Source organism: Aquarana catesbeiana, linkage group LG03, assembly GCF_042186555.1.
Source record: "Aquarana catesbeiana isolate 2022-GZ linkage group LG03, ASM4218655v1, whole genome shotgun sequence".
In the NCBI taxonomy this organism is placed as follows: Eukaryota; Metazoa; Chordata; class Amphibia; order Anura; family Ranidae; genus Aquarana; species Aquarana catesbeiana.
In genome coordinates, this window is record NC_133326.1 from 522,226,994 (window position 1) to 522,371,172 (window position 144,179).

The 144,179-nt window shown below is 43.2% G+C and overlaps 1 protein-coding gene across 1 annotated transcript; it reads right to left on the reverse strand.

The window, feature by feature from the left end:
* Window positions 1–15,523: 15,523 nt before the first annotated feature.
* On the reverse strand, window positions 15,524–102,592 carry CRY1 (cryptochrome circadian regulator 1). The gene is made up of 14 exons (XM_073621223.1): window positions 101,742–102,592; window positions 60,111–60,219; window positions 59,762–59,904; window positions 56,412–56,596; window positions 51,008–51,096; window positions 49,759–49,899; window positions 46,876–47,187; window positions 40,599–40,750; window positions 38,638–38,840; window positions 38,389–38,490; window positions 34,257–34,346; window positions 26,956–27,024; window positions 23,763–23,870; window positions 15,524–20,615 (listed from the first exon to the last, which is right to left on the reverse strand). The coding sequence occupies exons 1-13, from the start codon at window positions 101,897–101,899 to the stop codon at window positions 23,767–23,769; spliced, it is 1,857 nt and encodes a 618-aa protein (XP_073477324.1). The 5' UTR covers window positions 101,900–102,592; the 3' UTR covers window positions 15,524–20,615; window positions 23,763–23,766.
* Between the last annotated feature and the right edge of the window lie 41,587 nt (window positions 102,593–144,179).

Here is a 144,179-nt window from a genome sequence, read left to right on the forward strand (position 1 = left end):
CAAGGTCTCCTCGAGGGAGTGGGAAGCATCTGGGAGATAAAGAAGAGCGTCATCCGCGTAGAGGGAGATCTGTTCCCGTAGAGGGCCCACCCCCATCCCCCCTGCAGCCACGGAAGACCTAATAAGGATAGCAAGAGGTTCAACAGCTAGGGCGAACAAACCCGGGGATAAAGGACATCCCTGTCTAGTACCCCTACGTAATCTGAAGGGGGGCGAGAGGGACCCACTGGTTCTGACTCTGGCAGTGGGGCTGGCATACATCCGTTTTATCCAAGAGATAAACTTAGGCCCAATATTACATTTTCCCAAGACATGCCAAAGATACTCCCATTCGACCGAGTCGAACGCCTTTTCGGCGTCTAGGGAGGCCACTACTCCGGGGGTACCTCTGGTAAGCGCGTGGGATATATTTGTATACAATCGTCGCAAATTGATGTCTGTTCCCTTACCTGGCATGAAACCCGTCTGGTCTCCATGAACCAGAGCAAGGATAACAGTATTAAGCCGATTCGCTAGAATTTTTGTGATGATCTTAGCGTCGACGTTTAATAGCGAAATAGGCCGGTATGACTCACATAGCTCGGGGTTTTTACGGGGCTTAGGTATTACAACAATCACCGCCTCTGACATTGATGGAGGAAGGCTTTGACCCTCCAGCATAGACAGAAGAAGTTCATGAAACTGAGGGGCCAATGACTCACTATTAGTTTTATAAAACTCGGCCGGTAGACCGTCTGGGCCTGGGGACTTTGCAGATTGCAGTGAAGAGATTGCCGTCTGCACTTCTTTAAGGGTAATGGGTGCATCTAATTTAGTTTTATTTTCTTCCGAGAGGGCTGGGAACTCTATTTGACCTAGGAAGTGTTGCAAGGTATCTAGGGTGTAGTCAGTTTTTGATGTATATAAGCGTTCATAAAATTGTGCGAATCTGGCATTGATCTTAGCGGGATCCGCCAAAAGGTTCCCCATGTCATCTTTGATGTTGGCAATGTGTGCTATGGTGGAGCGCTCCTTGGCCAGCCATGCCAGCAGCCTCCCTGATCTCTCACCTTGTTCGAATATCCTCATGGACTGTGAGAGCAGTAGCTTGCGGGTTGCAGTTGCTCGCAACAACGCAATCTCACGGTGGAGAGCTTGAAGTGCGGTATAAGTTCCCGCATCTTTGGTGGTCACATAGCTGGATTCCAAACTCTGAGCCCGTCCCTCAGCCTCCTCCAATGCAAGCCTATTGAGTTTCCTAACTTTATTTATAACCATGCGGTACTGACCTCGTGTATATGCCTTAAAGGCATCCCACACCATTGCAGGGGAGGCCGTTGCTTTATTTTGTAACCAATATATATTCATCTCTCCCTCTATCTCAGGGGCAACATTCTCATCCGTTATCCAAAAACCCGAGACCCACCATAGGCCGGAGCCCGTTGGCGAGTCCGTGTTTAGTTGTAGTAGGAGGGGGGCGTGGTCAGAAATGCCTCGTGGCAGAATCTTAACCTCCTGGACACGGGAGAGAATGGGTCCACCAGCATAGAACAAATCAATTCTTGAGAAAGAGGCATACGTGGCAGAGTGACAAGTGTATTGCCTATCCCTGGGGTGACGCCATCTCCACACATCACTAAGGCCGTATCCCTCCGCCCATCTCTTCAGTGGGGAGTCAGAGGCCCCATCGTCACCCAGCCTATCCATACTGGGGTCCGGTGGCATATTAAAGTCTCCAGCCAGAAGAATGGCTGCAGCCGGGTATTAAGCCAGTATAGGGGTCAGTTTATGCAAAATCGTCATGGAGGCTGGGGGTGGAATATATAAGCCCACTATTACCATCTCAATCCTGTCGCACATGGCATGCATGACAACATACTTCCCCTCGGGATCTAGGTGGAGATCAAGCAGTGTAAAGGGCAGTGATTTGTGGACCAGGACACTGACTCCTCTAGAATAGGTAGAGTATGTAGAATGATAATATGAACCTACCCAGGGCTTTTTTAGAGCCAATGTCCTGCTCCCCGTTAAGTGAGTCTCCTGCAAAATGCAGATATAGGGGTTGTATTTTTTTATGTAAGTAAAAACTAGGGAGCGTTTTATCTTAGAGTTTAGGCCCCGTACATTCCAGGACATAACATTAAGGAGATTCATTCTGGTGCCCTGATACACGTGCCACAGGATTGGTACAGCATACGCTCCATACAGAGCTTGCATGATATCAAAATACGCTTAGTGAGATACACATTTGTGATAATACAGTGAGCTGAATAACCCTCCCTCTCTAGTATTAGCAGATTAACACTGCATGTCTTGCTTTGAGTAGAGCACTGATTGTACAATCTGGAGTAAATAAATGCCATATGTATAAAAAGTAAAAGAAAAATAACATAACGTAAAACTAATCTGGGGTGGGAACCCCAGCACCAACCTTTCCCAACCTCCCCCCTCCCCGCACCACCCCCCAAACTTCGGGATGCTCGTTCCCCAAAACTAATTGTGACAACTGCCCATGGGGCCCGTGAACAGTGAGCCATCAGAGCGACTTAGTCTGTGTACATAAAGAGCAGCCAACAAGACCCAAATTTCCCGGATAAACGATCCCAGCATATCAAAATGTCTCCCAAAAAAATCCGGGGGTACTATTCTTAAACTTAAACACGTTGCAAACTGGAGATTCCGGTCCCCTCACCATATGTTTAGGCACGATCACAAACAACTCTTCATCTCTTTTTGCGTATATGTTCTCTAACTAGTAGGCATATATACTCACAGAACCGGATCTTAAGAGGAATATAAAAGTGACTTTTTCTGAACTGGTTGGACAAGCCGAGGTAAAGGATTCGGGCTTGTAGTGAAGTCAGCAGATGAAGGTGATCTTTGTTGCAGTAAAACTTATGTTATAAGAGGATTTGGTAAGAGCGATCGGGTCAACCTCGTGGTACTGTTTCAAGCCATCTGGATGCTTTTTCTGGAGATGTAAAAAACCGCACTGACTCTCCATCCTGTACTCTCAGACGGGCGGGAAATAGCATACTATATTTGATCTTGCGATTGCGGAGATCCAATTTGATCTGATCGAACGATCTTCTTGACTTTTGTGTGTCGATGGAGAAATCTGGGAAGATCATGAGTCTCGCTCCCTCATGGCGAAGCACCTCAATCTTTCTCGCCTCCCGCAAAACCAGATCTCGATCCCGAAAATTCAGGAGTTTCAGAATAAATGTGCGTGGAGGAGCTCCCGGGGGCCCCCGGGTAGCAGGCATTCTATGCGCCCTCTCCACCACAAAGACATCAGAGAACTTGGCATCTGGAAGAAGGGTGCACAGCAAGCGCTCAGTAAACGTCGTGGGGTCTTTACCTTCCGCGCCCTCTGGTAATCCCACTATCCGGAGGTTGTTCCTTCGATTTCTGTTCTCTGCGTCCTCCGCACGAGCTTCCAGGACTTTTATTTTGGTCTGCAACGTGCGGAGTGAGACTCCCTGGTCTTGTAGTGTATCTTCTGCCTCCCCCACTCTTCTTTCAGCTTCGGTGAGCCTGGAGCGGAAACAGTCCATGTCTCTACGAATGAGGCTGATGTCCAGCTGCATGCACTCTATTTTCCTCGTCAGGGTAGTTTGGCAGGTAGTAATAGCCTGCATGAGGGCTTCAAAGTTAGTTTGTTCCCGTAGAGCTGCTTCTCCCTCCTCTGCCTGAGACGCCATGCTGGCCGCTGTGGCGGGAGACAGGCGTACTATGGAGGCCTGCTTCTTCGGAGTATTCCGGGACTTGCGAGATGCCTGGGAGTATCTCCCTCCGGTCATACCGGTCCCGAGAAGCTCCGGTACCGTTTGTGTCCAATTTCAGGTCGGAGAGTGCAGGGTACAGAGCCCAGGAATTAAGGATGCAATGCTGGTGGGAAGGCTGAGCGCACCAAGATGGCCGCCTAGACTAGGCCGGATCCCCGGTTCGGATTTAAGGCTGTCGCTGTATGGGGGGGCACTGTTTGACTCTGACTCCTCTCAGGGTCCTGTGCAGGGGGATCAGCTGGTAATGGGGAAGCCAGTTGTCCCAGGGGCCAGATCGCAGCACCCCCGGAGAGGCCTGGAGGAGCAAGATGGCCGCCGGAGCTCCGGACTAGGCCAAAGCCGCGGCCTAGATTTGGGGCTGCCGCCGTGCGGACTGATACCGCTCCGCCTGAGCCTCCTCTGGAAGCCCTCAGGGCAGGGTCCGTGGGCGGGAGGAGAGCCAGGCACCCGGGAGGCCGAGGAGGGCAGGATGGCCTCCGGAATCAAGTAGGCCCGAAGCCGCGGTCTGTAGTTGCGGCTGCCGCCGCGGAGGAGCTCCGTGCCGGTTCGGACGCCCGTCTGATCGAAGACCTGCAGAAACAGGTCAATATACTTGCAGGGGGCTCTGGAGGTACCTCAGTTTGCTGCAGGATGATGCTGGGATACAGGATGACTATGGATTTAGGAGTACTGGAAGGAGCTCGGGTCTAACACGTCCTACTCCATGCTACAGCAGGTCACGCCCCGCAGCAAAGTGAAGTTTAATGGAAAACACGTGCGCAGTCAATCAGAGTATCAAAAGCTCATTTAACTTCCTCATGAGGATCAGGAATATATAGACTGTAACAGGATGATTTCCGTCCCATGTATATAATAACGTGAGACGGGACCCCTTGCTTGGCTGCTGAGGAAGCCGCCCCAATCCTAAAGGAATTACCTGAAAACTGTTTCGGATTTAATTCCAAACTAACAAGCAAAATTCTAACATGTGAGAAGAACTGTCTGGAAGCCAGAGGTTGCGTAGCGAAAGGGAGTAATGGGCTATCAAGAGGAGCTGCTGCAAACATGCAGGAGAGCTGGTCCAAGACATCAACTGGAGACCAGATAGTGTTAGTTTTGTAATAATTGATAATGAAACCCTGACCCATCTGCCAGTTTTTGTTGTTGGGTAGTTGAAGTGAAAAGTGATCAGGACATCTGGTGAGACTACCCTTAAGGAGCACCGGGCTTGGGATACCTCCCCGGGTCTGAGGAAACCGAAGTAACTCAGGAAGACAGCAGCCTTGAGGACAAGGCTGGGACCTGAGACAAACAATGAAAGAGACAACAAATCTGATAGCCCACTGAACATCCGGCCGGTGATTGGCAGACGTGTCAAACACGACTGACCTTGATCTTTCTGTATACCTTTCAAAATGGCTGTGATGGGATGAGCCGCAAAAAAGGTCGGTCTATAAGGATCCTGAAGTGACATAAAGTGCTGAATACCTGAGAAGTACAGCTTGATGGTATTGAATGAAAGGGACAACTCGCTGTGGCAATAGGCAGCAAAAGCAAACATGTATTTGACATCCCTCACCGAATTGCAGGGATAGAGGGTCATGAATCTATGAAACACTTCCAAGCCATCTTGTAAGCCTTGAGAGTATTCACTGACAACGAAGAATTCACCAGGCTGGAAGCCTGCACCTTGAGTGCGGCTAATCCAGTGTGGAAAAAGGAGGAACTGATTGGCCCACCCGATCTGCTTTTGGATGCTGTAGGAAGAAACGGCGGATATCAAAATGAGATAAGGCGTCAGCAGCCACATTATAGACACCACTGATAAACTCTCCCTAAAAATGAAAACTGTGCATGAGGCCCAACCATGTCAACCTGCGCATGAAGGACATTATAATGAGCGACCTGGATCTACCTGTATTGATAATTTTGGCTGTAGCTGAATTATCGGTAAAGAAAATAACTGTGTGGCCAGACCAAGTGGGACCCCAAGTGACCGCCGCTGCGACTATTGGATAATCCTCAAACAGAGCAGAAGTCTGAGCAAACCCAGAAATTTTGAAAAACTTCAGGGGGGGGGGGGGGGGGGGGGGTCATGGGAACATGGACCGGCTAACCATTGACATCCACAGATTGCTGCAAACCCCCCTGAGGCTGCGGCACCTGAAAAAATTCTGGGTGACACTGCAGGAAGATGGATAAACATGGAGATACCATTCCAATTGTTAGAAAAACTGATCCCACATGAGGAGATCAGCAGCCGCATTGGCTTGTAACTTCACAGCCAAATCTGTGTCCTGACACAGAGGTAGGAGAGCCAATAACCTAGACACAAATTACCTGCCTTGAGGAATAATCCTCATGGCAAAGTTGAGCATGCCTAACAGAGACTGCAAATCCCTCTCAGAGCAAACAGGGTACCTGACTAGATTGTTAATAGTGCCACAAATCCTCTCCAGCATCTCTTGAGGCAAACTGGCAATCATGCAATTGGTGTCAAGGGTAATACCTAGGAAGGTAATAACAGTGGAAGGCCCTTTCACCTTATGGGCAGCTAAGGGGACGTTTAAATCAGAAAACAGTTCTGTGAGTGATTCAAGATCCCGGGGAAAATGCGCAGGGCTCTCTAATAGCAAAAAATCGTCCAAATAATGAATGACCCCGTGACACCCTTTACGATGGGACGATATCCAATTGAGAGCTGAGGCAAAAGTGTTAAAGAGCCACAGACTACTCTTGGACTCAAAAGCCAATTTCATGGCAAAATAATACTGCTCCTGCTATTTAAACCCATGCCATTGCCAGAGGCTCGGTTTGATGGGGAGGAGTTTAAAGTAATCCGAAATATCGGCTTTGGATAACCATGTGCCCCTACCTAACTGCAAAATGTACTGAATGGCAAAGTCCACAGACGAATATTGCAGCGAAAATTCTTCTGAAGGAATAGGGAGAATTAAGACTAGGTATGTGTGAGGAATGAGCAGACAAGTCATAGATTAACCAATGTTTATTTGAAAATTTATCCTTAACCACACTGATGGGGCTGACCCTCCACATATTGAAAGGTGCAGCGAGAAATGGCCCTATGACAAACCCCTTGGATAACTCGACCTGTAACAATTCATCGACTAATAGGGCATTACTGGTGGCAGACAGGGCCGCTGATAAGCCAGTACAACTGGCCCTGTTGTACCGGGCACAGCCAATCTGAATGAATGAGAGTGCAGAATAAAAAAAAAAACTTATTTCTCCAAGAAGCTGGCTTCCCACTGTAGTTTAGGAGTCTCTCGCGTCCCAACTGCTGCTGCCGCCTCCCACCTGTGTGCTGTGTGTGAAAACCGCTGAATGGAGGCTCTGACAGAACAGAACAGAACAGGCTGCTGTCTGGACCGGGCAGTCTAATCCCCTGTCATTACCCTTTGGTGATAAGAGAACAGACATAACAGTCACTACATTCCCAGGATGAAGCACAGGAAGACGTCTTTCAGGTGTTGAGCTGCTTGCGCGGGGGTGGGGGGGAGTTGGGAGGCCTGGAGCGGGGTCATTTACAACATGAAGTCAGATAGCCAACCAGCCTGTCATCCTTAAAGTATATCACGTGCTGAGTGTATAGAAGCCGCACACCCCCCATCTCTGCTGCACCTTCCTATCCAGTCTGTGTCTATCACACAAAGGGGGTTGCACACTTGTGTTCTGTCTAGTTTCTTCTTGGGATCCTTATGTAGGAATCTTGTCCATCATGAGACATTCATATACAGTGCCTTGCAAAAGTATTCACCCCCCTTGACTTTTTACCTATTTTGTTACATTACAGCCTTTAGTTCAATGTTTTTTTAATCTGAATTATTTGTGATGGATCAGAACACAATAGTCTAAGTTGGTGATGTCAAATTAGAAAAATATATACATAAAACTATTTTTCAGAAATAAAAAAATGATAATTGGCATGTGCGTATGTATTCACCCCCTTTGTTATGAAGCCCATAAAAAGCTCTGGTGCAACCAATTACCTTCTAAAGTCACATAATTAGTACATAATTAGTGAAATTATGTCCACCTGTGTGCAATCTAAGTGTCACATGATCTGCCATTACATATACACACCTTTTTGAAAGGCCCCAGAGGCTGCAACACCTAAGCAAGAGGCACCACTAACCAAACACTGCCATGAAGACCAAGGAACTCTCCAAACAAGTAAGGGACAATGTTGTTGAGAAGTACAAGTCAGGGTTAGGTTATAAAAAAAATATCCAAATCTTTGATGATCCCTAGGAGCACCATCAAATCTTTCATAACCAAATGGAAAGAACAGGGCACAACAGCAAACCTTCCAAGAGACGGCCGCACACCAAAACTCACGGACCAGGCAAGGCGGGCATTAATCACAAAGGCAGCACAGAGATCTAAGGTAACCCTGGAGGAGCTGCAGAGTTCCACAGCAGAGACTGGAGTATCTGTACATAGGACGACAATAAGCAGTACGCTCCATAGAGTTGGGCTTTATGGCCAGAGGAAACTCATTACTTTCAGCAAATAACATAATGGCAGGTTTAGAGTTTGCGAAAAGGCTTGTGGGAGACTCCCAAAATGTATGGAGGAAGGTGCTCTAGTCTAATGAGACTAAAATTGAACTTTTTGGCCATCAAAGAAAACGCTATGTCTGACACAAACCCAACACATCACATCACCCAAAGAACACCATCCCCACAGTGAAACATGGTGGTGGCAGCATCATGCTGTGGGGATGTTTTTCAGCAGTCAGGACTGGGAAACTGGTCAGAGTTGAGGGAAAGCTGGATGGTGCTAAATACAGGGATATTCTTCAGCAAAACCTGTACCACTCTGTGTGTGATTTGCGGCTAGGACGGAGGTTCACCTTCCAGCAGGACAATGACTCCAAGCACACTGCTAAAGCAACACTTGAGTGGTTTAAGGGGAAACATGTAAATGTGTTGGAATAGCCTAGTCAAAGCCCAGACCTCAATCCAATAGAAAATCTGTGGTCAGACTTAAAGATTGCTGTTCACAAGCGCAAACCATCCAACTTGAAGGAGCTGGAGCAGTTTTGCAAGGAGGAATGGGCAAAAATCCCAGTGGTAAGATGTGGCAAGCTCATAGAAACTTATCTAAAGCGACTTGGAGCTGTGATAGCCGCAAAAGGTGGCTCTACAAAGTATTGACTTTAGGGGGATGAATAGTTATGCAAACTGACTTTTTCTGTTATTTTGTCATATTTGTTGTTTGCTTCACAATAAAAGAAAAAAAAAAAAACATCTTCAAAGTTGTGGGCATGTTCTGTAAATTAAATAATGCAAGTCCTCAAACAATCCATGTTAATTCCAGGTTGTGATGCAACAAAACACGAAAAATGCCAAGGGGGGTGAATACTTTTGCAAGGCACTGTACTCCTTTCTGATTGCTGATTGGAATGCTATCCTCTTTTTTTTTTTTTTTTTTCAGTGTTTTGGCAATGAGCCAAGTGATACTGAAAGGGTTTTATTTTATTTTTTAATTAACAGATTTTTTCCTGCCGACCATCTCCTGTAGTATGTCTGCAGTCTCTGACCATCTCCTGTAGTATGTCTGCAGTCTCTGACCATCTCCTGTACTATGTCTGCAGTCTCTGACCATCTCCTGTAGTATGTCTACAGTCCCTGACCATCTCCTGTACTATGTCTGCAGTCTCTGACCATCTCTTGTATCATGTCTGCAGTCTCTGACCATCTCCTGTACTATGTCTGCAGTCTCTGACCATCTCCTGTACTATGTCAGCAGTCTCTGACCATCTCCTGTACTATGTCTGCAGTCTCTGACCATCTCTTGTATCATGTCTGCAGTCTCTGACCATCTCCTGTACTATGTCTGCAGTCTCTGACCATCTCCTGTACTATGTCTGCAGTCTCTGACCATCTCCTGTACTATGTCTGCAGTCTCTGACCATCTCCTGTAGTATGTCTACAGTCCCTGACCATCTCCTGTACTATGTCTGCAGTCTCTGACCATCTCTTGTATCATGTCTGCAGTCTCTGACCATCTCCTGTACTATGTCTGCAGTCTCTGACCATCTCCTGTACTATGTCAGCAGTCTCTGACCATCTCCTGTACTATGTCTGCAGTCTCTGACCATCTCTTGTATCATGTCTGCAGTCTCTGACCATCTCCTGTACTATGTCTGCAGTCTCTGACCATCTCCTGTACTATGTCTGCAGTCTCTGACCATCTCCTGTAGTATGTCTACAGTCCCTGACCGTCTCCTGTACTATATATGCAGTCTTTTGACATCTCCTGTACTATGTCTGCAGTCTCTGACATCTCCTGTACAATGTCTGCAGTCTCTGACCATCTCCTGTACTATGTCTGCAGTCTCTGACATCTCCTGTACAATGTATGCAGTCTCTGACCATCTCCTGTAGTATGTCTGCAGTGTCTGACATCTCTTGTACTATATCTGCAGTCTCTGACCATGTCCTGTACTATATATGCAGTCTCAGGACCATCTCCTGTAGTATGTCTACAGTCCCTGACCATCTCCTGTACTATATATGCAGTCTCTGACCATCTCCTGTAGTATGTCTGCAGTCTCTGACCATCTCCTGTACTATGTCTACAGTCCCTAACCATCTCCTGTAGTATGTCTGCAGTCTCTGACTGTCTCTTGTAGTATGTCTGCAGTCTCTGACCGTCTCTTGTAGTATGTCTGCAATCTCTGACCGTCTCTTGTAGTATGTCTGCAGTCTCTGACCATCTCCTGTAGTATTTCTGCAGTCTTTGACCATCTCTTGTAGTATGTCTGCAGTCTCTGACCGTCTCTTGTAGTATGTCTGCAGTCTCTCTGCAGGCATTGCATGCGTTATGGCATTGGCAGGAGGTCTGTTCTCATCTGAAAACAGTATTTCTTTTGGATAATCAAACTTATAACTGACTGGAGAAAGATAAATAGCACTTGAAGACAAGGTGGGTCTGGGGAGGGGCCAGGGGCGGGGCCATGGGTGGGGCTGAAGGAGGGACCAGGGGTGGGGCTGAAGGGGGCCCCGTCAGGTAAGCTGTAAGGGGCCCCATGATTTCTATCAGCTAAATGTATGGGTCTGCCCAGTTTTGTCTACCTGACCCGATGGCCCTGTGCAGGATCCACTGGACACCTGCCTGGCAGAACCCGAAGGCAGGGAATGCTCCAGATTGGGACACCAATTGGTGGTGTGAGCGGATGACTGACAATGGCCACATGCTGGAGATTTCTGATTGGCAAAGTGCCTACAGAAAAGTTCCATGTCAATATTGCTCCAACATGTGACCATTTGAAACTGCGCCCAAGTAGCTGCGACCTTCACTGAAAAAGACCGGTGATAGTCGTAGAACAGAGAGCCACTGTACTTTTGAGCCAGGTCCACCACCTTGTGGAGATACAGGTCCAACTCCTCTCTCCTGCCGGGACCAACAGCACAAATGACATCTTGATAAATGCCAAAGGACAGAACAAATTCCGCTATGCTGAGTTTACGCGGGTCCCTAGTTTTCTACAACGCCTTGTGACGCTATGAGCAGGGAGGTTTATGTCCTTCCCCTCTATGATATCTTTCTTGAAGTTGGTAGGGATGAAGTGTGCAGGGGACATGGATGGCAGCACAGATAGTGGCGAAGGAATGGCTACAGGTAATGGCACGCTGTTATTACCTGCATTGGTGCCAGCTTGCACAGAAGCTATGGGAGCAGCAGCGGCTTCCACCCTGGCTGGGCAGGCCTCCATCACATCCATCCTATCTTGCAGCAGTTGAACTGAAGTGGAGAGTGCCTTTAGAACTGTGTGAATCTGGGTTAGTGGCATGAGCAAGGAACACCTGCCTTGCACTAGTGGATGGCTGTGGCTGGGACGGGCTTGAAAATAAAAGCCTGAACAACTCCGCTTTTCTGGCCATGGCCGAGAATGGAATGCCCCTGCATTGGAGCTCTGCTATGAGCTTCGGTATAGTCCAGTTCCTCCGAGATGGGGTGCTGCCATGCTCTGAACCCCTAACAGGAGTAGGAGGGATGAAGGCAAATTCGTCACTCTCTGAAACGTGCAACATGTCCGAATCTGTAGAAAAACCCAACTAGACCATCAGACCCAAGAAATATTAAATCCTGAAACAAAGACACCCTACCGTGCCTAACTCTGAATGAAAATGTAGGTGCCGTGAAACAAAATAAACAAACAGGAACAGTGCGTGATGGTGAACCTAGTGACTGTAACCCCCTGTGTGTATGTAGTAAGCGAGCTCGAGTAACCTGCATTGCAAAGACAGGTAATTAAAAACGAACACTCAGAGCCTGGAACCTACAGACCGTGGTAGGCAGAAATAGGAATGTAAGTGACGTGCAATGTATGACGTATGAAGTACAGGCAAGAAGACTGCAAATATTACAATCATTTAAAAACAAAACCTCAGCCCGCACGGATCTCTAGATGTGACAGATCCTGGTATGTAGTGCAACTAGCTATGACCCCTGGCCGAAAGACACACAGAACACACTTTGCTGTTCCTGAACGTAAAATGTAGAATCCACCTGTAACAACGTGAAGTATGCACTGAATAAAATGATGAAATGAACAAGCAGAAAATCAAAAACCTAAAAGCAACACCAAAATAGGACACCACCTGAACGTGAGCTCTGTGGTGGGAGAAAGAAAGGTGAACCTGCAGCAGTGAAGAAAACCGTGAAACCCCCCCCCCCCCCCCTTTTCTTTTTATTATGGGAGCTGGGGGAACCAGACTGTATGTGGCCTGCCCTGCCTGTGAGATGTGACATGGTGCTAAATGCCCGTGACAGTGGCAGCCCAAGTGAGGGGCTAATGTGGCCACCAAGCAGTGGAACTACAAGACTAATTGCCTGAGTAACATAAATGATGTTCCCAGGGCTGAGGCCCCTGGAGCTGGGCGCGAGCCGAGCCCTGCCATGCCTAACCTAATTGTGCTGACGTACGTGATGTGGCAACCCAAATGAGGGGCTGAACCGAGGCCACCAGTTTGTGGAACTACAAGACCCAGCGGTTTGCCTAAGTGACACCAATGAGGTGCCCAGTGTTATGGCCCCTGGTACTGGAATGCTGACCGCTGGCCAAACCGATGGTAATGCAACTGCCACATTGTGTCATAACAACAGCTTTGTCATGAATAACAATCAGGAGCTGCATGTGCTGACATGGAAATGTGGTGAACAACGGGTTGATAGGTACACATGAAAACAAGTGAAGAAATGACAAGCTGCAAGATCCAATTTCCACCCCCTAACCTGTGAACACCAGGATTCGTCAGGTTGAATCTGAGTGATGTCAGTGGGACTGCCAGTGCCGTGACCCACGGGGACAGTGAGTGGCTGACTGCTACCCTGGGACTGAAATAGTGCCCTGCACGTGGGTGACAAACCTGTGATGACCCTAATGCGGCTGACGCCACTTGTGCAGACAGCCGATCCCTGTGATATGGGGGCCAGATCCCGCCAAACATGATTTCCTCCCCCGATCTAAGTACATGCCCCGTGATGGATGCCGCAGCCCGTCCATGCCTCTCCCCCCACCCCCCCACCCTAGGCTTACAGTCCCGCACCTACCTTCCACCTGAACGAAGTGTGCTAAATCCTGCGATACCCTCACTAGGTACCCACACCACTGGCCAATACTGATGCTGCTATGACAATGAAGGAGAGCCAGAGGGCCCGGAGCATCCACACTGCCTGCCACAAACCGCCGTTAGGGATGAGCCCGATGTTCGAGTCGAACGTACGTTTGACTTGAACATCGGGTGTTCGCCGAATAGCGAACAATTTGGGGTGTTCACGGCAAATTCGAAAGCTGCGGAACACCTTTTAAAAGTCTATAGGAGAAATCAAAAGTGCTAATTTTAAAGGCTTATATACATGGTATTGTCATAAAAAGTGTTTGGGGACCTGGGTCCTGCCCCAGGGGACATGTATCAATGCAAAAAAAAGTTTTAAAAACGGACGTTTTTTCGGGAGCAGTGATTTTAATAACCGTACCAGGCCACATGCCCTCAACATGGGGAGGGTGCTTTGGGGTAACCTCCCAAAGCACCTTGTCCCCATGTTAATGGGGACAAGGGCCTCATCCCCACAACCCTTGCCCAGTGGTTGTGGGGGGCTGCGGGCGGGAGTCTTATCAGAAACTTGAAGCTCCCTTTAACAAGGGGACCCCCAGATCCCGCCCCCCCCCCCGTTTGAAATGGCAACGGGTAACATCGTACATGTACCATTTCACAAAAAAAGTGTCAAAATGTTAAACCACAAAACACATCTTGGGACAAGTTCTTTATTAAAAAATAAAAAAATTAAAATGCCCCACGAAGTCCATTCAACTTCTTCTCTCGCTCCGCTGATGGATCCAAAAAATAAATAGAAAAGATCCGCCTCCATGGGAGGCACCCGCCTTATAACGCGTCCTCACAGGTGACAGTTCTTTTATAACTGAGGGCAGGGCCACCCGTTTACGTAACCAGGTGACCCCGCCCCCTCTGACGCACGGGGACTTCCCTGTGGTGTCAGGGCAACCTGGGTACGTAAACGGGTGGCCCCCTCTGATGCCACGGGGAAGGCATTGGGAAGTCCCTCTGCGTCAGAGGGGGGTGGGGTCACCCGGGTACGTCACCGTGTGGCCCCGTCCCCAGTTATATAAGAAGTGTCGCCTGCGAGGACGCGTCAGACAGTGGGAGGCAGATCGCTAGCGGCCTGTGGGTTTTTTTTAAATCATTTTTCGATCCATCGGCAGAGCGAGAGAAGATGAATGGACTTCATGGGACATTTTTATTTTTTAATAAAGGACTTGTCCCAAATTGTGTCTGGTGTTTTTTTTTTTAACTTTTGTCACTTTTTTTGTGAAATGGTACAGGTACAATGTACCCGTTACCATTTCAAATGGGGGGGCCGGGATATGTGGGTCCCCTTGTTAAAGGGGGCTTCCAGATTCCGATAGGCTCCCCGCCCGCAGACCCCCACAACCACCGGGCAAGGGTTGTGGGGATGAGGCCCTTGTCCCCATCAACATGGGGTCAAGGTGCTTTGGGGGGTCTTGTGGCCTGGCACGGTTCAGGAGGGGGGGGGGGCGCTCTCATCCCCTCCTCTTTTCCTGCAGCCTGCCAGGTTGCATGCTCGGTAAGGGTTTGGTATGGATTTTTGGGGGGACCCCCGCACAATTAAAAAAAAAAATAAATTAGTTTGGGGTTCCCCTTAATATTCATACCAGACCCAAAGAGTCTGGTATGGATTTTTTATGGGACCCCCATGCCGGTTTTTTCAATGACTTTTATCTGTATTGCCGAGACCGACAATTCATTATAGCCGCTAGTAGTTTTAAATGACTTTTTTTCCTTTAGAAATGTCATTTTGTGCAGGGACTATTGTAAACACGGGAAAAATGCGCCACTTTACAGGCAGGCATACTATAGACACCCCCCCAGGTATGAAACTTAAAGGAATATTTCACTTTTATTGTTTCACTTTAAGCATTACTAAAATCACTGCTCCCAAAAAAAAGTCAGTTTTTAAAACGTTTTTTTGCATTGATACATGTCCCCTGGGGCAGGACCTGGGTCCCCAAACACTTTTTATGAAAATAACTTGCATATTAACCCTTAAGATTAGCACTTTTGATTTTTCACGTTCGTGTCCCATAGACTTTAACGGTGTTCACGTGTTCGAACAAATTTTTTTCCTGTTCGCATGTTCTGGTGCAAACCAAACCGGGGGGTGTTCGACTCATCCCTAACCGGAAGTAAAGAACATAGACAAGCTTTGTGAAACAGATTTTATATTTTTATTAGAAGGGTTTGTTTTTTCATTTTTTTTTTAAATCAAAAAAGGCAAAGGGTGTACAAAGAAAGAACAAAACAGGAACCTGACAGTAGTACAGCAATTAAGGAATTGGCATGCATGCAATATACACAGCAGTGAATCTGACAAGATAAATAGAAAAAACAAACAAATAAAAAAATGGGATGAATTGAGCCAGAATGGCCAGAAGCACGCTACTACGCAATACAGGCCACTCTGGCCAAGGAACACAAAACCTGTCTCTACAGCCTTTGTTTCTGAAACTGCTGTGTGTTCACAAGCCTTCCAACGATTGTACCAGAGAGAAGTGTATTCTGGGAGATGTCACTTCAATGTAGAAAGAAACTATGATGGATATTTTCCAGCAAGTTGCTATGCACTTTTAAGAGACTATACAATAAAATATACCCCCTTCGCTGTGCTGATAAGAACTTTATTAAAAAAGAAATCACCAAACACATCCGATTAAAAATGTTTACTTTTCTACTTTCCTGGCAATAAAACAGTTCTACAGACTGAGGTGGGCAGGGCATGGTAATGGCATTAGTGGGGCTTAACTCCTAAAATGAACATTACGTTTATATAACATGCAGCCAGGCAGGAAGAGATGTGTTTAAGGGTTAGCAAATGTACCTGCACTTCATTATCGTACCATTTTTAATAACGATTATAAAAAGGGACAGGTTCTCTTTAACAAAGCAACATTTTCTATGCAAATTAATTCCCAGCACATTTTAGTGATCCAGTCTTTGGTAGATTGTCTCCAGCATCAGACCCACTAGTGCAAAGCGCAGATTATCACTAGCACACCAAAAATGAGAGTAAGACCCCTTTCACACTGAGGCACTTTTCAGGCACTTTCATGCTAAAAAAAACATCTGAAAAGCTCAGGAAAACCTATTTCCATTAAAATCAATGAATGCTTTCACACTGGGGCAGTGCGGTGAAAAAACGCCCCTCTCCATTGAAATGAATGGAAAGCTCTTCAAAAGCACCTGAAAAGCTCTTCAAAAGTGCTCAGTATTTTATTGGCAGTTTAGAAGCGCCTCAGTGTGAAAGGTTAAGGTTATTTTCCCACTGGTGACTAGTGTCGGTGTGAATATCGGCAGCTACCGATTCCTGCAGCTGTTTCAGACACCCGAGAATGGCTAGTCAAAGTCACTGAGCACTGTACACTTCAATGACAGGTCGGCGGTGGCCACAGCTGTTCATGCCTGTCTGCCTAACCAGCAACTACTTGCAGTACTCACTGATGAAAGCACATAATGTGCATCCAGCAGTGATCACCACAGTTAATCAGCAGATTCCTGCCATTGCCATTTACACTGGCAATAGATGCCTGTGTGTATGTAGCCTAAGGCGTGATTTCTGCCTAAGAGGTCCTCAGTGGCCCTGAAACGTTAATGTTTTAGGTGGCAAATAAAATGTCTTTGCCTTAACCCTCGCTTTTGGTGTGCGGATGATAATCTGCTGCTCAGACTACGCACCTGACTGCACCACTTATTTCACCATTGCTCCTACTGATAGCAACTGCTGCTTAGAGTGCGCTGGATTACATAAATGTAGGGATTGCTAGTGTGACATGGGCCTAAAAAGTGAAGTGTGCCTATTTTAAATCAACTGCTAGAAAAAGACTGCCTAGTAAAAAATGAAGGCGCTCAAGTTATGTACCTATTTTAGCTGCCCAAAAGTGCTTAGCAGAGTTCTCCTTTAATGCCTGTTGGAAAAGATCCAGTTGCTTCTGTCTAAATTAGACTAAAATCTGGGACAGTAAGGGAACAGAGACATTTAAAACACAGTAAATAAATTAAACAAAAACGTGGTCTCTTCGTTAACGTCAAGTTGTGAAAATAGCCCAGTTTTGTTATTCTGGTGCTGTGAAAGCAGTTGTATACAACACAGCATCCAGAATCTCCCATTTAATATAGCAGTTCCTCCTGGATCACTCGCAGAGTACTACTGCACAAACATACTGGTTTTTAGAAATATCTCCATTTTGCGTAAACAATAAATAGTAAACCATAAAACATACATACATAGACTTTCACGTTGGGGCTAAGGTGTCTTAACCAATCATAAATGATCAATAAAACTCATCATAAATGATGGAAACACAAATTCTGGTAAACAGCAGTAACAATTTATCATATATTAACATAATAAAAACTAAATAAAAGGTATTGTATTCCTTATTTGAATGGCAGATGTCCAAAAATGAAATGTGTTAATAACCATTTCCTCCAATAACGCTGTCACTTTTCCTTTCCCTTACCTTCCAGGTGCCCTGTTTGTTGAAATAACGCTGCTTTGCTTCTCCAACAGCTGCAGCAGGTCTTCCACACTTCTGGGTGTGTAGAATACCTGCTCCCTTGCTACACACTGTGGTTCCTCCCACTGATTTGTAGATCACTACAGCACATGCAAGACAAAAGAAACCACAGCTTGCACCGGGGGGTAACAGGTGTTCAAAAGGTTGAATTCCACCTGCAGTCAGGGAGAAGCAAAGCAGCAGTGTTTTTAATAAACGGGGTACTGGTGCGATAGGTAACTATGGTACCCTATCGTTTACAGGGTGTTTAAGTAAAAGTGACCCCGTGGTGACTGGGTCATTTTAAACAGCGTTTGTGAAAGGAATGATGCAAGATGTGTGGAAACACAGGCAAAATTGGTAAAACTGATTCATCACATACCAGTGTTATTTAAACTAAGCAACAAATGTCTAGGCAGAAGCGAATTTCAGTGAAAACAGCATGTGAGAACAATGATTAGATCCTGAGAAGTTCTGTGCAAATCTTTACTTCTTTTGCAAATGTTTAGGCTGGTCCTGCCTTCTTCATGCAGGTTTTTTTTTTCTTTTCCTGCAAGCTTTATTTATACATGGTACAAAAGCAAGGAAAAAAAGAAAGGGACGGGGAAGGCCGTGGGAATGGGTAAATCAGGGAAGGCAAAACACTCTGTATAGAACGGGGGGAGTCTAACATTGCACCATCTACAAAAACAGGCTGTAAGACCTCATGCAACAATGAAGTCCAAAGAACATTGTAGAAATAAGTGGGAGGGCAGACTTATGCTCGGCTTCGAATCAAGTATTTCCAGCGAAAAGCCTGGACGTTAGAGCATCCAAAAGCTTGTTTTTTAAGTTATTTTTAATGTGATGAGTGGCCTCATAGACCATGAGGAAATAGCAGAAAAAGCTTAACTGAAAAAAAAACAAAAAAACAATTAAAGTTAAGATGTGCATGGAACTTCACCTGCCTATAAAACTGGATCTGCTGACTGCTTGTGACATACTGTTTTCACTAAAGGAAACCTCATGCTCAATGTGAATAAGCCAGGTTTTTGACAGGTTCACTTTAATTCAAAATGTAGTATATTACATACAGGAATGGTGCCAGAAAACAATAAGATTCAGAATAAAAGATCCCTCAATCTTTGTATACAGTACAAAAAGCCTTTTCTATTTGGTATACAAGACAAAAATGGTGTTCAATTTAAGTAAAGAGAGAACTGTAAAAACACGTTTTTCTTGTGGTCATTTATTCCCCAGGAAAAGCTCCAGGTATATTTATTATACATACACAATAGACCAGAGACTAATCTATAAAATGGGGAAATGTTGGGCAGATCTGGGTTATGTAGTGAAATACACTTAGTCCCAATTTTTGGCATTTGTTATAATTGGAAAAATGCATTAAAGTGGGGCATATGCCCGAAAAAACTCCATTCACAAATGAAATCCAAATATCAGTAGTATTCTACCCACTCAAGCACTGTAACTCTGTTCAGCCATTTTTGTAGTTCCCATACTCCTGCCAAACAATAAAGCTAAAGGGTGAAGCCACAATTCACTGTTGTAGTTACCAAACCACCACCCTCCAGGTTCTGGAAGGCTGATGGTCCAGGTCACTGAACCTTCAACGAGCAAGGAAAAAGCTGCAGATAAGCTTGTTATCAGGTTACTCGTCACTATAGAAGTCTCCACATGGATGCTCCTATGGATAGGAGTCAGACCATTGCTGTGGATGGCCACTCCAACATCTACCTGTCTTTGCTGTGAAGAGCCACACCCACAATCACCTGCCCTTGCTTTAAACGGGAATGCCCATATCTACTTTTTTTCTATGAATGACTACCCCCCACCTCCCTTTCCTGCGAAAAATCATTCCCAACTGGTTTTGCTCTGAATATCCAATACCACATCCTCCTGCTCATGCTGTAATTACCCTTCCCACCAACCTTTCCTGTGAATGGCCATTTCCACATCCCCCTGCCCTTTCCTGCAAATGGCCACTGCCACATCCTCCTGCCCTATCCTGTGAATGGCCACTGCCACATCCTCCTGCCCTATCCTGTGAATGGCCACTGCCCCATCCTCCAGCTCTTTCCTGTGAATGGCCACTGCCACATCATCCTGCCCCTTTCCTGAGAATGGCTACTGCCACATCCTCCTGCACTTTACTGTGAATGGCCACTGCTACATCCTCCTGCCCTTTCCTGTGAATGGCCACTGCAACATCCAACTGCCCCTGCTGTGGGACTGCTCCTACTTTCACTTCCTGCAACTGGTTCCCTCAACAAAGTGGCTGCTTCAGCCGTGACCAAAAGATTAGATATTTCAAATGACTGGACTATAACCAGAAGGCCTCCCGACCAGAAAACTACTGAAAATAAAAAAGGGAAAAAGGAATTATAGTAAATCCAAGGTCAGACTTTTTCTTGCCATACAGAATTTCTTATCAAAAATATATTGAGCCATCTATATCTAGTTCAGATATTCATATTTACACATTGGTAAAGCAAGCATTACCAAATACTTACAGAAATATATACAAAATGGGGAATAAAACAGCTTACTGAAATATTTAAAAAAGTAAAAATAGAAATGCAGTGATAAATTAAGCTTCCACAAACTGATTAGCTTACAACAGTCCACAACAGCTCCAAGAAAAATGCTGCTCTTAAGTTTATTCTTGCTTTTTTTTTGGTATTTACACAGTAAAGTTCAATACTGAAAAAGTCATCATATGCAGGTTTCTTGGTGAACTCCATAATCTGCACGAGGAAAAGAAAAAAAGGAAAAGACTGATGTGATAAATGCCATTAACAGGGAAAAAAACCCAAAAAACAGTAAAACACATTTTCAAACACTTTTAATGGCCGTGGCTACCAGCTGTCCAAGCTTCTAACTGGTTCTTTAGGAGTTATAGAAGTAAATAGCTGAAATCTGACCTGGTGTCAGCCTCTTGCTGATGAAAGAGATGAGCTCATCATTCTGCTGCTTCTCCTTCACTGACCAACAATAAAGTAAAAGAGGAGACTGAGACCTAGTTTTATTATCTCACTGCAATAGGGAAAATTCAGGGCACCAGGATAGCTATGCTGGGTGGCTTGGTGTAAATATCAGGACTGGATAAGAAGAAATACAAATCATTTGACAGGTAAAACAGGCCTTCCCCTACTCTACTAAAGAAAATCATTTTTGTGTTGCTATTGGAGACTGACTTTGTGTCTGGTTGAAGCGCTTTGCAGGACAGCAAGTGAGGGCAAATCTCTCTAAGGGCTTGTTTACATTTGCAAATGGAGAGGCAGTTGAGCCACTTTTTTACTGCCCTCAACTGCTCCCCCATTTGCTACAGAGGCAGCAGCCAGGGTTGTACACATCACAATCTGTATCCAGTTTTCTATGCACTACTCTTGCAGCCGGAATCTGAAAACTGATCTGTAGTCAGCTAGTCATCATAGATAAGGATGAAAATCAGACTGAGGGAGCATACACGGCAAATGTTTGTATTCTGGATTGTAACTGCTTTCTGGCTAATAGTGCAGCATTGCCAAGTTAGTGATAGAAACTGTATGCTTCACAAGTATCTGAAGGCAGGAAAATTGATATGACAGCAAAACTTCCTTGATTTTTATCACAGTGGTATTAGGTGGTTGTTTTAGCAATACTGATGCCATAACTTTAATGCAAGGAATGCATTAAGGTAAAACATGTCTAGGCTTTAGAAGAACTTGAACCACTTCCAGCCCAGGCCAATTCTGGTATTTCTCTCCTACATGTAAAAACCCAATTTTTTTTGCTAGAAAATTACAGAGAAATCCCCCAAACATTATATATTTATTTTTAGCAGAGAACCTAGAGACCAAAATGGTGGTCGTTGCAATTTACGTCACACGGTATTTGCAGAGCAAGTTTTCAAATGCAATTTTTTGAGGAAAAAAATACACTTTAATCGCTTCAGCCCCGGAGGATTTTACCCCTTTCCTGACCAGTGCACTTTTTGCAATTCGGCACTGCGTCGCTTTGAATAACAATTGCGCGGTTGTAAGACATTGCACCCAACAAAATTGACATCCTTTTTTCCCACAAATAGAGCTTTCTTTTGGAAGTATTTGCTCACCTCTGCGGTTTTTATTTTTTGCGCTATACACAAAAAAAGAGCGACAATTTTGAAAACGCAATATTTTTTTACTTTTTGCTATAATAAATAGCCCCAAAAACATATAAAATGTTTTTTTCCTCAGTTTAGGCTGATATGTATTCAACATATTTTTGGTAAAAAAAAAACAAAACACAAAAAAAACCCCGCAACAAGCGTATATTGATTGGTTTGCGCGAAAATTATAGCGTCTACAAAATAGGGGATAGTTTTATGGCATTTTTATTATTATTTTTTTTACTAGTAATAGCGTCTACAAAATAGGGGATAGTTTTATGGCATTTTTATTATTATTTTTTTTACTAGTAATAGCGGCGATCGATTTTTATCGGGACTGCGACATTATGGCGGACACATCGGACAATTTTTAAACATTTTTGGAACCACTGGCATTTATACAGTGATCAGTGCTATAAAAATGCATGGATTACTGTAAAAATGTCACTGGCAGGGAAGGGGTTAACACTAGGGGGCGATCAAGGGGTTGTGTTCCCTAGTGTGTGTTCTAACTGAAGGGGGGGGGGGGGGGGGGGGCAGTGTAGGGGAGATGACAGATCGCTGTTCATACTCTGTATGAACAGATGATCTCTGTCTCTTCTCCCCTCAGAGAACCACACACAGATCCTGGTTCTCCGTGTTACAGCAGCGATCGCCGGGCACTCACATCAACTCTGGGGCGAGCAGCGGGCACGTGCCTCTAGTGGCCACAGGGAGAAGAGATGTAACATAACGTTGCTTCGCCCTGCCGTGCCATTCTGCCGCAGTCCAACTGTACACTCATGGAATGGCGCCACACTTCGATACTTAAAAATCTCCATAGGCTACGCTTTAAACATTTTTACAGGATACCAGTTTAGAGTTACAGAGGAGGTCTAGTGCTAGAATTACTGCTCTTGCTATAAGGCTTGCGGTGATACCTTTCTATATGCAGGCATAACCTACGTATGCGTTCACATCTGCGCACGAGGAGATGGGGCGGTTTACAAAAATGTTTCTATTATTTTTTATTTACATTTTTATACTGTCCCTTTCATTTATTTTTATTTTTTTCTGTTCACTTTTTACTTTTTTCCTATTACAAGAAATGTAAACATCCCTTGTAATAGAAATAAGTCATGACAGGTCCTCTTTATGGAGACATCTGGGGTATAGGGGCACACATGTACATAAATGAGTGCATAACACATATACATGCCGGAGTGAGAACAATAATTCTACATCCCTCATTTATAGGGAACTCAAAAATGAGCTGGAAAGGTAAAGCGTCATCTGTTGTTGATTCCGGTACTGTAATTTTTCAGCTTTTCACATGCATAGGCAGTTTTGAGGCTTGACATATTTGGTATCCATTTACTTGGCACTACCTCATTTTTTATTTTGTACAAAAATTGATTGGGTACTAATTGTGTACGCTAAAATGCATTTTAGTTTACTAAAAAAGAAAGATTTGATAAGCAGTTGCTCAAATATCATGTGACATAAAAAATTGCAACTACCATCTTTTTATTCAACAGGCCCTCTGCATTCAGAAAATATACAATATTCTGAAGGTTTTAAGTAAATTTATAGCCAAAAATGCAGATGTGTGCAAAAAAATGTGAACGTTGCTCCAGAGAGGAAGCGGTTAAGAGAAAATTATAATGGGTTTGGGTCAGCTTTATTTTTACAAGTAGATTACGAATAGTTGATGCTGCTGCAATGTTACCCAGAAAAAACATCCAAGACATTCTTTGTGAATAGCAAATAAACAGACACTCACCAGGTTAATGGCTGCTTTGTCTCTGCACCTTTGGTCCAACACTTTGAGTCTCCTCTTCAGGGCTGGGACGTTTGCAAGAAGACACCACAGAGTTCATAGCATTCCTCCCTGAGCAGAGAATAGACAAATGATCATATGTACCAGTTATGCCACAAAGGAGGTATAATTTCTATGCACGTGTTCACCAACAAATGTATGGAGTTCCACTCTGCCACAGTGTATACGTATTACAAATACTATCTCCTGAACTAGAGCAGAGCTTCGTACTTGCCTAATTCTGCAAACCAGGGAGATCCACTAAACAGCTCCAGCAAAAAAGGCATCTGCTGGACAGCAGAAGGAACTGACACCTCTATGTTAATACTACATGTTCCATAGAATCATTTTTCAAAAGGGGCCCATAGTGCTTTAATCAGATAACTGTATTTCTTCTTTGGATATGTGAGAACCAGTGCGCAAAACCACAATATGAGTAAGGGATTAGTAAAACGGACGGTAAAATACCCGATGGAGAGCCGCTCACATAGATAGGTTCACTCAGTTCCCCAAAAAACAACTATAAAATAAAAATATGTGGCGCTATTCCATCAATCAGTAACAGTACTAAGTGTGGTGAAGTAGGCAGAGTATAAACCACCTCGTGTGGTAATATGCCAAGAAAAAGTGAATAATGGCCACGAATTGATGCCACCATACAAGAATAGATCAATAGAAGCAGATGCAATTCTGCGATAAGAAAAATAAAATAAAAAATATAATAAAGGCAATTAAATAGAAAGTGACACAGTGTTAGATGAGATAAACAATCACCCCTCAATAGGTGAAAGAATATCTGCGGATATGAAAAAAAGACTTCCCAAGTGAATGCTCACAACCAAAATTCATATATAAAGTGGAAACAATTAAATGCAAAGTGACTCAGTGCTTAGTGAAATAAAACGATCACCCCTCGTTAGGTGAAACAATATATATCTGTGAGTAAGGAAAAAATGCCTTCCCAAATAAATTGCTCACAACCAAAGTTCATACACAAGTGATGCCGGTGGCTCAAAATTAATCACTAGAAATAAATAATAATGCTGATAAAGAATAAATAATGATGATAAAAAATAAATAATAAATAAAGTCGCTTCTTCTACGTGAGCTAAAAAATAGGCAGTGATAAAGTGACATATAGTGCAGGATAAAATGTTGAGATCAGCACCAAATATGTGCATAGATTGCAAAATAGTAACGACCAAATTAAATAGTGAAATCATGCCATAATAATTAATAAATGCAGTAATAGAGTAATGAAATAATCAATAATGATAGGACAGCTAATCCCACAATAGAGATGCTGTCCCAGACAGTGACAATAGTGCAATAATGTCCATACAAAAGTGCAGTAGTGATGAGTGATTTCCACAAAGAGTCTTTAGACACAGTGCAAAAAAATGTGCGGTGACTGGTAATTTTTCTTCTATGCACGTTCTAGTGCATCTCCCAGGTGTTTCCCCCAGCCTCTCACCTCCAACAGCGGCCCCCAATGGGCCTAGTAGGGCGGGTGGATAATTCTAGGAGAGGATGTATTTCCTGCAGCGTGTCTTTAAACATCCAGTAGGTCTGTCTCTCTGCAACTCATCCCACAGCTCTCAGCACTCTCAGCGGTCCCAGCAGTTTTTAAGAGCAAAGAAAAGATCTCATGGTGTAGTATTTAGAAGCCCATTTATTAAAAAAAAACATAATAACTTACATTGAGATAAACAGCAAACAGTAAATGTGAGGGAAGCTTCCGGGTTCCGCCGTCCCCGAGAAGCGTCGGCACCTGACTCGAGTCAGGTGCCGACGCTTCTCGGGGACGGCCGAACCCGGAAGCTTCCCTCACATTTACTGTTTGCTGTTTATCTCAATGTAAGTTATTATGTTTTTTTTTTTTAATAAATGGGCTTCTAAATACTACACCATGAGATCTTTTCTTTGCTCTTAAAAACTGCTGGGACCGCTGAGAGTGCTGAGAGCTGTGGGATGAGTTGCAGAGAGACAGACCTACTGGATGTTTAAAGACACGCTGCAGGAAATACATCCTCTCCTAGAATTATCCACCCGCCCTACTAGGCCCATTGGGGGCCGCTGTTGGAGGTGAGAGGCTGGGGGAAACACCTGGGAGATGCACTAGAACGTGCATAGAAGAAAAATTACCAGTCACTGCACATTTTTTTGCACTGTGTCTAAAGACTCTTTGTGGAAATCACTCATCACTACTGCACTTTTGTATGGACATTATTGCACTATTGTCACTGTCTGGGACAGCATCTCTATTGTGGGATTAGCTGTCCTATCATTATTGATTATTTCATTACTCTATTACTGCATTTATTAATTATTATGGCATGATTTCACTATTTAATTTGGTCGTTACTATTTTGCAATCTATGCACATATTTGGTGCTGATCTCAACATTTTATCCTGCACTATATGTCACTTTATCACTGCCTATTTTTTAGCTCACGTAGAAGAAGCGACTTTATTTATTATTTATTTTTTATCATCATTATTTATTCTTTATCAGCATTATTATTTATTTCTAGTGATTAATTTTGAGCCACCGGCATCACTTGTGTATGAACTTTGGTTGTGAGCAATTTATTTGGGAAGGCATTTTTTCCTTACTCACAGATATATATTGTTTCACCTAACGAGGGGTGATCGTTTTATTTCACTAAGCACTGAGTCACTTTGCATTTAATTGTTTCCACTTTATATATGAATTTTGGTTGTGAGCATTCACTTGGGAAGTCTTTTTTTCATATCCGCAGATATTCTTTCACCTATTGAGGGGTGATTGTTTATCTCATCTAACACTGTGTCACTTTCTATTTAATTGCCTTTATTATATTTTTTATTTTATTTTTCTTATCGCAGAATTGCATCTGCTTCTATTGATCTATTCTTGTATGGTGGCATCAATTCGTGGCCATTATTCACTTTCTCTTGGCATATTACCACACGAGGTGGTTTATACTCTGCCTACTTCACCACACTTAGTACTGTTGCTGATTGATGGAATAGCGCCACATATTTTTATTTTATAGTTGTATTTCTTCTTTGATATAGGGTACAATCTATCTGGGACATCCCTAATGGAATTTCATGCTGTGTTGGGCTGATGCTATCCCATGTAAATGAGATGTACTTTTAAACATAAAATACCTTGTATTAGGTAAGACTGCTGGCTGTCTCCATGGCTGTAATGCAGGATACTGCTCCCCTGCCAATAACCTTGGAGAAATGACATTCAATTAGGTCCCAATTAAACATTTCGTTTTAATTAGCTCTGCTTCATGATGATAAATATAACAGTATTTATATTGTGCTTTGCTCCCTTAGGACTGAAAGCTCTATACGGAACATGCATTAAGTAAAACATAGAATCAGAGTAAAGGGTAATATCTGATTAATTCAACAGACTTGAATTGATTGGGGCTTTAATGCATTTCTGAGCCTTTTAGACTGAAATGGCGAGTGAGTACAATAAAAAAGAATGGCCGTGTGTAAGAAGGCCGATACTGTGCAGCCAGTTTTGTGATTCAGGCTTCCGACAGCAAATCCCTGACTTATGGGGCGTACACATGGTCGGACTTTTTGGCTACAAAAGTTCGACAGCCAGTCCGACAGACTTTCAACAGACTTTTGGCGGACTTTAAACAGACTTTCTAACGACCGGACTTGCCTATACACGATCACACCAAAGTCCGACGGATTCGTACGTGATGACATACACCGGACTAAAGTAAGGAAGTTGATAGCCAGTAGCCAATAGCTGTCCTAGCGTCGGTTTTTGTCTGTTGGACTAGCATACAGACGAGCGGATTTCTGGGTCTGTTGGAGTTACGACGTAAAGATTTGAAGCAAGTTCCAAATCTAAAGTCCGTCAGATTTGCGACTGGAAAAGTCAGCTGAAAGTCCGGGGAAGCCCACACACGATTGGATTGTCCGCCGGATTTGGTCCGTCGGCGTCCGTCAGACTTTTGTAGCCGAAAAGTCCGACCGTGTGTATGCCCCATTACACTGCAGAGGCAGAGAGTTCAGCCCCACCCTGCTTACTGGGTAAGTGCCCTGCTACTTACTCTGCTCTCTTCCCCTATCAGCATTTTCCTCATCAACACATATGCACTGCCACACAGCCTGGCTTGTTGGACCGCCCTCTCTTTCTGCTTGATGACTGGGGCATTACAGGTTCATATAAAAATAAATTGGGTACTGACACTGGTTTCATTAAAACATTAAAAAGCTTTAGTACATAATAACTGCATTAATTGAAGTTTTTATTACCTGCCTGGGACTCAAGATCTCATTGGATCACATGTCCTTAATTAATCCTATTACACAAAAAAGCAACTTGGCCTGTTTTTTTTTTTTTTCTACACAAAACTGAAATGTCACTTTTAGGTGGGAAAAGGGGGTCATATGTTTTTTTTAATGTAGCAAAAAAAATGTAAATGCCAGCAAATATTATTGGCAGTAAGCAGCGTGTGAAGAAATTAAAAATCAAGATCAAAATCAAATGTTAAATGCAAAATTAATCTTTCAAACGACAAACAAATGTTCTGAGAATGTTCACACAAAAACTTTCTTAAGATTTCTTATTTGAAATTCTATGGCCAGCTTTAGACTGTAAGAGGAAGGGGCAGAACTAGGAACAAATTAGGCGAGCTGTGTGCAAACATGCTGACTAGAACATGCTGATAGGAAGATACAGCAGAGTTAGCAAAGAGTTGGCCTCAGTCTGTTGGTCCTCCTCCGCTATCCAAATCAACAGACTGGTGACAGGTAGATGATATGATGTTCCTTACAATGTGTCATCTTCCTGGCTGTGCTGTATAAATCTCAGGATTAAATGGCCAAAGAATCCTTTGTCAGGTAAAACAGCACACGTTTTATTTGATCTGTTTATTTTTGGATAGAGCTAGTTATTTGCATCAGTTTTCAAGGGCATACATGCTACATACAATTATACAGGTCCCTGCCTTGTCCCTGGTTGTAAAAAATGTACACTAAAGCAGACACAGTCAGTTAGAAGGCATACACATCACTTATTTGCCAATATTTTTTATAAGGACCCTCTCACCCAACAAGGCAAGGGGAATGCAAAAGCAGCTTGAAGCAGGTTAAGGGTCTGTGTCAACGGACTTTGGGTTTATGTCCCTCAGTTTTAGCAGCTTTTGAGATCATTCAGGATTCGTTACCATGTGCATTTGACCTTATTCACTATGGTTTTCATTTCCATAGACTAGTATGGGAGCATTATTATGATCTGACATGAGCAAAAGCTTATTGACAGTCCATAATGCAGCGTAGAGGTGGCCAAATGCAGATGATCACAGAAGAATCTTTAACTAATCCAAAATGCAAGTGGAATGCACCCAAAAGCACGCTGCATTTAACCATCAACACAAACATTAAAGTACAACTCTGTTAGTTTACATGTTAGTATTTACCAATCATTCATGGTACTGTAATTTAATGAGGTACATTTAAACAAAGCAGCCAATCATATCTAATTGTTGGTCTAGAATGTGCACCAAAATTAGGGTTTTTTATAAAATCCTTTTCTTAAGAGTATGTTACAGGACACAGGATAAAGTTTTCTGGAACCAATGGATTATAGCGTAAACTTCTGGAGAATTGGACCCTGACAAGCAAAGCTACAAGGACCACCTAGAATAACCCCTTCCTACTCCCAGCATACCTCAGTTTACTCGCAAGCAATAATAGGAGTGTGTCAAAAGAACAAAGAACAAAGAAGATGGGTCAGAGTCCCGTGGTGTACTCCAAGAAAAGCATTTTATAGGTAAGACATAATCCAATTTTTAAAATTGTACATTAAAAAGGACACAGACTGAAGTATTTGGAAACCAATGGGATGTCCCAAAAGCTGTCCAACTGGGGAGTGGGCAACAGCAAACCAGGGGCTAACGAGGAACAAACCAACAGTTTAACAATGGCAGCCCAAGGGAGTTAACAGTGTCACCTTAAGATCTATGAGATCTAAGCCAGCAACAGCTGAGGCTTGAACAACCACCTGGTAAAACTTCAACATGCGAGGACCAGGTGGCAGCCTTACAAATATAAGCATAAGCAACAGAGGTCTGTTGCTGAAAAGCCCATGAAGCACTAACTGGTTTAGTAGAATGTGCTTTGACCAGAAAAGGGGGAACCTTGCCCCCTTGTCATAAGTCTGAATGAGGAGCTGACCAATTCACTTAGTGATATATGAATGGGTACACGGCTGTCTCCTACCACAAAAAAAAATAATAAAATAAAATAATAAAAACAATAAAAAAAAAAAAAAGTCAGACTGAAGAAAGGCCTCAATGGATAGCAAGAATGTGTACTTTTACATCCCCATTTTTAATGGCGCATCAACATTACCTGCGCATTTCACCGCGAAATATGTAGAGGATTCAGCATACAGTATCTCACAAAAGGGAGTACACACCTCACACTTTTGTAAATATTTTATTATATTTTTTCATGTGACAACACTGAAGAAATAACACTTTGCTACAATGTAAAGTAGTGAGTGTACAGCTTGTATAACAGTGTAGATTTGATGTCCCTTCAAAATAACTCAACACACAGCCATTAATGTCTAAACCGCTGGCAACAAAAGTGAGTACACCTCTAAGTGAAAATGTCAAAATTGGGCCCAAAAGTGTATTTTGTGTGGCCACCATTATTTTCCAGCACTGCCTTAACCCTCTTGGGCATGGAGTTTACCAGAGCTTCACAGGTTGCCACTGGAGTCCTCTTCCACTTCTCCATGATGACATCACGTAGCTGGTGGATGTTAGAGACCTTGCGCTCCTCCACCTTCCGTTTGAGGATGCCCCACAGATGCTCAATAGGGTTTAGGTCTGGAGACATGCTTGGCCAGTCCATCACCTTTAACGTCAGCTTCTTTAGCAAGGCAGTGTCATCTTGGAGGTGTGTTTGGGGTTGATATGTTGCAATACTGCCCTGTGGCCCAGTCTCCGAAGGGAGGGGATCATGCTCTGCTTCAGTATGCTCACCTGTCACAGTAACCCACCAGATTGATTAGATGTTCTAGATGGGATAAATTATAGCCATGTTCAGCTTTGAGGGAGACTTCAAAACCAGGCCGAAGGTCTCACTGGGAGGAGCAAGCAGAAAGGATATGAGTACAATGGTTGATGATTCCGTGTAATTATTTTAATAAATGGTTTATACGTTATCACGCTATTGGAGGCATCTTTTTCATTTTATGTGGATACATCTCCCTATGCTGAGCACTGCTGGAAAGTGAAGAGCTTGACTTACCTTGATTAACCCTGGTGGGTTTTCACAGCTTATGTGCCGAGCATGTCTTTGTGATGAGTGCGGTTTCAAGGGAGTGGATCACAATCACGATTGGTGTGGTGGAAGGAAATTTTAATACAGAAGAAGATTATTCACTTCACGCTATGTGAAACAGTGCTTTTTATTATTATCATTTTTGACATTTTTATTCCATTTTTCATTTATTTTTCATTTTTATTTTCACTGTTGGAGTGGTAATAACTTGGACTCATTATGGACACTTAAAATATATTTAGTTCACTGCTAGATGTATTAGATTTTATTAGATTTGATGTCACTGTACTGATGTGAGCACAGCACCACTATTTTTCATGTAAAATACTTTTTTCATGTCACAGTACATGTTGGCATTCATGGTTCCCTCAATGAACTGTAGCCCCCCAGTGCCGGCAGCACTCATGCAGCCCCAGACCACGACACTCCCACCACCATGTTTGACTGTAGGCAAGACGCACTTGTCTTTGTAATTCTCACCTGGTTGCCGCCACACGCGCTTGACACCATCTGAACCAAATAAGTTTATCTTGGTCTTATCAGACCACAGGACATTGTTCCAGTAATCCATGTGCTTAGTCTGCTTGTCTTCAGCAAACTGTTTGCTGGCTTTCTTGTGCATCATCTTTAGAAGAAGCTTCCTTCTGGGACAACAGCCATGCAGACCAGTTTGATGCAGTGTGCAGCGTATGGTCTGAGCACTCACAGGCTGACCCCCCCACCCCTTCAATCTCTACAGCAATGCTGGCAGCACTCATACATCTATTTCCCAAAGACAACCTCTGGATATGATGCTGAGTGCATGCACTCAACTTCTTTGGTCGACCATGGTGAGGCCTGTTCTGAGTGGAACCTGCCCTGTTAAACCGTTGTATGGTCTTGGCCACCGTGCTGCAGCTCAGATTCAGGGTCTTGGCAATCTTCTTATAGCCTAGGCTATCTTTATGTAGAGCAACAATTATTTTTTTCAGATCTTTAGAGAGTTCTTTGCCATGAGGTGCCATGTTGAACTTCCAGTGACCAGTATGAAAGAGTGAGAGTGGTAACACCAAATTTAACACACCTGCTCCCCATTCACACCTGAGACCTTGTAATAGTAACGAGTCACATGACACCGGGAAGGGAAAATGAATAATTGGGCCCAATATGGACATTTTCACCTAGGGGTGTACTCATTTTTGTTGCCAGCGGTTAAGACATTAATGGCTGCGTGTTGAGTAATTTTGAGGGGACAGCAAATTTACACTGTTATACAAGCTCTACACTAGCTACTTTACACTGTAGCAAAGTGTAATTTCTTCAGTGTTGTCACATGAAAAGGTATAATAAAATATTTACAAAAATGTGAGGGATGTACTCACTTTTGTGAGATACTGTACATCCAAAGAGTAACCAATTTCATAAGCAAATACCAGCTTGGAATGTTAAGGAATCTTGTAATGTTTGTGTAACTGATGTATTGTATTGCTATGAATATCATGGTAAAATAGAACGTTATACATTTTATACAATTTCATTGTAATCCCTGGGTACCGAGATAGTCCATTTATCTCTTTTTAGATTACCTGCGCTTTGCTGTGGACATACGACATTACCAATTTGCGGCCTTTCCCTTTGGCCTGTTCACTTCACCTCTGGTCTCCACTAAGGTGCTAGCTGATGTTCTTGTAGGCCTCATCAGGCTCCTGGCAGACTCTCCGTGGACCCTTTCAGATCTTCTGCTCCAAGGACCGATCTACCACTCTGCTTCTTGGTCATTGGCTTTAATGGCTTGGCTGTTGAAGCTTAGGTACTGAGGAATAGGGGCCTATCTGATCCAGTTACCCCTACACTCCTAAAGGCTAGGATATGGACTTCTCGCAAAGTCTACCATCGCAACTGGAAAAGTATTTCTTGTAGTGCAAGCAAGGAAATACGTTGCACAAATCCTGTCTTTTTCCAGACTGGCCTGGTTCAACATCTTGTGTTTAGTATAGTCAAAGGTCAAATCTCAGTCCTAGTGATTCTCTTCCAGACGCTGCTTGTATCTCTACTCCTTGTGAATGCTGTCACTCATGCAAGGTATCGCTCATATTGTTCCTCCTCAGGACAACCTTCTTCTCCAACAATAGATGCAGGAACAATCAGTCAACATCCTTCATAACATCCAGACCTGAGAGAGGTTAAGGTGGATCTTAAATCTCCAGAAATCAGTGTTAGAACCATTTCATTGCTTGGAGTATGTGGGCATGGTGGTCCTATGTATAGCTCTGTCCAAGGTCTTCCACAAGAAGGACTTCAGATTCTGCAAGCCAACCAACTCTCTACTTTTGCCTAAGGGTATTGGGCCTAATGGTGGCCTCCTTCCAGGCAATCCCATATGCTCAATATAATTTTCAGGTCGCTCTTAAAGTCTCCAGAAATCAGTGCTGGAACCATTTCATCACTTGGAGTTTCTGAGCCTAGTCCTGGATACAGCTCTATTCAAGATCATCCTTCCACACGAAAAACGACAGGCTCTACAAGCCAACTAACCCTCTGCTTTTGCATAAGGGTCTTGGGCACAAGAGTGGCCTCCTTATAGGCAATCCCATATGCTCAATATTTTTCCAAACCATTGCAGCTCAACATTTTGGCAGTTTGGAACAGGCGGGCTGAGTACCTGCACCACTGTATTTGCCCAACTTCCAAAACCAGGCTTGCAAGATAACAAGTTTGGTGCTCCTCTGTTCTGTTCTTGTGATCTGCTCCTATCATTGCTTGCTACTAAACAAAGGCATGCTGAAAGTGGGAGGGTGTTATACTAGGCTATTCTTACAGCTTTGCTTGCCAGTGTACAACTGTATCCCGTAATGTATGATTGAGAAAAGGGCATTTTGTTAGATCTCTCTTCACAAACACAGGTGGATTATTTACTGCTTAGACACAGTAACACAATTTTCCTGTGAGGAAATGTACAAGATGCACACAGCTGGTAAAACGGGGGATATGACTATGTCTAGATAGTTAATTTTGATTGGCTGTTATGGATAAAAGCATATTTTTTCATACTGTTTAATTATAAAAGCAGGCTGGTAAAATGTTTTTTTTCTTTACCCCTAGATCCTAATAATTGGTTTAATGTTCTAACTACTAGTGGAGAAAGAGGAGATTAGTACCTTGAATCCCTCCTATTCCAGTATGAGGCTCTCCCTGGCTGTTATTGGGGTTGCTGGTGGAGGCTCCATCACCAGCTCCCATCTGCGACCCTATGGAAAGAAGAACCAGATTATGCATTGCAACAAAAAAGTCATGACAAATAAAGCAGGCTTTAAAAAATATAAGAGGCAATGTTTAACAATATGTTCCTCTTAATGGTTTCTAACCTAAATCACTTCCAGTGCCCTTTAAATAACTCATGCCATTCCTCTTGCTATTCTATCTAACAGTGCCTGTGTGTAGAGGATGTTGTAAGTTCCTGACTGCTCCTTGAAAGGGAGGCTAGTGCACCACCTGCTGGCTAGATATGAACAGTATTTTTTATTTAAATGACCAGAAAAAGTTATCTTTGTAATCCTGTCCATTATAAACATATTTTTTTTGAAAATCACAATGTATTCCTTTTTATTTTGATAATGTAGGGACATAAGGGAGTTCACTAAACATCTACCTGCACACCATAACCACTTCCTATTCACTATTTGGAGATTAAAAGTATGGCCAAAGCTTATTTGGCCATACTTCTCTTGCAAGTTACAGGAGTGCACTTACTTGTGCTCTCCTGTGACCCAGAATCAGCTGACAGTGGGCAAAAGCTCCTTGTCGGCTGATGTAACAGAGCCATTCCATGCTCTAAAAGGTTCCCAACAATATCAAGATCCACCCAGATGCCTCATCCTCTCATCGCACTAAGAGCCCGAGTCAGACACTCCCTTCCTGTGTGCCCTGGCACTCCAGTTGGAGCTGGGTGGCAGAACAGAGAGCAGTGATTACGAACTGAGCAATTAGTAGTCATGTCATTGTTCAGTTCTCGGACTTAGAGACAGCTGCAGCATCAGACCGATGCTGCAGCAGGGAGGTGAGTATGCGTGTGTTTCTTTTAATAATCTCATACTTCTCCTTTAAAGTTCCCTTGCACAATTTCTCCATGCTGAGGGAACCTTATTCTAGTTCCCCTCTCTTTGACATCTCACAGCCAACATCGTGGGAACATGCTAGCCATCAGACAAGGTTGTCCGCTACAGCTCCATTTTATGCTTACCAATCAGAATGCTTCATGATAATATGATCACTAGGTTAGCTAAGACATAGTAATCAAATGCAGGCTGGAGGTTCAGTCACAAAACAAGCCTTCAGTCTGCAGATACCCTGCAGTCTGAAGACAACCTTTGGACACCCGGCTGCACGGTAACAATGTGACATGGGTGCGGGTGCGCATCCTTCAAAACTCACCATGGGTAGGAAGTAATCAGCCGTGTGAATGGGGCCTAGTGTCTTACTACTTGAATATAATGGGTAATATGGGAATACAAGTGGCGCTGCCCTATTATGTAAAACTATCCGTGATTGGATAAATATCAGGAGCTAGGGGCTGCCTACTCCACACTTAATCACTTAGGAGCTCCGTCACTGTATAGTGTACTGCAATCTAACCCAAAAAATGATGATAAATGCATATGTAAAAGAAAGTAGTAAATATTTAATTTCCTATCACCTCAGTGAAAGAAAGGTTGCCTCATATATTAAAAAGTGGGTGACTAGTGTGAAAAATGGTGAGAAAAGTTATTTAAAATTAATTAATCGAAAAAAATTAATTAATCGAAAAAAGTTTTAAAAGTATTGAGACAATATGACGCCTACTAAAGAAAAAATTATTACGTATCTATTAGTAAAAAAAACCTTATGTGAAATAAAGTGTCAAGTGCATGTACTAATTTATCTCTACCAAATTTTATAGAGCTAATAAATCAACAGTGAAATTAACCCCAAGGTTCAAAAGTATTGTGACAGTATGGCGCCTAATAAAAGTAAAAAGATTATTTTAAAAGTGAACAACCATATGTGAAAGTAAAGTGTCAGTGCAACCTCCAATTTATGGCTTTTCTAAGTTATTAGCCAATGTATCAGTAATAAGATCTCTGTTGGCATTCCAAAATATGATAAATATTAAATACCATCACAATCATACGGAAAATATATTATATATAGAGAGAAAATATATTATGCACAATAATTTAAACTTGGTGGGTGTCTTAACATGTATTACTCATTTAAGGCAAAAAATGTTCATATAGCAAGATGATGTATAAGTAAAGTTCAATATATATACAGTGATTTGACCTCAGCACCAGCAGTAAAAGGCAGTGACTTCTGTGTATACTTTTAAACACGGTGACTTGAAGTGCTCGCCCCCCAGTGCTCCCCCACTCACCGATAAAGCTATTAGGCAGGCACCGCTGTTTGCAAGGATGGGACCGGGAACGAGATCTAGGCGTGCGTTCCACCTTGCGTTCCAGCCTGCACTTCCGGGTATGACGTGTGAGCGTGAATCCGCCTTACGCGTTTCGTCATAGGACGTTTTCAAAGACGTCTTTGGTCCCATCCTTGCAAACAGCGGTGCCTGCCTAATAGCTTTATCTTCTCTTGAGCTATTATGGAATATTGGAACTTTTGGAACGTTTATGTGCAATAAAATACTGGACATACTTCACGAAGGAAGCCCCTTGTTTTTCTTTCTTTGGGATCTTGGAGAGTTCAACAGATATAGGTGGTAAACGGTGAAGCAGTTTGGTCCATGTGTAAAGCACAGCCCATCCTGGAACCATTGAAAGGATCATACAGCACAAAGGGATAAGTAGCAGTACCGGAACAACACTACCCCAAGGCACCCACTCTGTCGCTCGGTACCCCAGCAGGGGTGTCTGTTTCTGGTGAGTGGGGGAGCACTGGGGGGCGAGCACTTCAAGTCACCGTGTTTAAAAGTATACACAGAAGTCACTGCCTTTTACTGCTGGTGCCGAGGTCAAATCACTGTATATATATTGAACTTTACTTATACATCATCTTGCTATATGAACATTTTTTGCCTTAAATGGATAATACATGTTAAGACACCCACCAAGTTTAAATTATTGTGCATAATATATTTTCTCTCTATATATAATATATTTTCCGTATGATTGTGATGGTATTTAATATTTATCACATTTTGGAATGCCAACAGAGATCTTATTACTGATACATTGGCTAATAACTTAGAAAAGCCATAAATTGGAGATTGCACTGACACTTTACTTTCACATATGGTTGTTCACTTTTAAAATAATCTTTTTACTTTTATTAGGCGCCATACTGTCACAATACTTTTGAACCTTGGGGTTAATTTCACTGTTGATTTATTAGCTCTATAAAATTTGGTAGAGATAAATTAGTACATGCACTTGACACTTTATTTCACATAAGGTTTTTTACTAATAGGTACGTAATAATTTTTTCTTTAGTAGGCGCCATATTGTCTCAATACTTTTGATACTTTTTTCGATTAATTAATTTTTTTTCGATTAATTAATTTTAAATAACTTTTCTCACCATTTTTCACACTAGTCACCCACTTTTTAATATATGAGGCAACCTTTCTTTCACTGAGGTGATAGGAAATTAAATATTTACTACTTTCTTTTACATATACATTTATCATCATTTTTTGGGTTAGATTGCAGTACACTATACAGTGACGGAGCTCCTAAGTGATTAAGTGTGGAGTAGGCAGCCCCTAGCTCCTGATATTTATCCAATCACGGATAGTTTTACATAATAGGGCAGCGCCACTTGTATTCCCATATTACCCATTATATTCATGTAACTAGACCCCTTTGGGGAACTAATTAGGGAGAAGCAGCAGCTCTTTCATTGTCCCAAGAGCGGATTTATCTATTTATATCTAGTGTCTTACTACTGTCTATAAAGTGACACGTTTTGTCAAGAACTGAAGAATGTTGGAAACCATTTTCCCCAGCAGTTTTGAGGCACCGTGAACACACGTTTTAACTAACTTACAGCACAATAGTGTATATGGGCCCGAAGAGCCTAAAAATGATTACCAATTTTGTTTTAGTGTTAGAGGGCTAATACACCAATTAGCTGATCTCCTAAACCAGACAACTAGAAGTAGGCATGTGCACCTGTCCTATAAATAATTTGTAAGCAGAAGGGTTGTGGGATTCTTAAAATTGCAATGAGGTTATGTTATCAGGTTGAGATATAAATAATGCTTGGAAGAGTTATCTTTTAACCTGTTGGGCAATATATTACCTCCATTGTTGCTGCATCCTGGCATGTTGTCTCCTGGAGAGTAACTCATAAGTCCACCATTCCCATTTCCATTTGGATTTGAAGGCACTGATGCAAGAAGTCCTTAAAAAAAAAAAAAAACACACCACATTGTCAAGAGCCTTTATGTGACACCGTTCTGTTCTAGAAAGTCTACTAAGCCAATATGGTGTGAGAAGGGTCAGAAATGAATACAAGCAACAAGTGTCAATGCGACTGAATGCGACTTACCAAGTCCTCTGTATCTGGAGAGCTGCTGGTAGATCTGTTTCATCCGTTCAATATTCAGCCGACTGGCCTCAGCATGGTTTACCATTGGTTTGGGATAATTTACACCAATAATACATTTTGCAGCTTTTTGCACTGCCTCAGGAGCATTCCAGGGGTCGTATATATACTTTGGAGGGAATCCTTTCAGAATTGGCAAGTAACGACTTAAAACAAAAATAAAAAGCCTACAATTAATATATTACCACCTTGAGCAGGGCTTCAAGCATAATTAAAGTGGTACTAAAGTCTTGTTTTTTAGTGTTTAAAAATAACAAACATGTCATACTTACCTGCTCTGTGAAATGGTTTTGCACAGAGCAGCCCGGATCCTCCCTTTCTTGGGTCCCTCTTCGGCGTTCCAGGGCCCTCCCTCCTGTTGAGTGCCCCCACCGCAAACAGCTTGCTCTGGGGGCACCCGAACCGAGCTGCAGCCATTCAGACACAAAGCTGTGGTTCGAAACTGCCCCCCTCTCTCCTGATTGGCTGACTAACTGTGATTGACAGTAGTGGGGGCCAATGGCGCCAGTGCTGTGTCACAGCCAATCAGGAGGGAGAGTCCAGGACGGCCAAGGCACTCTTGCTTAGGTTACTGCAGTATACCACTTCTCTCTAGTCTAAGTCAGAGATCTTTCATACCAAATGTTATTACAATACATGTATCTAATTTTTAAATCCAAACTCTAGCCACATTTTAGGTGGTTTTCTGTAGCGGGAAAGTGTTAGAATATCTGTTAAAGTATTTTTTCCCACTTCCTCTTCCTGTAACAGCAGGACAAGAAATATGAGGCAGCTGTATTCATAACAGAAAAGCACTTACAGCAATAAAAATACTTTAGAAAGTTTTAACTATGGCCCACTCTACTAAAAATGCATTTTTGTTTTAATCTGTATCCCTGTTGGAAAAAAAAATCCTTGCTGATAGTTGGGCTTTAAAGTGTTACTAAACCCAGGACCCTGCATTCACTATATCCGGCCTCCCACAGTACACAGAGCATGGAAATGCAATTATTTTAGTAAATATAAATGGCTAAATATATTTTTTCATCAGCAGTTAGAGCAGTTTTGTGACTTCTGTGTCCAGCAGATCACTGGTTAAAGTTAGTTGGAGCTTCCATTCTCCTCTATGTGGCCTATGATGCTGCATTACCCCAACCCTCTGTCTGGACAGTGTCGACTGGCACAAAAAAAAAACCCATCTCTAGCAATACACAGTAAACTGAGCATGTGCAGAGTGCCTCCTAGGGCTCTGTACTATCAGTATCAGCAGATGGGTTGGGGGCAGTAAAAGAAGGGGCGGATCAGAGAAGTCAGATTAAAACAGCCTTTTTACACAATGCGTAGGATTAACCCCTAGGTTCCAGTGAGTATAACAAGCATGCTTTACTGCATATACAGACTGATTTTACTGTTGTGGGTTTAGTAACACTAACACATGTTGCCAGGTGTTTTAGGATATGCTGTGATTTTTAACATTTCTTCTTTCAATTCAACTGACACAGATGGTGAAACAGCATTTTAATGCAATTCAAATTGCAGCATGCAGGAGATTAAAAATCTCTACCTTCAAACTCCTTCCCAATCCATTACATCTACACAAACCTTTAAGCTGGCCATAGAGGATTCAATTCTCTTATCTGTAACCATGGGTTGCAGGAAAGAAAAATTGCTTGATTGCCCTATCAACACAGTCAGTGTTGATGGGGGAATCCCTCCGCAGAGCTATTTTGTTCTTCTGGTGGGTGGGGGAGTGGGGAACTGTCCCTTCCGGGAGAACACTGTGTTTATTGCTAGTGGCTATCAATCCTATCGACTTTGGTACAATCAGCCTACCCATACATGTTCGAATCGCGGCTGGTTCAGCAGGGATTTGAACCATCTATGGTTGGCTTTAGCAAATGGTAAAACAAAAAACGTTTCCTTACCGGATGTAATCCCCATTAGGATCAGTTCTTCTTCCAAACCCAACTGGACAGTAACAGTGGAAAAACTGCTGGAAGAAGGAGCTGCAGGACAACCACATCCAGCTCCCGGCATTGACACTCCAATCAGCATCCAGTAAAAGCTCCTCAAAGACCTGTGTAGACAGAAAAAAAGAGAATATGTTGGTTTTCATCACATCATTAGGCATTGTTTTAGAAGCAACACAAACTGTCAAAATATACATATATATCAAATAGATGTAAACTCCAGCTGAGTGTTCTTTTGTTTTTTAATTCACTGTGATTTTAGATGCAATTTTTCACAGTTTTTTTATATCTACTACTGCTGTTTATGTACTTGCTCCAGCAGTGACTGCTGCCATTTCTCAGGAAGGCCCACTTTAATGTACAAGGGAAAAACGTGTTGGACAATGAGAGTCAGCGCAGACACTTACAGGCCTCTCTGCTGGAAGCACATCTGCAGGAGATAATGCAGGAGCACAATCGGGAGACAGGGATAGCGTATTGTCAGCCTAAAACAGAAAGTGCCTAAAAAAGCAAACATTTTATTACAGCTTACCAATTTTTAGATGTGGTGGCAAGATTTTCTTTCCTTTGTTTTCACTTGGTGATCTGGCCAGTATGTTTTTATACAGAACAAGCTGTCCTGCAGATGTCACAGTTACAGGGTTGAGACAAACCATTTATCACTGGTAGGGGTGCTTACAAGGATCAGCTCCTTTATATAGAACATTTATACCAAAAGAAAGAAAACTGTTGCTGTAACTGCTTAAAAAGTGTAAGCTGAAGTTTGGCTTCAATTAGTTAGTGTATCTATATTTGCTAGTGCATCTAACACTACCCAACCCCTTCTTCCAACTGACAATGCTGCTGTCCAAAAGGGGTCTCTGTTGCTCCTTCATCCACAGTGTACGCCCCTAAGTCAAAAAAAAAAAAAAAGCCTAAAAAAGAAAACTATTGCAGCTGCCACATCTAAGGATTGGTAAGCTGCAATATGTTACATTTTTGGTTTTGGGCTTATTGCTGCTTTAATTTAATCTGTAGAGTTAAAAAAATTAAAAAAATAAAGCAGCTTAAAATGACACGTTAAAGATTTTATGAGATTTTAGTGGTTGGGTTTAAAAGTGTTTCTCCACCTAGGGAGCAAATCCACAAGGGAGAAACAGTTCTGGATGCTAGTGCTGTCCCTCCCCTCTCCCAGTCTGAGTGCTACTGATCAATGACAGGAGGTTGACATCAAACACGATTCAGGTACTTTTGCTAGTTGTATGTATAAAAATAATTTGAAATATTTTTAGAGGGACTCATCTTTACAAAATGGAGTTTATAAACCCTGCCTGGAGTCTTCAGAGCTCATTCCCCTTCCCTCCCAGACAAAGGTTTGCATTTCGGACAGGTAACCTATTTCCCTTGCCAGCACCTCTCATTCAAAGACCCTGATTCACACAATAGCACCTTCTGCTGCTTGGTGACCTTCAATATATCAACTTCCATAAACAAGTCAGGCCGTGGGTTCCTTCAGAACATGTGAGTCACTGACTAAACGATTGATCAGATTTAAGCAGGTCAAAGATATCACTACACAGAGGACACTGGGTATCCTATTACTTCATGGAAATACACCACAAATTGCTTTATAAGTTAAGCTTGTTCAAAATTCCCTTTATCTGATGTATCACCTAGGCTATGCAGTTTACAGAGAATGGATCTCTGCCAAACAAACAATATATCCAGCTGTAAAAATTGGATCGCTATATCTGCTCTCAATCAGCACATGATTCAGCTGTGTGGGTCAGTGTAAAGTTGGACACGTAGGAAGCACTAAATCCAACATCAAATCCATCTGACCTCCAACCTACATCCTCTGGTTAGAACGTCAGAATGAGGTCATTTCTTTCAAAGCAGATTTGCCCCCACACACCCAAAAATAGACTACCGATGTTTTTATTTTGGAGATTTTCAGAACCACTTAAAACAATCATCCTGAAAATGTACAACTATATACTGTATACGAAAAATACCTTTACCCATAGCTTAGATGTTCTTTGTCCCTTGTGCAAATACCCCGAAAAGACATATATACCTTATTTGCGCAGCGATTCGAGTGGATGTTCACCCCTCCTCCCTTTGTGGCCTCTTGGAGGACACATCACAGGTCTCAGGAGACAGTGGGACCATTCACGTGCTGCAGTTCGGCTTGAGTATGCACAAGGGCAGCCGGCTGTGAAGCCACAAGGCTGCCCACAGTTAAGATTCCGGCGCCTTGACCCAAACACCGGAAAAGAGCTAGGTTGGGTGAGAATATCGCTGGATCCTGGGACAGGTTGAGCGTGTGTTGTTTAAAAGTCAGCAGTATTTGTAGCTGCTGACTTAAATGTATGTTTATAGGGTGAAGATGCTCTTTAAGAGCATAAAGAAAATAATTTTCACCAGCATAACTTAGCATAGTTTTAAACTTGTACTTTACTCACATAAAGCAACAGGCATCATGACTTCTTATTTCCTTAAAGTGACTATTAAGCTTAAATTTTTTATTTTTTAAAAAATAGCAAATAGGTCATACTTACCTGCTCTGTACAGCGATATTGCACAGAGCAGCCCCAATCCTCCGTCTGCACTCCTCCGAGTGCCTCCATAGCAAACCGCTTGCTGTAGGTGCACTTGTGCCTGAGCCAGGCTCTGTATATCTATTGACACACAGGGGTGGATTTACTAAAGGCAAATAGACTGTGCATTTTGCAAAGTGCAGTTGCTCCAGAGCTAGCAGAAGCTCTGCCAACTTCCATCATCCAATCATGTGCAAGCATAAATACAGTCTTTTTCCTTGTACGTCATTGGGTATTCTTTGCAGAGTGAAGGTTTACCTCATTTACTGAGCTCTGGAGCAACTGCACTTTGCAAAGTACGCAGTCTACTTGCCTTTTAGTAAATCAACCCCACGCTACCTCCTCACAGGAATTGATTGACAACAGCAGGAGCCAATAATTTCCGCTGCTGCCTCCATGTCCAGTGAGAAGGAAGAGAGAGGAGAGAGACGCTGCTTTCGGGCACAGTGCTGGAATTGAACAGAGAAGGCTTGTTTACCTTAATGCAGACAATAATGCATTCAAGTAAAAAATCTTCTGCCTTTACAACCACTTTATGAATGTATGGTGATACCTTTCACTACAGCTCTATAATGTGTGTGAGGGATACAATACAGCTACAGTTTAAAGAAGATAGATCATTATAATTTTTATTTTACAGTTACCAATGGCACATGTTTCAAAGTGCTTTATAATCATATTTTTGAGGTCCGATCTGCACCTCCCCTTCCCCTCCTGCCGTGCCGTAATCTTATGGGTTTGATTACAAACATAACTGCTAGTTTTTCTGTCATTATGCCTCGCACAGTGAAATGCAGACTGGAGCAATTAAAGTGAAATAAAGTAATTAAAAGTATATCTAAAAGTAATTAAAAAAAAAAAATGAAACCCAAGTTTGAAATGTATTTTTAAAACATGTTTATCCATTTAAACATAATAAGCTGGAAATATAATAAACGCTGTATCAAATAAAAGCCTTATACATCCTTAAAATCCGTGTCAAACTTATTAAGGACATTTTGATTTTTTTGTTAACGAATATACAGATACTAATAAATTTGTTTTGGGCATTTAGGCTTTAAAAACCTTTCATGGAATGGGTTAAGGCCCAGACCCAATTTTTGCAGCAAGGACAGTGAAAGCCTGCCCAAATCAGACAGCATAAGCAGTTTACAGATTTACTACCTGTAGCTGTTCTTCAATGCCTTTTGGAAAAGGTAGCTTTGCCTTTAAACCAGTGGTTCTCAACCTTTCTAGTGCCGTGACCCCTTGATAAAATTTCCCAAGTTGTGGGGACCCCTAACAGTAAAATTATTTTTGTAGCATGGGTTGTGAGCACCCAAGGCAAGACAAGTAATTTGCCCCTAACCCACGGACATTTAGCTCTCCCTGAGTACCTTCCACTCGTACAGTATCAAAATCCTAATTTCTTGTTTTTTTTCCCCATCCCTCTCTCTAGCCATCTTTCTTGTTCTTTCTCTTATTCTTTCTCTCCCTTTTTCTTTGCTCCTCCCCCTCTTTTTCTCTACCTTCCACATATTCTCTATTTTTATTCCTTCTCTTACTCCTTGGTGCGGTGGGGGGAGTTCTGATCAGCCAACTAAGGTGCTCTTGATCAAGGTTATCTGCTGATCTGAGAACTGTAGTGGGGACTATTAATGGCAACTATAATCACAGGTAGTCTTACTCACTGTGTCCCTGGCTTCACCGTGTCTCCGACTTTGTGGTGTCTCGCAGCAGTGACACCTATGCCCAAATCAGGAGATTGGCTAACCTCTAGTTTCTGCCCCCCACCCATGCTGTGAACTGAATAGGTGGCTGCGCGGAGGCTGAGTGGGCAGCCGCGGGCTCCAGTGGGCGGCCGCAAAAAGGCAGAGAGAGCGGTGCGGGCTTTAGGAACAGCCCAGGATTTGGTGACCCCTGGCAAATCTTCATTCGACCCCTGAGGGGGTCCCGACCCCCAGGTTGAGAACCACTGCTTTAAACAGAAGTACATAATTTATTCGGCTTGTCTACCCTACTAAAAATACAGTAAATGTGTGAGCTGAAGTTTTTTGTTACCATTACAGTATCCCAACGTTTCTCTGCAATGGGTTTTACAATCACAAGACCTACTAACATTTCACTTGAACGTAATTTCTTTCATGCGTTATCCTCAATTCTAAACATGCCTGGCAATTTTCTAGGTTGTGGGTGCCCTGCTGTGTACAATAAAAAGCAGTTTTTTTTAAAGGTCATGGCATACATAAACACCTCATCTTTATTGAAAGCATAACTGGGTTAATCACAAGTCAGTTCACATATACTAATAACGTGTATGTTTGGATGTTTAGGCTTCTAAAATAGGCAAAATCAATGCATCATGAACTTTAGTGTTTAGGGCTCATGCACACTGCAGCTCAAAAAAAAATGCTGCTTTTACAGGCATTTGAGCTTTTATCTCAGCTTGAAGCTTGTGCTTTTTTGGGCTCTTTTGCACGTTTTTATTGAGCTTCTTTGAGCATAAGCGTTTGTGGCTCTTTGAGCGGTTTCATGTTTTTTTCGCACGTTCTTTTCTGCTCGAAAGATCCTTTCAAAAACGCAAGTTTGGTAGAGTTTTTTCCTGCCTGTAAGAGCATATGCCTGTAAATGCCTGAAAAAGCCAAAGTGTGCATGGACACATATGCTAACATGGAGGGGAGTTTCCAGGCATAAAAAATAAGAGCTCAAAAAAGTTCAAAAGCCTGTAGGAGCTTCTTTGAGATGCAGGGTGCATGAACCCCAAGTCTACAATGTGTATCAACAGAAAAACTAAATATATAGTACAGATGTTATGACTGCAACTAGTGCCAAAAATAACAATAGTTTCTACTGATGTCCCACATTTACAGTGGCTGAAAAAGTAGGTGAACCCCTTGGAAATAGCCACTTGGTTTTCTGCAATAATTTGCCATAAGACAAGATCACAGGACAATGACCCCAAGTATCAAAGTAAATGCACCACAGACTAGCTTCGGAAAAAGAGAATGCGCCTTTGGGAGTGGCGCAGTCAGAGATCAGACCTTAACCCCATAGAGATTGCTGTGGAATGACCTCAAAAGAGCCATTCAAACCAGACATGAAGATCATTTTTTATTGAATGAAGACAGAAAATACAGTAGTCCACGAATAATGTTTATGATTAAGCACTCAGATGTGTGAAACGCGTTAATCTATCCGTGGACTACTGTATTTTCTGTCTTCATGTAACAAAAAAAATGTTACACCGGTATTCCGTTATGGTGTGCGGCCATTCATACTTCATCTTCCTATATGTCACGGTGGTGGGCCAGGCCAGCGCCTGTGGGGCTGCCTGCTGTGGGACTGATTTTCCAGCCTCACCTGGAGCACTTATTTTTCTTCCTGCATTCACACCAGACACCCTACCAATGTGTCAGAGGCAATTTTGTAAAGAGGAATGGTCAAAAATTCTTCCTGAACGTTGTGCAGGTCTAATCCAGAGGTACCGAAAAGCACTGGCTTTAATCAGTCATTGCTGCCCAAGGAGGTTCAATTATCAACTCCAAGGGTTCACTTACTTTTTCCTCCAGTACTGTGAGGGGGAGAGGGGCTAATGTAAACAAACTTGTTTCTTGACCTACACAAGCAAAGCACAGGTCCACTCAAAAGTAGCCATACAAGTAACAATAGTATACCTTCATTCCTTCTTCCCAGCTTATCCACAGGTCACCTCTGGTAAGAAAGCAAGCCACAGCATGTCGTGCCAGGTGATGTATCCAGCCTTCTTGTCGGAGCTGAGTCATTATGGCATCAATCCATGGGAAACCCGTCCTGCCTTCAGCCCACTTGGCCAGGGCCTCAGGGTTCCGATCCCATGGAATCTGGACGCAAATGGGGTTTCCTTCCATCTTATCAAAGCGTGGGTTGTTTGTGGCTGCAGTGTAAAAGAACTCACGCCACAGAAGCTGCCCATAGAGAGAGAGAGGAGGCGAGCTATTTTTCTTCACCTAGCCAGAACAAAATAATATATAAAGTAAATACATTTTTTTGTTCACTAGTTCAAGCTTTACTTTTCAGAATGTAAAATAAAAAAAAAATAAAATAAAAAGAAGGCTTACAGGAAGCATACCACTCAAACATGTACAATGACATATTAAGCACTAAAGGTGTATGTCCTATTTGAAGTTGATCTCCAGGTTTCTTTTAAAGCGGTATTAAACCCAAAAGCAAACATTTATTATATTGCAGCTTACCAATTCTTAGCTGTGATGGCTGTATTAATATTCTTTTTTTAGGATCTTTTTCCTCTCTTTTCATCTGGTGACCTGGACAGTAAGTTTGTTGTTTTTTGAAAGAACAAGCTCTCTTGCAAGATGCATCGGTTACACAGAGATGAGACAAACCATTTTACATGGGCAGGGGTGTTTACAATGATCAGCTTTTATTTACTGTATAACATTTTTGGTTTGGGGTTTACTACCATTTTAACTTTAAATAGTTCGCTGGACCAAGTTGGTCCAAACAAACTATTTACTTTGCCAACCGTTGTAGAGGCTGTGATGACTTTAAAAGCTGTATGTAGCCTCAGCTATGTACAGTGCTGTGCTCAGGCAGTGGGACGAGAACCTTCCGCCCCACTTCCAAACAAAATCGAGTTGAGTGATGCTCAGCTTTGTATTCTATGAATAAATACAAAGCTTCCTCTCTATGGCTAAGGTGGAGAGGTGGGCTGTGATGATGCCACAAACTCTACTTCTGCAATCTGTTGGTGATGTAAATATTTTATTTGGACCAGCTTGGCCCAAACGAACTAAAGGTAAAAAGTGGTTTTAAAGTAAAAACATTTTTTTTACCTAAAATAATAAACATTATACTTACTTGCTCTGTGCAATGTTATTGCACAGAGCAGGTAATAGGAGATAATAATAGCAGGTAATGCATCAAGGTAAAACATGTTTTGCCTTTAAAATCACTTCAAATCAAAACCTGGAGATGAGCTTTAACATAAGCCTATACCTTAATATTATAAAGCTATTAAAAGCTACTCTCAAGGCGAGGTAAAAACAGTAACAGTCTTGTTTAGATTCATTGAATTCACACATGGGGTTGATTTACTAAAGGCAAATAGACTATGTACTTTGCAAATGCAGTTACACTCTTCAAAGTGCAGTTGCTCCAGAACTCAGTAAAAGGCGAAGCTTCACTTTGCAAAGAACACACAATCGCATGCAGGAAAAATTGATAAGTAAAGTAAAAAAAAACCTAAAAACATTTATATTCACCTAGGTGGATGCAGTATTGATCCGATGCTGCACCTGTTTTTGCTGTCTCTGCACTGAGAACTGAGTGATAAAAGAGCTGATTGCTCAGTTCTCAGCATTCTGCGAGAAGAGAGTCGGGGACAGTCAGTCCCCAGCTCTCTGCTCTGCACTTCCAGCACTCACTGGAGCACTAAGCTGTGGAGGGGGTGGGAGGGGCTGGTTTGGACTCCAGGCAGATCACTGAGAGGCTGAGCCAGCTGTCGGTCCAGTCTTCTGGGCGGGTCCCAACCATATTGTTGGGATCTTTTCAGAGCCTGGACTGGCCCTGTGATGTCGGCTGAAAACGGATCACAGGAGTGCAGAAAGAACTGCACTCCTGTGATCCATAAAAGCTTTGGCTATACTTCTTTAAAAAAACTGAATTTTTGCTTGCACAAGTGGATGATAGAAGTCAGCAGAGATTCCCCTCTTTTAATAAACTCTGGAGCAACTGCACTTGCAAAGTTCACAGTCTATTTTCCTTTAGTAAATAAATCCGACAATGTGGTGACCGGCATTTTACTGCACTTGTTGCATTTTATCGCAATACGCTGTTACAGAATCGCATGTCACTGTACAGCAGGGCAGCGCAACAAAATAAGAGAAGCTGTGGGATACACTGAACCACGCACCACACTGCCCCCAACCAGTCGGAACGAACAGCTGGCGGAGAGGAAACCTCTCCAGCAGCTGTCTGTTCTGGGTGAATTAACCCTAAGACTAACAGGTAGGCTGAAAACACTTTTACAAACTAAACAAACTAAATTTGTTTACAGGTCCGCTTTAAGTTTTTAACTTCATGGATGCTGAAAAATAAAATAAAGACTACCCTACTATTTACTTGGATGAGAATGAAAGAAGTCTACCCATAGGCACACCTACCTAATAACATTAGAATTACCTATAAAGAAATCTTTAAAAATATTTAGTAACGTGTAGAGGTTTTTTCTACAAAAAAAAAAAAAAAAAAAAATCTTTGTTTCTAATAAACAGCGTTATTATCTCATCTCGGTTTCAAATCATCTACATTGTGTTTCATTTATCATGCCCGACATTCTATCTGCAAAGTATGCTTTCAAGAAAACTGGATAAATAGTCACTTGTGAGCTTTTGTCTGTGGAGATTGCTGATCAGTTTTGAAAAAAGAAAAATAAAACTTTTAGTGCTCACTTTAAAAGCCAACACCTGATTGGCCACTGTAGGTAGCACCTCTATTTTATTTTGAATACTCTTGTGCTTTTTTTAAATGATTTCCAGAGCAGTGCTTTATAACTATACCTTTTTGTAAAGATCTGTTAATTTGAAGTAAAACAGACGACAAGAGAGGCATCCAAACCGCAGATAAGGGCTAAGTCCTGTAGTGCTTGCAAGAAGGGAGTTGGCATTCATGCGAGGCCTTTCAAAATTTGCCACCCAAGCCTTTAATGCAAGAAAAAAAATACATATATTATATGCCAAAAAACTTCAACAGGTACAATTAAGATTCATTTTATCAGAAACTACATCAATACTGGTGAAAATAAAGTGCTCTTTGACAGACCTATTAACCCAGTAGGTAGGGCATCTCAAGCAAAAACTGCATGGTCAGACAAGGTAAAGTTTACCAAAACACTATTTGGCCATGGAATGGTTTGTATTTAAAGCTGAGTACAGTTCACAGGCAAAGTATTCATAAACCCCGAGTTAAAGGCTTGTAATTTTAGCGGATTGAATGAGGTAAGCTTTTGAGGACATGCTTACTGGGCACCTCCTCTATAACGCTACCCTACTCTGAGTAATCAGTTTTATAGCAAGCAGTGCAGAGTAACCCAGAATAGAAGGGAGGGTGGTCTGTGTCCGCGTCCACTACTGTACTCCAAGATATGAAATTTACAGGAAAGTCAAATTTACTCTTATATTAATCATAAAGTACAGGACACAGGCAAAGTATTCATAGAGCCTGCGACATACCCAAGCAATGAACGAGGAAGGTGGGCAACGCCTAGGCAAACAGAAGTCTGCCAACAGTCCCAACAATAAAGGTTAACAGACCCAAAATTGAGAGTGCTGTTGCAGGACACCTGTGGCTAAAAACTACATCTGCAGAAGTCTGGACATGCGGTTGGTATAAATTTGAATAAAGGTGAATGGAGAACCAGGTGGCGGCCTTACACAGCTGAACTACAGAGGCTCGGTGTCAAAATGCCCTGGAAAATCCTACCATCTGCAGGAGATTTGTCAATTAAAGCGTAAGCTCTAGCGATCAGATTTCTTATCCATCTCATAATGGTGGACCTAGAAGCAGGGTGTCCCTTGTGAGGACCTGAGGACAGAACAAATGGGAAATCTGTCTAATCTAAGCTATAGCATTGAGCTAGACTAATGGCTCTGGACTACGTCCAGACAATGAGGTAGTTTGATGCTGAATCTGGAGGCTAGGATGTCTATATCCGGAGTCCTCCATTTCTTACACAGCAATTCGCATAAGTGTGAACCCAGCCTAAAGGAGAGCAGTTTCTATGGGTCACAAGTCAGACATTCTACCTACCTTTCTCTCCAGGTGCCTTTCTAACCGTGTCAGTGCTTCGCTCTCTCCTCCGGGCCACACAGCTGACGGCAAACCTTCTACATCAAACCCTAATGGACGATCATAAACATAACTTTAGATCCTATTTCTCTCCCATTTGTAATCTACACAACATAAAACATGAAAATGTGGTGCATTCCTTTTGCCAAGCATAAGAAACAGTCCATAAACTGAATTTGATTCTTCATAATGGTCAATACGTTAACTCCTTGGAGCTAGCAGTCCAGGTAAATCCATTTCCGGCAAAGGGACACGCACCGACAAAATCTGACTCCTGGCACGAAAGGATCAGAATTTAGAGCAAGTTGGCTTTTAATTGGTCTTTCTGTATAATTTATATTTAGTAGATATTTTTGTTTAAGAAATTTAAGAAAATAAGAATATAGAATTAAAAAAAACAAAAAAAAAAACACCCATAAAACTAGGACAGACGAAATACATGCTAAAACACCAAATATAACGCTATTCAGGACTTTTGACACATTGTACCCCCTCCACCCAACACTGGGAACTACAAACTTCTTTGCTTAAAGGGGTTGACCACCTTCAGATGACTAACTTATTCGCTTGTAAATATTCCTCTGAAAAGTGTTGCACAAGTGCACAGCTTTATCTTTTAGGATTCATTTTGTGCTTTGCTGCCATACTGTTACGTCATCAGAAGAGCTGCTTCTCTCCATTTCCAATGGTCATGATATAGCTCCACTTAATTGCATGTGGCTGTCTCTAAAGGGCAAAGCTGTACCATCTCCACAAAGGACAAAAGAAGCAGCTGATCCTGTTGACAAACACATGGTTGGAAAGCACAGGAAGAGACCGGAAAAGACAACGTCATGCATTCAAGAGCAGTTGCTGCAGGGTCGATATAAGCCAATAAGTTGAAGCTGACTGCGGATATGAAACCCTTGTAATTGTAGTCAATGCAAAAGAGGAAACAAATATATATTCTGTTCTAAAGCAGAATGTTTGAAATTTATAGTTCTAGACTAGGAAATCGATCTGCCCCAATCTTAAGTACACACCATCAGTCCTGAATAGGGTTAAAGTGTATATCAAGCCAACATTTTTTCCAGTTTTGGATAGAGTGGGGTAGGATGAAAACTCCTGTTGAGTTTTTACTTCTATCTGGGCTCCATTAGTGATATTTCCCCTTCCAGTCCTGCTGACAATGGTTTTCCCAGAAAGATCTGCAACAGGTACATAGACGGAAGTAGAAATTTGATAGGGGATGTAGCTTTCCCCTACTCATTTGTGTTTCTGCTGCTGAAGAATTCCCCTCACTTTCTGTGTGGTAAAATGTTGTCACCGGGACAGGAGGTGAGGATAAACCTATCAGAGCACCAAACAATACAAATCTGACAGGTGGGTTAGCCCTTTCCCACTTCATCAAAAACGAAGAAAAAAAAAACCCATTTTGGATGGACATACACTTTAAGAGGAGATTGTATCTCCATCTTAGATAATTTAGGAATCCAGGATTTTATTTTTTGGTAGGAAACATTAACACAAGTTAGATAACAAATGATATTGAAGTCTTCACTGCTCTATGGGCTTAACCCATAGGTCCACACTGCTGCACAACATTCACTGTGCCCTGTAGACATAAAGGCTAGGCCCTGCCACACTGTGGCTCTCTTTACAAACATGAACGACCCCACCTGTGCCGCCTTGTCACTGGGTTTTCGCACACGGAGAGCTTCCTTGCCACGAATCCGGCCAGAGCTGGAGCAGTTGGCATCACCCGAACGCTGAAGTCAGCGGGAAAGTGATGCCACCGCCCTTTTGTGTCCGTTTGTGATGTCTTGCAGCTGGAAAGTTACCCCACTAGTTGTCAGCCTAATGGCACCGTGGCACCCTGTCTAATTGAGATCCTGGCAAAAAAAGCTTGGTGAGAATAAGAAAACTAAAACTCTCAATGCTTTTAGTGTGCAGGGACTGTATTTTTGTTGTTGGTTTCCTGGAGAACTTACAAAGAGCCGTTAATTCTGTTATGTGCAAAATGGTGGAAGGAAAAAAATGTTTTTATGAAATTCACAAATGATTAACGTTCCAGACATTGTGCTGTTGCTCAGTTGGGGGATGAAACCAAAGGAACTGCAATTTTCTCTGCACATTTATTAAGTGTAAAAGTCCAAGATGGAGTTGAGGATATGCCTCTATAGGTCAGTAAATTAGCACAGTTTTTTTATTCTTTTGTAACTTTTAAATCACGCCAAACAAATTGTATGAGGTTCAGTTAAACAATAAGCTACTTCAATATTAAACAAAATGCTTTCATTATCTGCAATATGGGAGTGAGATTTTTTCGGACATGCATCCCATTGCTGGTAAATGTGGCACCAAAGAGTTAAAGTTTTTTTTCTAAAAAAAAAATCAGAATTAGACATTTAAAAGACTTCCCTAAATGTCATAATAAGTATATTTCATATTCACATTAAGGGCCTATTATTTTGCATACAGCTATTGATAATATAGTGTCCTGTGTTTACGTATTTAAAAAAAAAATGGTACCCATAGCACATATTTTAAGGAGTACAGCAGCAATAGGGGGTGCAAAAAAGCTGGGGAATTTGCAGAGAGATTAAAAAATAAAAAATGTAAAAAGCCAAAGATAAACAGTCATGATATTATGTGCTCTGTGATTGCATTACCTTAGTTACATTTTACTCTGCAAATACAAACCCAACAAGTTTTACACTTGTGGACTTAAATTTTAAAATGTGCCACCAAACATGGCTATATAAAAAAGAAAATAGACTCCTACGATGCTTGCACTTAGGGATGTGAAAGCCAGGGGACGTTAGGGAGCTGGATCTAATTTACAATTACTAAGTGTGCACATCTATGTGAACCTTTAATGTTCCTGTATCCAATCAAGATGTGAGATTAGGAAAAAATAAATAAATGGAACATAAACGTACATGAATAAAAACATCAGTTCTGTCTTAATCAGCAGTTGATAAAATAGCCCTTGGTTCATAAGGGATCTGGATGCAAGCTGGGGAATACAGAAAACCATTATTTTTAGTTTGGAACGATCATTTTGTTCCACAAAGTGAACAATATTCTGTGACCTTGTATTTTCCACCACCAACAGATCACAAACCAACTACCACCACCATAAGGGGTCGGAGTAGTTGAAGATAGGAGTGGCTTATTTAGAAGCCTGCACTTTCACATTGTAGACCCTTGCTCAGTTAAGATTGGCATTAGTAACTTGATACCAGCAATATGAGAATAAGCAAGCGGCCATAAAGATACAAAATGCTTAGATTGGAATAGAGTACCTCAGACAATTCTTTTTTTCTTTTTTTCAAGTTTTAAATGGAGCAAGGAAGGGATAGAACCGGTCAGGTTTTTATTATCCATGATGGGAAATCCAAAATCTTATGCCCCGTACACACGGTCGGACATTGATCAGACATTCCGACAACAAAATCCTAGGATTTTTTCCGACGGATGTTGGCTCAAACTTGTCTTGCATACACACGGCCACACAAAGTTGTTGGAAAATCCGATCGTTCTGAACGCGGTGACATAAAACGCGTATGTCGGGACTATAAACGGGGCAGTAGCCAATAGCTTTCATCTCTTTATTTATTCTGAGCATGCATGGCACTTTGTGCGTCGGATTTGTGTACACACGATCAGAAATTCGTTATCCGTTGTCAAAATCCGTTGTTGGAAAATTTTATAGCCTGCTCTCAAACTTTGTGTGTCAGAAAATCCGATGCAAAATGTGTGATGGAGCCTACACACGGTCGGAATTTCCGACAACAAGGTCCTATCACACATTTTCCGTCGGAAAATCCGACCGTGTGTACGGGGCATTAGAGTTGTCGTCAGAACAGGAAAACAAGGGGGACATCTTTTCTGGTGACAACAAAGATGGAATTTCCCCTCGCATTGGATAGATTTCCTGTCCTTTCCTGAAGTGACCCCAGAATGGGTGGTGGAATATCCCCTAAGGGACACAAACTGCATTAAAAAAACAAAACTAATAAAATTTTGTGCCACTTTAGCTTACATTGGATGAAAAGAATGCTATGTCCAGGCTTAAAACAGATCTACTAAGCAAAGCTTGGTCAGATATGATCAAGCAGGTTGGCCAGAAATTATCCACCAGTAACCCCTTAGGACAGACATTGCCCACCAGAACACCAAATTAACTGGGGCTCTTGTGATTCTGCCATTCAGCCTGAATCAGAGTAATCCAAAAAGTAAAGCCGCACACTGATGATGAATGTCCTCACAGGCACAACATCCAGCCGACAAGCTTCAGCACATGGTCACACCCCCAGGAACACTCCTGACATGTTTCACTCGATGGGCTTCATCACAGGATTCAAATCAAAGTTTTGCCTGTGAAGACATCTATGTGCAGATTCTCTTTTGGATTACACTGAGCTACGTGTGGAGGAGTGATGTGATGGACTGCAACCAGCAATCGTTTTCAGCATATGAGGGGAGGTGCATTTTTCTTTGACTCTACAAATGGAATCAGAAATTATTTAAAAACAATGGTCACAATGGCCTGTGGCTGAATAAAGTCAGATTGCTGGGTTGCCAAAGTAACATGAATAGCCAGCTTCGACAAAAGAAAAAAGCCAAACATATTTTAGATGAAAAAGCCATTCTACAAAACCCTCAACAGGGTGTATTCGCATTTTAGAGAGATGATGGGTTGGAGAGATGCCACAAGCCCAGGAAAAAAAGCACTTGCCTCAGCTGCAAAGAGAAAAAGCAAAACCATCCCAAAAGGCCTCTTTAGTTTTGCGGAGATTAGCCTTCTACAGAAGCTACTGAATTTGCAGGCTGAAAGGTAGCTTCAGCTTCTTACACCAAACAGGGGGTCCCCCATGAGCGCTGCTTTTCAAAAGCTTATACAGCACCAGCATTATCTGAATGGTTAGGCTGTAGCACCACATTTATCCAGCAGAGGCAGAGCAGGAAGACTTGCTACTACTAATCCTAGGTGCAGCCCCTTGTAAGGGAAAAGCCCAGCAGGGGTTCTGTTGTTATGTGGTCTACAAACAAAACTCTTTTTAAGTCAAAAAGAAGAGCATATCAAATAATGGTAAACTGCACTCATAAAACTAGAACTTGTCCAAATTGGGAAGCATTAAAGTAGATACTGTCAGATCACATTAAAGTGAAGTTACGAGGATATTATGTTTTTTCTCATAAAACGTTTTGTTACACATTCCAAAAAATGATGGACTGCATTACAGGTTAACACACAAAACTATAACTACAGACCCCATATTCCCCTAGGATATGGATATTTTAGTCAACAATGCTGAATATTTAACCCATCTAGTCATAAACATTTATTCAGGTTACCAATAAGTATACAATATTATACCTAATTCTTCCAGAGAAGGGACGCCGTACTTCTCGTCATGATCATCGGACACTGGTGTGGTGCACTTATCCATTACTTCGGTTGTAATGGTCTCAGTCGGCATCTCCAGTGGCTCCATTTTGCTAATAAGTGTTTGGAACCTCTTGTAAGTCAAAGGTGGTTGCCCACCATTCAACTCAATAATCCTATTAAAAGACAAATACTTCTATAGTAAGAACATTCTTGACACAGCTTGGTGTGCAACAAAAAAAACACAGCGCTACCACAACCCCCCCCCCCCCCCCCCCCAAAAAAAAGCAGCAGTTTGACTGTGAGATAGACACAAGAAAAACAAAAAAAATAGAAAAAACTGCGCTATAACATGATGGATGTATGAGTGCATAAAAATAAATTCATGTCAAAGTACGTGAAGTGAGAAATCCAGAAAAAACCTCTATAGGGATACCAACATCTAAGGAATAAAAAATTCCACTAAACCATATACAATATATGTAATGCATAGAAAACTAAAAATCAATAGGTGCATGTCAAGGTTCATAAATTGAGAAGTCCAAAAAAAAGAAAGTCCCAAAGAGAATCCCCTCAATATTCCCCAGTAAAGACTGGTATGTGAAGACTGGAAATAACACCGCTCACAGTGATCCTCCACCACATGAAATTCATGCTTACCAAAAAGCAAGCAAATCAAGCTTGTATATGGACCCAATCTGGAATATCCAGCTAGTGATGAGGCTTCTCTGTGTGCAGCGTGTCTGCGGAAGTACTCTGGACAGTACACCAACTCTTAGGGTCGGTTCACACATGGGCAACACGACTTTAACGCGACTTTGTACCGCGACTTCAACGCGGCTTCAGCGCGACTTTGGCACGACTTCGGCAAATTACGAGGCGACTTCAAGTCGCCTCCATGACGGGCGACTTCGCTGGCGGCCGCCCCCCCCCCACCGTACCAGGCCGCATGCCCTCAACATGGGGGGTGCTTTGGGGCATGGGGGGCGCAGTGTGCGCCCCCCCCAAAGCACCTTGTCCCCATGTTGATGAGGACAAGGGCCTCTTCCCGACAACCCTGGCCGTTGGTTGTCGGGGTCTGTGGGCGGGGGGTTTATCGGAATCTGGGAGCCCCCTTTAATAAGGGGGCCCCCAGATCCCGGCCCCCCACCCTATGTGAATGAGTATGGGGTACATGGTACCCCTACCCATTCACCTAGGGAAAAAAAGCGTCAATAAAACAAACAGTACACAGGTTTTTAAAATAATTTATTAGGCAGCTCCGGGATCTTCTTCCGACTTCGGGGGTCCTCTTCTGACTTCGGGGGTCTCTCCGCCGTCTCCTCCCGGTGTCCGCATCTTCTGCCGGCTCCTCCGCTATCTTCTGCAGCTCAATTGCTAGCGGTGGTCCGGACTTCTGCCTTCTTCTTTTCTTCCAGAGATGTTGACACGACGCTCTCTCCAGCTGGAATGGTCTCTGAACGCTCCGCAACGGACTTATATAGGCGGTGACCCCGCCCCCTTATGAGGTCACTGTCCCAGGGCATGCTGGGGCTGTGCCGTCATAAGGGGGCGTGGTCATCACCCGGTGACCACGCCTCCTAAAACGTCACAGACCCAGCATGCCCAGGGACTGTGACGGCATAAGGGGGCGGGGTCACCGCCTATATAAGTCCCTTGCAGAGCGCACAGAAACCATTCTGGCTGGGGAGAGCGTCGTGTCAACATCTCTGGAAGAGAAGAGGTTTAGTGGAATTTTTTATTCCATAGATGTTGGTATCCCTATAGAGGTCTTCTCTGGATTTCTCACTTCACATACTTTGACATGAATTTATTTTTATGCACTCATACATCCATCATGTTATAGCGCAGTTTTTTCTATTTTTTTGGTGTGCAACAAGCATACATTTTAATCCAGACATACATCTGCCTTGCAAATTTGCAAAATGAATAAATACATTTAAAAAGACAGCCTGCTCAAACAAGTGCACTATGTGGCCATAAAACTGTGGACCCCTGACCATCACACCTACTATATAGACAAAAGTATGTGGACAACACTCCAAATTATTGCATTTAGGTGATGCGAGTGAAAGGTACTGTTGATGCTAGAGCATGCAAAGGACTTTTAAACAATTGGGTTGTTCCAACCTTGAAGTATTTAGTATGGGGAAGGCTTCTTTCTATTCAAGGATGACTGTGCCCTGTGCGCACAAATCCAGCTCTATTAAGATGGTTTAAGGAGTTTCGTATGGAGAACTCCAGTGGCTTGCACAGAACCCTGACCTCTACACTACTAAACAAGGTTGGGTTGAGAACTGGAATGCCAATCGTAAGCCAGGTTTTCTTGTTCAAAATCAATACCTGACCCTAACAGTGTTCTTTTGACAGAATGGACACGAACTCCCAAAGACATGCTCCAAAAAATTATGAAAAGCCTCCCCAAATCCCTACAATAGTGGAAGCTGTTACAGTTGAAAAGGGGAGAAATGAGGGGGATCCATATTAATGCCATGGTTTTAGAATAGGATGTCCCACAAGCTACATACAGGTGTAATGGTCAGGAGTCCTGCAATCCTATTCAGAAGCTCAAGTACTGTGTTCAAATTTCTCAGCCTCCCGTTCCTCTGTTGATCCTCTGCTGTTGATGTGGAACATGCTTGAATCTAAAGGACTGTGTAGTGGGTATCTTTGAGGTGTATGCTATGAATGGGGGCCTGGCCTGTTAGCTGGCAGCACCCATTGGGGTAATAACTTAACATTAGCAAAGGCAGCTTTAGGCCTCTTGCACAAAAAAGTAATTAATTTACTGATGTTTACACACAAAATCTTGCTGAAAGAGGCTGGCGGAAAAATCTTGAGTAAAAACGCAAGTTATGTTCTGTAAAGACCCTTTTGTATACACGCGTGAACATGTATATGAGTATACACGCATACAATGCTTCACCCTCTTTTAGCTGGCAGTGCTTCATTTTATGCGTATACCCTTATGTACTTGCATACAAGCATAAATTACTGCACTGAACCACACTTAAATTTTTTTTTTTTTTTTTTTTGTACGAATCAGAGAGCCGCTGAGATGGACGCTCCCCACCCCTCCACAGCTCAGCGCTCCAGTGAGTGTGGAGGAGCAGAGAGGAGAGCTGCTGACTGACAGTCAGCAGCTCTCCTCTCGGGGAGGAGTGTGAACCGAGCCATCAGCAATGTTCGGTAACTCAGTTCTCAGTGCAGAGACACTGGGGGGCAGCTGCAGCATCGGTCTGATGCTGGATCCACCCAGGGAAGTATGACTAGGAAAAAAAGGTAACTCATGTAGCATTTACTACATAAAAATGCTGTCTGGGACTTTTTAGAATACTCACTTATCCAAATCATAGAGAGTGTGTGAAATTCGTACGATGACCTCCACGCCAGCTTCACTTGCCAATTTCTTGATTGCAGCATCTCGCTCTTTTCCAAATGGTTCAGAGTCATACTCAATAGACAGTTTGCTGATCTTCCATTCCTGGAAAAGGACAGAATATACATTGATGTATTTACATTGTTGTTGTATATACATTGTTTTCTTATAAAAGACACAGATTCAATTAACTAGAGTAGATCTATTAATGTTTTAGCAAGGATGGAATGACAGCAGCACATGGTACAGGAATTAGGACAGAAGAAGGCAGTTGATAATATGAATGATAGGAATAATGATGGAAAACATACTTTGAAGAGCCGAGGAAAGACATCAGCAGGTTGTCCGCGGATCACAAACAAGCGGGAGTTTAATTTACGCAGATTAGCATCCAGGTCTTCTAGACACTGCAGCAGGAATCTAAATAAAGCAAAATAGATAAACATGTTAGCAACATCATGGACAAAACATAAAATAATAAAAAGCTTTTAGGTTGCCGTCACACCTGAGCGTTTTCAGCTCATAAAAACGCTCGTAAAACGCCCGGAAAAACATCCAACAAGCAAAATCCCATTCGTTTCAATGGAACCTGTTCACATCTAAACGTTTTGTCAAAAGAAGCAAAACGCCTGAAAAACGCCTAAGGCGCTTTTGGGAGTTTTTCTGCTGTAAGCCTCAGCTCTAAAAACGTCCAACAAGACAAATCCCATTCATTTCAATGGTCCCTGTTCACTGAGTCTGAGTGTTTTGTCATCTGAAGCAAAATGCCTGAAGTTCAAAAAAGTACAGGAGCTCCTTTTCTGGCAGATTACAGACGTTTTCTGCTTTTTACATTGGTGACCTTTTGTCTTGTACAAAATCGCAGCAAAACTCGTGCGATTTTCTACCCGAAATCAAAACGCCTAGGTGTGAAGAGAGCCTTAAGCTCAAAAAAGAACATGAGCTTCTTTGGGGCAGATTACAGGCGTTTTTTTCTGCTTTTTACTTTGGGGACCTGTACAAAATCGTGGTAAAATGTGCTAAAAACACGCAACTTTGAAACACTCAGGTGTGAATGCAGCCTTAAGGTAAAAAAACTAAAACAAAAAAAAATTGCAACTGACACTAATGAAATCACTGCTACCATATAACAAATTTCCAGCTGGAATTGGGCACCCCAGGAAACCCAAACCACAGGGTGCGCCGGTATGCAAAATGTTCTACCTTCTGTTATCAATTGCCGGGCCCCCTCACAATGATGGGCCAATTGTAAGATGCAGAATCTAGAGCAGGGGTGGACAACCTTAAGGCTGGTACACACCTTTTTTTTTTCCCATTTAACCCAGTGGGCTGAACAAAAAAAAAAAAAAAACCTGACAGATTGCTGTACTAATATCAGTTAGTACAGCATTCCCCCCTGCTGTGGTATTGTGTTCTGAGATAGGGACACCCCCCCCCGGCAGAACACACTGGTCAGGCTGATTTTCGGCCTGTGTGTACCCAGCATTAAAGAGGTGAAGATTCTACCTGGACAACATGGAAAAGATCAATGATCAAAGTTAACTAGCAAGCCCCCGATAAAAAGTAAAGTTGACATGAGGAAAACATATAAAAATCTAAAAAAACTAATATCACTATAAAATATAAACTTAGCCTATCTTAAAGGTTAGCTTCAACAAGAGACTTTGCATTCACTTTTTTTTTCATGTCTGGGGAGTAATTAGTCACCCCCCAAAGTCTGATGCAGCAATACATTATGAAGGCAGAACATCTGCTATTGCAGACTAACTTGCTCGACCAGTTTCAGGCCTGGCTGGCCTCAATTTTAGCTTGGCTGACGGCTATGAGTTTGGGCCAGTGTAAATCGGGTGTAGGGCAGTGTTCAGGGCAGATAGGGCAGTATACAGAGGTCAGTAGAATGTAGGGCAGTGTTCAGGGGTCAGTAGTAGGTAGGGCAGTGTAAAGGGAAAATCAAGACAAAAAGACAAGGGGTCAGCAGGGCATACAAGCGGTTTCCAGATACAGAGCAGTGCAGAAAAGCTGCTGTGGCTGATCTACTTGTTCTGGTGCTCTGATTCTGACCAGCACTCCTCTCTTGTCCAGTCCACATGATGTCATTCACAAGCACCTTGGATAGACTGGAGAGGAGGGCCAGTGGGATCAATGTAGTACACTCCAGGAGATGAGTTTAAGAGCCCGAACCTGCAACCAGCTATCCCCCCTGAAAGTTGTCAAAGCTGACAGCGAAACATTGGCAGAAGCATTCCCCGCCCCCCACAACCACAGGTAAAGCAAGGGGTGTGCTGTGTGGTGGGGAATACCTCCACTGCCTAGGACTGGATTTGACAGCTTACTAGCCTCAGACTTCAGGTGGCCCATACACCCGACCTCATTACTTCCCTGCGTAGCTCTGCCACTCTGGGGGCGAAGCACTTGAGGGTCGGCAAGGTAGGGACTTGAACGGTCACCTGCCCGCAGTCAGTCGGTAGAATGCGATCGACAGATTGCCAACCCCAGATCTAGAGGGTTCAGGCAGGCACTCGATTACATGAGTTGGCCAAAATCTGCATACCAGATTACCCTACGCTAGGATTTGGGGTTCCCAAGTCACTCAAGAAAAAAGTTGAGCTGGACTGAGGGCACATGTATATGCCTGTTTCATTCATCATCAAAATTAGTTCAACGTAAACACGGTGTAAAAATCTACTTTATAATATGCGCCCATTGAAAATACAGTATAGTTTCTCCTTAAACTGAGCCAGTCCCCACAGGATTGCTTGTAAACTAAGCACAACCTTAGCATCTATACGTATCTTTCCGGTGGTCCATGTCTTCAAACTCTGTCAGTTTATTGCTCCCTGCCCATTTTAGGTACATTTGTACTTCCAGGTGTGTGAATACCTGCTCTCCCTGCCACACACTGTATTTACCCTCACTGCTTTTTGTCACTACAGGACATATGAGCCTGCAGAAGAGAGCACAGTATGCAGCAAAGGAACAAGTGTCAGATACATCCAGAAGTGCTAAATACATGCAACGGCTGGGGAACAGCAAAGAAGAAGTAGTATTTGCAGACGCAAGTTGCAGTAAAGGCAATTATAGATGTTCCCATTTTACAGACTGTGCTTAGTATACAAGGGAAGTGACCCTGTAAGGTCAGATTCAATTTGAAGTTTGTGCGTGATACATATATCACACACACACACACATTATATATATATATATATATATATATTTCATATCCTTAGTGTACCAACTCAACTTACATCCTTTAAGCATATTACACCCTATGCTTAAAAGGCTGGATGTGTATGTACATTTTCAGATCATTTTAAATAATGTATTTAGGATTTCTACACAACATTTAATTAACGACAGTCAAAAGCCTGGACAAGGTTGGAGACTACAGACAGAACATTCTGAAATGATCCAATAGAACAAACTGTCTGACCTATAAACCCACTTCCATTCACTGTGTGTCTGCGGGATCAAGATCTGCTCCCTGGTATGTATAGCTGATTAGCTACATGACTGTACATTCTGTCTGATAGGTGGATTAGAACTGTATTTGGACAGGCTTCTGACCTGTAACCTTATCTGCGGGCTTTACAATAAAGCTATTTCAGTTACAAGCAGAACAAATGTTGAGCATGTGTAAATGAGCTACTGTTGTAGCATGTATCACGATTGGTCACTACATTTTACTGCCTAATGTAAAAAATAAATAAATAAAACACAGGGCAGGAGAGAAGGGGTTAAAAAAAAAGTAGTAAAAAAAAAATAAAACACCACACCACACCACAACACTTTGGGTTCAACCAGTCATTTCGTGTGTGTGTGTACTTTTTATGGCCTGTGTAACTGGGAGCCCGGCAGGGGAGTTCTTTGCCTATACACTGTGCTAAAAGGTGTCCCCCCTTCTCAATTTAGAAAATTGGGATGTATGGTAAAGTAGCAGCAGATAAGGAAAATAGAGGTATCTGCAGGTACTTTCACACAGCGCAGAAATCCAGGTGCTCTATTATGTACAGGGCTGCATTACCCATGAGGCACTGTGCCTAAGGCTCACACCGGTTTTGGGGTTAAAAAAATAGGCAAACCAATAGAGGTCCTTTTTGGACAACTGACCAGTTAACTGACTTGGTCTGAAGTACCAAGTCAGTTAACTGGTCAGAATCTTGCTTGCCAACACTTGTTGGCAAGCAAGATTCTGTAATGTTCAAAGGCTAAGTTAACCTTAATCACTTAAAGTGGAGTTCCGCCCACTTTTACAACTCTTCAGCATCCCTCACTAAACTGTGCACTGTAAACAAATTGGATATTTTAAAAAATTTTTCTCAGCACCTACTGTATATCTGCTGTATTCATTTTTCACTTCCTCCTCCCTAGCCGCGGCCCATCGCATCATTTCCTGTTTGCAATGCCTTCTGGGAAGGGGTGGCAACTTCCTCTGAAACTGCCGTTGCTATAGAAACCTCACCTGAAACCTATTACACTGCTTGTGCTGCACTGAGCATGTGCGAGATCTGCAAGGATGAGATCCAGGAAGAAATACAGTCTGGCTTCAGATGCCAACACTTAAGATGGCCACAGCCTGCTGTAAGTTTATAAAATAACAAACTACTGCTATAAACTAACAAAACAGACCTTAGTTTACAGACTAACTTTCCTAGAATACATTAAGTTTGTGTATTATAGGGGGATTTTTATTTAAAAAGTATAATTTTGGCCGGAACACCACTTTAAGGACTGGGCCTTCCTGAGATTTGGTGTTTACAAGTTAAAAACAGGTTTTGTTTTTTTTTGCTAGAAAATTACTTAGAAAAAAATATATATATGTTTGGGGTTCTAACACCCTAGACAATAAAACAGCAGTTGGTGCAATACTTTGTCACACCGTATTTGCACAGCGATCTTACAAGCGCACTTTTTTTTGGAAAAAATACACTTTTTTTAATTAAAAAATAAAAAACAGTAAAGTTAGCCCATTTTTTTTTTTTTTATATTGCGAAAGATAACATTACGCCAAGTAAATTGATTCTCAACATGTCACGCTTCAAAATTGCGCCCGTCCGTGGAATGGCGACAAACTTTTACCCTTAAAAATCTCCATAGGTGACGTTTAAAAAATTCTACAGGTTGCATGTTTTGAGTTACAGAGGTCTAGAACTACAATTATTGCTCTCACTCTAAACGATCGGGGCGATATCTCACATGTGTGGTTTGAACACAGTTTTCATATGCAGGCGCTACTCACGTATGCGTGCACTTCTCCACGCGAGGTCGGCAGGAAGGGGCTCGTTAAAAATTTTTTTTTTCTTATTTATTTTACCTTTTATTTTTACACTGTTCTTTAAAAATAAAAAAAATTGTGTCACTTATTCCTATTACAAGGAATGTAAACATCCCTTGAAAAAAGCATGACAGGACCTCTTAAATATGAGATCTGGGGTCAAAATACCTCAGATCTCATATTTACACTAAAATGCAATAAATAAATAAATAAAAATTTGTCATTCAAAAAAAAAAAGTCCCTTTAAGAGCTATGGGCGGAAGTGACGTTTTGACATCACTTCCACCCTACAATGGTATGGAGACGGGTGGGGGCCATGTTCCCCTCACTCATCTCCATACCACACAAGAGAACAGACGCGATCGCCTCCGCCGCTGCCGACGGCTCCGGAAGCAGCGGAAGGCACCGGAGCAAGGCGGGAGCCCTCTCCCGCCGCCGCCAATAAAAGTGATCTCGCTGCGAACCTGCCGCAGAGACCACTTTTATCTGAAAGCGGACCACCCACTGAAGAAAAGGATACCGGGGTTATGGCAGCTAGATGCCTCTTCATCCCTTCCTTGGACAGCGGGAGGTCCGTAAGTGGTTAAGAAATAATCAGGGGGTTCTGCATTGTAACTGGTTACAACCTAAATACATGTTACTAAAGGTGAACTTGGCTTTTAAGCCAGTAAGAGCAACACCATAGGAGCAATTGAATGGTCTCTTAGAAATCTTGTGGTAGGCTATTTACCACCAGGGACAGGAACCCTAGTTACTTTGCAGCATTCCTTTTCACATTCTGAAAATAAATATTTTCGTTTTTTTAGGCTGCATTCACACCTGAGCGTTTTCAGCTCGTAAAAAGCCTGAAAAACGGCCAACAAGCAAAATCCCATTAATTTCAATGGCACCTGTTCACATTTGAGCGTTTTGTCACCTGAAGCAAAATGCCTGAAAAACTCCCTAAGCTCAAAAAAGAACATGAGCTTCTTTGGGGCAGATTACAGACGTTTTTCTGCCTTTTACATTGGTGACCTGAACAAAATCGCACCAAAATCGTGGTTAAAACCGTGAATAATATAAATAAATGTGACTTTGAAATCCTCAGGTGTGAATGCAGTATTAAAGATAGCATACTTAACTAAGATTTTCAAGCTACAGTACATGAAAGATAAAAATAGTAGACAGTATTTACAGCGCATTTAACAACACTATGGGATTCAGCATCATATCAAAGCCACCTAATCCAGATCAATGTAGCGGCATTTTCTACTAAGACGGTCACCTGAGTGACACAATTAGACACTCCAGCCTCTTGTGGGGATAAGGCAAACTGTATTTGGAAACAGACAGTCTAGGACAAGTCAGCACTACATGGTGATTAAATATAGAGTGGATTGAGACAGATTTAGATGTACAGTTCTTTCCTGACCTAGAACAGGGTGCTGAATTCATTCCTAGACTGCCTAGTGGAATTATGGGCAATATTGAAAAGTACATGTGATGCGGTCTACCAATAAAGTTTACCTTTTGAATAAAATGGACTATGCGATCGAGTTGCCACAATAGGTTAAAAAACTGGGCAGCTTAGAAAAACATTTTGTGCCAGGAAATGCAAAGCCTGTCCCCACAAAACCTAGTAACAAAGGGGCTTGTGCCAGAAACTTTATTAAATGGACAGAACATGACAGCTAACAAGTTTCTCCACTAAAAATGTTTACCTAACTATATCAATGCAATGTTCAGGGAAACCTGAACATAAATATCAATCTACACCCAAAAGAGGGCACCTAAACACGTCCATGAGGGACTAATATGTCTGTTGAGCCTTGTGGTGTTTGAAGAAGTGCTGGCTTTTAAGAACCTTGCTTCTTGATAGCCAGCTAGCATACGGACCACCCTGGATGAAGACCCAGCCAAAGTGACTGATTAATAACCAACTAACTAGGGGTCCCCAAGCTGGCATGAAGCATAGGGGCATGCTGCAGGACAGTGCAACCAACATATGAGCAGCTCACTCAGTCAAAATTGATGAAGGCATGGTGGGGTGATCATCAAAAATCTGGGCTGGATTTTGCATTAGATACACGGCCTCGAGTGTATCCAAAGGGGATGCAGATGGAGCCACAATGTCGAACACTGTGTCCACACTTTAGCTGCAAATGTCCTATGGGATTCTGCACTGTTGTGGGGAGGGCAAAACCAAGACATTTTCCACAAAATGTACTCATCGCAAGATTATGCAGCTGTGTGCGTGGGCCCATAATATACAAAACTTCTGGTTCCGATGCACAATTTTACGCTTTACAAATCTGAATGAAGTTTGTTTTTTCTTTTGTTTTTTTACATGCCTGTGTGCATGAGCCCTAAAGCAGGGGTTGCCAGCCTACGTTTTTCCCCCTGGTGGCAGGGTCCCTTCGATGCTTATTTTCATAAATCAGGCTGCTTAAAAGATTCCAAAACTTCACACCAAAATAGGGACTTCACAGTCAAAGGTTTATTTTTGGCCATACAAGGTAAAATGCTCTGAGATGTTTTTCACATATTGGATAGAAATGTAATGACACAAACAGAATGCTTTGTCCCATTTGTCCTTTATAGTGCAGAAAAATAGCCTGATTTAATAGCCTGATTTAATGCATCAGGAAAAAGTGTGCTATTTTCAAATCAATTTTAGTACAAAAATAACTTCAGCAAGGTCCAGATTTAGAGAGGCCCAGGCTTCACCTGAATCCATGTGTTGCCTTTTATTGTGTATCTTTCCTTTTAAACAACTGTATTTCAACATGTCACAACAATCTAAGAAAATAGGTCATCTCTCATAGCACCCACCAGGGGGAGTGAGCTGCTCCTGTATACTGACCTACTTTGCAGTTTACATGAGAACTACGTGTAACCATTCGCAGCCATTTCCCTTTTTCATGCTTAAATCAAAATGGCCATGGCAGTAAAGACAAAATGTTCTCAGAGTCTGTGACCGTCATGAATACAATGAAGTGTACAAAGATTAGAATTTACAAACTAGAAGGACATGATCACATAAGGAGTCAATTTTGTGCTTTGCAACAGGCGCTGTGCCCCAAATATATGGAAAAAAACAGTCAGGCATTCTATAACCTTTTTACACATAAAGGGGCAGCACATACAGAATTCAAATTGGATTATAGCAGGCCAGGGAGCAGAGCATTTAAGCAAAATTAATCCCTGTACCACGCCACCTGAAAAGATCATAACAGTTCACCACGTGATTTGTAAACCCTACATTTATTTATATTATGTCTGTTTTTTCTGCTTTTAGATGTTTTTACCCCACTCCTGAACAGGCTGGCACCAGCTTTAAATACTTCCCGAACCTTGCTTCTGCCCTTCACAGTTGTCATAGCATCAATTTTGCCAATGCGCAAACCAGACTAGCTAGGAGGGAGGTTTCATGAGGCTCATGAGATCGAGCACCTATGGCGAGGGCACAGGATTACATCATCACGACAAGGCGCTGTGTATGAGCATGGCACGGTCAGCTTGCTGTGAATGTAAAATAAAGTGGGTGTGCTAGCATATTATCATCAGCCCAAACAGTCGTATCTTCAGAAGTACACAGCTTTAGAAGGTTTTTTGTCAAGGTTTTTTCGGTACAAGGAGTACCTTCAACCGGAAATGAAAAATGTGAAAAATATCCAAAACTTGCCACCATCACCATAAACAGAAAAGATATGCTGCACCTGATGAGTATGGTAAAAATTCCTACTCACCCGAAGAACACGACCTCTAACTAAAAAAAAGGTCAAAATTGGAGATGGACCAGAAGACCCACAAACAAAGCCTATTTTGACCCTTTTTTTTAGTTAGAGGTCGTGTTCTTCTGGTGAGTAGGTATTACCATACACATCGGGTGCAACATATCTTATCTGTTTATGGTGATGGTGGCAAGTTTTGGATATTTTTCACAGCAACTCATCACAGAAGAATTTATGGACTTTTTAAAATGACTATATCCACATATGTTTACTGTTATATATGAAATGTAACTATGGTTTTGCACAGAGCACTTTAATTTACACCTGGTTGCATATGGTATAATACTTTTTACAATTTTTTTTTTAGGTAATCAGTTTATAAACTACTCCCCCTACCACTTTCACTGATAATCAAGTTAGCATTGTCTATACTTTTAGGGGAGCAGCTCATTTAAATTTTTCACAATCAATCGCTCACTTCATTTTTCCTCAGCGTGAGGTCAACTTAATATACACACACATTATGACATTACCTTGCAGGGTCCAAAAAAATTAAAAACAGGAAAAACAGCCCAGCGGTTTACAGCCTCTTTAACAGTTTTGAATTCTATTTCTCCAATTATATGTCATAAGAGCTGAACTCCGGACATACATAAAAAAAACATTTAATACAGTTGGTAATTTTTTTAATCTCCTGAAACATATGCAGCTACCACAGGTAACCAAATCTGTCTTGATCAGCTTTCCATCATTTATTGCACAGCAGCTTTTTCACTGAGAGAAAGGGAGATGCACTAAGAGCCAATCAGGCTCTGTTGCATGCACATGTGCTGACAGGGAATGTGACAACAGGAGGAGAGAGCAGAGTGATGATTTAATAGTGTTATGCTGCTCTTCATAGTCCAATCAACAGGAAGAAAGCAGGTATGTGACTCCACTGTGTTAGACAAGCCCTAGGAGAGAAAGAGGTCACTCTGTGGACTCTGCTCTCTGGTGGATGTGAATGAATTGTTATAGGGCCGCTGGACAGAATTACAAAATTCTTACAAGTGGTTGTAAACTATTACATATACCCAGTGAAGTGAAGGACCCAAGGTAATACACAGAGATGAAACCAGTCCTTCTATATAAGTTGTACCTGTTTATTAGCAGTCTTCTCTTCATTTGTTCAAAGTGATAAATTTAGAAAGCTTGGCTGAAAGTTCAGAAAAATGGTGGCGGAGAGCTGAAGTTACTCTGCAGAGCTCAGTGAGGAGAGCTCCGATAGCTGGCTGGTTGGAAGGGACACACCCCCCTTCACACAGCACACAAAAACAGAGCTGAGGCTGTCAATCTCTTGTCACCATTTTTTTCTTGGTGTCAGTAAAACTTGTCAGAAGTGATTCATGATGCTAGCAGAGGAAGGAAGCAGCAGACAAAAGTGACACCTAAGGGGTTATTTACGAAAGGCAAATCCACTTTGCATTACATGTGCACTTGGAAGTGTAGTCGCTGTTAATGAGGGGTAGATCTGAAATGAGGGGAAGCTCTGCTGATTTTATCATCCAATCATGTGCAAGCTAAAATGCTGTTTTTTACTTTCCTTGCATGTCCCCCTCGGATTTACAGCAACTGCACTTCCAAGTGCACTTGTAGTGCAAAGTGGATTTGGCTTTCGTAAATAACCCCTCTCAGTGCTCGTAGTTGAGAAAAGTACACACTATTGAGGGATAGGATTTGTTCATATTTCACGTCTGAGGTTTACAACCACTTTAACAGCGAAATGTTGTTTGCACAAAGTTCAAAAACTTTATGAGTATATGCACAGGGCCGTATGAAAATTACAGTGACTAGTATGCAGGATCTTGCTGACAACAAGATCCTGTGTAAAAAGTGCTCTGTACCCTGTAGGCACGTGATGTTTGAGCAACTTTTACATGTGTACAGCATTAATAGCCTACTGGTTTCTAAGACAGAATATGCTGCCGAGCAGCCTACGCTGAGATGCAGGCAGCTCTTGTACTCCAGAGTACATTTGTGCTGTACACTGTACCATAAATGTTTATATGCGTACAGTGTAAAATCTGGTCCACACACACAGGACCTCAGACATAGATTTTTCTATTTTATTTTCTACAGATCTAAATGCAGTACAAGTTTACTAATGTGGTTTCAAAGGAATTTTAGAAATTAGTTAGAATTCAACTTCACAGAAATAAGGCAATATACAGCAATGGCACCATATAAGTTACAAGTCATACACTTCTTCATGCAGAAGAGGGCGCTTTTTATTCACAAGGCACTTTGTCGGCTGCTGGCTCCTGGATTACACAGACTATACAGTTTCCTAACCCTTCACCTGTGTGTTATAATGAGCCTTTCAGGAATAATACAGTTTTCAAGACCCAACACACATTCCAAATGTTCATTTGGAGGGTGGCTGTGTGTTTGTAGGATAATCATTATAGGCTAGGCTGGGCAGGGCTCACTGCAATATACTTCAGGGGACTACTGTACAGGAAAGTCAGCTGTTCAAAGCAAAGCCTTCCCCCACAATCACAACCTTATCTGTTTTCAGTTTCAAAATAGATCCATCATTCGCAGATGTTTACATTTTAGTTTAAGGGTAGATTTAGATCTGCGCTCCCCTTTTCCTCTGAAGCCCAATCCGAATTCAGATCGTGCTATCCTTAATCACTATGTAGTGATATGAATAATAGGTGATATAACAAAATCCCACAAAAAAGCAAAAAATGAAAAATACCCCCCTAACCCCCACCTGGCTGCTGCACACACAGAAAATGTGCAAATGATAATAACCTTAATGACTATGTAGTGATTAGGGATGAGCTTCGTGTTCGAGTCGAACCCATGTTCGACTCGAACATCGGCTGTTCGATCGTTCGCCGAATTGCGAACGTTATGGGCCGTTCGCGCTAAATTCGTGTGGCGCGTCACGGCCCATAATTCACTGCGGCATCGCAGTGCATTGCTGGCTGATGATTGGCCAAGCATGCACTATGACCCGCATGCTTGGCCAATCACAGCGCCGTCAGTAGAGAGAGCTGTAATTGGCCAAAGCCAGGGTGGCTTTGGCCAATTATGGCTCAGGGGATTTAGTACACACCCCACACTATATAAGGCCGCCTGCACGGCGGCCCTGTGTAGTGTGTGTTCCGGTGTGCTGAGAGATAGAGAGAGAGAGAGACAGTGTCATTTGATTTGAGTTAGATAGATTAGGCAGAACAGTCAGTCAGTTAGCTGCACTTACAGTGTATTGTGTATATATATGCATCCCAGGTGTTGCATATATATATATACACTGTATTCAGTTTAGCTAGATCCGTTCCTGTTATCTTCTATCTAGACTATTTACATTTAATGCAGTGCGTCCTGCTCACAGTGTTCAGCTAGATCCGTTCCTGTTATCTTCTAGACTATTTACATTTAGTGCAGTGCGTCCTGCTCACAGTGTTCAGCTAGATCCGTTCCTGTTATCTTCTAGACTATTTACATTTAGTGCAGTGCGTCCTGCTCACAGTGTTCAGCTAGATCCGTTCCTGTTAAATTCCTACTGACAGGCAGGCTTGTCTGGTTACAGTATATAAAGCTACCTGAAGAAAATTACAGGTGTTCTATTTGATCCTATTAGTACCACGGTCAGGCAGCTAGACTATTTACATTTAGTACAGTGCGTCCTGCTCACAGTGTTCAGCTAGATCCGTTCCTGTTATCTTCCTACTGACAGGCAGGCTTGTCTGGTTACAGTATATAAAGCTACCTGAAGAAAATTACAGGTGTTCTATTTGATCCTATTAGTACCACGGTCAGGCAGCTAGACTATTTACATTTAGTACAGTGCGTCCTGCTCACAGTGTACAGCTAGATCCGTTCCTGTTATCTTCCTACTGACAGGCAGGCTTGTCTGGTTACAGTATATAAAGCTACCTGAAGAAAATTACAGGTGTTCTATTTGATCCTATTAGTACCACGGTCAGGCAGCTAGACTATTTACATTTAGTACAGTGCGTCCTGCTCACAGTGTTCAGCTAGATCCGTTCCTGTTATCTTCCTACTGACAGGCAGGCTTGTCTGGTTACAGTATATAAAGCTACTTGAAGAAAATTACAGGTGTTCTATTTGATCCTATTAGTACCACGGTCAGGCAGCTAGACTATTTACATTTAGTACAGTGCGTCCTGCTCACAGTGTTCAGCTAGATCCGTTCCTGTTATCTTCCTACTGACAGGCAGGCTTGTCTGGTTACAGTATATAAAGCTACCTGAAGAAAATTACAGGTGTTCTATTTGATCCTATTAGTACCACGGTCAGGCAGCTAGACTATTTACATTTAGTACAGTGCGTCCTGCTCACAGTGTACAGCTAGATCCGTTCCTGTTATCTTCCTACTGACAGGCAGGCTTGTCTGGTTACAGTATATAAAGCTACCTGAAGAAAATTACAGGTGTTCTATTTGATCCTATTAGTACCACGGTCAGGCAGCTAGACTATTTACATTTAGTACAGTGCGTCCTGCTCACAGTGTTCAGCTAGATCCGTTCCTGTTATCTTCCTACTGACAGGCAGGCTTGTCTGGTTACAGTATATAAAGCTACCTGAAGAAAATTACAGGTGTTTTATTTGATCCTATTAGTACCACGGTCAGGCAGCTAGACTATTTACATTTAGTACAGTGCGTCCTGCTCACAGTGTTCAGCTAGATCCGTTCCTGTTATCTTCCTACTGACAGGCAGGCTTGTCTGGTTACAGTATATAAAGCTACCTGAAGAAAATTACAGGTGTTCTATTTGATCCTATTAGTACCACGGTCAGGCAGCTAGACTATTTACATTTAGTACAGTGCGTCCTGCTCACAGTGTTCAGCTAGATCCGTTCCTGTTATCTTCCTACTGACAGGCAGGCTTGTCTGGTTACAGTATATAAAGCTACTTGAAGAAAATTACAGGTGTTCTATCCCAGCTTAGTGCAGCTACAGGCCATTAGTATGTCTGGAAGGCCAAGAAGGAGAGGCAGACAGTCACAAGCCAATAAGAGAGGGCAAGCAGGCTCTGTGTCTAGTGCTGGTCGTGGAGACGGTGCATCCTCATCAGCACGTGGCCATGGGACACGCTTGGCCTTTTTTTCGGCAGCTGGCCGTGTTGAGCCGCAACATGCGGAAGACTTGGTCGAGTGGATGACCAAGCCGTCCTCATCCTCTCTCACCCATGCCCAGGGTGCTTTGTCTGGCAAAGCAGCGGCCTCTTCCCTCAGCTCAATGTCATCAGTGACTCCTTCCCTAGCTCCACCATGTCCTCATGAGGATTCCCTCGAACTGTTTGACCACAGTGTTGGGTACATTCTCCAGGAGGATGCCCAGCGTTTGGAAGTCTCTGATGACGATACTGAGCTCGATGAAGGCAGTAACATGAGCACGGACAGAGGGGGTGCCCAAGAAGGACAGCAATCTGGCAGTCATGCTCCCCCTGCTGCAGCATACTGCCAGGTTTGCTCCAGTGATGAGGAGGGAGGGGATGATGAGGTCACTGACTCAACGTGGGTGCCTGATAGGAGAGAGGAGGAGGAGGAGGAGGAGGAGGAGGAGGCGGCGGCACATCACCAACGAGGCAGGATGCCCTCCAGGGGCCAGCCTAAGGGCAGCACATTCACTGCATCACACCCCAAAGCTCCACATGTGCAGGGCGCTGCAGTCTCTGCGCGTTATTCAAAAAGTTCTTTGGTGTGGGCCTTTTTTGAGACGAGTGCATCAGATCGCACCGCTGCTATTTGCAACATATGTCTCAAGCGTATCTCGCGTGGCCAAAACATCTCCCGCTTGGGTACCACATGCTTGACCAGACATATGTTGACCTGCCATGCAGTTCGTTGGCAAGCGTATCTAAAAGACCCACACCAAAGAACAAAGAGGATCTCTCCTTGCTCCTCATCAGCTGAGATTTCCAACCCCACTAGACCTTCAGTCCTCTCTGAGACCTGCAGTGAGAGGAATGAAGGTGTAGAATTAGGTGTGTCACAGCCAAGTACTTGTGGGCAATCTGCTTTTGGTACACCGACGTCAGATTGTACCAGGCAAATTTCCCTGCCCCAGCTGCTGCACCGCCGAAAGAAGTTTGCTCCCAGCCATCCACATGCCCAGCGGTTGAATGCTAGCTTGGCAAAATTGCTAGCACTTCAACTGCTGCCTTTTCAGTTGGTAGACTCTGCCCCCTTCCGTGAGTTTGTGGAATGTGCGGTTCCTCAGTGGCAGGTACCCAAACGCCACTTTTTCTCACGGAAGGCGATTCCGGCTCTCTACCGGCATGTGGAAGGCAATGTCCATGCCTCGCTGGACAGGGCGGTCAGCGGTAAGGTGCATATTACCGCTGACTCATGGTCCAGCAGGCATGGACAGGGACGTTACCTAAGTTTCACGGCGCATTGGGTGACTCTGCTGGCAGCTGGGAAGGATGCAGGACAAGGTGCAGTAGTGTTGGAGGTTGTTCCGCCACCACGCCTCCAAAATGCTGATTGTGACACACCTCTCTCCTCCACCCCCCCTCCTCTTCTTCTTCCTCCATGGCCTCTCCTTGTGCTTTGTCCTCGGAATCAGCGGTGCTCCGTAGTCGTTCAAGGGGCTACGCAAGTACGCAGGCCAAAAGATGCCATGCGGTGCTTGAGCTGGTGTGCTTGGGGGACAGGAGCCACACTGGGGCAGAGGTTTTGTCAGCTCTGCAGGGGCAGGTTCAGAGGTGGTTGACGCCACGCCAACTTAAGGCAGGAATGGTGGTTTGCGACAATGGCACCAACCTCCTCTCTGCCCTCCGACAGGGACAAATGACCCATGTGCCCTGTTTGGCTCACGTCCTTAACTTGGTGGTGCAGCGGTTCTTGGGCAGGTACCCGGGCTTACAGGATGTCCTGAGGCAGGCCAGGAAAGTCTGTGTGCATTTCCGCCGGTCATATAATGCCAGTGCTCGGCTGACGGACCTCCAAAAGGAGTTTAACCTGCCCAAGAACCGCCTAATCTGTGACATGCCCACCAGGTGGAACTCAACGTTGGCCATGCTGCAGCGGCTGCACACGCAGCAGAGGGCCATCAATGAGTACCTGTGCGACTATGGCACCAGGACAGGGTCAAGGGAGCTTGGTTTTTTTTCCCCACGCCAGTGGGCCATGATCAGGGATACATGCACTGTCCTGTCACCATTCGAGGAGGCCACGAGGATGGTGAGCAGTGACAGTGCATGCATCAGTGACACTGTCCCCCTTGTCCACCTGTTGGAGCACACGCTGCGTGGAATAATGGACAGGGCACTTGAGGCAGAACAGAGGCAGGAAGAGGAGGACTTCCTTAGCTCTCAAGGCCCCCTTTATCCAGACAGTGTTCCTGCGTGCCCGCCGATCACACAGGAAGAGGACGAGGAGGAAGATTGTGTCAGTATGGAGGTGGAGCCTGGCACTCAGCATCAGCAGCAGTCTTTAAGGGATCAGTCCCAAGAAACACATGGACTTGTACGTGGCTGGGAGGAGGTGGCTGCGGACCATGTCGTTCTTAGTGACCCAGAGGACTCCGGACCGAATGCCTCAGCAAACCTACGCTGCATGGCCTCCCTGATCCTGCAAAGCCTGCGTAAGGATCCTCGTATTCGTGGTATCAAGGAGAAGGACCAATACTGGCTGGCAACCCTCCTTGATCCACGTTACAAGGGTAAGGTTGCGGACCTTATCTTGCCATCGCAGAGGGAGCAGAGGATGAAACATCTTCGGGAGGCCTTGCAGAAAGGTCTGTGCAACGCGTTCCCAGAGACTGGGAGGTTACAAACTCCTGTTTCTGGACAACGTGTTGCTGAGGCTTCGGTCAGTCAAAGAAGGAGCGGTGGAGAAGGTGGCCGTCTGACCGATGCGTTCAGACAATTTTTTGGTCCGCAGCCCCAAGGTATGATCGGTTCCAGCAACCATCGCCAGCGTCTGTTTTACATGGTGCAGGAATACCTAGGGGCAAGATCAGACTTGGACACCTTTCCCACCGAAAATCCTCTGGGTTACTGGGTCTTGAGGATGGATCACTGGCCAGAGCTTGCACAGTATGCAATTGAGCTACTGGCCTGTCCTGCATCCAGCGTTCTTTCGGAACGCACATTCAGTGCTGCTGGAGGCGTGGTAACCGATCACAGGGTGCGTCTGTCCACCGACTCGGTCGATCGGCTGACCTTCATAAAAATGAATGAGTCTTGGATCACCACCAGCTACCAAGCACCTGATGCTGATGTAACCGAATAATTTTTTTTGAAATCTCAGATCCCTTCAAAGACTGCCTATGCTGATGCTGAGTGACTATCCCTGAGTAATTATCCTCTTCCTCCTCAATCATCACGCTGATAGCTTGTAAGAACATTTTTGGTTCTGGGCGCCACCACCAGTGCCTAAGGCACAATTTTTCAGCCCCTGTTTAACAGGGGCGTGTAATTACAATTTTTGATGTAATACTTTGCAGCAGGGCTCGTTCCTGCATTCCAACTAGAGTGTCTGTGAGGGGTTGCAGTGTTGTGGCACCAGCACCAGTGCCTAAGGCCCAATTTTTCTGCCCCTGTCTAACAGGGGCGTGTAATTACAATTTTTGATGCAATACTTTGCAGCAGGGCTCGTTCCTGCGTTCCAACTAGAGTGTCTGTGAGGGGTTGCAGTGTTGTGGCACCAGCACCAGTGCCTAAGGCCCAATTTTTCTGCCCCTGTCTAACAGGGGCGTGTAATTACAATTTTTGATGCAATACTTTGCAGCAGGGCTCGTTCCTGCGTTCCAACTAGAGTGTCTGTGAGGGGTTGCAGTGTTGTGGCACCAGCACCAGTGCCTAATTTTTCAGCTCCTGTTCAACAGGGGCATGTAATTACAATTCTTGATCTAATATTTCACAGCAGGGCCCTGTGAGGGCTTACAGTGTTGTGGCCACAGCAACACCTAAGGCCCAAATTTCTGCTGAGTATATAGGGCAGGACCCTACTTTCAAACATCTAACTTACAAACGACTCCTACTTGCAAACGGAAGGAGACAACAGGAAGTGAGATGAAATCTACCCCTAGGAAGGGAAATTCTTTCCTGTAAGAGTTAATATGGGAAAACAATTTCTCCTTTCCACTGATGCTTTCCAATCCTTGTTCCACAAAAAAAACCAAATTTTCAAAAAACATTTTTCATTGGGACAAAAAAGTGAGGTGAAATCTTCTGAAGAGGAGGAAAGACAGCAAAACAAATGTCACAGGGGTGATAACCCTTCCCTATGTTTTCCAAAAAGCTTAGAAAAGATTTTTTGGCTGGAGCTAAACACGTTAAAAATGTTCAAAATTACAAACAGATTCTACTTAACAACAAACCTACAGTCCCTGTCTTGTTTGCACCGCCTGTATACTGCTGTTCAGAGTATATAGGGCCTGGTGGCCCCACACCTTTCCTTATTTTAATTTGGGTGCGGGGTTCCCCTTAATATCCATACAAGACCCAAAGGGCCTGGTAATGGACTGGGGGGTACCCATGCCGTTTGTCTCACTGATTTTCATCCATATTGCCATGACCCGACATGACATTAAACCCGCAAGCAGTTTTAAATGAGATTTTTTCCTTTAAAAATGACATTTGGTGCAGGGACTGTTCTAAACATGGGAAACACGCGTCACTTTACAGGCATACTATAGACACCCCCCAGGTACGATATTTAAAGGAATATTTCACTTTTTTTTTTTTACTTTAAGCATCATTAAAATCACTGCTCCCGAAAAAACGGCCGTTTTTAAAAGTTTTTTTTGCATTGATACATGTCCCCTGGGGTAGGACCCGGGTCCCCAAACCCTTTTTAGGACAATACCATGCAAATTAGCCTTTAAAATGAGCACTTTTGATTTCGAACGTTCGAGTCCCATAGACGTCAATGGGGTTCTAACGTTCGTGCGAACTTTCGGTCCGTTCGCGGGTTCTGGTGCGAACCGAACCGGGGGGTGTTCGGCTCATCCCTAGTAGTGATATGAGTAGTAGGTGATGTGACAAAATCCCACCACAAACCAAAAATTGAAAAACACCCCATTTTTGCCAACAAATGTGTTGTCACTGCGCGCACTGCAGGGAATTTGCGGTGCTTCTCCATTTGATTAACACATTTTTGGCGCCCTCCATCGCACGTCTAAACTTAGCCTTACTGATCCTTTAAAGAAATAAAAAATGTACAGATGTAGAACACTGCTGAGCGTCACACTAAAGCAGAAAAACAAAAATTACTTTAGCCGTAGGAGAATGACAGAGCAAAATGGTAAGTGAAAAGAGAAATATTGATTTGTTTGTTTAAATGTGCTTTACATAAGAACTTCTGTACTCCTGTAGAATATTTACACATAAGCAACCCACATTTGGCTAAGGACAAAAGGCGCAAGTACAATATTAGAAAATTATGTGCAAGAGGACTTGACCTACATTGGATGTGTGGGCAGTGCATCTGAAGTACAGGCTGCAGAAAAACCAGTTCAACAAGTCGCTGAATAAATTGCAGCAATGAACAGACCTCCCCTGCTTCTCCCAACAAAGCTGTCAAGTGAGCAACACTACCACATCGTGTTTTCAGGGCTTTTTATTTTCCTAATCTTTTATTTATTTTTACCATCCTCCCTCTGCTCCAAAGACGCACTAAAGGAGCTCATGCACCAAATTCTGGTTAATGAGCCAATCGTGTTTTGCACAGCGCATCTGTTACACACAGGCAGAAATCAGCTGGTACAGTAGAAACCGGACGTTGTTCGGCTTGTGTGTACAGCTGCCTGTCCCAACAGAAGCCAATCTCACAACTGACTTCTGTCGAGCCAGCGTGCTGGAAAACTAGCATCCGATCAGCCAATAGCACAGCAGGGGGAGATCACTGCACTAACATTGCTTGTATTAGTACAGCTGTCAGTTTTTGTGTTTTTTTTTCCCAGTTTCAACATTGGATTTCAATTCATTCTATCCTACTCATATTAATCTGAAGTATCTTGAAAGTGTTTGTTATTTTAATAATAAAAACAAAAATACTTCTACTTACCTGCTCTGTGTAATGGCTTTACACAGAGCATTTTCAGAACCCCATCTTCTTGGGTTCCCTGCTGGCACTCTTGGCTGCTCCTCTTTATGTGCCCCAGTTGCAAGCTTAAGATATACAGGTACACCTGCAATTTTGCTTTACACATTGTATACCAATATATAGTGTGCTCAAATAGCCCTAGTTCGTTTCTTACAGGCCATTACTTTGGTAGTGTGTGATATCACTCTACATGTATTTACCGTATTTATCGGCGTATAACACGCACCCCGAGTTTAGGAGGGAATTTTAAGGAAAAAAACTTTTAGGAGTAAAGTTTAAGGAAAAAAAACTTACATTAAAATGCCCATAAATGCAGCGTTATCTGTCCATCTGCAGCCTTTTCAGTGTCAGTGCAGTCTTGCCTCAGTGTCCATTGCAGTCTTGTCAGTGCAGCTTTGCCCCAGTGCAGCCTTGTCAGTGCAGCTTTGCCCCATTGCAGCCATGTCAGTGCAGCTTTGCCCCAGTGCAGCCATGTCAGTGCAGCTTTGCCCCAGTGCAGCCATGTCAGTGCAGCTTTGCCCCAGTGCAGCCATGTCAGTGCAGCTTTGCCCCAGTGCAGCCTTGTCAGTGCAGCTTTGCCCCAGTGCAGCTTTGCCCCAGTGCAGCCTTGTCAGTGCAGCTTTGCCCCAGTGCAGCTTTGCCCCAGTGCAGCCTTGTCAGCTTGTCAGTGCAGCTTTGCCCCATTGCAGCTCTGTGTGATCGCCGCCAACATACACAGCCGTGTGTAGATTCAAATATGGCGCCGAGACTGCAGAGACTCGGCGGAGCCGAGATACACATAGCCGAGTGTTCCCGGCTATTTTCGGCGCCGCTTACTGTCCCGCCCAGTCCCGCCCTATGATGGACATAACACAGGTCCAATGGCGGGACTTGGCGTGACTGTGAGCGACGGCAAGAATAGCCGAGAACACTCGGCTATGTGTATCTCGGCTCTGCCGAGTCCCTGCAGTCTCGGTGCCATATTTGAATCTACACACAGCTGTGTATGTCGGCGGCGATCGCTGACGATCAAACAAAATTGGCGGGGATCGGCGTATAACACGCACCCACGATTTTCCCCTGATTTTAAGGGGAAAAAAGTGCGTGTTATATGCCGATAAATACGGTATCTAGGAACATAGATAATAGGGATAATGTTCTATAACACAATTGCTGCTGCTTTATAAACTTATTAAAAAAAGGGGCTGATATATTCCCCAAATTTTTAGAAACTTATGGAATAAAGATGATAAAAAAAAAACACACACAAAAAAAAAAAACAGTGCTGTTATGTTCTTCTGGGAGACCATGCATACCTTTTAAATCCTGTTTTTGGGTTAGGCGTTTTTCTGCGAATAAACGGTTATTACATTAAGTAGATAGTGGATAGAGATGGACCCAAAAAAGTATATTTGCTTTTTCCTCAATTCCTGGCAAAACACACTGTTTATATGGATGTCACTGATGTACCTAGAAACACTGTTTTTCCATATACGACTCATATCTAGTGTAGTGTGATCATGTATAATAAACAGGACTCCTGTCTACTGAAAAACATGCTAATATGCAGAATACAATTTGCACTGGGAATCTGTGACAAGGGACCTCATAATATAGAGGCACATACATAATTGAATGCATTATGAAACTCATCCTACACATACAAGATTAACAAACTTGCTTTGCTCTCTTCTTTTGCCTGAAATTGCTCTTAAAGTGATTGTAAAGGTCCATTTATAAAAAAAAAAAAAAAAAACCCATCATGTTATATATACCTCCTCTGTGCAAAGGTTTTGCACACAGCAGGCCCGATTTTCCACTTCTGGGGTGCCCACCAGCGCTCCCGGCTCCTCCCCTTCATTGGGTGCCTCCAGGGAAAGCCGCTTTCCCTGGGGGCACCCGTGCGGGCTCACTCCCAAGGCCTTCTGCTGCGTCCATTGACACAGACAGCGGGACTCAGCCCCGCCACCAGCTCCAATGTAACTGGGTTTGATTAATAGCCATTTGCTCCTGCTGCTGGAGCCGCTGGGCTCATGATCATCACTGGATCAGATCGGGCTCCGGTAAGAAGGGGGGCTGCAAAGAAGGTTTTTCACCTTAACGCATAGAATGTATTAAGGTGAAAAACCTAAGGCTTCATTCTCACGAGGCGGATCCGCTGCCTCGGAGTCTGCCAGCTCAGCGGGAGATCTCTCCTTTGATCTCCGCTGAGCCGGCGGATGACAGGTCCCTTTCTGCTCACTGAGCAGGGAGGGGCTTGTCCAGCACCGCTGCTTGCTATGGAGAGATCGGACGAAAACGGACAGCATGTCCGTTTTCATCAGATCTCACCTGATCCAATAGGGATGGATGCGAATGTAGGGGCATCCATCTGATTTTAGCGAATCGGATCGGTTTGGATGTCAGCGGACTTGTTACTGCTGACATCCATCGCTCCATAGACTAGCATGGAGCGCCCGTTCGGGTCCGCCGTCAAAACTGACAGGCGGACCTGAACGATCCGACAGTGTGAAATGGGCCTTAAGACTTTACAATCACTTTAAAGTTACACACAGGCAGACTCTAATTTATCCAGTTAGGCTGGGTTCACACTATTGTGAATTGGATGTGGATTTCTCCACATCCAATTTGTATGTACATCTCCGGACCGGCTCCGGTACAAAAATTGCATAGGGGTTCTGTTCATCTTCTGGTCAGTTTCAGGTCTGAATTCAGCCAAAAAATTCGGGCTGAAATCTGACCTGAAACAGTGAACAGGGATGCACCGGACCCCTGCTGTGAGCCACTGTGCTGTGGTATGAACCCAGCCTTATGCGATTTCCGTTTCATAACAAAAAGTGCTGATTACACACACACCTCTGTTGCTCTCAGCCTCCTTCAAATTTCAGTTTTTTGATGCTGTGATCTGACTTCCTATTAGAGGGTGGCTACATTCATTCTCCATGCTCTCACTCTATGTAGGAACATAACCTCACTCTCTTGCTCACTCCTGAGATAGACTAGGGACTATGGGATGTGTAGTGTGCATGGAGCAGCGCACACGACCGCAACTAACGTGCACTGCTCGTTCCAAGCAAATGGAAGCGAAGGAGGAAAAAAAAAAAAAAGGAAAATTTCAGGATCTCATGGAGGACATTACAAAAGAGGCAGAAAAATAGATTATTGGGCCATTAAGTAGTGGATGTGTAGGGATTTTATCTGGCGAATAAAGATATTGTTAGTTAGTGTCGTCAGTGGCTCGCACCTGCAATGTCAGTGGCACTGCACACACTGCCTAGAACTCTCTGCTCATACCACTGTACAGGCAAACACTTCCTAAGCTGTAGGCAGCGTCAATAACTAGGAGTGTGTAGATCAGCGTGCTCTCAGCTCATTGATACAACAAGTCTGTCTGTTGCGGTGGAAGATGGGACTTGCAGTTCATTCAGATTCCCATGAATGACGCAGCTTTGCAGTGCTCTGCCTACACAGCTGTGCTATTTTCAAACTGACAGTGGGCGCAGGGAGAGGAACACCCATCCACTATCCTGGAGAGGGGAGCTATGGTGGTGGGAGCATAGATGCACGTCACAGGTCACACCTTTGCTAAAGAATTATTTTTATGCTGCAGTTTATTTAAAAGGTAAATGACATTAATCAACTCCCCAGGAAAGGTCAAAATAAAATTTAATTGAGTAAATAGGCTTGTGTCTGCATATGGCACTGCTACAGTGACTGAGGATTCTGGCAGCTGGCTCTATACAAAAATCACTAGGAGTTTCCCAGAAAACACACATTACCAGAGCAAGGAAAATAGGTTCATGGGTCATTTATCACAAAATGCACTCTACTTTAAATAATAATAAACACATTTAATTGCTACATAGGTCATGTTCAGCCAGTTCTGTACACAATAGGGGTTGATTTACTAAAACTAGAGAGTAATCGATGCAGCTGTGCATGGTAGCCAATCAGCGTCTAACTTGAGCTTGTTTAATTAAGCTTTGACAAAAAAAAAAAAAACAACCTGGAAGCTGATTGGTTTCTATGCAGAGCTACACCCGATTTTGCACTCTCCAGTTTTAGTAAGTTTTATTGCAGGGCATCCACCAAACTGTATACCCAGCACATGGATGCTAGAAAGAACTCCAATTTTTTGAAGTATTGATAAATAGGTCAGGACCAATCCAGGTTTGTAACCTATGTGCTTGGTCCAGAATGCCAGGGTTTCTCAAACAGCCATAGAGGCCAACAACAATTGCACGGCTATGGCTGAGAGAGTAAAAAAGAAGCTTTAAAGTGGTTGTAAACCCACTTTGAAAAAAAACCACTAACACCTACAAGACAAAGGCATAATGAGCTAGTATGCATAGCATACTAGCTCATTATGTAATACTCACCTGAGATCGAAGCCCTCGCTGCGGTGCCCGTACACAGAACCAGGCGGCGACATCACTCCCGGGGGTTACTTCTGGGTATCGCGGCTCCGGCACTGTGATTGGCTGGAGCCGCGATAACGTCACTCCCGCGCATGCGCTCGGTAACGGCAAACACATGCCATTGCTTCAGCTTGTGGCAGTGCGCATGTGCCGATGACATCGGCACATGCAAATACAGGGGGATATTTCCTAAACCGTGCAGGTTTAGGAGATATTATAGGCTTATCTGTAGCACAAAGTGGTCTGTAAGGGTTTACAACCAGTTTAAGGTGTGGGATATACTCAAAAAGAACTATAAAAGATTTGGAGGCAGGAAGTAACCAGAAGCACCCCAGGCACTTTCAGTGAAAGCCTACCTACAAAGTACTGCTGTTCAAACCTCCGGGGAGGTGTATCCATTTGGTCTAGTCTCTGCCGAGCTTCATATAGCATACTGTGTACAAGTGGGTGAACTGGAGGGGGAAAAAAAAAACAAAAAAACTGTGCTTTAATGAAAAAAAAAAAAAAAAAAATTATATATATATATATATATATATATATATATATATATTGTAGCCTACAAATCCTTAAACTCCCCCTTTTAACTCTCTAAAAAGCACTTGCCTGAGCCTGTCAGATACAGATGTAAAACAGATGCAGCTGCAAGGTTGTGTTCGCTTTTTACAGTTCGATGATGGAATCAGCCATTGGGAACCAGCAGCGTAATTGGATTACTACTATACCCAAAGGGGAAAAGGTAAAAACACATACTTGTATAATGTACATGGCAAAAAAAAAATCTAATATGTCCATGAATCAGTGGTGAACAGTCATTGAGTCACACATACACAAAAGGACTACAGCTTCCCTTTACAAGGGGTTCACCTTGTTTTAGAACTTTTATTAAGAAAAAAAAGAACAGACAAAGTGTTGTTTCCATTTTATTATCATTCACCAGTGGATCTATAACACACAATGCAATGAAAAGAATATAATCTTGAGTCCCACTATATGCCTGCAATATCCAGGAACATGAGCATGGCTTTGAACTTTTCAAATATTTACTTGTTGTAAAGTAGTAAGAAAGTACTTTAACCTAAAAAGAAAAAAAAAAAAAAGAAGTTTTACCTTAGGCCCCGTTCACACGGGACGGATCCGCTCAGCGCGCTCCGTTGATCTGCGCTGAGTCAACGGATGACGGGTCCGTCTCTGCTCACTGAGCGCGGAGGGGCCTGTCAGAGCCCTGCTGATTTCTATGGGGAGATCGGACAAAAACAGACAGCACGTATCACTATACGTCTGTCTTGAGCGTATCGGATGGCAGACGGGTGTCAGCAGACACATCTCCGCTGACATCCGCCTGCCCATAGGTGTCAAAGGGTGGCCTGCTAGGATCCAGTTGAAAAACTGACAGGCAGATCCGAGCGGGCTTATCGTGTGAAAGGGGCCTAAATGACCACTAAGTACCACTGCCAGTGTTAAATGATTTGTCTCAACCTTCTGCTACTTTTGCTGGAATGGTTCTTAAAGTTAAAAAAAATATATAGTAAGTCTTTAATTTAGCCTATAGTTGCACTTTAAAATAGATGACCTCCCATACACACAGTAATAGGTTACCAATAGTGTTGAAAAAAATCCTGCTATCTTAGGCCCATTTCACACCTGACTTTTGCAGCTCAAAGCTACAAAACACTCAACATTAAGGTCTCATGCACAATGGACATTAAAACAACATTATAAAAACTTCAGTAGTTTTGCAGTGAGTTTTTCAACATTTTTGCAATAGCGTTTTTATTTTTTAGCAATGGATCAAAAAATGTGAAAAACGCTGGTGAGCCGCATTTGAGTGTTTATCAGCGTTTGACGTTAGAGCGTTTTTACAGCTGAAAAACTCCTCTTAGAACCCACCAGTTTTGGTTTTTTTTCTCCAGCCAAAAACAGTTAATAACATCCTATGTGTGAACGGACACATAGGAGAACATGATGGGGAGTTTATTAAATGTAGAAAAATGTCAAGTGTGCACGAGGACTAAAAATCAAGTTTAATGGTGCTTGTTCACACCTGATCACTCACAAAATGTATTGGAGCTTCTTTATGCAGATTTGGGTGGGGTTTCTTGGCCCCACAGACTTCAAAGAGTGCCTGAAAACATGTTTTACACATGTTTTTCTTGGCATTCCCATAATAAAAAGTCTATGGAGGCCCAAAAGCACAGTACTGTCCACGAAGCTCCTGTATAGCACAAAAACACACACACACACTATATATTATATATTATATATATATATATATATATATATATATATATATATATATATATATATATACACATACACACACATACATACATACACACACACACACACGTAAAAATAATCTCTAAAGAATTTTAGGGTGTGCCCCCCCAAGTATGTTTTTGTATATTGTATGGACCCTGACTAAGTCTCTTGGGCTAGAGCACCCCTCCCCCTCTTCATTACCTCTCATTAGAGGCCACCAGTGCATGGGAGGACTCCCTTCAGCTCTCCCACATAGAGGAGTTTATCTCCCATGGTTGAGACACAGGTTCTTTCATTCTACTACTAGGGTAGGACCCACTAATTCGGGGTACTTTGTTGCAGTAAGTGGGCTTAGTACTATATAGTGTGACCAAACACCTGTATTTTTGAATATGTTCAGGTTTTTTTAACTAGCCTTGCAGGATAAATGTCATTTTTGTATGTGTGCACTGTAATCTGTTTTGTACTGTTGTTGGTCTTATAGCTGCACCATCTTGAATGTAAAGCATTTTAGGGCACGCCCTCCAAGTATGGTTTTGCTATACCATTACTTCTAGCGGCACGATCGTGCGGCTGCCGCCCCCCCCCTGCTCCTTTTTGAGTGACAAGCTTCACGTGTTCCGATTATGCTGCAATTGCGCGCCAAGATCACACCACAATTGGGGTGGCATTAGAAGTAGTGTCATGGCAAACATGTCCTGCGTTTTTCCGTGATTACAGAATGCCCAAGTGTGAATGCAGCCTTAGACCCCTTTCACACTGGGGCGGTTTGCAGGCGTTATTGCGCTAAAAATAGCGCCTGCAAACCGACCCAAAACAGCCACTGCTGTTTGTTCAGTGTGAAAGCCTGAGGGGTTTCACACTGAAGCGGTGCGCTGGCAGGAGAAGAAAAAAACTCCTGCCAGCCGCATCTAAACCGCTCCTGCCCATTGAAATCAATGGGACAGCGCGGCCATACAAGCGGTTTTAACCCTTTTTCGGCTGGCAGCGGGGGGTTAAAACCGCACCGCTAGCGGCCGAATACCGCGGTAAAGCAGCGCTAAAAATAGCGCTGTTTTACCGCCGACGCCCCCTACCGCCCCAGTGTGAAAAAAAAGACTGTAACGTAACAATGCCTTCAGAATAGAAATGTTTGTTTATTTCTATCAATTAACAAGATGGACGTAAATGAACAGATGAGAAATCCAAATATTTGGTGTGACCCTTTGCCTTCAAAACAGCATCAGTTCTTCTAGGCACACAGTTTTTGAAGGAACTCGGCAGGTAGATTGTTATAAACATCTTGGAGAACTAACCACAGATCTTCTGTGGATGTAGGCTGCCTCAATTCATGTACTGTATTCCCTAACAGACTCAATGTTGATCAGGGCTGTGTGGGGGCCAAACCATCACTTCCAGGACTTCTTTTACACTCAATATACTGCAGTTCCTAATGACATTGGCTGTATGTTTGGAGTTGTGCTGCTGCAGAATAAATTAGGGGCCAATCACATGCCTCCCTGATGGAATGGAATGATAGATAAGTATCTATCTGCCTGTATTTCCCAGCATGGAGGACACCATTGATTCTGACCAAATCTCCAACTCCATTTGCAGGAATGCAGCCCCAAACTTGCAAGGAACCTCCACCATGCTTCACTGTTGCGTCCAGACACTCATTATTGTACCGTTCTCAAGCCCGTCGGAGAATAAACTGCCTCCTGCTACAGCTAAATAGTTCACCATTTGACTAATCAGTCCAGAGCACCTACTGCCATTTTTCTGACCCCAGTTCCTATGTTTTTGTACATATTTGAGTGGCTTAGCCGTGTTTCCACATCAGAAGTGTGTTTTTTTTGGACACAATCTTTACATGAAGACTGCTTCTGCCCAGATTTCTCCAGACAGTAGATGGGGTGCACTTGGGTCCCACTGGTTTCCACCAGTTCTGTGCTGATGGCACTGTTGGCTTATCTTCCAATGTCAAAGGGAAGCAAGCATGTGTTGTCTTTCATCTGCTGCATTAAGTTTCCTTGGCTGACCACTGCATCTACATTCCTCAACGTTGCCAGTTTCTTTGTGCGTATACATATGAAAACTGCAGTCTACTTTGACATCTTTGAAAGAGACCTTGCTAATAACTATAACTACCATGTGTCTTGTTGCTGTGCTCCGTCTTGCCATGGTTAATGACCTGTGACCTTCCACAACCTCACCTTAGTAGCAGAGGTTGGCTGCTCCTCACCCAGTTTTAAGCCTTCTACACAGTTGTTTCAGGTAATGACTGTTTCAACCTACATGAAATTGAGGAGCATTAGCACCTGCTTGATATAATTGGTTAATCATACACCTGACACTAATTGTACAAAATTCTTAAGTTTGTGTAAGTGTGCAAGTGTAAGAACTGATGCTGGTTTGAAGCCAAAATGGTAGTCACACCAAATATTGACTTGATTTAGATTTTTCTTCTGTTCACTCACTTTGCATTTTATAAATTCATAAAAACAATTAAAATATATATTTTTGAAAGCATTCTTACTTTACAGCTTTTCTTCACACCTGCCTAAAAAATGTTTGCACAGTACTATGTAAAAATGCATTAATAAAAAAAGGTTTAGGTTTTAAAACCACTTTAACTGATTTGCACAATCTTGCTAAATGTGTGTCTTGGCAACAGAAGCACTGGTGTTAGGTGCAATCAAAATACATTTTACATAGTATTTAAAGGATTCATGAATACAGAGCACTGGCTTAACATTAGAATAAAACATTTCATACAAATTGATTTAAAACAAAAAGTTCAGCTAAGCATACAGACTTAAATCCATAGTACACAACACAAGAGGCCTAACAAAAATCAAAACACAAACAGCTGTTCACGGATGACTATGCGGCAAATTACACTATTCACAACAAAGTATTGTCTTCTAAACAGAGGTTGAGTATACAAATGAAAACCCAGCTCTGGGTTGAAATTACCCCTCACAATAGCCAATGAAATGTGCTATTGGGTTTGCATGCAAACAAGGCACATGCTGATTGAGCAGGGTGACAGATAAGTATACCAACATGCTGGCGAAGAAGGAAAAAGGAAGAAGGAGCTCCAAAGAGGAAAAATATGAAGATTAAAAAGGAAGGGGTGTGGTTTACAGATGATAGAGCAGGTCTTAAACAAGAAGAGGTGGGCCATATTTAAATTAGGGGGCGCACAGGTTTATTCAGGCCTAGAGCAGCACAAAACCTAAATACACAACTGCTGCTGACGTGTGTGTGTTGTCATGACAAGAGTTTGCTAAAGACCTTAAGCTGGGTATACATGCAGAGGTTTTTTGTTCAACCAGCGGGCTGAATAATAATTAAAAAAAAAAATAAAAAACAAACCAACACACACAAACCAAACTTCAGATCCCTACATCCACACAAGCCGTGTGGATGCAGGGATCCCCCATGCTGTGCTATTGTAGTCCGACATCAGGGACGGGGATTCTAGGCCACTCCAAATGGCGCATTTTCTTTTTCTGAAGCCAGTTTGTAGTGGATTTACTTCCATGATTAGGGTTATTGTCAGGCTGTATCACCCAGCTTCTACTAAACTTCAGCAGGCAGACAGCCATCCTGACGACATTATCCTGTAGGATATTTTGGTAAACTTGGGAATTCATTTTCCCCCAATGATGGCAAGTGGTCCAGGCCCCGAGACAGAGAAGGAAGCCCAAATCATCATTTTCCCTCCAGCATACTTCTTCACTGCTGGCATGATGTTTTGATTTTGGTAAGCTATGCCCTTGTTGTGCTATCATACATAGTGTTAAGTATTTTTACTAATCAATTCAACTTTTGTTTCATTAGTCCATAAATCATTTTCCCAGTAGCATTGCGGTTTGCAAAGGTGCTCTCTTGCAAACCTCAGATGCACAGAAGCTTCCTCCATGGTGTTCTGCCATGGACACCCTGCCTGTTCAAGGACTTCCATACAGTAAAAACTCATGAACAGGATGTTGCTAATTCCAGTGAGGTCTTCAAGCCTTTAGCTGGTACTTATGAGTTCTTTACCTCACTGAGGATTCTGCGTTGTGCCTTAGGAGTCACCTTGGCTAGGCACCCCCTTCTAGAAGAGTAGCCACAGTACTAAATTGTTTCATTTTCTAGACAATTCGTGTTAATGGTTCACTGATAACTAAACACTTGGGAATTGCTTTGGTATCCCTTTCCAGCCCTATGCAGATCAACTACTCTTGATCATGTGTCAGAGAGCTCCTTTTTGTAAGGGCATTGTTCACATCAGCTGATGCTTCTTATGAACAGCAATCTTAAAATGTCTGAGTATGTCTTATCAAAATAGCTCTAAACCACACCTTCAAAACTAATTTTATTCATTTGACTCAAGGTGTGCAAACTACTGACTAAATTATGTTTTAAAGGATATAGTCTATGAGTTTACTTTTTCCTCCAGCACTAAATGTTTAATTAGGGTGTGTTCAATGAAAGACAAGATAAATTAGAACTCTTAGTGTTTAATCAGCTTTAAAAAAGCTGAGCAGCAAGGGTGCTGAGCAGAGCGCCCGGAGCCTCACATGAGGGTGGGCAGCAAAGCAAGCCATGAGCGCGACCAGTGCTGTTTGGACTGAGGGGACCACCTGGCGTGGAGAGAGACTGTCATTGTGACTCAGGAGGGGATGTGTTGTGTCGGTGAGGTATCGTGTGTGATGCTGTCAGTGTCACGGTAAGAGTCAATTTCATGTACTATATGGAAAACATAAGAAAAATGCTTTAATATCTACCTTAAATCCTATTGCTAATCGCATATTGTTTGTAGCCCAAATGCTGAAATTTGCACTTAAACACCAATTTCGTAACTTTTGGAAATGTCAGTCAAAAACTTGGCTATGCCAGTAAATTTTGATCTGGTAGGTTGGCAACACTGATTGAGAGTGTATGGAATTGATACAAATTAAGCAAAAATTAAAATATAATTGGGAAAACAAGTTATAGCCTGCCATACAATTTACAATATAGAGAACAATTGTGAAAATGGATGTTTACATTGTACTTTTCAGTGCTTCTCTCAGTCACACTTTTGATCATATTCCTCTACTTTAACATTGAGAAATCACAAAATTTGACCCACAACTTACATGATTTCCAGAACTTTACTGAAGAAAGCAGTTTCTGATTCATAATGACAGCATTTCAACACAGTCTTTATCAACAAAAATGATAATGAACTAGCATTGCCCAAAGCCACCTTCGTTACAATTATGTAACAATATGAAGGCATCTTATTACACAGCAAGAAGGTTAAAAGAGAAGTATGTTTTTTTTTTTTCTTTTTGCTTAAAGCGATTGTAAATCTATTTTTTTTTTTAAACAGCATACATATCATACTTACCTCCACTGTGTAGCTCGCTTTGAACAGAGTGGCCCTGATCCTCGATTTCTGGGATCCCCCGGCAGCTCTTGCGGTGCCTCCTCACATCAGATAACCCCCTAGGAGAAGTGCTCTCCCTGGGGGGTTTCCTTGTGGGCACGCTCCTGAGTCCAGCATTTGCGTCCATAGACATGAATTCCGGACTTGGCCCCGCGTCATTGGATTTGATTGACAGCAGCGGGAGCCAATGGCTGCGCCGCTATCTATCCAATCAAGTGCCGAGAACCCCGGGCAGAGGGACAGCATGTCCTCGCCCTTGGAAATTCCAGGGCTCAGGTAAGTAAAATGTGGGAGCTGGGGGGTCAGTGACAGAAGTTTTTTCATCTTAATGCATAGGATGCATTTAGGTAAAAAAACGCGAGGGTTTACAACCCCTTTGATCCTAATCCTTAAGAGCTGCTAGTATCTACAAATCTTTCCTGCCCTCTAAGAAGTGCCCCGTTTCTGTTAAAATAGAGAAAGGGGTTGTAAACCCTTGTGTTTTTTCACCTTAATGCATCCTATGCATTAAGGTGAAAAACTTCTGTCACAGTCCAGCCCCCCAGCCCCCATGTGTTACTCACCTGAGTCCCGTAATTCCCACGCCAGAGGCGCGTTCTTCCCCTCTGCCAGTTGCCTCGGCTCTTGATTGGATAGATTGATAGCAGCGCAGCAATTGGCTCCCGCTGCTGTCAATCAAATCCAATGACACGGCGCCGGGGCTGAGTCCAGCATTCTGCATCTATGGACGCAAATGCTGGACTCGGGAGCGTGCCCGTATGATAACTCCCAGCAGAGCGCTTCTCCTAGGGGGTTATACGATGCGGGGAGGAGCTACCAGCATCGCCGGGGGACCCCAGAAGTCAAGGAGCGGGGCCACTCTGTGCAAAACGAACTGCACAGTGGAGGTAAGTATACCATGTTTAAAAAAAAAAAAAAAAAAAAAAGACAAACTTAGCTTTAAAATAGCTTTAATTACCTGTGGGAGGGTCTACAGACTTTCATGCACCGTCATACCGTCAATGGTCTGACTCTGGAGTCTGCATCCACCCACCTTCCTGTCATCTTGCTTGATTGATTGATGTTGGTTCTCTGCTCGTTCCCGAGACTTTATACAACACATAGAGCTGCTCCCCTCCTCCCCTCTCCCTCCTCCCTGTTGCAGAACGACCTCGGCACACATTCAGGAAAGCAGCAGGCATTAGTGAGTATTCTACTTTCCTGCTAAAATTATAATGCAAATAATACATTTTTAAAGTAAAACACTGGCTTTTTTTTCCCATTTTTTACTGGCTATTCAGATTGTTCTATGTGATTGAGGTCATGAAGCCTTACATGTACATATGCTTGGTTCACACTGCTAGGAGTACAGGGGATGGGGATAAGGGGACTGTATAGGAGTACAGGGGATGGGGATGAGGGGACTGTATAGGAGTACAGGGGATGGGGATGAGGGGACTGTATAGGAGTACAGGGGATGGGGGTGACAGGGATGACATCAGTGGCAGAAGGATGGTGGTGGGGGAATGGGATCAGTGATGGGAGGGATGATTTGTATGTACAATAAAGGAGACTCTGGGGACATATCGGGGGTCACTTTAGATGTGTTGTCAGTCTCCCCTCCTATTTACTGTACACATACAGGTATGCTCTCTACATATAGCACTGTGTTCATTTCAGAGAACAGACACAGGGTACAGGTCACTATGCTCCTTACCATGTCTCCTCCTCTGATATACACAGTGCTATGTGTAGAGAGAGCTCACCTGTGTTTATTGCTGGATATGAGAACTGTTCAGTGCCTCACCCCCATCGGCTGAAGGAGACGCTGACTAAAATACACAGTAAGCATTAGCACCCATACACCATACTTTCAACTCCCTATGGAATTACAGAAGCGATGGCACTTTTTCCTCAAATATTTGAGTAATATTCTGTTTGCTATGCGATTAAATTTCAATCTCTATTTTAACCACTTCAATACCAGCCTATTGTCAAATTACGTCCACAGATGGGATCTCCCATCCTGGGTGGACGTCATATGACGGCCTCGGGTTCCCGGCCGTCTAGGGGGTGGGGGCGCGTGCACCGCGTTGCTCGGGACCCGGTGCGTGTGCCCGGTGGCCGCGATGTCCGCCGGGCACCCGCGATTTCCCGTTAACCGGGCCGGACCGTGGATCTGTGTGTGTAAACACACAGATCCACGTCCTGTCAGCTCAGAGGAGACCGATCTGTGTTCCCAGAACGGAGGAACACTGATCGGTCTCCTCCCCTTGTGCGTCCCCTCCCCCTACAGTTAGAAGCATTCCCTAGGAAACACATTTAACTCCTCCCCGCCCCCTAGTGATTAACCCCTTCACTGCCTGTCACATTTACACAGTAATCAATGCAATTTTATAGCATTGATCGCAGTATAAATGTGAATGGTCCCAAAAATGTGTCAAAAGTGTCCGATGTGTCCGCCATAATGTCGCAGTCACGAAAAAAAATCGCGATCGTCGCTATTACTAGTAAAAAAAATAAATAAATATATTTTTTTTTAAAAATGCCATAAATCTATCCCGTATTTTATAGACGCTATAACTTTTGCGCAAACCAATCAATATACGCTTATTGCGATTTTTTTTACCAAAAATATGTAGAAGAATACGTATCGGCCAAAACTGAGGAAAAAATTTGTTTTGTTTTTTTAAAAATTGGGATATTTATTATAGCAAAAAGTAAAAAATATTGTGTTTTTTTCAAAATTGTCGCTCTTCTTTTGTTTATAGCGCAAAAAATAAAAACCGCAGAGGTGATCAAATACCACCAAAAGAAAGCTCTATTTGTGAGGAAAAAAAAGGACGTCAATTTTGTTTGGGTACAACATCGCACGACCGCGCAATTGTCGTTTAAAGTGCGACAGCGCTGAAAACTAAAAATTGGTCTGGGAAGGAAGGGGGTGAAAATGCCCGGTATTGAACCGGTTAATAAGCCAGCAATGATAAGTCAGTTAGCCTCAGTTATCAGTTTTAAAGGAGAACTGTTTGAGGCAAATCGGATTAAAGTTTGCATTCAACTGTCTTTTGGTGCAGGTATGACGATGATTGGCTGTTTCATATAATTCTTCACTCACATCATTTTATAAACAAGGCAGCACATGTTTATTATGGAGTCAATACATATGTGCCTTAACTGAAGTCAACAGCAAAGGATGTACAAAATGTTGGTGGTCAACAGCACTAGCACGTAGCGTTGCACACCTGGCATCCAAATTGTATATGACCTTGGCCAAAAAGTTTCTAAACCAGACACTAAATAGACGGTTAGCTTTGACAAAAAAAAAAAAATAATCCTGGAAGCTGATTGGTTTCAGTGCCCAGCTACACCAGTTTTTGCACTCTCCAGTTTTAGTAAATCAACCCATGTGTGTTCTCCTGACAGGGACAGCTCCCTGCACCACCACCACCCCCCCCCCCCCACCCCCCCAGACAGGAAAATACAATAGCTCTGTGGGAGGGATTCCCCCATCACAGTGTATTGATGGGGGAAAATCGATGGATTTTCTTTCCTGCAGCAACCTGAATATTGCACCGTCTATGTGAGGCTTAAAAGAAACAAACAAAAAAAACTATACATTTGTATACTTGATCACTAGCCTAATCATTGCCCTTACACAGGTCAGCGATACCCAGAAGTCATCCACAGCCAATAAACGCATGGGCATGACAAAAAAACCCTGCAATTAATTGGACCTCACATTACAAGAAACAAAACCAATATCACAACTTTTAGAATATGCCAGTCTGAACTGACTAAACACTTATGAAACCATTTACTTCCAGCTGAAATAAAAAACCCTGCAAACCTATGACCTTCACACATATTGAGTATGCATAAAGTAGCTCTCGTCTTACAGTGTGAACAAAGATAACAGGCCTAAAAGGTGACCAAGTTCACTGGTAAAATGCAACATTATACTACAACTTCAAATGGCATTGTCAAAACGGTGGATTACACAGTGGGTATCCTTGAATCACAGCAAGTTAGCATTTATAAAATCATTCTTTACATCCAACCCTCAAACATTAATATCAGGTCCCCGCTACACTGAAACTTTCAACCCAATACCTCACCAGGGTAACCATTTACCCTGGAAGGTAGCATTAGGTTATCATTTTTGTTTTCCGGTTATACCCATAGACAATATTAGTGTCACAAACTATACAAACCACAGGGAGAAGAGAGTTACCCCATGCTTGTACCCTTTAAATATATGACTAATATCTCAGATAGCTGAAACTGCAGTAGTAACTGGCAGACGTACTTGTAACAACTGCTAAAAGATTCTGTTTTTGATTGCACATTGCTCAGCATAGTTGCAGACTTTTTGCATCGAACAAGAGCAGGCATACAAAACATGTTACACCTTTTTACATAAGTCGGAATGGCTCTTCCTACATGTCACATTCTTTGGCTGTAGGGGAGGAGAAAGGTGTTGCTGCAATCCTTCTTGCTTTAAGATTTATTTAATGCTAACTGCATCTGCTTACTACTGTGCCAGATATGTAAAATCATGCCTGGGTTTCAGATGCTAAAGATACTTGGCTGCTGCAGTTTTTTTCTAGTAGGTGGATCTTTGCCATGGCTGGTTGCTATAATAAGGGCTATGATCCAGAGCAAGGCATCCGTGTTGGGATGACTAAGCAAACACTTGGCGAATCCATTGGTTTAGTAACAGCAACAGTGCCAGAAAGCACATACCTAGATACAACTGGCAAGGAAGAGTTTTTACACCATGAAGTCAGTGCTTCTTACAACATGTAGCCAATTATTTCAATGGACTATACAGGTCAAGTCATTTCTTAAGCCATCTCTACTGCTCATTATAAACTACAATATGTAAATACTAATATACTTCTAAAATACAAACATTGATAAACATGTGGCTTGGTATTAGTGGTAACTTTGTTACAGAAACAAACAGGCCACCTCATATAAATGTAGCAACACCATTTATTCTAAAAAGAACCAAAAAAGATACTTTGGAGGTAGGCAACCTTTTGAGCACAGTGTGCCAAAAAATGTTTTCAAAGTAATTGAGCGTGCCGATTTTATAACAAAAAAGTCAACTTCACACTCTCAATTAATAAAAAGGATTTTTTATAAAGTAAATGCTGTAAACTACTTTAGTAGTGAGAAAGTAACATCCTGCACTCTCACGCCTCAGATCAGCCCCAATTCCTGCAACTCGACACCTCAGATCACTGTACTACCCTGCACATCTGCCCCACCACTGTACTACCCTGCACATCTGCCCCACCACTGTACTACCCTGCACATCTGCCCCACCACTGTACTACCCTGCACATCTGCCCCACCACTGTAACCCCCATGCACATCTGCCCCACCACTGTACTACCCTGCACATCTGCCCCACCAATGTTGGTCCTTTTTGTATCTGCCTCACCACTGTACCTCCATGTACACCTGCTCCACCAGTGAACCATCTTCTCATCTGTCCTAACACTGAACTTATCTGCTCATCTGCCCCGCAACTGTACCTCCTGCACATCTGTCCCACCTCTGTTCCCCCTGCTCTTCAAAGGCCCCACCACTGTAACCCCCTGCTCATCTGTCCCACCAATGTACCTCCTTTCTCCTCTGCCCCAACACTGAACACCCCCCCCCCCCCGCTCATCTGTCCCACCACTGTAACCCCCTTCTCATCTGGCCCAACACTGAACCCTCCTGCTTTTCTGTCCCACCACTGAATTCCCTTCTCATTCCTCCCATCACTGTACCTCCTTGCTCTTCTGTCCCACCACTGTAACCCCCCTGCTCATCTGCCCCATCAATGTACCTCCCTGCACATCTGCTCCACCGCCGTATCCCATGCTCTTCTGTCTCACTACTGAATCACCTTTTCACCTGTCCTAACACATAACCTGTCACACCACTGTAACCCATTTTCTCATCTGCCCCACCAATGTACAGTGCTTTGCAAAAGTATTCACTCCCCCTGGCTTTTTACCTATTTTGTTACATTACAGCCTTTAGTTCAATGTTTTTTTAATCTGAATTATATGTGATGGATCCGAACACAATAGTCTAAGTTGGTGAAGTAAAATTAGAAAAATATATATCTAAAACTATTTTTTAGAAATAAAAAATTGATAATTGCCATGTGCGTATGTATTCACCCCCTTTGTTATGAAGCCCATAAAAAGCCCTGGTGCAACCAATTACCTTCATAAGTCACATAATTAGTGAAATGATGTCCAACTGTGTGCAATCTAAGTGTCACATGATCGGTCATTACATATACACACCTTTTTGAAAGGCCCTAGAGGCTGCAACACCTAAGCAAGATGCACCACTAACCAAACAAACACTGTCATGAAGACCAAGGAACTCTCCAAACAAGTAAGGGACAATGTTGAGAAGTACAAGTCAGGGTTAGGTTATAAAAAATAAATAAATATCCAAATCTTTGATGATCCCTAGGAGCACCATCAAATCTATCATAACCAAATGGAAAGAACATGGCACAACAGAAAACCTGCCAAGAGACGGCTGCACACTAAAACTCACAGACCGAGCAAGGAGGGCATTAATCAGAGAGGCAGCACAGAGACCTAAGGTAACCCCGGAGGAGCTGCAGAGTTCCACAGCAGAGACTGGAGTATCTGTACATAGGACGACAATAAGCCGTACGCTCCATAGAGTTGGGCTTTATGGCAGAGTGCCCAGAAGAAAGCCATTACTTTCAGCAAAAAACAAAATGGCACATTTTGAGTTTGCGAAAAAGGCATGTGGGAGACCCCCAAAATGTATGGAGGAAGGTGCTCTGGTCTGAGATCAAAGAAAATGCTATGTCTGGCGCAAATCCAACACATCCCATCACCCAAAGAACACCATCCCCACAGTGAAACATGGTGGTGGCAGCATCATGCTGTGGGGGTGTTTTCCAGCAGTTGGGACTGGGAAACTGGTCAGAGTTGAGGGAAAGATGGATGGTGGTAAATACAGGGATATTCTTGAGCAAAACCTGTACCACTCTGTGTGCGATTTGAGGCTAGGACGGAGGTTTACCTTCCAGCAGGACAATGACCCAAACACACTGCTAAAGCAACACTTGAGTGGTTTATGGGGAAACATGTAAATGTGTTGGAATGGCCTAGTCAAAGCCCAGACCTCAATCCAATAGAAGATCTGTGGTCAGACTTAAAGATTGCTGTTCACAGGTGAAATACATCCAACTTGAAGAAGCTGGATCAGTTTTTCAAGGAGGATTGGGCAAAAATCCCAGTGGTAAAATGTGGCAAGTACATAGAGACTTATCCAACTCCACTTGGAGCCGAGATAGTAAATTAAATGATGCAAATCCTCAAACAATCCATTGCAAGACACTGAATCTCCTGCAAATCTCTTACCTCTGTTCCCCCTGCTCCATCACTGTTCCCCCTGCTCTCCTGCCCCACCACTGTAACCCCCTGCTCATCTGCCTCACCAATGCACCTCCTTGCACGTCTGCCTAACTACTCTACCCCCCTGCTTTTCTGCTCCAACATTGAACCCCCCTGCTCATCTGGCTCGACACTAAACCCCCTGCTCTTCTTTCCCACTGCTGAACCTCCTCCTCATCTCTTCCACCACTGTACCTCCCTGCACATCTGCCCCACCACTGTACCCCCCTGTTCCACCTCTGAACCGCTCCTGCTCATTTTCCCCCCACCACTGTACTCTCCTGCTCTTCTGTTCCACCTCTGAACCCCTCCTACTCATTTTCCCCCCACCACTGTACTCTCCTGCTCATTTGCTCCACCGCTGTACCCTCTTCTCATCTATGATATGCGTGCTATGCAGAGTGGTGAAAGGAAGCAGAGAGGAGACACATCTACCTGTCCTGGCACACTCATCCTGCTAATCCACCTCTCGCATCCAGCCCACGTGCTTGTATGTGATGTCAAGAATAAAACTGAGACTTGCAGAATTACCCAACCAATGTGCGTTTACAGTAGTGTACAAAGGGTAGTATTCCATAGCAACCAATCAACTGAGTCAAGTCAGACCCATGAATGATGCTGGGGCTGATGTTTGATTATTGGACCCTTGCATTTTACTTTACTTAATAGACCACAAGTCTTATAACACATCATACATTTCTCATGTTAGTGGTCATTTGGGAACCTCAAAGAAATTGCAAGAACCACCTTTATTAAAAGAATATTTATTTTTTATAATTTCAAATTGCAGTTTTGCTAGAGCAGCCTTTTTACCCCCAGAAGAGCCCCTAAAATATTTTTATGACCCCAAGAAACCCCCAGCTAAAACCAATCATTTCACCAGGGGTCATTGAGAAAATGCCCCTTACACTGGTGGTCAGTAGGAAGAATGCAACCCTTGCTGACAACTAAAAATAAATTAGGTCAGGCTGCTGCTTTTGCTAGTATTAGCCCTGAACTATGAATACGCAATCAGAAGAAAGGTCAATCTTTCACAGCTCAAGGAGCAACCTCTGGAGGAACCCTGGCTAGTTTAGAGACTGAAAAGTCATTGTAAGTACATATAATAATAGAAAAATAAGTAATTAATCCTTTGTGACTTTTAATCTGTGCCCAGCCAGGAATCTGAAGACCACCAATGTCCACTGACCTGTGGTTGATGAACACTTTTCGAAAACTGGCTGCAACATTAATAGGAAATCTGTTAAGGATGGTAAAGGCCAGCAAGACTTAGGCCTCATGTACACTGCTGCTGGTACACTGACATTTAGGAGCAGTTTGGCATTTTCTTTTTCAACTGCTCCTGAACCCTCCTCTATGTTATCTTATCAGTACATGTACACAGGGTCATTTACAGTCATTTCTAGGCAGTTGATGGGTTCAGAAGTTGCGTTTAGAGGCATTTCAAGTGCCGAACGCTTCTAAACACAGTAACTCGTGTTGAGTTTACAGTTGTTTTTCATTGGCTAATTTTTTTTTTTTTTTTTTTTAACGCGGCATGTAAACACAGGAAAACAGAAGTTTTAGATGTGGGTTACTATCTGTTGAGTTAAATCGTTCAGGAGAGGTTGTAAAAACATCCAGTGTACATGAAGCCTTAATTCCCAACTCTCTGCTGGATTAAAACTGTGCCCTGCCATAAGTGTGGAGACCACCAGAGGCTTGTTGTGGTTGAGGAACACAGTCCTGGAAAACTGGCCTAAATATTAAATTACAAATCTGTAAGAAGGGCCAATGTCAAGTAAGTCATAATTACCCCCTCTTTCTTCATTGGACTCTAGTTGCTACAGGCTATCGCAACATACACTACTTCATTTGTCTTCATAACTTTCAACCTGTGCTCAGTGTCTGGGGACCACCAGAGGTCTGTGACCTGTGGTTGAGAAACCCTGTTCTGAAAAATGGGATGAATAAATTAAAAATCAGTAAGGACCACCAGTGTCCAGTAAGCCAGCTCTGTATTTATTGGAGCCTGGTTGCAATGAGTTATTGCAGTATGCACCTCAAGTCTTTCCCCCGTATTTTATCAGATAACCTTGTCTGAATCGAACCGTCATTGACTACCCCTGTCCTAAAGAGAACCCATGAAGACACAAACAGTTGTCACCATCATCTTGGCTTAACCAAAGAAGCTCTTGCCCTGGAACAGGCACACAACCAGAGAAGTTTTATAATTCTGACCTCCCATTGGACGTACATTTCCCACATTGGTGGCTCAGTACAGCCAAGGTGGCGAGGACAAGCCCAAGGGCTGCCCTTTTTGAAAACCAGGTCCACAATGTAAATGCCCATGATTCTATCTGTATGGGTCCTCCTAAAAGTTCATGGGGAAGGGAAAGAGGGGGTTCAGCTTACCTCCACCTGTTGATCCCCACATTGGACGATCCAGCAAACCAGGGATCCAAAATATAGACACATCGGACGGTGTCAGATCCTTGGATACACTCCCTCAAGGCTGGGTTGTCATGGAGTCGCAGTCCCTTCCTGAACCAGTGGACAGTATTCACCCCCATTTTTTTTTTTTTTTGCTTTTCTTTTTTTTTTTTAAATGTTGTCCAAATCAATGGCAGTAAGGAGAGGGGAGCACTAGAATAAAAGGACCCCTTGATATATCAGATGATAAAATCAAGTCCAGAACAAGCTCATAGTGTACAGCCTGAGGAACTTGGGGGGGGGGGGGGGTGTTACAGCAATAGCTGATGATGGGGCTTTATCCTCTGCGGTCCTGTGGAGAGGGGCAGCACGATGGAGGCTCAATGCGGTGTTTAGAGAAAAGCTGTGGTCTGCTTAGCATGGTGTTCACAGAGACAGAGGCGCTCCAGGGCTGAGAGGGTCCACCACTGATACCACCACCGTCTCCAGCTGCCTCAGCCAAGTGCGCACCTCTTGCACCAGCACACCGTGTCACACGTCACCTAAGCCCCACCCTCATCCCACGATTGGCTGTGCAGGCATCATGTGGGACTGCAGCCCTCACGTTTCTCTAGTGTGTTCTCCAGTCCTCCCCCTCCCCGTTGCGGGGGCGACACGGTGGTTAAGACCTCGGTGATGTCCGCCGCTCACCTTTTAGTACTCCGTCCGCGTCCTAACTACTCTTTCACGGTTCGGTGAGGGCAAAAGTCACTCTGCTGTTTAATTTCACTCAGTCTGTTCTGGCCGGTGACGTAGGGGCGGCCGGGAGGGGGGAAGCTGGGCGGGCCCTGGGATTGGGCCGCGCTAGGCAGGTTCCCGGATGAGCACGTGGATGAGGGCGGCTGGCGCCGGGCGCGCGCACACACTGCCGCGTGCACAGCGGGAAGACTTTCCGGCGGGAGAGGGCGGCTGTATATATAAGGAGGGGAGGGGGGAGCTTGACAGCGGCGGATGGACGGTGCACAGGAATAATCTTTGTGCCAGACGGACCGCGGTAATCCTCTCCTCCCCCAGCTTGTTGCTATAAGTAGCTGGCAGGCTGCTGGTTATGTAACCCTAATACTGGACACACCTGCCCCAGATCTGCTCTGAACAACATAACCTGGAGGGGGTGACTGGACCAGGGCCGTCTTTAATAGTGATTGGACCCTGGGCAAAAATGTTCTTGGGCCCCTCATGCAATTTCACTCTCCACCTGCTCTGAGACCTACAATAAATAGCTAGACTTAAAGCGGAGTTCCACACAAAAATGGAACTTCCGCTTTTTGGAACCCTCCCCCCCTCCGGTGTCACATTTGGCACCTTTCAGGGGGGAGGGGGGTGCAGATACCTGTCTAAGACAGGTATTTGCACCCACTTCCGGCATAGACTCCCATGGGAGTCTACGCCTCTTCCCGTCCCCACCGCGCTGTCTCCTGGGAACACACAGCTCCCAGGAGAGAGCGGGGACCATTTGGGACGCGCAGCGCGACTCGCGCATGCGCAGTAGGGAACCGGGAAGTGAAGCCGCAACGCTTCACTTCCTGATTCCCTCACCTAGGATGGCGGCGGCAGCTGCCGAGAACCGAGAAGGTTCTCGGCGTCCCCTGCCGACATCGCTGGACCCTGGGACAGGTAAGTGGCCATGTATTAAAAGTCAGCAGCTGCAGTATTTGTAGCTGCTGGCTGTTAATATTCTTTTTTTTTGGCGGTGTGGGTGAACCCCCCCTTTAATATAAGTTTACTGTATCAGATCAGGCAGCAATTACGATTGGTTGCAAGTATGAGGCAGCTGCTTTGAGCCCCACAACAATGACAGGGCCCAGGGCAGCTGCCCCTTTTGCCCTGCCTTAAAGACAGCCCTGGACTGGACATCTACTGAAGGGGGGATTGGAAGAGAGATCTTGGGGGTAGTCTGGAGGATACATCCCTGTGTGCTGTACTCGGGGCTGGTGCAAGGATTTTTGATACCCTAGGTGAAACCTAATTTTGCCCTGTCCATGTATACCCCATCTTATAGATTGCTAACATTTTGGGGGGTGGAGTCGGTTTCTGAGCCTGGAGGTGGTGGGGGGCATCGGTATGGTGCCCCTGACTGATGTGTGCTCTAGGATGGCGCCTATCTTGTAAATCGGTAGCGCCGACCCTGTATAGCAGATATGTACATAGATAATCAAGGCACTGATGATTAGTGCCAACTATGTGGAGTGCCACCTCTATCAGTGGGAACCCCTCATAATGGGCACAGCAGGTGTACGGACATGGGAGCTCAGCTTAGTTGGAACTCCTCATAATGGGCACAGCAGGTGTAAAGACCCCGGAACTCGGCACAGGGATGGTGGGAACCCCTCATAATGGGCACAGCGGGTGTACAGACCCTGGAATTTGGCACAGGGATGGTGGGAACCCCTCATGGGCATAGCGGTTGTACAGACCTGGGAACTTGGCACAGAGAAGGTGTTAACCCCTTATAATGGGCACAGCGGGTGTATAGACCCTGGAACTCAGCACAGGAATGGTGGACACCCCTCACAGTGGGTGCACAGACCTCTGGACGGGGGGGTAGCATTTACTAGAACTGATTGGCTGTATTTTCTTCCTGCAGCTGCTGGTGGAAGGGAGACAATACAGTTTTCAGATGCTGCAAGTGGAGAAAAATACAGCTCAGTTCTAATAAATTCTGCACCCCCAGGCTGCACTAGTATCAGCAGTAACCAGGAGAATCCATAGGGACTAGTATTGGGCAGCAGCCTGATCTGTAGGCAATGTTTTCCATGGGTGCTCACCAGCAGAAGAAAGAAACACAAAGAGAGCCAACACACTGACGGCCCTGCACAGCACTGATATCAGTAAAAGCATTGTGTAGCTGGACACTGATCACTCGCCCACATTCTCTGCTTCCAACCTGCAGCGCTGTGACCTGTGCAATGCGACCAGGGGAAGGGGTGGAACATCCCAGGGAGCTCGGGGTTATGAGGAAGAAGAGCTGAACTGAATGCTGGTATCATATCATCCTGTCCTGAAAGTTGCAGAAAGCTGAAGGAACTGTTTACTGTGCCATGTAATGAGCGGGCTGAGTGTGTGCAGAGCAGTCAGTGGGGTGGATGTGCTGCAATGTAAAGGCTTGGGGGTCAGTGGTGTGTAATAGGGAGGCAGTTACAAGCACCAGTCTCTGTATTTTCCTCCACTGGTGTCTCCTTATACACGGGATCTGCGGCTCCCCCCAGCTAGGACTTTATGTGTGTGTCGGTGCCCAGGATGAGTGTCAGGAGCTGGGCGGAAGACACTTCCAGGCTGCTCTGTGTATTGTTCATAGGAGTGGGGCGCAGATCGCTCTGTACTGCAGAGCGGCTCCACCAAAAATCTGCTTTCCCTAGTGACTGAGCCCCACCGTCTCCACACTTCTCTACCCCTCCTCGTGCTTGCCTGTCCTGTTATACTGACACATTACACACAAGGCTGTGTCATCTCCACACCAGAGAGCTGTGTATACACAGCAGCCACAGTTGCACCCTACGTGGCAATGCGCCCTAGGTGGCTGCCTAATCTGCCTAGTGGTAGCACCGGGCCTGGCTGTACTCACATTCATTCTTAGCCAATGTTTACATACAGTGGATATAAAAAAATCTATACACCCCTGTTAAAATGTCAGGTTTCTGTGATGTAAAAAAAATGAGACAAAGATAAATCGTTTCAGAACTTTTTCCACCTTTAACCACTCAAAGACTGGAACACTTGCCCATTTAATGACAAGGCCATTTTTTGCAATACAGCACTGCGTCGCTTTAACTGACAATTGCACGGTTGTGCGACGTTGTACCCAAACAAAATTGACCTCCTTTTCTCCCACAAATAGAGCTTTCTTTTGGTGGTATTTGAGCACCTCTGCATTTTTTTTTTTTGTGCTATAAACAAAAAAAAAAAACGACAATTTTGAAAAAAAAAAAAACAATATTATTATTTTTTTTTGCTATAATAAGTATCCCAACAAAAATGTAAAAAAAACTTCTTCAAATTTCTTCATCTGTTTAGGGCAATATGTCCTCTACATATTTTTGGTAAAAAAATTGCGACATTGCGGCGGACAGATCGGACACGTTTCACAATTTAGCCACTGATTACTGTATAAATGTCACTGGCAGGGAAGGGGTTAGCACTAAGGGGCGATCAAGGGGTTAAGAGCCCTTTCGCAATGCCAGCGCCGGGGCTTCGGTAAAGCGCCGCTAGTTTTAGCGGAACTTTACCATCATTTTTGCAGTGTTTTTTTGGGCACTTTGGCGGCGCTGCCCATTGATTTAGAAGAAGCTGCTTGCAGAACTTTTTTTGACGTCCTGCCAAAAACACCTCCAGTGTGAAAGGGGTCTTAGTGTTCCCTAGGGAGGTGTTTCTAATTGTCGGGGCAGTGTAACGACAGGGAATAGTTAGAGATCACTGTTCCTGATTACTAGGAACAACAGATCTCTCTCTACTTCCCTGACAGAACGAGAATCTGTCTGTTAGAATTAAATTATATGAGAATATATTAGTGTGCAGACCTGCCATCATCCTAATTAATGTTAGAAAAAATTATATGCAACAGCGTGCATATGGGGGACGCCCCTTTGAACTTTAAAGGCAGGAAAAAAGATGGTGAAAAAAATGCTTAGGGATAAAAGGCAAACATATGCCAACTTTATTGGTTTACAACAATAAAAAAAAAATAAATAAAAAGTGTCTAAAAGACAAGAGAATATACAGTAAAAAAAATAATTGTATTAAAGATGAGTTGATATAGGGCATATAAAGCATAAATAAATACTATCACCCAATGCCATCAAACCCAAAAGACCGACCCAAACGAAATGGGTGAAATGAGGGTAGGTGGCTACAGTGTGTATCCCAACATGTTTCCAAGAAGACTGTAATCGGACTTATATGTTCCTTCTTCAGGGGAATTTTACACGGATGGGTAGAGATTTTTCTTGGCTCTAGAGCATAAATATATAAATAAGTAATCAACAATAACATAGCAAAGAAAAGGACCTCAAGATCTGGTCTATTTGTTGCTACGATATAAAGTAACCAAAGTTTTATAGTACTTACATAATCAAACTCATGTGAGGAATAAAAGCATACAAATAAAGAGGTCACATGCTGGTTGCAGAGGTCCACACCTGACGAGGGAAGTCCATGTGTCAATGCGCAAAGTCGCCAGAGCGCGTTCACAAGGGACGCCAAATCTTCCCCGTAGCAAAAAAATTTCGCCACTGTGGGGAGAAAATTGCACCAAAAAGGGGCAAAAACGTATATTAAATAAGTATGTAAGGTTGCACAAAATATGCAGTGAGAGGGACATACAAGAAATATATATAAAAAACAGTGTGCATAAAAAACCTATAAACCATGCCCAGACGAAGTCTTGTATGACGAAACGCGTTGGGAGGACTCCACTGCCGCCATTTTACTTGCAAGCGCTTTTTATTCTGAAATGTAAGTGTTTTTCCTTTTGATAAATTTTTTATGGTTTACGGAATTACGCTATGAGCCCCTTCTTCATTACATGTGGGTAATGTCCGTTGGTGTCCGAGCTTCCATATGAAGAAGACCTCTTTGGGATAGCAACGTTACAACTTCACCATTCACCAGCCCTTGGTTCCCTACCTTCATTGCCAGTGAGCAATCCAAGCCTGTTTGACCCATATAGCGTATGCTAGGTGGGTCCCAACTTTCTGGTAAGCCTCCAGTCATCCTAGGTGGCGGTTTCGCACAAGTGTCTGTTAGCACATGTTGGATTACGTACAGAAATCTCTCATGAGTATATGTTTTGGAACTTATCACCATTGCAAAATTTATGTTCATCGTATCTGCATATTCAGTTTTGGACTTTATTGCCATTTTTACATCCTGTTATCACTTTTGGTGACCCTAAGGCTTTATAATATAAGTGTTCTATATGTATGAATGTTCACAAAGTATACAAAACACTATCTTTTCACAATTCATTTTGCTATTATATGTGGTATAGCAATATTTTCTTTCTCATTTTTTAGCGCTACACTTGGTTATATATGATATATAAAAAACAGGCATGTAAGGTGAGCAGCCATGTCCATGTGTAACCTACATAGAACATGATTCTTACCTTGGATTGAGAAGTGGACATCTGATGCTGACAGCCCGGTAACGACTAGTGAATCAACACATGCCATCCGGGTGTGAGCACTAAAGTTACCTGTATATAGGGTAGAGGTCGACCGATATGGGTTTTTCTCTGGCCGATGCCGATATTTAGAAATCGTGGTGGCCGATATATGATGCCGATTTTTTTGGGCCGATATATTAGGCCGATTTTTTTTTTTTTTTTTTCTTTTTTTTTCCCCCTTCATCTCATAAAATCTAACAGTTAGACCCCTTTTACACTGGGGCGTTTTTTTAAGCGCTTTTGGGCTAAACATAGCGCCTGTAAAGTGCCTGTAAAACGGCTTCCCTACAGTCTCAGTGTGATATCCCGAGTGCTTTCACACTGAGGCGATGCGCTGGCAGGATGTAAAAAAAAGTCCTGCAAGCGGCATCTTTGGAGCGGTGTATACCGCTCCTCCACCACTCCTGCCCATTGAAATGAATGCGCACCGCTGCCGAAGTGCCTGCAAAGCGTTTTGGCAGCAGCACTTCAGGGGCGCATTTAACCCCTTCCTCGGCCGCTAGCTGGGTTATAAGCGCCCCGCTAGCAGCCGAATAGCGCCGCTAAAATGACGGTAAAGCGCCGCTAAAACTAACAGCGTTTTACCGTCAACGCATGCCTGCTCCAGTGTGAAAGCAACCTTAAGTTAAACAGAAATTTTTTTACATTTAAACATTTATTGAACAAAAGAAACCTCCAATCAGTTCACTTGTATGTATAATTTAGATTAAAAAAAAATAACTATATCTTAAATATTAAATACACAAAAACAGGTAATCAAAACTTTTGGACGAAAAAAAAATGGGCTAACTTTACTGCTTATATTTTTTTTTTTAATTAGTGTATTTTTTAAAAAAAAAATTGCGTTTGAAAGACCGCTGCGCAAATACCGTGTGACATAAAATATTGCAACAACCGCTATTTTATTCCCTAGGGTCTCTGCTAAAAAAAATATATATAATGTTTGGGGGTTCCAAGTGATTTTCTAGCAGAAAATACAGGATATTTAAGCAACAAATGTCAAAAAAGATTTAGTCTTTAAATGGTTAACCACCTGACATCCGGCCGTAGCCGAATGACGGCTTCAGCGCGGATGTCAATTCCCGGGAGGCCGTCATATGACGGCCTCCCCTTTCCTCGCTCCCCGTGCGCGCTCACGGGCGCGCAACGGGGAAATTCTGTGTTGGCCGTGTCCCTTGGACACAGCCAATCACAGATCGCTGTAAACGGCCAATCACAGCGGCCGTTTACAGCGCGATCGCTGCCTCCAATGAGAGATGATCTAAAATGTAAACAATTGAGATCATCTCTCATTGCCGGCTCTCTCTCCTCACACAGAGACAGCGTGTGAGGAGAGAGAGATCTGTCAGCCTTCTGTGAGTTTGTGATTAACATTTACTGTGCCTACAGTGCCCATCAATACAGTGCCCCATCAGTACAGTGCCAATCGGTGCCCACCTGTGCCAATCGGTGCCCACCTGTGCCAATCGGTGTCCACCTGTCTGCCCAGCGGTGATTAGTGTCCAGCTGCACATCTGCACAATCAGTGACCACCTGTGTCACCTCATCAGTGCCCACCTGTGCCACCTCATCAGTGCCCACCTGTGCCACCTCATCAGTGCCCACCTGTGCCACCTCATCAGTGCCCACCTGTGCCAATCAGTGCACATCTGTGCTGCCTCAGTGCACATCTGTGCCGCCTCATCAGTGCCCATCTGTGCCGCCCCATCTGTGCCGCTCCATCTGTGCCGCCCCATCTGTGCCGTCCCATCAGTGCCCAGCTGTGCCACCTCATAAGTGCACATCTGTGCAATCTCAGTGCACATCTGTTCCACCTCATCAGTGCCCACCTGTTCCGCCTCATCAGTGCCCACCTGTGCCGCCTCATCAGTGCCCACCTGTGCCGCCTCATCAGTGCCCACCTGTGCCACCTCATTAGTGCACATCTGCACATCTGTTCCACCTCATCAGTGCACATCTGTTCCACCTCATCAGTGCACATCTGTTCCACCTCGTCAGTGCCACCTCAGTGCCCATCTGTGCTCATCAGTGCCGCCTCATCAGTGCAGGCTTAGCAACCATGGCCAAAAGAAGCTTTTCCGCCGAGGAGGCGTACCAAATACTGTCCCAGGCCGACGAGAGCAACGGGGAGCTCTCTTTTTCAGATTCCCTTTCCGATTCCGAGTCGGACATAAACTATGAGCCAGTCCTCAGTAGTGAAACACCTCATTAGTGCACATCTGCACATCTGTTCCACCTCATTAGTGCACATCTGTTCCACCTCATCAGTGCACATCTGTTCCACCTCGTCAGTGCCACCTCAGTGCCCATCTGTGCTCATCAGTGCCGCCTCATCAGTGCAGGCTTAGCAACCATGGCCAAAAGAAGCTTTTCCGCCGAGGAGGCGTACCAAATACTGTCCCAGGCTGACGAGAGCAACGGGGAGCTCTCTTTTTCAGATTCCCTTTCCGATTCCGAGTCGGACATAAACTATGAGCCAGTCCTCAGTAGTGAAACACTGAGTGACTCAGAGGAGGAAGAGATTCGGCCCGCCAAACGAAGGCGTTCTGGTGGGGAGGCAGTGGCATCTACCAGCACGGCAGTCCCGTCCACCAGCACGGCAGTCCCGTCCACCAGCACGGCAGTCCCGTCCACCAGCACGGCAGTCCCGTCCATCAGCACCGCAGTGCCTCGGCAAGAAAGGCCAAGGACCCAAGCCAGCCTTCCCTATGCCCTGCAGAACCCCTTGTGGCTTCCTCCTAATTCAGGAGAAGCCAACATTCCCCCTTTCACTGCCCAGCCAGGAGTCCAGGTGAACACGGAGAATTTTTCCCCAATAGATTTTTTTAATTTATTTTTTACCGAGGACATGCTGTCAAGTATTGTGGCCCAGTGCAACCTTTATGCACATCAATTCATTGCGAATAATCCAACGTCCTACTATGCCCGTCCCTACGAATGGAGAGACCTAACGGTGGTGGAGTTGAAGGTTTTTTTAAGGCTCACATTTAACATGGGACTCACGAAAAAAAACACTTTGCTGTCCTATTGGTCAACCCACCCCCTCCAACACCTGCCAATATACTCCAAGGTGATGCCCAGAAACAGATACCTCATGATATTGAGGTTTCTTCATTTCAACGACAATACCCAGTGCCCTCCCCGAAGTGACCCAAACTATGATAGACTTTTCAAAATTCGGCCACTTTTAAATTATTTTTCTGCACTATTCCCCCTGCTGTTTACCCCAGACAAAAACATATGTGTGGATGAGTCCCTTCTTAAGTTTAGTGGCAGGCTTAAGATGAAGCAATATATTCCCAGTAAAAGGGCACGCTATGGGGTGAAGGTATACAAATTATGTGACCGAGTCACAGGTTACTTGTATGCCTTCAAAGTGTACGAAGGGAAGGACACCCAGCTGCAACCCCCTAATTGCCCAGACTACTTGGGATCAAGCGGGAAAATTGTTTGGGATCTCACATACCCCCTACTGGAGAAAGGCTACCACCTGTACGTAGATAACTTCTACACATCTCTGCCCCTGTTCCACAACCTGCATCGGATGAAGACGCCTGCATGTGGTACCATCAAAAAGAACCGGAAGGGCTTTCCTCAAAGTCTGGTCAATAAAAAATTGAGAAAAGGAGAAACGTCAGGTCTACGAAACAACGAGATTTTGGCAGTGAAGTGGAGAGACAAAAGAGATGTATACATGTTGTCTTCAATCCACGATGATACCTTCATGGAAATCCCCAGAAGAAATGGCCCCATACAGAAACCTAAATGCATCTTTGACTATAATTTGTTTATGGGAGGAGTCGACTTGAATGACCAGATGCTAGAACCGTACCTTGCCAAAAGACGGACATACCATTGGTATAAGAAAGTCGCAATTTATTTTTTTCATTTGGCCATCTACAATTCTTATGTCATTTATCGTAACTCCACCCAAAACCCCAAACGCTTCCTTGGCTACCAGGAGGACGTTTTCACTGCCCTTACATTCCCGAACGGCCCCCCAGAAAATATCCGATCTGATGTTCTAAGTCGACTCTCCGAGCGCCACTTTCCAGATAAGATCCCTCCCAAACCAACAGGCCAACGACGGCAAAAAAAATGTAAGGTGTGTACCAGAGCTGGATTCAGAAGAGACACATCTTATTATTGTGCACAATGTCCTTCTGAACCAGGCCTCTGCGTAGGTGAATGTTTTCGTCGTTACCATACTTCAGTAAATTATTAGTGAAGTATGGTAAACGTAAGCCTCCGTTCCTGCAATTTACCCTCACACCCCTTATGCCACTGCCTTCTCTGTAACTGACCCTGGCTTGTTATTTGACCACGCTTCTGCCTAACGATTCTGCACATACCTCTGCCTGATCTGGAACTGACCCTGGACTGTTATTCGACCATGCTTCTGCCCAACGATTCTGTACATACCTCTGCCTGATCTGGAACTGACCTTGGACTGTTTGACCATGATATTTGCCTGCCTCTTGGACTGATCTTGTACCCTGCAACTGGACTAGTGGGATTCAACACAGGGGTCTCACATATGTGAGGGGCTCCAGAATTGTTTTTCTGGATGAAGAAAACAATTTATTTTGTTTTCTCAATCCTAGATTAGGGTCTGGAGACTCGGAGGCTTCAAAGAGATTTGGGTGGGAGAAGCCTCTACCCCTGTCCCCATTCTGTCCTGAACGAGGCCCTACTTCTGCCTGTAGGACTTACTGCCGTCACGCCTCTGCCTGTTGCACTGACCACACCACATGGACCTGCCTACTACCAGGACCAATATTTTTGGCACTGCGGACAATATCTCTGCCTGCACTGACCCTGGACTTTATATGGACAGTAACCCTGCCTGCTGCCTGGACAATTGTGTTCGCCGCTGCTGACCAAGTCCCTGCCTGCTGCCTGGACCAGTGCTATCCTCCTGTGTACAACTGCGCTACTACAGCCACAGGTAATCTTTTTTGTTTACGCTTTGCTCAGCATAATGTATTTTGGGGTGTAATTCTTGGTAAGTGCATGCTATGTGTCCCTGGAACACCTGACGGTGTTCCTTGCATGTTTGGCCTCTGTATGTGGCCAGGCAGTGAAAAAGTCCCACACATGTGGTATCGTAATACTCAGGAGGAGTAGCAGAATGTATTTTGGGGTGTCATTTTTGCTATCTAAATGCTATGTGTTGGAAATATCTTATAAACGGACAACTTTGTGTAAAAAAAAAAATGCGTTTTCATTTTTTTCCATATTTTCCAAAAACTTCTGGAAAAAAATAAACCATTCAAAAGACTCATTATGCCTCATAGATTATACGTTGGGGTGTTAGCTTTCCAAAATGGGGTCATTTTGTGGGTGTTTCCATTGTCCTGGTGCTCCAGGGCCTTCAAAAGTGCAATAGGTGGTTGAGAAATGTGATGTGTAATTTATGCTCCTAGAACACCTGATGGTGCTTCATGCATGTTGGGCCTCTGTATGTGGCCAGGCAGTGAAAAAGTCCCACGAATGTGGTATCGTAATACTCAGGAGGAGTAGCAGAATGTATTTTGGGGTGTCATTTTTGCTATCTAAATGCTATGTGTTGGAAATATCTTATAAACGGACAACTTTGTGTAAAAAAAAAATGCGTTTTCATTTTTTTCCACATTTTCCAAAAACTTCTGGAAAAAAATAAACCATTCAAAAGACTCATTATGCCTCATAGATTATACGTTGGGGTGTTAGATTTCCAAAATGGGGTCATTTTGTGGGTGTTTCCATTGTCCTGGTGCTCCAGGGCCTTCAAAGGTGTAACAGGTGGTTGAGAAATGTGATGTGTAATTTATGCTCCTAGAACACCTGATGGTGCTCCATGCATGTTGGGCCTCTGTATGTGGCCAGGCAGTGAAAAAGTCCCACACATGTGGTATCGTAATACTCAGGAGGAGTAGCAGAATGTATTTTGGGGTGTCATTTTTGCTATCTAAATGCTATGTGTTGGAAATATCTTATAAACGGACAACTTTGTGTAAAAAAAAATGTGTTTTCATTTTTTTTTCCACATTTTCCAAAAACTTCTGGAAAAAAATAAACCATTCAAAAGACTCATTATGCCTCATAGATTATACGTTGGGGTGTTAGCTTTCCAAAATGGGGTCATTTTGTGGGTGTTTCCATTGTCCTGGTGCTCCAGGGCCTTCAAAAGTGTAATAGGTGGTTGAGAAATGTGATGTGTAATTTATGCTCCTAGAACACCTGATGGTGCTCCATGCATGTTGGGCCTCTGTATGTGGCCAGGCAGTGAAAAAGTCCCACACATGTGGTATCGTAATACTCAGGAGGAGTAGCAGAATGTATTTTGGGGTGTCATTTTTGCTATCTAAATGCCATGTGTTGGAAATATCTTATAAATGGACAACTTTGTGTAAAAAAAAAATGCGGTTTCATTTTTTTCCACATTTTCCAAAAACTTCTGGAAAAAAATAAACCATTCAAAAGACTCATTATGCCTCATAGATTATATGTTGGGGTGTTAGCTTTCCAAAATGGGGTCATTTTGTGGGTGTTTCCATTGTCCTGGTGCTCCAGGGCCTTCAAAAGTGTAATAGGTGGTTGAGAAATGTGATGTGTAATTTATGCTCCTAGAACACCTGATGGTGCTCCATGCATGTTGGGCCTCTGTATGTGGCCAGGCAGTGAAAAAGTCCCTCACATGTGGTATCGTAATACTCAGGAGGAGTAGCAGAATGTATTTTGGGGTGTCATTTGTGGTATACACATGCCATGTGAGAGAAATAAGCTATTACAATGACAATTTTGTGGGGAAAAAAAAATCTCAATTTTGCAAAGAATTGTGGGAAAAAAATACAACTTCAAATAACTCACCATGCCTCTAACTAAATACATTGAAATGTCTACTTTCCAAAAAGGGGTTATTTGGGGGGCATTTGTACTTTCCTGGCTTGTTAGGGTCTCAGGAAATGAGATAGGCCTCAGTACATCAGATGTGATAATTTTTTTATGATTTGCACCATAGCTTGTAGACTCTAAAACTTTCACACAGACCAAATAATTTCCACAAATTTTTGGTTATTTTTACCAAAGATATGTAGCAGTATAAATTGTGGCCAAAATTTATGAAGAAAAATTACGAATTTGCAAAATTTTATCACAGAAATTAGAAAAAATTTGTTTTTTTTCAAAATTTTCGGTCTTTTTTCATTTATAGCGCAAAAAATAAAAAACCCAGATGTGATCAAATACCACCAAAATAAAGCTCTATTTGTATGAAAAAAAGGACAATAAAATCATTTGGGTACAGTGTTGCATGACTGAGTAATTGTCATTCAAAGTGTGAGAGCACTGAAAGCTGAAAATTGGTCTGGATAGGAGGGGGGTTTAAGTGCCTAGTAAGCAAGTGGTTAAACTGAGGAATTCTACACAGGGAGTTCAGTCTATTGATAAAAGAACCCGAAGAGATACAAATGTATCTTCTTATCAGATTTGGCAGGCTGCCCAGAGGAGGAGAGAAGAAAACTTCAGACAACTTGCAATTGACTTCTATTACAGAAGTCATTTGCAAGTCCCATATAATCGGCTTTTTTTATCAGCACAATCTGCCGATGCCAATTAAGTAAAAAAAGCCAAATATCGGCCGATATATCGGTCGACCTCTAATATAGGGAGGTGAACCAATAAGGGAAAGGCAATCACGTCAATACAGCTGTGTACAGGCACAGCTGAGACGAGGCTGGTAAACAGCATGTAGCAGGCATCAGAGTGTGTGGGGAGAAGGTGTTCCACGCCCCCTGATAACAACCAATCAGGTGCAGCTGGAGAGACCGGCCAGCACAGCCACGTTAGTATACATGGCGTGATGACATAGGTCTCAAGGGCGTACCTCAGGCGCAGAGGTGCGCGGCACAACCACGCCCAGGAATGGCGTGATGACATCACGTGTCAATGCGCCACCGACGGGTGAGCGTCCACCGATCGTCATGGAGACGACGGTGGGAGCGTGGAGACACTCCCCCTCGTACAGCGAAAACAAGGGCAAGGGTGGAAGTGGTCCGTCACTGACCCAAGCTGCACAGGAGGAGCCCACCCACCGGGTGACGGTGCAAGGGCGGCAGCACGGAAGCACAGGGAAATAGAGCCACACCATCTAGTGGACGGATCAAAGAAGGCAGCCAGCATGTTTACAAATATTGTTGATAAAAGAGAAGGAAAGAGTGGGAAAGAGGAAGAAAAGAGGAAAAAACAAAACTAATAATTAAATGGAGCACATAATTCAGTGAATTAACATAATGTCATGCTTGGCAAATATTAAGATCTGTATAAGAACATTCACAGTTGGTAGTTCAATGTTGCCAGCACGGTCCATATAGAGACAGTAATACTGTTTACATTGACAGATCCCCATTCTGTCTCTCTCAGGAGTGAATGCGGGTCACCGGCGGACATCTCGGCCGCCGGCCACGTGCATCGACTCCGACGTCATGCGGCAGGCACGTGTGCCCCTATTCACCTTTAAAGTGGCCACCATACAGCTACAGCGATTCACGCAGGGGAGGCAGCCTGCCACTGTAAGTTAATGTGACCTATAAACTATACATCTCAATTGAAAAACAAACTGAAATCTTTTTTTTTTTTTGGGGGGGGGTAAAAATAAAAAAAACTTAAATAATGTGGTTGCAAAACTGCACACCCTCTTATAACTGGGGATTTAGTGATGTTCAGAATTAAGCAATCACATTCAAACTCATGGAAAGAAGGAGTCAGTACACACCTGCCATCATTTAAAGTGCCTCTGATTAACCCCAAATAAAGTTCAGCTGTTCTAGTGGGTCTTTCCTGACATTTTCTTAGGCCTGCAGCAAAAGCCATGGTCCGCAGAGAGCTTCCAAAGCATCAGAAGGATCTCCTTGTTAAAAGGTATCAGTCAGGAGAAGGGTATAAAAGAATTTCCAAGACATTAGATATACCATGGAAGACAGTGAAGACAGTCATCATCAAGTGGAGAAAATATGGCACAACAGTGACATTACCAAGAACTGGACGTTCCTCCAAAATTGATGAAAAGACAAGAAGAAAACTTGTCAGGGAGGCTGCCAAGAGGTCTACAGCAACATTAAAGGAGCTGCAGGAATATCTGGCAAGTACTAGCTGTGTGTTAAATGTGACAACAATCTCCCGTATTGTTCATATGTCTGGGCTATGGGGTAGAGTGACAAGACAAAAGGCCTTCCTTACAAAGAAAAACACACAAGCCCATCTAAACTTTGCAAAAACACATCTGCAGTCTCCCAAAAGGACGTAGGAAAATGCAGTATGGTGTGATGAAACCAAGGTTGAATTTGTTGGCCATAATTCCAAAAGATATGTTTGATGCAAAGACAACACTGCACATCACCATAAGAACACCATACCCAGAGTGAAACCTGGTGGTGGTAGCATCATGCTTTGGGGCTGTTTTTCTTTAGCTGGAACAGAGGCATTAGTCAAGGTAGAGGGAATTATGAACAGTTCCAAATACCAGTCAATATTGTCACAAAACCTTCAGGCTTCTGCTAGAAAGCTGAACATGAAGAGAAACTTCATCTTTCAGCATGACAAGGACCCAAAGCATATATCCAAATCAACAAAGGTATTTCTTCACCAGAAGAAAATTAAAGTTTTTGAATGGCCCAGCCAGATTCCAGCCCTGAATCTGATTGAAAATCTGCTGGGTGATCTGAAGAGGGTTGTGCACAGGAGTTTCCCCTTGCAATCTAACAGATTTGGTGCAAGAACAGTGGGCAAATATTGCCAAGTCAAGATGTGCCATGCTGATAAACTCCTACCCAAAAAAACTGAGTGCAGTAAAAAAAAAAATAAATCAAAAGGTGCTTCTACAAAAAATTAAGTTAAAGGTGTGCACACTTATGCAACCATATTATTATTATTATTATTTTTTACTTCCCTCCACCTAAAAGATTTCAGTTTGTTGTAAAGTTTATAAGTCACATTAAAGGTGGAAAAAGTTCTGAAATGATGTATCTTTGTCTCTTTTTTTTATATCACAGAAACCCGACATTTTAACAGGGGTGTGTAGACTTTATATCCACTGTATGTATGGTCGGGAACACATGATTATACTGCATGATTGTGTGTTCCCAACTCCCACAGAAACGCACCACTCTTTAGCAGCTGTGTGGGGACACCATTAATTCTAAATGGCACCCTCATGTGTAAGCTGTGTGCAAGGTTCCATGTGGCGCATTTTAAAAAAAAAGGGGGGTTTGAAGACTTATTTTCCCGTGGTTATTGGTGGAATACAGCAGCCCATTCAAGTCCCACTTGGGAGTTTTTCCTTCACTTCGTGGCCAAAATGGGAAGTGAGAGGAAATCCACAGAAATGAACCCCTTCCCGCCGAAGTAACATATATGCGGCCCCGCTGCACTGGGCTTTTTTCTGTGGGGCCACGTATATGCATATCTCCCTTTGTGCTGGGAGTGCGCTCCCAGCACAGAGAGTGGGATCTCACCATGAGCCTTAGGCTGGAGGTGCTCTTAGTAACACTATGGGTGTGGGAACCCACTGTGTGAAAAGAACACACGTCACTATACCAAACACTTTTCCCAAGTCATTTTCTAGGACGGCCTTATGAATGAGTGGCTCCTCCCACCTAGCACAGGAAACACAAATCTTTGTTGGTATAAAAGGACAGGCACTATGCATGGTCCCTCAGTTATTGTGTTTCATCAGGGAATGCTCCAATGTTTTTCTAAGGTTTGAAGTACAAGGCCCAAAACAGACAATCTACTTCCAACTCAATGCTTTACCTTTCAGGCTAGCATCAGCTCCAAGAATATTCATGAAGGTGTTGGCAGAAGTGCTACAGATCTTAAGGACAGAAGGGATCCTGATAATACCATATCTAGACGACCTACTCTTATTCGCAAAAACATTAGAGGCATTGGAAAGGTCTTTAAACATAACACAAAACCACCTTCAGAACCTGGGGTGGATTTTGAACACCGAAAAATCGAATTTCCTACAGCACAGAAAGTTACTTTTCTGGGGTACATAAAGGATTCACTAGAGGCAAAAATCTTTTTAAGTAAAAAAGGGAAACGCTGATGGCAGAAACTGACAGGCTCATACTGAATCACACAGCATCCATTAGGAAAATAATGAGGTTATTAGGACTGATGACAGCTGCGATTTCCGGCAGTGGCTTGGCCCAGACTCGCGTGAGAGTTCTTCAGAGGTTCATGTTATCGTTATGGGACGGTCACCAACAATTACTAATCTGGAGGAACTGCCGAGTCAAGTGAAGGAATCCTTACAGTGGTGGCTGCAAGAAAAGAATCTGTGTCTGGGACACTGCTGGACACCGGAAAATCAGTTAAGAATTACAACAGACGCAAGTGCATGGGGCTGGGGAGCTCACATAGACAATGCGAGGGTGCTGAGGGCCATCTGGGAAGCCCTACGCAACTTTGCAGCCATCATAAAGGAAAGGCACGTATTAATCATTTCAGACTATCGCTGCAGTAGCCTATATCAACAGACGAGGCACACGCTCAGCAATCCTCAGAGAAATAGCGGGAGTAATTTTTTCCTAGGCAGAAGAGAAAGTTCTTTCCCTTGCAGCAATAAACATAAAAGGAAAATTAAACTCTTTAGCAGATTTTCTGAGCGGGGAACAGATCTCACACACAGAATGGAGTCTGAACAAAGATGTGTTCATGCTAATCGCTCAAAACTGGGGCTATCCAGAGATGGACCTTTTTGCTTCTTCAAAAAACGCGAAAGTGGGGAGATTCTTGTGGATACACAGGGATCCGAGCAATTTAGGGTTGGATGCGTTCGCCCACCCCTGGTCAGGGAATCTACTATACGCATTTCTTCCCTTCATGCTCATTCAGAAAGTCTTACAGAAGATCCAAACTACAAATGCAAAGGTCATCGTTATAGCCCCGTTCTGGTCAAAGAGAGTGCGGTTTCCTGTTCTCCAGAACCTCTCGATCACAGATCCCTGGAAACTTCCAGTAAGAGAGGACTTACTAGTACAAGGAGAATTGCTTTACCCCTTTCCGGGCCATCTTTCTCTGAACCCCTGGCTACTGAGGAAGAATTGCTAAACAACAAAGGCCTGTCAGAAAAAGTGATCTGTTCTATATTGGATAGTAGGAAAAAGTCCATTAATTTTAATTTATTCCAAAATTTGGAATAAGTTCTGCAGCTCGTGGAAGGATAAGGGCAATATATTTGGGTCTATCATTCCAGAAGTACTTGACCTTTTGCAGACGGTACAGATTTGGGTCTTGCACCCAGTACTCTAATGCCCTGTACACACAATAAGATTTTCTGACAACAAAACCGTGGATTTTTTTCCCAAGGATGTTGGCTCAAACTTGTCTTGCATACACGCAGTCACACAAATGTTGTCGGAAATTCCGAACGTCAAGAACGCGGTGACGTACAACACGTACGACGAGCCTAGAAAAATCAAGTTCAATAGCCAGTGCGGCTCTTCTGCTTGATTCTGGGCATGCGTGGACTTTTGTGCATCGGACTTATGTACACACGATCGGAATTTCTGAAAACAAGATTTGTTGTCGGAAAATTTGAGAACCTCTCTCAAACATTTGTTGGCGGAAATTCTGACAACAAATATTCTATGGAGCATACACATGGTCATACTTTCTGACAACAAGCTCACATCCAACATTTGTTGGTGGAAAATTCTATCGTGAGTACAAGTGGCAGCATTATCCAAGCCCTGGTGTTGACCAGGAGAGTAAGCGAGTTATAAGCATTATCAATAGCTGAACCTTACTGCTCCATTATTCCCGACAGTCATTTTGTCCATGGACCCAGGGTTCCTTCCTAAAGTGTCCACCCATTTTCACAGGACATAGTAATTCTGTCCTTTTGCGGGCAAGCACGCAATTTAAAAGGAGATCATTTTCACAAACTGGATGTCAGGAGATGCCTGTTATGCTACATCAAAAGAATGGAGATCGGTACCAAATCTGTTTGTGCTCAACTCAGATCTTAGGAAAGGACAAGGAGCCTCCAAAAGCAACTATTGCTAGGTGGATGAAATCCGCTATTGAGTAAGCCTATTCCATAGCAGGACTGCAAGCGCCACCAAAACTCAAAGCGCATTCCACTAGATCCTTAGCAACCTCTTGGGCAGAGAAAGCAAGAGCTACCCCGATCCAGATCTGCAAAGCAGACACCTGGTCAAGTTTCCAGACTTCCGTAGGACACTACCGTCTGGAACTTTTGTCATCTACCGACTAGGCTTTTGGGAGAAAAGTGCTTCAGGCAGTAGTCCCTCCCTAACAGGTATTATTTCTATGATGTCGTTCTCATAAGGCCATCCTGGAAGATGACTTGGAAAAATTAAGTTATTACCTGTTAACTTGAGTTCCAGGAATCTTCCAGGACAGCCTTATGAGAGAGTGGCTACTCCCACCTAGCACAGGACACAAATGAGGACAAAAAAAAGGACAGGCACTATGCATGGTTTCTCAGTAATAACAAAATAACTGAAGGCCTATAACGTATACCCCTAATAATCATTATTTTGGTATTACTGAGGAACCATGCATAGTGCCTGTCCTTTAATACTAACGTGGATTTGTGTTTCCTGTGCTAGGTGGGAGGAGCCACTCTCTCATAAGGCCATCCTGGAAGATTCCTGGAAATCAAGTTAACGTGTAGTAACTTACCGTATTTATCGGCGTATAACACGCACCGGCGTATAACACGCACCCCAATTTAGGAGGGAATTTTAAGGAAAAAAAACTTTTAGGAGGGAAGTTGAAGGGGAAAAAAACTTACATTTAAATGCCCATCATTGCAGCCTTGTCAGTGCAGCCTTGTCAGTGCAGCCTTGTTAGTGCAGCCTTCCCCAGTGCAGCCTTGTCAGTGCAGCCTTCCCCAGTGCAGCACTGTCAGTGCAGCCTTCCCCAGTGCAGCCTTTCTCAGTGCAGCATTGTCAGTGCAGCCTTCCCCAGTGCAGCCTTCCCAGTGCAGCCTTCCTCAGTGCAGCATTGTCAGTGCAGCCTTCCCCAGTGCAGCATTGTCAGTGCAGCCTTCCCCAGTGCAGCCTTGTCAGTGCAGCCTTCCTCAGTGATCCCCTGCCATCCTGGGCTTTAAAATCGCCGACCGCGATTTGAAAATGGCGCCGCCGGCGCCTAAATACACAGAGCCGGTCCTCGGCTCTTCTCGGCGGCTCTCGTTCACTTTCGGCTCCACTCGTAGTCCCGCCCGGGATGGGCGTGACTGTGAGCGGAGCTATCCGAACCTAGCCGAGTACACTCGGCTAGGTTCGGGCGGCGTCGAGTGAAGCCGAAAGTGGGCGAGAAGAGCCGAGGACCGGCTCTGTGTATTTCGGCGCCATTTTCAAATCGCGGTCAGTGATTTTTTTAGATCTGTCAGCAGGGGATCGCAGGGGATCGGCGTATAACACGCACCCACGATTTTCCCCTGATTTTAAGGGGAAAAAAGTGCGTGTTATACGCCGATAAATACGGTAGTTTTTCTGCATTGGGCCCTTCTGGCTTAAGTCCGGGGCAAAATTTGTTGCCAGGCCTCAGGGTCCGGGCAGTGCACAATTTGGCATAGCCACTTTATTATTTTTATTTATTTTCTCCCACGTTTGTCACTCTATCACTTTTGTGTGTGTTTTTTTCACTGGATGAATGGTGTGAGTCCTCGGGCTTACCGTGCCATCTAGAGGGAGGATGTGCGGCCCTCAGGTTCCTCCCTCCCCGGCCTCTGGGGGGGTCTCTCTTCAGGAGCGCTCCCCTGACCTAGTATTCAAGGATGGCTTCGGCTGTCCAAGGAGAACTGGATCTGCCAGGCCTTCTGGTTAGGCAGACCATGTAAACCTATGTCCCCGTCAGGAGCCTTGCAACCCGGGGGTCAGTACGAGTCCTACCCCTTTGGGGGGGGTGGACAAAGGCACACCCTTAAGTGCACTTTTTTGTGTGTGTTCATATTCACTTTTTTTTGTACACTTATGGGTTTTTTTTCATTGTAGGTTTTTGCATCACTGTGGGAAAAAAAACTGATCAGTGAAGCCTGCCCCTGTGTTTGTCTGTGAATGAAGAGGAAAGATACAATGTATCTTTCGCTTTCATTGCAGAGAGGGACAAAAAAAGGGTGTGTAAAAAATATTAAAAAAAATACCTACAGTAGATCAAGGTTTAAGTGGATGTAAACTAGAGGTCGACCGATATGGGTTTTTCTCTGGCCGATGCCGATGCCGATATTTAGAAATCGCGGTGGCCGATGGCCGATATGTGATGCCGATTTTTTTGGGCCGATATATTTGGCCGATTTTTTTTTTTCCCTTTCTTTTTTCCCTTCATCTCATAAAATCTAACAGTTAGACCCCTTTCACACTGGGGCGTTTTTCAGGCGCTTTTGGGCTAAAAATAGCACCTGTAAAGTGCCTGTAAAACGGCTCCCCTGCAGTCTCAGTGTGATATCCCGAGTGCTTTCACACTGAGGCGATGCGCTGGCAGGATGTAAAAAAAAGTCCTGCAAACGGCATCTTTGGAGCGGTGTATACCGCTGCTCCACTACTCCTGCCCATTGAAATGAATGCGCACCGCTGCCGAAGCGCCTGCAAAGCGTTTTGGCAGTGGCGCTTCAGGGGCGCATTTAACCCCTTCCTCGGGCGCTAGCTGGGTTATAAGCGCCCCGCTAGCAGCCGAATAGCGCCTCTAAAATGACGGTAAAGCGCCGCTAAAACTAGCAGCGTTTTACCATCAACGCATGCCCGCTCCAGTGTGAAAGCAGCCTTAAGTAATACAGAAATTTTTTTTCATTTAAACATTAAACAAAACAAACCTTCAATCAGTTCACTTGTATGTATAATTTAAAAAAAAAACAAAAAAAAAAAATATCTTAAAAAATAAATACACAAAAACAGGTAATCAAAACTTTTGGACGAAAAAAAATGGGCTAACTTTACTGCTTAGGTTTTTTTTTTAATTCATTACTGTATTTTTTTTTTTTAAATTGCGTTTGAAAGACCGCTGCGCAAATACCGTGTGACATAAAATATTGCAACAATCACCATTTTATTCCCTAGGGTCTCTGCTACAAATATATATATATATATATATATAATGTTTGGGGGTTCTAAGTGATTTTCTAGCAGAAAATACAGGATTTTTACTTGTAAGCAACAAGTGTCAGAAAAGATTTAGTCTTTAAATGGTTAAGCTGAGAGCTTCTACACGCGGAGTTCAGTCTATTGATAAAAAGAACCTGAAAGATACAATGTATCTTCTTATCAGACTTGGCAGGCTGCCCAGAGGAGGAGAGAATCCTCTCCACAGATAACTTCAGGAAACTTGCATTAACTTCTATTACAGAAGTCATTTGCAAGTCACGGCTGAAGTTATAATCGGCCTTTTTTATCAGCACAATCGGCTGATGCCGATTAAGTAAAAAAACGCCAAATATCGGCCGATATATCGGCCGGCCGATATATCGGTCGACCTCTAATGTAAACCCAATGTCATCCTTTCTAAACTACTGCCATATGGGTTATCTATAAGGATATACACGCCTCCTGCATGTTTCTTTACCTGTTAAATGTCTCCCCTCTGTCTGTTATGAGACTTGAAAAACTGCAGGTTCTGTGGGTGGGTCTGTTGTCTGGAGCTCGGTGGTTGGAGTCGTGATGTCAGTAGACTTCCCGCCCACCTCTACACTCCCCCTGTCAGTATGCATTTTCTCCTGTGTATGTCTTACAATGAACTTCTGCTATGATCTCTAATATCCAGTGAAAAGACAGGGAAGTAACCACATGACTTCAGCATGCCAAATCATGCTGAGGTGTGGAACAGCCAACCCTTGCAGAGCTGCTTAAGAAAGGAGTGGGGGTGGGAATTAAAAAATAATGCATGTCTTAGGCTAGTGCACAAGATATGTAAATCACCTGTCACTCACAGCAAGGGGGAGGATTTGACAAAGTTTTTCTCTGTTTGTCAAGATTTATCTCACTGAACAATAAAAGAGGATTGCTCAGAGCTGGATTAAATCTTTGTGGCAAGACTGGGCTCTAATGATAGGAAATCTTATACTCTACATTATGACAGAAAAAAAAAAAAAAATTTGGGTTTACATCCACTTTAAAGAGAAAGTAAACCCTGATGGGTTTTACTTCCTCTTTTGCTCCCTGCAAAGCCTGCAAATTAAAAGCATAATGGGCTAGTATGCATCACATACTAGCCCATTATTTGCCACTTATGTGCAAACAAATCCATTGCTGTCTCCTGCGCAGGCTGCGTCCATCTTTGCCCCTCTTCCTTCCGGGGACGCACGGGAGCCATCAGTAACGGCACATGCTGGGGAAGAAACGGTATGGAGGTCCGTTTCTTCGCAGCGCATGCGCTGATTACATCATCGGCGCACTTCAAGTGAAATATCTCTTAAACGGCGCACATTTAGGAGATATTCCCACTACTTATAGGTAATTTTTCTAGGCTTACCTATAGTTAAAAGTCACCAGGAAGGGTTTACAACCACTTTAACTACTTCAGCCCCGGAAGGCTTCATGACCAGGCCATTTTTTGCGATATGGCACTGCGTTATTTAAGTGACAATTGCGCGGTTGTGCAATGCTGTACCCAAATAAAATTGATGTCCTTTCCCCCCCACAAATAGAGCTTTATTTTGGTGGTATTTGATCACCGCTGCAGTTTTTATTTTTTGTGCTATAAACAAAATAAAGATTCCAGATATGCCAGGAAGTAAAGACATAAAACTGGTCACAAGTTAGACTAACTACAGATTATCTCACAATTGAAAACAAGATCAACAATCGTGAGAGGTCCTCCCCCCGAAAGAAGGTGGTAGAGAAGTGACTTTCCAGGTAATTTCAGCAGAGAAGAAGCCCCAGCAAACACAGACATGCTTATGAATTGTGTCATAACACTTAACCACCATTAGGAAACGCTAATGAAATTACATTGCATTCCTTATTTTAGATGCCATATTACATTTTTGTGTTTCTGTGCTTCTTTATGCAGTGCAGGCATATCATGAATGGTGCGAGGTGCTGACAGGGAGCTGTACATAGCTTCCTGAAATTATCACCACACCCTCCCTCGGTACTCTTCCTAACAACCCTCAGCCCTGATGCAAGCAGTGTGTTGGCTCTTGAAAACGAGTTATGCAAAAATGCCTAGATGCACGGATGGCAATCTGGAGGAGTGGGTCTTCCTAGGCAGGCTTTAAAGAGGAAGGAAAGTCCACTTTTTAACTTGTACCTATAATAAGGCTTACCTGTAGGTACAGTGAATATCTTCTAAACTTGCATTGTTTACACTGCGTTACTTTAACTGACAATTGTGCGGTCATGCAAAGCTGTACTCAAATAAAATTGATGTCTTTTTTCCCCACAAATAGAGCTTTCTTTTGGTGGTATTTGATCACCACTGCGTTTTTTATTTTTTGCTCTATAAACAAAAAAAGACCATCAATTTTGAAAAAATACAACAATATTTTATACTTTCAGCTATAAAACATTCCCAATAAAAAAGTGTAAAAAATATTGATTGGTTTGCGCAAAAGTTATAGCGTCTACAAACTATGGGATATTTTTATGGAATTTTTATTGATTTTTTTCTTTTTTATTAGCAATGGCGATGATCAGCGACTTATAACGGGATTGCAGCGGACAAATCGGACACTAAGTGACACTTTTGACACTTTTTGTTGGGGACCAGTGACACTAAAAAATATGCACTCTCATTGTACTAATGACACTGGCGGGGAAGGGGTTAACACTAGGGGCAAGGATTAAATATGTCCCTAGGGGGTGCTTTCTAACTGTGGGGGGTGCTTGTACTGTAAGAAGGCAAAGATCCGTTTTTCCTGAAACACAAGATCTGTCTTCTCCTGTCACAGAACGGCGATCTGCCTTGTTTACATAGGCAGACTGCCGTTCTGTCTGCCTCAGGAACGACCGACTGGTCCTGGCAGACATTGGGTCCATCGGACCCTCTGATTGACTCCCGCTATGTCCAATCACAGCAGGAACGAGTCGCCGGCGGTGCACGTGCGCGCCCCAAACCTGGAAGAAAAAATCACGTACAGGTATGGGCTTTCACACTAAAGGGCCACCCTAAAGCAGTATATGGTACGTGGGGCGGTCCTTAAGCAGTTAATCTAGGTTAGTGCCAGGGGGGTTAGTGTTTGGGCCAAAGGTCAGGGTCAGTATAGTTTGGGCAGGATTTTTTTTTTTAAATTAGCATTAGTGTCAGTGTGTTTTAGGTAGGACAAAAACAAAATGCTCACTATTGCTTCTGGGCTGTACTCCCCCCCCCCCCCCACAATCTCATATTTAAGAGGTCCTGTCATGCTTTTTTCTATTACAAGGGATTTTTTCCGTAAGGAAAGTAAAGGTTTTCTGACAAATCTGTTGGGGTGTACTCTTTTATGCTGACCATTGTATGTGGTATCACTACAATCATCATGAGAAGGAGAATTTTATTTTTTGTGTTGTTCTTTGGTGGTAGGTTATGGTAGTAACAATAAATATACAGCTAAATTTTAAAAGAACGATTTTTTTAAAATTTGTATTTTTACTATTTTGGGCCAGTTTTCCTTTTGATAATAAAAAAAATCAGGAGATATTCATTACCATTTACCACCAAATGAAAGCCCAATTTGTCCTGAAAAAATCAAGGTATAATCCACCCTGATGCACAAAGTAGTTGTGATATTGTTACGATTTTACTAACGCATGTCAAAGTTGCAAAATTGTGCTTAGGCATTAAGGTTGTTTTACTCCTAGGTGTGAAGGGGTTAAGGGAATCCCGGAACCCTCTAGGTCACCAGAACTAGTTTCCCCTCTACTAGAGATTTGCACCACGTAAAAATGTGTTTAGATATAATTTAAGTTAATAATTTAGTTTCAGCATAATCTTTGTTAGAATGATTTGTTCCTGGAATTCGTATATTTGGATTAGTTTAGTATATTTGTTGTTCTGAATCTATTCATATTTTTGGAAGTTATTTTGGAAGATTGGCTTTATTGATTTTAATGTGTTAATTCGTTATTTCGGAAATTTACTTATGCACTCTGGAGTGGATGGAGGTTGAAATAAATATTTGGGTGGTTATGAATTCCCTCTATTTAATTCATATATGTATTAACTTGTCTATTCCTATAGTTAGCTAGTTTGGCAAAGCTCTGATATAGTTTATGGTGATAGTACACTAATAAGGCTAGCCATTACAAATAAACACACTGCTTAATAAAACAACGTCTTATTTATTTGCCAAGAGAATAGGAACACTAACATAAAAACACGAAAGGAAAATATTACAGAGCATATAAAACAAAAAAAACATCAATGATACGTAAGGTCATTCTCAAGATGTTGTCTAGTCAACTGGGCTCACTGGCATGAAAGCCATGAGGCAAGAAAAAGTTTTCCCTGCCAGTCAGCACTTTTAAATTCCATCCAGACATTGACCACACAACCCCATTGCTGCCCCTCTCATAATTATGACAAATCAAAATCAATAAGAGGCAGTCCTAATATCTGTCCATGCTGTAGTGTCCACTAGGGGCAGCATTTGTCCATGTATTACCACTATCTGACCTGGGTCAAATCTTCTGGACATCTGGTCTTTGATCTTGGTAGCAGTGGCTTTCTTTGAAGCTTTGTTTGCAGATGTGTTAATCAGGCACTTCAATCTTTATTACACCAGGTAGTCTGGAGCCAAGCTCTACTCCCCTGCCAGGGGCATGAATCAACACTCTGCTGGGTCAAATTTCAACTTCCAACTTAGCTCACCTGGCTGTATCAACCAGGAAGTAAAACTCCAGAAATATGATATTAAACCATAAAACAAGGATGCGCTGCGCTCAAGTATATATCATGTGAACTCCTCAACCTAACTGTAATACCACAAAATAAATATATATTAGAAAAGAAAATACATAAATATATTTACACACAATTATTCGTAAGTGCAATATACAAAAAAATATATTCTAACATGTGATCACAAATGAATATACTGTGCAGGTAATAAATATATGAATAGATGAAAAACTTGCAATAATTTTTTATGTTCAAAGCTGGGAGAAGCGTATACTGCACCTCACGCCGATCGGCGATTTTTAACAAGCTTGTATAGAATGGTGCACTCACGCACCAGGGAAATGTGAGTACCCCTTTGTGGGGATTGGGTTCATGTTTTAATAAAGACAAAATTTTACAGAATTACACTATAGATTGTCTCTTTATATATTTTTGGGATGATGCATATGGAGCCTCATTGATCCAGGTTGGAGATCGTATCTAGCTTGCTATACAGAGCCCGGGGGGTGGCTCCACAGCGTGTTTTGACGCAGCTAAACACTGTGTCACACGCTCTAAGGTGAGCGCAACCACTTTGGAGGGTCACCAAGGCACACCGTGGCATGTTTTGTGACATTTGGATTAAGCACGCTGGATAAATTTGGACATTAATTGTTTTTTGGACACTAATAACACATTATCTTTTTTGATATCATTGGACACTATTATATGCACTTTTTTTGGGCGTTGTTTGCTTCTACGGATTTAATTAATTAATTTAAGGTTCACTTGGCACTTCAATGTATTTATTTTTTTATTTCAGTATAGTATATGCATGTTGCACTTCATAAAAATTATTGCACGTTTTTCATCTATTCATATATTTATTACGTGCAGAGTATATTCATTTGTGTTTACATGTTAGAATATTTTTTTTGTATATTGCACTTACGAATAATTGTGTGTAAATATACTTATGTATTTTCTTTTCTAATATATATTTATTTTGTGGTATTACAGTTAGGTTGAGGAGTTCACATGATATATACTTGAGCGCAGCGCATCCTTGTTTTATATTAATTTGCACGGCTATGAATACGTGATCTGCGTTTGCTGCTGGGTTATTCGCATTCGCGTTTTTAATTGGGCACTGGATTATTGTGGCTTGCAAGACTTTTTTCCCTAATGATATTAAACCATGTTGCCTTCCAACGTATTCTGCTTTGCGCCTGAAGGGTGCATATCACCCTTCTTCAGAAACAGCTCCTATGGAACAGTTCATAACTGTCTCAAAATGATGTGCTTCCCAATATGTGCCGCTTTGCCCCTGAGTGACACACCACCACCATTCTTCAGAGACAGCTTCCATGGCACCATTCTGTGTCTTCTCCTTTTCGGTATCTTCACGACGGGGTGCAATACAGGTCAGGGGTGTCCATTCACTCACCATTCACCACCATTAACCAGCTTTCAGATATAGAACCTCGAGGAGGGCCTTACTCGCCCATATTACTAACCTAAAATACACATGTCACACTAATCAACCCATTACCATAATATATAATATTCGACCCACCAAATTAAGCATCCCACTCCCAACCTCCTATAATCCTTCTTTGTAGATACAGGTCTGGATTAGGCAGGCTTGCTCAATATTATGGCCTTTTCTTATAGCAATTTTGGAATTTCCGCGGTACTTCAGGACTCTGAATTGGCAGCAAAGCTTCTAACTTGTATGAAGAGACCTTACCGTCAATTTGTCCCTCAACTTGCATAAATAAATGCGAGACCTTCCTATATAGATGTTGAGTCCAACAACACATAATGACTTGAATCAATGACAAAACCACAAAATTCCATCCCCGTGCCTGTATTTCAGAGACCATGCCCAGGGTATACCATGCACCTCTATTGTTAGGTTCAAGGAACATCCTAGTTCCATGACTAATGTCACATCGGTATCCTTTGGGACAAATAAACAAACTCGTCTATGTCCCAAATAATACCCAGGTGCTTCCTTCCCAGCAATGATCTCTCCATAAAGAACACAGAGTGAAATCTCTTCCCAACATTTCTTGTTCACCACTGTGTACTGACCTAGCATCATGCCTCCGACAGAGGGAAATATCAACCCACCTCCAGCTTCCATCCTCTCTGATCACACGTGGGTAATTTAGCCTTATGCCCCGTACACGCAGTCGGATTTTCCGATGGAAAATGTCCGATCGGAGCGTGTTGTCGGACATTCCGACTGTGTGTGGGCTCCATCGGACATTTTCCATCGGATTTTCCGTCACACAAAGTTTGAGAGCAGACTATAAAATTTTCTGACAACAAAATTCGATCGCGTCAATTCCGACCGTGTGTGGCCTGTTCCGACACACAAAGTGCCACGCATGCTCAGAAGAAATTCCGAGATGGAACAGCTCGGTCGGGTAAAATTAACGCTCGCAATGGATACAACACTTTCGTCACGGTGCAATGTTAAAAATGGTTTAATACAGCGCACTCTCTTCTTCTTTATAATGTGAGAAGAATGAAGTAGTTTTGCTGCTCATATTCACACAGACTTCTCACAAACTTATTTCTTTATTATTTATCAGGATTCCCTTAATATATTTTGATTTGTCACATCTGACAAAAATATTTTTATTTATTTTTTTTTTTTTAAAGGCAGATTTTTTTTATATTTTAGGTTTGTATTTTTTCCAAGGCTGATCTTTGTTTTATTTTAGTTTTAGTTTTACTCCAGAATATTTGTGTGTGTGTTTTGTGTGTCAAGTTACCACAACACCATTATTATCTTGTATTATTTAATCTCAAGGAGATTGTTTGGTGTTGGTGTCCCTTGTTAATTACACATTGTATTTTTAAAATGTACCTGAATCCTCACAAACAAACTGTCCTTTTTGAATGAAAACACACATAGGCAAGTATAATTGAAACCAAAAATCCTTTATTAAGGGCTCAGAACAAAACAAAGAGGGAGGCAACGCTGGATAAACAGCAGAAATTAGCGAAGCCTTGGACCCCCGGGGCAGACATCAATTCTTGAACATCAAAATTGGTGGCCTGAGGAGTCCATATGTAAGGGAGTGCAGTCTGGTCCAGAAGTCCCAGAGATCCGGAAAGCAGCAGATGACATCTGTGTCCCCAGGCTGTGGTACCACAAGAGGCTGCATCTTTTGCCAGACCAGACTGGATCCAGGGTCATCACTTTCTGGTCTTCCTTCCATGCTTCCTTCCCGGCTGTGGTTCTGCTGTTGGAGATGTGGCAGGAGGAGGAGTAGGACCTGGAGGAGGAGGAGGACTAGTAGGACCTAGAGGAGGAGGAGGAATAGGACCTGGAGGAGGAGGAGGACCATGTGTGAGGTCACAAATGTGGGTATCAGATGTTATTTGGCCCCTCAACCCCTTATTGAGAGCTTCCAACATTAATGACTCACACATGAGTTGTTGGCCCTCCTCCATCCGCTGCATTTTACACACAATTATGCCAGCAAAGTCCTCCTCCACAGTGTGTGGTGCTCCCAGGGTCTCTGTAGCCTTCCAAAAGAGGCCTATGGCAGCCTCCTCTAGGGTACTCCTCTTCCTGCCACTTTCTCTTTGCGGGTGTAGGGGAGGGACCTGCATATCAGGCAGCCTGCTCGGCCCGGCCACCTCCTGGCTGAGACTTCCCTGTGTATGAAAAAGGGACATGGTTTAATGTTTTGCATCATCAATCACAATCCTAAATTAGTACTCCAAACTAACATCTAGTTAACATCATTGATTGGACAACCTGAACTATTTAGAGGAATGCTATACCTGGCTCAAGCTGGGCTCCTCCACATGTTGCTGCCTGGAAGGCCCAGGTTGGGTGTTAGAAGCCTCAGCTGGGGGGGAAGAAAGCGTGGAAGGAAGACTGGAGAGTGATGACCTGGGTTCAGTCTGACCTGCCAGAAAATGCAGCCTGTCATAGTACCACATCCTGGGGACATAGATGTCATCTGCTGCTCCGGATCTCTGCGAATCCTGGACTTTCTTGCGCTCCCTTAGATATGTGCTCCTCAGGCCACCAATTAGGATCTTCAAATAGGTCATGTCTGCTGTGGGGATCACCTGCTTCACAATTTCAAACAATTGATCCAGCGCTACCTTCCTCTTTGTTTGGTTCTTATAATGTGGGTGGTTGATCTCCCACAGACAAGGCAGCTTCCTGAACATGTCAATGAATATTGCCATGAAGTCGGTATTGTTCAAGATATCCATTTTCACTGCAAGACACAACACAAGACAAACCCTAATGTCAGGCAAAACTCTCCTAATCTAGTTACAATATAGGCCTCAATCTAGAAGCAGTATAGGCCCAAGTTTGGCTCTTACCTTCGTTATCACGATCGGCGCCCCCGATACTCCTTCCTCCGCTCACAGATCGTACGTACTACGCACGCGTGTTACGCTTTATACACACTGCGCATGCGTGTAACTCCGCCCGCCCTGACGTTCTTTCTAGTCTATTCCCCGCCCCTTTTTGTTCGGCGCAGTGGGTGAAGAGCACATGGCGGAGTCAGAGCAGGTGCGTGCTAATTATAGCAACAAGGAGGAGGAGGAAAGCCCGGATCTGGAAACATCCCGATCCAGAAGGAGGCGATTTAAGGCCTCAAATATGTCCTTTGGGGAGATGTTGGAGATGGTCGACATCCTGAAGAAGGCCGACTAAGGCGGGAAGTATGGCCCTTACCCCAACCCCAATATCAGAAAGGCCAAGATCATGGCGAAAGTGGTCAAGAGTCTGCACCGGAATTTCGGGGTACGACGATGGAAAGATCAGCTCAGGAAGCGGTGGTCGGACCTGAAATTAAGAGAGCCCGAGCAGTACAGAAAGATCCGGAGAGTGCTGCAAAAAAGTAAGTAGTTGTGCTGTGTTCCTATTCTTTTTGTCTTTATTACGTTCGTGCTGCTCCATATGCTTTTCTTAAGTGTTGTACAGTTTAAAATAGCAACTTTCATGTTCATGGGCCCATTATTTGTTCGTATCAAACATTTTTCTTTCGGCCTATAAAACACCATTGTTTAGGCGATATGCATTTGCCAACATTTTTTAGGGCCTACTTGTATGAAAAATATTTGGTTGTGTAGATGGGTTTGTGACTAGAATGAAATGCAAACTAGATTCTGTGTAAGGAGAGGACACGCAGCAACTGTTTTCACATCTGGACGCTGGAGCACTAGTGTGGGACACCAGAACACCCTTTTTATTAGGGGGCCCACACAGGTGCTCCAGTGTATACTGTAGGGGGGTCTCCATCTGTGAAGCTTGGACAAGACAGGTAAAGTCTTGAAGCTTGACAACGGACAATAAAAATGCTACATCTTGGAACTCTGCCAAAATAGACAATTGTACACCACTTCCAAGCAATGTTTCATCTTTATATTTCGGCCATCAAATATCTGTGTGCTAATTATACCATGTTTGTTTTACATAGGGGAGAAAAGACTCGGAGGACACCCCTCATCCGAGGAGAGCAGAGACCCCCCACCTCTGGAAGAAGGGGAAATCCCCCCAACCCAAGCAGAGCAGGAGGAGGAAGAAGACGTGGTGTAAATTGTCACCACAACAGGTGAGTGTCTGCGACCACAGGCTCAGGTAAGAGATGGATGCCGGCATATTTTTGATACCTGTTTTTGTTTGGTTTCTCTCTTTTTAGGTGATCGTGATGTTGTGGATCCAGATCCTTTCACATCAGAAAGTGCCCAGATCCTGATCGGGGAGATCATGGGGTGTAATTTAGAATTGGAAAACCTCAAGAAAAAAATCTATGATGTTATTAATAAAAATAATAACATCATTGATGTTTTGGGGCGAGTTTAAAACCCCTCCAAATCACTTTGTTTTTTTGTGTGCTACAATCTTAAAAATGTTTTAGCGATTTTTAGAAAAGCCAAATTTTGAGGATGCACACAGTGTGCCAACATGTGCTATCTGCCATCACGGGAGATCAATGGACGCGTTATGGGGGTGCAACCCCTTCCTCAATAATAAAGTAGCTGAGAGGAAGGGGTTGCTCCCCCAAAACACATCCCTTGATCCCCCGTGATGGCAGCTAGCACATGTTGACATTCGTAAATTGGTGTGCATCTTCAAAATTTGGCTTTTCCAGGGGTGACTTCACCCCATCTGAACGCAATATCAAACACAGTTCCTAAATACTCATGTCTGATATTGCCTTCAAGTTTTACCATATGTGAACTTTGTAAGTTCAAGATTTGTGTCTTTCTTGTTGGTTTTACACATGCCTGTTTTATCTTAAATGGACATTTCTATTTTTGATAATGCCACCCCAAAAATTGTTATACAACAAACATGTTGGTTTATTTTAAAAACCTTTTCTAAATGCACATGTGATTGTGCAGGTATTAAAAAGATTGTTAATCAAGAATGTGTGGATTATTCTCTCAACGCTACAACACTTTTGTGGTGATGTAATTGCTGCTTTCTGTGAAAATGGGGGTTAGTTCCTAAGGGCAAATCCTCTTTGCACTACAAGTGCAGTTTCAGTGCAGTTTCAAGTGCACTCGTAGTTCAAAGTGTCTACGCCTTTAGTAAATAACACCCAACAGTGCTTTGTATAAGGTTACACAATCACGCCATTTTCAGGACTCCCCACATTGCTGTCAGGGTCAGCTAAAACAAACACAAGCAGTAAATGTCACCAAAGATTTGCTTTTTTTTTTTTTTTAATTTGATAAAGGCTTCACAAATTGTCTGGCATATTGATGGCCCCCCTACCCGCAAAGAACTCAAGGTATCTTAAGCGGATATCACGGGCACTCAGGGAGGGCAAGCCAGGACGGCCACTTTCAAGCGCCATCAGGGTTGTTTCATTTAGAATTTTGGCCTCAGGCCCAACTGAGCCAGCATAGTTGGCAGAAAGTTGGCGTAAAAAGTTATGTAGAACAAAGCACGCCAGGATTATATGATTAAGTTTATACTCCGCCATATGGATGGGTGTCAGAAATAGGCGGAACCGGCTGGCCATGATTCCAAATGTGTTCTCCACCACTCTTCTGGCTCTGGCCAGCTGGTAATTAAAAACCCTCTGTTCCGGGCTGAGGGTCCTCATCGGGAATGGCCGCATAAGATGGTCCCCCAGCGCAAATGCTTCATCCGCAACGAAGACGAATGGGAGTGCTTCCACATTCTCTTCTGGAGGTGGAAAGTCCAAGCTGCCATTCTGGAGACGCCTGTAAAACTCCGTCTGGGCGATGACTCCACCATCGGACATCCGGCCATTCTTCCCCACGTCCACATACTGGAAGTCGTAATTAGCCGACAACACCGCCAACATCACAATACTATTGAACCCCTTGTAATTATAATAGTACGACCCCGAGTTGGGTGGTGGGATGATGTGGACGTGTTTCCCATCAATTGCCCCTCCGCAGTTAGGAAAGTCCCACCGCTGGGCAAAGTGGGAGGCCACAGTCTGCCATTCCTGTGGCATGGAAGGAAACTGTTGAGGAAAACAAAAAAAACTTAGTATTTTTGCACATAAACATGGAAAGCAGATTAGACACAAACATTCTTGGCCAACATCCAGATAACATTTATTAAGGGGAATTTTACAACACCAAAGTATAAGGTACACCTATCATATTCCCCCTCCCCCCCCTCATGGGCCATTTCTAACATTATAGGGGGGGGGGGGGATCTTGGACAGGTAACCCGCTTCACTTCATTGAGAGATGAATGCCTAAATAATGGGTATTACTTGGAACAGTCCCTCCTTAGTTACACTATTGGCAGCCCACTGTACAGGTAAGAAGTGTCAGAATACAAAGATATAAATACACACTGTACACATTTGAGCACATTTGGACATTCTGCTATTACCTATCAAGATAATAATAGGATACAAAAACTTTAAACAGTACCATTTGAAAGTATACAGGCAGGCCCTTGCATTAAATGCTTTGGGGAATTCATCCATAAATCTGACCACAAAAGAGGTGGGTATAGTGTGTATGGGCTTGGCAAAGTCAGCAGATAGATGATTGAGGATAGATAGAGAATTGGTATCAGCTGACTTAGCAGTTGGGGGGAGGGAGGGTTCCAAATGATTTGGGGACACCACAAAAAAAGCCTCTGGCACTCTGCCTGAATTTAAAGCACAAATCACATTTCTAAACATTTTAGGGGGTGTTTGGGGTAAAGCACTACTATGGAGCTGTTAAAATACATTGTTAAGTGACTACATGAGGTGAATATAGGGGCAGTAGACCATGCTGGGGAGGTCATTGAAGGCAAATATGTATGAAGGACTAAAAAAATAATTACATAAAAATCCAGCATGCATGAGAACAAAGGGGACATTCACAGCATATTACAATCATGGTAATTAGGGAATGAGGAAATAAATACAATATATTAGCAAACATTCAATACAATAAAATGTGATATTAAAGGATAAAAATCTTACCTTCATATACTCCTTCTGCAGGACCTGGATGATGGCACAACAGGTCTCTGGGATAATGATCCTCCAGAGCCTGGGGGGAGATGCCTGTTGAGAACTTCAAGTCCTGCAGGCTTCTCCCTGTCGCCAAGTACCGCAGGGTAGGGACGAGCCTCTGCTCTGGAGTGATGGCTTGCCTCATGCAGGTATCCTGCCTGCTAATATAGGGGGTCAGCGAAGCCAACAAACGGTGAAATACGGGGTCCGTCATCCTGAGAAAGTTCCTGAAATCATCAGGATTATTCTCACGGATCTCACGGAGCAAAGGCATATTAGAGAACTGGTCACGCTGAAGCAACCAATTCTTGGTCCATGAACTCCTCCCCACCCTGTTCATGGACTGGACTTGTGTCAAGGTCAGGACCCCAACACCAAGCCCCCGCACAGCATGAACTCTACGAGGAGTACTTTTACGCAACATGGCTAGAAAACGGTCGGCTGCTCAGAACGAAGTAACAGAACGCACTGAAGAACAGCAAGGCCTATGAAGAGCGACCTGAAAAACAGTAACGAACGAACAAGAACACAATGACAAAGTCACGCGTAGCTTGCTTGCACGCACTGAAGAGCAGATACAAACCCACAAGCACAAACTGAACCGTAGAAAACGATCTGAAAGCCACGAGTCTGAAAAAGCGCGAATCGTCTCTCACCAAATTTTTACTAACACGAGATTAGCAAAAGGAGCCCAAAGGGTGCCACGCTTGGTTCTGAACTGGCCTTTTCTAGTCTCGTCGTACGTGGTTGACGTCACCGCGTTGTTGGCGATCGGAAATTCCGACAACTTTGTGCGACCGTGTGTACGCAAAACAAGTTTGAGCCAACATCCGTCGGAAAAAATCCTAGGATTTTGTTGTCGGAATGTCTGATCAATGTCCGACCGTGTGTACGGGGCATTAGATGCAACAAGGTAGAATCCTTAGTCAGTAAGCCCATTGATGCCACCGAAAATACGGACCAAGTCTGCACTTCTGTATATGGGATCAATGAGGAAGCATAACACCTTTCATAATCCAAACTAGCACAGCCCATCCAGGCATTCGACCACCACTTTGGATTAGTGTAAGCAATGTGTTTGGGCAAAATTTTACTGAGCTGTGATGCCAATGCATAAGGCCACTGTCCCCCATACAGAGACTGTACAATCAGCTTAATGTAGGTTGATAATTCCGCCTGCCCCTGTGTGCACGCCAGAGCCCGTGACATATTTTTGCCCTGTACCACCACACTCTCTACCAACCTCTCAAACTGGTGGATAAAATCTTGAGATACTTTAACTTGAGTATTTATGTGACTTTGTTGAATGTTATTATTAATGTTGTCATCAATCTATGAGTAACAAAGCCCCGCTTACTGTCTGAAGCTATGGCTGAGAGTTTGTTCCTCAGGATACCGATGTCCACTTCATTAACAACACCCATCTAGGCTCCTACTCCCCCAATATAGTGCTGAATACATCCCTCCTCTTTTGGTTACTCCTCAGAAATAAGCGTCCTGAATGAACCTCTTTCTGTGTCCGCACATCTCTTGGAGTAAGCCACTGGTACAATGGCCGTACTTGATTCTGTGTATATTCAGCACATATAATGGTAATAGGTTTTTATGAACCACTGTGAGACACTGAAGTGCCATGTGGTGGCAGCATACTGTACCCTCCATTATGGTAGACTGGGCTTTATGTAATTCCTTCCTAAGCAGTATTATAATATGCTCATTCTCAGCCCCTCTTCGATTGAAAGAGACAATATGACTTTATCTTCGTTTACACGTTTGTTCCAGTTCATCAATTTTTTGTTGCAATACACACTTCTCAGTCACCGATTGTTTAACGTGATCACAAACATTTGCATCTGCCTTTGCAGCCATTGATAATTGCTTTCTCTCAGTATACCATTGCACTTCTTTTTGTTGAGCAATCTCTTTCATTCTTAATAGCATGCATACCACATTCGCCATTCTAATGCCCTGTACACATGGTCGGATTTTCCGATGGAAAATGTGTGATAGGACCTTGTTGTCGGAAATTCCGACCGTGTGTGGGCTCCATCACACATTTTCCATCGGAATTTCCGACACACAAAGTTTGAGAGCTTGCTACAAAATTTTCCGACAACAAAATCCGTTGTCGGAAATTCTGATCGTGTGTACACAAATCCGACGCACAAAGTGCCACGCATGCTCAGAATAAATTAAGAGACGAAAGCTATTGGCTACTGCCCCGTTTATAGTCCCAACGTACGCGTTTTACGTCACTGCGTTCAGAGCGATCGGATTTTCCGACAACTTTGTGTGACCGTGTGTATGCAAGACAAGTTTGAGCCAAAATCTGTTGGAAAAAATCCATGGATTTTGTTGTCGGAATGTCTGATCAATGTCCGACCGTGTGTACAGGGCATTACTTTCCTGCCTTTCTTCGATGACGGTTTATGTTTTATCTCATCATTTTGAATATTACATTGTTTCAATAAATCATTAAATTTGTGGGTTAAAGCGTTTTCTTCCACAGTGTTGAAATTAACACAGGCATGTTTTTTAAGGAACATTCCAATGAGTTCCATTGACGTGCTAATTATTTATTTCAGTTACTTATATATAGCGCTGTCAATTTACGCAGCGCTTTACATATATATTGTACATTCACATGAGTCCCTACCCTCAAGGAGCTTACAATCGAAGGTCCCTAACTCACATTCATACATACTAGGGACAATTTAGACAGGATCCAATTAAACTACCAGCATGCCTTTGGAGTGTGGGAGGAAACCAGAGTACCCGGAGGAAACCCACACAGGCACAGGGAGAACATGCATACTCCAGGCAGGTAGTGTCGTGGTTGGGATTCGAACCAGTGACCCTTCTTACTGCTAGGCAAAAGTGCTATCCACTACACCACTGTGCCGCCAAATTATGTTCACACTAATGCCCTGTACACACAATAGTATTTTCTGATGGAAAATGTGTGATAGGACCTTGTTGTCGGAAATTCCGACCGTGTGTAGGCTCCATCACACATTTTCCATAGGAATTTCCGACACACAAAGTTTGAGAGCATGCTATAAAATTTTCCGACAACAAAATCCGTTGTCAAAAATTCAGATCGTGTGTACACAAATCCGATGCACAAAGTGCCACGTCTGCTCAGAATAAATTAAGAGACGAAAGCTATTGGCTACTGCCCCGTTTATAGTCCCCACGTACATGTTTTACGTCACCGCGTTCAGAACGATCAGATTTTCCGACAACTTTGTGTGACTGTGTGTATGCAAGACAAGTTTGACCCAACATCCGTCGGAAAAAATACATGGATTTTGTTGTCGGAATGTCTGATCAATGTCCGACCGTGTGTACAGGGCATTAAGGTTGTTTAGCCGGTCTATACAACAGCAGCTGCTTACACAATGCACAGGCAAACACACAGATAACACAGAAGCAAATACTCTTGCGCACAGGTGTGTAAGCTAGATGATCCCAAGGGTTCAGAAAGGACAATGAATTTCGGCCTTGCTGCTCTCCAGGATGGGATTATCATAGTAGTAAATGATAAGAAAAAAAGAGAGCGCACCAGCCTAGTGCATTAAGGTAAATTTATTAATTAAAACCAAGATTAAATCTACTCACAAAGGTAGGAAGAAAAAAATCGCACTATATACAGCCACAAGGCGATTGGTCCACTGGTAGCGGTTTCCAGGTCCTAGGAAGAGGACGTATGAACCGCTGCTGGCTAACGCCCCCCATGTGAAAGTGCAATAGCCCACACCTCTTTCAGACCCAAATCTTCCTTTTTCCCCTATTGGGCAAAGGGAAGATTTATTTCCACCTTTTATGATATGGTTTTCAATACTTTTAAAACAAAGTTCAATATGCTTACGAGTACTAAAAATATTGACCCTAGTTTCATGCCCATAGATGCTCTTAAACGAAATCAAGATGTAATTATCCGAAGGACTGACAAAGGTGGAAGTCTAGTCATCCAAGATAGAGATGAATATATATCTGAGGCAAGAAGACTTCTGGGTGACACTGATACCTATACCAAACTAAAAAGGGATCCTACAATGGAATATACTAAGGAGCTTAAAATACTTATGGATGAGGCACTATCAAAAGAAGTCCTTACTAAAAATGAATATCTTTTTCTGTTCAATATGCATGCCGCTACTCCACACTTTTTTCATATACCTAAGGTACACAAAAGCCTTTCAAACCCCCCAGGTAGACCCATAATAGCTGGGATCGACAGCCTCTCTAGCAACTTGGGGTTCTATATAGACTATTTTCTACAAGATATAGTAGTCAGTCTACCATCCTTTGTAAAAGATTCCGGCCATGTGCTAGAGATCCTGTCAAATTACAAATGGCTACCCAGCTACAGATGGCTCTCCCTAGATGTGGCCTCATTATACACATCAATAGATCATACTTATGGCTTAAGAGCCATCAATCACTTTTTGCTCAAGGATGACAGACTGAATTCTCGGCAAGCCAAATTCCTATTGGACTGTGTAGAATTCTCTCTTACACCTAACTATTTCTCCTTCTTAGGCGAACACTATTTGCAGACAAAAGGTACAGCTATGGGAGCCAGGTTTGCCCCCAGCTATGCGAACATCTTTATGGGCTTTTGGGAAGAATACTATATATGGAAAAACAATCCTCTTGGGGCAAACCTGGTCCTATATGCTAGATACATCGATGACATTCTGATAATCTGGGATGGGTCAGATCAAAGTCTCCATAATTTCTTGGAACAATCCTTTTGGGATAGAATTTACCCATGTCCTAGATGAGAAATGCCTGGTCTTTTTAGTCCTAGAGCTGCAGGGTGACCAAGATGGTGATATTTCTTCCAAAACTCATTTTAAACCCATCGGAGGCAATTCATATTTACATGCTAAAAGCAATCATCATCCCAGGTGGATACAGAATGTCCATTCACCATTTTTAGTCAGACTATTATCAACTATTCATTATTAATACTACTATCATTTTCCTTTGAACTCCTTCATTTATAACATTTAGGTCATCATTTATTATCAAATTAAGTTTTTAGACAAATTATGAGATTTAGGTTTTAAAGATCGTATTAGTATAATGCCCTGTATACAAGATAGCCCCCTATAAATATGCAAAGTATGCACTTATTGTACAATTAGATCAAAGCTTATACATATGGGCTTATACATATGTGTATATAATCAGTGGCTCTATTTCATTTTATTATTTTATTCTATATAATTTTCTCATTAAGAAAGTATACTAAAATTAGCATTTGTATTTTTATTTTTATTTCTATATATTTTTTATCTCTTTCCTTGGTGTACATGTAATAGCCTCTGTGTGTACACATAGGGGTACTCCAGCTATAGCTACACCTGAAGTAATGTGCATATTAATATATGTGATTTTCAATAACCTTGTATGATGTATCGTTTGTGTACACAAGGACTAGTCCTGATACTATACGGGAGTCTAAATGTGCACACCTTTGCACATATATACGGACATTTCTACTACTACGTTTTTAGATAGAGATATATATATATATATATATATATATATATATATATATATAATATTTTTTACTAATATGTTTTACTATATAATTATAGTGCACCTCTTGCTCATCTTTTTATACATGTGTCTATTAGTCTTTCTAGCTATAGCTATATTCCTATTGCTAGCCACTATCGTTGATAGAGTATATCCAACTTAATTTAATTCAATCAATTTGTTGTGTGTCCATATCCACCAACACATGCGTGCACATTCTGTGTACATGTATACCTTGTGCCATAAAAGTACAGGCTATAACTTTAGTGCTACAGTGCAAGTTCTAACTAACTGCTATAAACCACATTGCATAACGGCATATAGTTGCACATGCACATGTATACATGCTTCTGCTATGTATACATAACTTTTGCATATAGGTTTGTCCATGCTCTCTCTCTTTTTTATAATATTAATATTTTTATAATGCTATATATGTTCAGTATTAGGCAGTTAACTATGCAATTAACTAATTGACTAATCTTTTTGCCCCTTCAGAGGCTCCACTGCAAGCTAGGTGCTCCTGATGCTTTCCCCCTAATACATTGCCTTGACACTCTTGTCCGGCTTTGCCCTCTACCTCTTTTTCTCTGACAAAATGACGGCTATTGTTTACCACTGGACGTCAATCCCGAGCGCCAATGGGCGCACGGGAAGTGACGTCATGATCGCACTTCCGCCCAGTGGACCGCAACCAGGAAGTGATGGTGCGGCGTGCGTTCCACCCGCCGTGACGGCGCATTGGGACATGGGACCAAATGGAAGCTGTCGGCTGTGGACGCCGGAACAGCTGTGTTTTTTTGAGAGGATGAGAGCTGTGGCTTTCCTTCTGTACTACTCGGTATGTTTTCTGATATTTGATGGTGCCCAATTATTGTTTGGTATGCCCAGGATGGTTGGATGTGCGGTCTTTGCTGGCAGATCCCGGTCAGCTCGCCGCTGGATGCATGCACTCCTAATGTGTGCGCGCTTGTAGAGCGAAATCAGATAAAATAAAACAAAACAAAAAAGGAAATATAAATTTAACAAATTATCATTTTATAACGATGTGGCTAAGGTCCACCCCCTTTGTAGGACCTCCCACCAATTAGGGGAGGGGTTCCAGTACTAATCTGAAAAGTGTTTCCCAGATAGACACATGTATAAATAGTTGCAAGAGATTAGCACCGATAAGGCTCTGATGAAGAAGGGACACCTTTGAAATGCGTTAGCCAGCAGCGGTTTGTACGTCCTCTTCCTAGAACCTGGAAACCGCTACCAGTGGACCAATCGCCTTGTGACTGTATATAGCGCGATTTTTTTCTTCCAACCTGTTGAGTAGATTTAATCTTGGTTTTAATTCATGAATTTACCTTAGATAATGCACTA

Excerpts from the sequence above, each read along its gene's own strand:
- CRY1 (XM_073621223.1), bottom strand. The coding sequence starts at position 101,899 with ATGGGGGTGAATACTGTCCACTGGTTCAGGAAGGGACTGCGACTCCAT. Across the intron at positions 51,097-56,411 it reads CCCTTCTCTGGAAGAATTAG|GGTTTGATGTAGAAGGTTTG; the intron begins GTATAATATTGT and ends ATCGTCCATTAG. Across the intron at positions 47,188-49,758 it reads TAACAGATCTTTACAAAAAG|GTGAAGAAAAATAGCTCGCC; the intron begins GTATAGTTATAA and ends TGTTCTGGCTAG.